This window comes from Panicum hallii, chromosome 6 (genome assembly GCF_002211085.1).
Source record: "Panicum hallii strain FIL2 chromosome 6, PHallii_v3.1, whole genome shotgun sequence".
NCBI classification, from domain to species: domain Eukaryota; kingdom Viridiplantae; phylum Streptophyta; class Magnoliopsida; order Poales; family Poaceae; genus Panicum; species Panicum hallii.
Window position 1 is genome coordinate 39,250,952 of NC_038047.1, and position 138,382 is coordinate 39,389,333.

At 48.6% G+C, this 138,382-nt stretch overlaps 13 protein-coding genes, 2 long non-coding RNA genes and 1 other non-coding gene across 18 annotated transcripts; 13 read left to right on the forward strand and 3 right to left on the reverse strand.

The window, feature by feature from the left end:
- The first annotated feature begins 3,598 nt into the window (after positions 1 to 3,598).
- LOC112896421 (probable E3 ubiquitin-protein ligase ARI9) lies at positions 3,599 to 5,120 on the forward strand. Its single transcript, XM_025964380.1, has 2 exons — positions 3,599 to 4,413; positions 4,747 to 5,120. Exons 1-2 carry the CDS (start codon positions 3,803 to 3,805, stop codon positions 4,826 to 4,828), a joined length of 693 nt encoding a protein of 230 aa, XP_025820165.1. The 5' UTR covers positions 3,599 to 3,802; the 3' UTR covers positions 4,829 to 5,120.
- Positions 5,121 to 12,958: 7,838 nt separating this feature from the next.
- On the forward strand, positions 12,959 to 16,022 carry LOC112896422 (probable E3 ubiquitin-protein ligase ARI9). Its single transcript, XM_025964382.1, has 3 exons — positions 12,959 to 13,773; positions 13,895 to 13,972; positions 15,726 to 16,022. Exons 1-2 carry the CDS (start codon positions 13,163 to 13,165, stop codon positions 13,965 to 13,967), a joined length of 684 nt encoding a protein of 227 aa, XP_025820167.1. The 5' UTR covers positions 12,959 to 13,162; the 3' UTR covers positions 13,968 to 13,972; positions 15,726 to 16,022.
- A 1,807-nt stretch (positions 16,023 to 17,829) lies between these two features.
- LOC112896420 (subtilisin-like protease SBT1.5) lies at positions 17,830 to 20,788 on the forward strand. The gene has a single exon (XM_025964379.1). It carries the CDS (start codon positions 18,072 to 18,074, stop codon positions 20,502 to 20,504), a length of 2,433 nt encoding a protein of 810 aa, XP_025820164.1. The 5' UTR covers positions 17,830 to 18,071; the 3' UTR covers positions 20,505 to 20,788.
- A 4,917-nt stretch (positions 20,789 to 25,705) lies between these two features.
- Positions 25,706 to 27,704, forward strand: LOC112898303. Its single transcript, XM_025966653.1, has 2 exons — positions 25,706 to 25,961; positions 26,662 to 27,704. The coding sequence occupies exons 1-2, from the start codon at positions 25,706 to 25,708 to the stop codon at positions 27,702 to 27,704; spliced, it is 1,299 nt and encodes a 432-aa protein (XP_025822438.1).
- A 6,315-nt stretch (positions 27,705 to 34,019) lies between these two features.
- LOC112897761 (auxin-responsive protein SAUR76-like) lies at positions 34,020 to 34,864 on the forward strand. The gene has a single exon (XM_025966153.1). The coding sequence runs from the start codon at positions 34,148 to 34,150 to the stop codon at positions 34,535 to 34,537; it is 390 nt and encodes a 129-aa protein (XP_025821938.1). The 5' UTR covers positions 34,020 to 34,147; the 3' UTR covers positions 34,538 to 34,864.
- A 3,804-nt stretch (positions 34,865 to 38,668) lies between these two features.
- LOC112896466 (auxin-responsive protein SAUR76-like) lies at positions 38,669 to 44,252 on the forward strand. The gene is made up of 2 exons (XM_025964439.1): positions 38,669 to 39,299; positions 43,578 to 44,252. The coding sequence occupies exon 1, from the start codon at positions 38,918 to 38,920 to the stop codon at positions 39,296 to 39,298; it is 381 nt and encodes a 126-aa protein (XP_025820224.1). The 5' UTR covers positions 38,669 to 38,917; the 3' UTR covers position 39,299; positions 43,578 to 44,252.
- On the forward strand, positions 42,839 to 43,613 carry LOC112897190 (auxin-responsive protein SAUR76-like). Its single transcript, XM_025965435.1, has one exon. The coding sequence runs from the start codon at positions 43,196 to 43,198 to the stop codon at positions 43,574 to 43,576; it is 381 nt and encodes a 126-aa protein (XP_025821220.1). The 5' UTR covers positions 42,839 to 43,195; the 3' UTR covers positions 43,577 to 43,613.
- A 7,120-nt stretch (positions 44,253 to 51,372) lies between the features above and the next one.
- Positions 51,373 to 52,339, forward strand: LOC112897546 (auxin-responsive protein SAUR76-like). The gene has a single exon (XM_025965865.1). The coding sequence runs from the start codon at positions 51,571 to 51,573 to the stop codon at positions 51,946 to 51,948; it is 378 nt and encodes a 125-aa protein (XP_025821650.1). The 5' UTR covers positions 51,373 to 51,570; the 3' UTR covers positions 51,949 to 52,339.
- A 4,892-nt stretch (positions 52,340 to 57,231) lies between these two features.
- Positions 57,232 to 59,643, reverse strand: LOC112897153 (chaperone protein DnaJ-like). The gene is made up of 6 exons (XM_025965370.1): positions 58,780 to 59,643; positions 58,565 to 58,661; positions 58,312 to 58,379; positions 58,140 to 58,196; positions 57,964 to 58,053; positions 57,232 to 57,613 (listed from the first exon to the last, which is right to left on the reverse strand). Exons 1-6 carry the CDS (start codon positions 58,891 to 58,893, stop codon positions 57,566 to 57,568), a joined length of 474 nt encoding a protein of 157 aa, XP_025821155.1. The 5' UTR covers positions 58,894 to 59,643; the 3' UTR covers positions 57,232 to 57,565.
- Positions 59,644 to 63,299: 3,656 nt separating this feature from the next.
- LOC112896397 (F-box protein At5g07610-like) lies at positions 63,300 to 64,560 on the forward strand. The gene is made up of 2 exons (XM_025964352.1): positions 63,300 to 63,421; positions 63,533 to 64,560. The coding sequence occupies exons 1-2, from the start codon at positions 63,330 to 63,332 to the stop codon at positions 64,338 to 64,340; spliced, it is 900 nt and encodes a 299-aa protein (XP_025820137.1). The 5' UTR covers positions 63,300 to 63,329; the 3' UTR covers positions 64,341 to 64,560.
- Positions 64,561 to 66,636: 2,076 nt separating this feature from the next.
- Positions 66,637 to 69,316, forward strand: LOC112897948. The gene is made up of 2 exons (XR_003229791.1): positions 66,637 to 68,798; positions 68,936 to 69,316. It is a non-coding gene; the product is annotated as an uncharacterized LOC112897948 (long non-coding RNA).
- A 78-nt stretch (positions 69,317 to 69,394) lies between these two features.
- LOC112897947 lies at positions 69,395 to 71,737 on the reverse strand. 2 transcript variants are annotated; one of them, XR_003229790.1, is made up of 4 exons: positions 70,523 to 71,737; positions 70,314 to 70,354; positions 69,552 to 70,173; positions 69,395 to 69,466 (listed from the first exon to the last, which is right to left on the reverse strand). It is a non-coding gene; the product is annotated as an uncharacterized LOC112897947 (long non-coding RNA). The 2 variants fall into 2 exon arrangements; XR_003229789.1 differs by lacking the exon at positions 69,395 to 69,466 and having other exon boundaries at positions 69,490 to 70,173; positions 70,523 to 71,733.
- Positions 71,738 to 79,026: 7,289 nt separating this feature from the next.
- Positions 79,027 to 80,615, forward strand: LOC112897764 (dormancy-associated protein homolog 3-like). Of its 2 annotated transcripts, none has more exons than XR_003229738.1 (3): positions 79,027 to 79,485; positions 79,562 to 79,710; positions 79,970 to 80,081. XR_003229738.1 is itself a non-coding variant. In XM_025966156.1 (3 exons), the coding sequence occupies exons 1-3, from the start codon at positions 79,212 to 79,214 to the stop codon at positions 80,238 to 80,240; spliced, it is 402 nt and encodes a 133-aa protein (XP_025821941.1). In that variant the 5' UTR covers positions 79,033 to 79,211; the 3' UTR covers positions 80,241 to 80,615. The 2 variants fall into 2 exon arrangements, 1 of the variants encoding a protein (XP_025821941.1); XM_025966156.1 differs by lacking the exon at positions 79,562 to 79,710 and adding an exon at positions 80,219 to 80,615 and having other exon boundaries at positions 79,033 to 79,485; positions 79,970 to 80,075.
- A 2,151-nt stretch (positions 80,616 to 82,766) lies between these two features.
- On the forward strand, positions 82,767 to 82,839 carry TRNAA-CGC. Its single transcript has one exon. It is a non-coding gene; the product is annotated as a tRNA-Ala (tRNA).
- Positions 82,840 to 96,908: 14,069 nt separating this feature from the next.
- On the forward strand, positions 96,909 to 104,614 carry LOC112896721 (respiratory burst oxidase homolog protein E-like). The gene is made up of 14 exons (XM_025964833.1): positions 96,909 to 97,841; positions 97,927 to 98,086; positions 98,230 to 98,278; positions 98,519 to 98,632; positions 98,727 to 99,212; positions 100,533 to 100,955; positions 102,169 to 102,264; positions 102,769 to 102,884; positions 102,982 to 103,152; positions 103,249 to 103,408; positions 103,496 to 103,684; positions 103,773 to 103,901; positions 104,005 to 104,083; positions 104,183 to 104,614. Exons 1-14 carry the CDS (start codon positions 97,133 to 97,135, stop codon positions 104,290 to 104,292), a joined length of 2,991 nt encoding a protein of 996 aa, XP_025820618.1. The 5' UTR covers positions 96,909 to 97,132; the 3' UTR covers positions 104,293 to 104,614.
- A 137-nt stretch (positions 104,615 to 104,751) lies between these two features.
- On the reverse strand, positions 104,752 to 110,672 carry LOC112896722 (cyclin-dependent kinase C-3). The gene is made up of 11 exons (XM_025964834.1): positions 110,437 to 110,672; positions 107,229 to 107,310; positions 107,044 to 107,134; positions 106,937 to 106,963; positions 106,700 to 106,800; positions 106,529 to 106,601; positions 106,338 to 106,452; positions 106,080 to 106,197; positions 105,397 to 105,542; positions 105,246 to 105,303; positions 104,752 to 105,041 (listed from the first exon to the last, which is right to left on the reverse strand). The coding sequence occupies exons 1-11, from the start codon at positions 110,550 to 110,552 to the stop codon at positions 104,994 to 104,996; spliced, it is 975 nt and encodes a 324-aa protein (XP_025820619.1). The 5' UTR covers positions 110,553 to 110,672; the 3' UTR covers positions 104,752 to 104,993.
- Between the last annotated feature and the right edge of the window lie 27,710 nt (positions 110,673 to 138,382).

Genomic DNA, 138,382 nt, shown 5'->3' on the forward strand with positions numbered 1-138,382 from the left:
TGCGTCGTCTTCATCTTCCTCCAGCTCGACCCCGAGGAGGAGTGCAAGATCCTCGCCATCAGTCAGAGAATCATCATCCTCTGACTGGTAATGGAAGTTCCACTCTTCTGCATCCCAATGCAGGGGGGCACGGACCTCGTAGGCGGCGATCGGATCGTATTCCGGAGTTAGCTCTCGAGAGGACTCGGATTCATAAGAAATGGTGGAGGAGGCAGAGGAAGAAGAAGCCATGGCGGAAGAAGATGAGGAGTGTAATTGGTATGGCCGTAAAAAAAAGATGACTGGGGAAGTTGCCGTGGGTAAGTTTATAAAGGTAAATCAAGGGGAAAAGTGAATCGGCATCGTGTCAGTTCCTGAGGAGATTGGTACAAGGCAGTCATATCGGTTGGAAGTCGAAAAGGCATATACGGATTGGAAGCCGAAGGGTCAAGGTGGTTTTAAAATAAATGATTTCGGAATTACCATCGCCGAAACCAGGGGGGCATGTGTTATCGCCATATTCTGGACGGGCCAGAAGTGGGCCAAGGAGCAAGATGGGCCTAGGAGAAGGTTTCGGCACGATTACAGATCGGTTCCCGTACAAGTGTTTGGGGCCAGTAAGGCCGTGTAAACTCAGGTTTAGGCAGTTAGGATTCGTGCTGTGTTTGGTTAGGGTTAGTTGAAGAGGGCAAGTCTACGGACTATAAATATGTACCACGAATAAACAAGAAGGAGAGATTCATTCATCAACAACTCACGGCGCATCGCCTCCCCTGTTCCAGGGTTTTCCATCGCGTAAGTGCCATGTGGCCCCCTGATCACGCTTCGCGTGATCGGGGGGCGCATTGCTCTTGCTTGTTTACTTCATGTGTTGCTCGTTCTGAAGCCTTGTAGATGGCGAGTAGCATTAGTTATCATAGCACGCATAGAGTAATGTTATTTTATTTGTATCATGATCATGTTCTGTTCATTGTTTTTGCGCGCTCCGCGATCACTGTGCCCGACTATGGATGCAATGGTCGCACCTTGCTTTGTTTATGTTGATAGATCCGATCTGTTATGGCTAGTTTCTATTTATTAGGGATTTAGCTCAATATGTGCATGATTAGGCCTTGCAAACGGGTTGAAAGTTCCGGCAGTATGTTAGTATCGGATATTAGCCTAGGTAGAGGATTCCTTAGGAATCGGCTCTTTAGCTGTTTTTAGGGTCTCTGTTTAGGTTGTTTGTTCTGATGCTTTGCGTATTCGTTAGGCTCAATCACGAGTAGGATGTTCCGATCGTGTAGTGAGGGCTTAGTCATCGTGGATTGGATTAAATCGATATCTATGAAACAAGTTTCATCTCATTATTGTTTACATACGTTATTTGACCCGAAGGTCCGATCCGGTATTGATGCAATCGGCTCTTTACAGCCGATACCGGGGAGGAGTGATGAGCCGATCACGGCTCGGACTAACCTTTACAAGTATCTGTGCTTATAGGAATTTCACGAATCACACCTTCCTGATCAGGTGCAGGATCAGGTGGCACGCCTAGCGACTCCAAGTCAGGGTGTGCGCCAGATCGCTGGGCCGTTGACCGAGGGACCGGGGCCCGCCAGCCGTCCCGCAAGCCTCCCGGCTCCTCGTGTTGCCTGTCGTTGCTCGCCGGTGGGTTTCGATCGACAACAAAATTCCAATCCAGTGTTGGAAGTTCCGGCCCATCGAAACTTCTTCCACAATGTCGGAACTTCCGATAGATTTAATTGTTGCGAAAAAATTTCTGAAATTTTCAGATACACCTATTCACCCCTCTCTAAGCATCACTAAGATCCTTTCAGTGGGACCACTCGGGCTTCCAGCTGCTTGAGTCGGAGGAGATCAAGGTCCTAGGCGCCCACGCGCGCCGCTTTTGTCAGACGCGCTGCTCCGTTAGGGGTGGCTCTACTTCCTCGTCGCGCTCCTGCGCCGCACACCTGCCAACGCACGGACCATGTGCCGTGCCTGGTAAAGCAACCTCCGCGTTGGGGCCTGCAAGCGGCTCGAGTCGCTCATGATCACGCGTCGCTCCACCTCCGACCTCTCCTCGCTCCAAGCCCACACGTCGCACCCACCTCCACGCTCCCTACCGCGGGTGGCACCACGCTCGTGCAGCTCCCCCGGGCAAGTGGAGAAGCTCATGGATGAGAGCAAGCACTGGGCTCCGACTTCATGCTATCGTCGCCGCCACCGGCCAAGACGCCGCAACAGTGGCCCACGGTGCCACACAACAATGGCATTGAGCGCCTTGGCGCCTCTGAGGGAGGGAGGAGAGAGATGGGGAGGGAGGGGGAGGTAGAGGGGATAAATTCCTGACAGGTGGGGTCCACTGCCACACGTTCAATGAGGTGGGCTCGGACATGTGGCTCTATTGTCACATCAGTAAAACTACTTGCAAAACATCTTTGACCTGGTCAAGGGGAATAAATTTGACCGGTATTGAAAGTTTAGATATGCAAGATTTCTAGTTTTCAAGTTTGGAGGTGTTTTTCAAATTTAGTGACAAGTTTCGGGGGTAAAATAGACTTTTCTCTTTTGAGAAAGAAAAAAAAAGACAAGTGCATCTGAACAATGCTAATGATCAGCTACAGAGCATAAAAACCATATCATGGTTCAATTTGGATCCATGGTTAAACTTTAGCCCTCTTATTTGAATGCCAATTAGGACTAAAACATAGACTGATCATTAATCTTGCACATATGAGGGCTAATTGATGGCTAGAGTTTATTAGCCCTAATTAGTCCCTAATCAGCTCATATTTAGTCGGTTAACATAACTAGCACTAAACTTTAGCCGCTATGTTTTAACCCATCCAAACGGGGTCTAAGAAGATTTATATCTAATCCAAACAGGCTGTTACAAAAATATAACTACCCAGATGCTGATAATCCCATAATCTGGCACCACCTAGCTAACTACATATATAATCCATCACCTATAATCAAGGGATCCAAACAGACCTGAGATTTGTTGTTACCCAGAGTTTCTTTTAATCTATATTCATAATATAGATTTCTATGATCTCTATCCTACCCAAACAATGTCAGATTGGATTCTCGCGATGGCCGTGGTTGTGTCGCGAGGAAGGGTTGAAGAGTGAGCGTAGCAAGAGCAGGTTTTCTTCCGAATTGTCTCCAGTTAGTTTTTTTTTCTGGTTTTAAGTTTTGTGGGCATGGGAAGGCTAGTTTAGCTGTGGGACCGGGAGAGAACGTGGAAGTGGAACGCGGGCGTAGTGGGGGCGAACGCACCGCGCGTGCACCCCATTTTTCGCCTTCGCGGAGTCTCCCCCGCGGTGACCGCGCCCATCGCAAGTTTCCGCTTCCGCCTCGTCTCGTCTCCATCGCGCTACCCCCTGCCCTCCTCGCGGTTCCGTTCGTGAAGACGACGAGGCGACTGAGGAAGGGCTGGCTCGTGGCGTCAACTGGGATCATGGCGGAAGGGAGCGAGGAGGCCGAGGCGGCATGTCGCAGAAACGCCGGCGCCAAACGACGCGCAGGGAGAGGTGGACCGACGGTTACGCATCCAGAGACAGATTAGCACGGGGATTATTAAATGGAACGGATTTTCACATGGATTTTTTTCCGAAGACCAGCAGGCCGGCCCCGCCTTTTGCACTCCTCGACCCTTCCCATGGAAGCCGTCAACCGGGGAAAGACCGGACTGCCCCCCTAGAAATCCCAACAGAACCCTGAACCCATACTGCTTGGCCGCATCTGATCCGAGTCGCGGAGATTATTCTCCTCCTCGTCCGTTTCCCTGCGGAAAAGAAGCCGGCGCGGCGTCCCTCCGCCGCCCACGGCCGAAATGGCGGGAGCCGAGGGGGCGCAGCCCCAGCAGCACCACCCCTGCAGCATCTGCATGGAGCCCATGGCGCCCGCCGCGGCGCACCGCGGGGGCGCCGCCTGCGCGCACGCGTTCTGCCGCGCGTGCCTGTCCGGCCACGTCCGCGCCAAGCTCGAGTCGGGCGGCGGCGGCGGCGGCGCCGTGGTGCGGTGCCCCGACGCGTCCTGCGCGGCCGCGCTCGACCCGGAGCTCTGCCGCGGGGCGCTCCCGCCCGAGGTCTTCGAGCGGTGGTGCCGCGCGCTCTGCGAGTCGCTCTTCCTCGGCGCGCGCCGCACCTACTGCCCGTTCCCGGACTGCTCCGAGATGATGGTGGCGGACGACGACGGCGGCGGTGCCGAGGAGTGCGTGACCCAGTCCGAGTGCCAGGGGTGCCGCCGGCTCTTCTGCGCGCGGTGCGGGGTGCCGTGGCACGCCGGCGTGTCCTGCGAGGAGTTCGCGCGGCTCGGCGAGGGGGAGCGCGCGCGGGAGGACCTGCTGCTCGTGGAGGCCGCCCGCGAGGGCAACTGGAAGCGCTGCCCGCGATGCAGGTTCTACGTCGAGAAGTCCAGTGGCTGCCTGCACATTACCTGCAGGTAAAAAAAATGCCTCTTTTTTCGCAGTGCTGAAAACTAACCAAACTGATTTTCGTCCTTGTAACTTCGATCTACTTTGGTATTTCGTATCACATTCAAGTTGCTTGATTCAATTGTACGTAGTAGCATTACTGTTTCCATTTGTTGCATCCATTGTTTCTGCTGGAGTGAACTGCCGTACTAGAAATATTGAGGCATTCTTGGGGTGTTGCATTTTTTCAGTCAATTATATTAGCTGGAATTGAGCTCTGCTTGCATTCTATGTAGCCCTTAGCAAACCTTTAATGTCTTTATTTGCAATGAGAAAAATATTGATGGGTATGAGATTTGCAGATGTGGCTTCGAGTTTTGCTATGGATGTGGCGGCCAGTGGGGGATAACTCATTCTAGTTGCAGCACAGCCTTTGAGATGTGATGGAAGCGATCTGGGATAAAAGCTGGTATTCTGAACGAGAAATAGTTTCAGTATTTATCATCTTTTGGGTTTGACTGGTAAAATCTGAAGCTAAATGTCTTCAAACCGGGAGAATTGGTTATGTTTTACTGGATTTTCCGCATACTAGAATGTGTTTTGCTATGGATGCGGCGGAAACTGGGTCACATACAAGTGTAATGGTGTGAATTCAGTTTTCAGATTTTTTGTATGATCTGTCTGTTCGATGTACAAACTGGGAGAATTGGCTATGTGTTTCCTAGATGAGTGGCAGATTCAAGATTTGATTATCCCCAGAATGCTGTTCAAAATTTAACATCCAATTATCCAACACCCTCTATGATGTCGCTTCTTTCAAAAGGGCTTCCGATAGCAGATTATGTGTCGGAACAAAGGCGATTGGCCAATTCAATTTGAGATCTCCGTAACTATTTCCAATAATGGCTGGATTCAGTCCCATATCAAAGAACTTTTACCCGCGTGCTAATGATCCCAACTTCCTTTTTAGAAGAGAAAAGTCTATTTTAGCATATGAACTTGTCATTGAATCTGTTGAAAAACACCCCTCTACTCAAAACCGAAAACCTTGCATAACCTAAACTTTTAATACCGATCAAAATATCCTCCTTGATCATATCAAAACTGTTTCGCAGGTGGTTTTGCTAACGTGGCAATAGGGACCATATTGTCAAGAATTTCTCCTCTCCCCCTCTACCTCTCCAATGGCAAAATTTCCTTGCCGTCGCAGGCCCCCACCGCACACACCTCCCCCTCGCAAGTTGCAGGCAGCAACACAGCGGCGCCACTGTACCCCATGCCGGAAACGGGGAACAGCCGCAAGAGCGCCAACTTGATTCAACTGAATGACACCTCCTTCCGCGTGAAGCTCCCCACTGCAGTGGCCGACGTGCTGCGGGTGAAAGTGTATTTGGCCCCTAAGTGGATTTTAATGTTGATGACATACATAATTAAGGAGCTAATAAGATTATTAAGTGTTGGATAGGTTAACTCAATGAAATGAAATATATGCGTGAAAAGATGTTAAATTTTACTCGATAGACGGTGATGGAGCTTAAAAGAATATCTTTATTAAAGGAAACACCGTACTACTCAGAGGGATGTGAAGAGATGACTTGAAGATATCAAAGTGCTTAATTGAGATGGTAACTACTCATTAGAGATACAAATCACACACTTGTGCACTCTCACTGTTTCCGTGAGTGTCGAAAGTTGGTTAATAGTTCCGACAGGGGTCCTCAGTCGGCTGGTTTTAATAGTATCGGAAGTTCCGACAATCTAATGGCTAGATTTTTAGATTTTGGGGCTCGGGTATATATACCACCTTAGCCCCTCATTCATTGCTGCTGACCTCCACGCAAAGAACACTCACTCCACTTCGCCAATCCCTTCAAGAGCTAATTCTTGAGTTGATTTGAGCTAGAGATTTGGTGAGAGCAAGATTGAGATGTGAGGCTTGAGCACTTGAGTGAGAAGGCAGCCAAGTTCATCTCAAGAGCACTTGAAGTATGTTCATCCATCGATTCGTGTTTGTTACAGCTTCTAAACGGTTAGGCGTCGTCCGGTTGAGCGTCCTCTTGTTTGTGCGCTCCGAGAAGTTTGTATTGCCCATCCTTTTTGGATTTTATAGTAAATAACTCAATCCTCCGTTGTAGTTGATTGAGTGGGGTAAAGGGTTTGGAAGATCCGGCTCTTTGTCAGGTCCTCAACGGAGATGTAGCTTTCTTAGTATGAGTGAACTTCGGGAAACAAATCTCTTGTTCATTGTGCTTATTACTTTTATATAGTTCTCGTAAATCTAGAATTTGTTTTGTCCCGATCTATATTCTCTAGTTGTTGTGCTTGCAAAGAATACGTGCAGAGGTCTCCTAGATTCAGTGGTGAACTCTAGATTCAGCCAGGTTCTGCAATTTCAAGTTTAATTTTGAATTTCGCATAGAACTTCATTTCATCGGAATTTCCAATCCAGTGTTGGAAGTTCCGGTCCATCGGAACTTCCTATACTGTGTTGGAAGTTCTGATAGATTTAATTGTTGCGAAAAAATTTCTAAAATTTTCAGATACACTTATTCACCCCTCTCTAGGCATCACTAAAATCCTTTTCAGTGGGACCGAAGCTGCTTGAGTCAGAGGAGATCGAGCTCCTAGGCGCCCACGCGCACCGCTTTTGCCAGACGCGCTGCTCCGTTACGGGTGGCTCTACTTCCTCGTCGCGCTCATGCTCCGCACACCTGCCAACGCGCGGACCATGTGCCGCGCCTGGTAAAGCAACCTCCACGTTAGGGCCTGCAAGCGGCTCGAGTCGCTCATGATCACGCGTCGCTCCACCTCTGACCTCTTCTCGCTTCAGGCCCACACGTCGCGCCTACCTCCCCGCTCCCTACCGCGGGTGGCACCACGCTCGTGCAGCTCCCCCGGGCAAGTGGAGAAGCTCATGGATGAGAGCAAGCAGTGGGCCCCGACTTCATGCTATCGTCGCCCCCGCCGGCCAAGACGCCGCAACAGTTGCCCACGGTGCCACACAACAATGGCATCGAGCGCCTCGGCGCCTCCGAGGGAGGGAGGAGAGAGAGAGGGAGAGGGGGAGGTAGATGTGGCAGAACCAACATGAATTACACCGGCTCAAATACGCAAGTCCTCTTTCAAGGGCTCCAACGTACTTCAAACAGTGTAATTCCTTGGCCTGTCGGGTAATGTCCCGATGAACCACCGAATGCAGGATCAAACAAGGTACCTCGCGAGTCCACAGACACGATCACCGTCATATTTTACATCACAGGCATAAATATTACATGAGTTGTCAAAAGTAATATCAGTTTCAAACTGATAGGATTTATTACAAACCAGTTCAAGTCCTCAAGTTTACGGCAACGGAATTTAAACCACAACCATTGTACACGTCCTTGGTACGGATATCATGCTAAGCCTGGCATGATATCACTCGGTAGGATCAGTGATGGCCGGGGACGGGTCCCACTCCACGAACCAACCATTGGGCAGAGTGTAAGGCCATGGCATAGGCAGAGCAGAGTCCTCAGCGGGATTACCTGAATAAAAGGTCACAATGCAAGATTGAATATTCTAATACTCAACAAGCCTTGCCCGTTTCATGGTATACTTAGCCATATAACTAGACTTATGAAGGCTTTCATGGTTATGGGTAAGGTTTTCAGCTGAAAAGCAACAAGAATAGATCCTGAATTTTAAATTTTAGCTTTCAAGTTCTATATGATTATCCATTCTAGATAAATGCCTATAACTATTCAAACATGGTAGAATCTTTAGCCAAGCATCATCTTTGATAACCATAAAGTTGCTCTTGTTACTCTATGTGGCAAAGGGATCAAACAGTCTCAATCTCCGCGAGAAACGAACGATTCTTGAATCGAATTTCAGCCTTGCAAGGGTAAACCTAACTCACACGCTTGGAACATCCAGAGATTATTCCGAAGCAACCGTTTGTTTTTCATTACGACTCGTGGATCAGATCCACCACAAGCGACTGCAGGACCATACGCACAACCAATGTGCAGGACGTATGTCTGTCTGTAGCGCGACTATATGACCATACTCCTGGTTGCCCTGCAACACGTATTCCCACACGTCGAAGCGAGTAACAGGAAAAACCAAATACAAGTGGTGGGAGGTATGTCCACTCCTCGGGCCGATTGGTTACTAGGCTTACCGCTTACCATATTTCGCAGCATGTGGCTAGTACTTTCAAACGCTTAGCCACCGCTACCACACATTGCGACCTTAACCAAATTCACCAACACAGACGGGGTATCATCTCAACCTTGATACTTCATATAAATCTTGTCCGTCATCCTTATAGTGATTACACGAATACAAACATTACAATTCCTATAAGCTCGCGAGTGACAGGCAATCACTCGGCTTCTACCGGTCCTATTAGCGTAGCAGCTATTCGAACCCAAGTTCTAGTATTCAATACATTGGTTCCTAGGAAAATGCAACTAGAGTTTCCCATACAACTCCTAAGAACTTAATACATGGGTAGGTATAAATAAATATAGATTGCAGTGTAAATAAAGTAGTGGGTTATGTCCGGGGCTTGCCTTCTTGAGTGGGGTTGGGGGCAGGAGTGTCAAAGTTTTCCGAACTTTGGTTCGGAGCTTCAGTTAAATTTCCGACGACGTTCCCGGGGTCTTCAGAAATTTCCACTTCTGATTCCGGGATCAGCTCGTAGTCTCCGTCGGCGAGAGTAGTTGAGTCTACATGATATGCAAAGATGTAGTTTAACGGATGCATATACTTTTATTTTATTTCACAATAAAGTTGCAATCCAATGAAAACACAGTTCATTCATCACACGTATCATTTACTCTTTTACTGGGCAGTCATTTATCAGGTATAAACTAACCTAGTTAGCTTCATTAGACAACATGTTTTATTTTTACAAAATAAACTACCATAGTACTAGGGTTGAAATTGTAGATTAAGCTATATCTGAGCCATTGTAAATTTATCAAGATTTTATTTTTATAGAAATTAGGCCACAAGAATAAATAACAATAGCACTAACATATTAAGTATTATTTATAATTGTATATACACACAAGATTTTGCTCTAGATTTTTATGCACAGGTTACACTACTCAAGTTCAACATCCCAACATATTTTCAAAGTTTTTAAACATCTAGAACTGCAGATATTAAATATACAAGGTTAAATAGGCATTATCCATGATTAAACTCATTCATTATAAAAATATCATACAAACAGTAGGTCAATTATTTTTCCTAAGTACTACATGTCAAACCACAACTAACTCATTTGGTTTTACATTTTTACCATTTTGCTACTATTTACTAAGCATTTTCATAGTCTACAACTACTTAAACTTAACATTTAAATTAGAGTAAAAACTACTTAGAAATTGAGAGTCAATCTGTAAGGAAAGTTGTAGATCTTAGAATAAGAAATCCAACAAATTTTAGTTAGTATTTTTCTAATTTTTCCTTGAATTGCTATAGAATTTCAAAATTTGCAGCAAAAATAACAAAGGGGTCCCTATAAGCACTATTCATCTGAGTCATAAGCTTCGCAGACAGCCCCATGGGCTTTTGTATCTTTCAACCCGAGGCCCTTGGCCATGGTCAGAGAGGGAGGCGCGAGTTTGACCGGCCAAATCCGGCGACGGTGATCGCCGGCGGTGAGGGTGGAGGGGCGTAGGAGCATCACCAAGTCTTTGCGCACCTGTAGACGCTTAGGATTGGGGTGGGGCGGCCTATAGCCGCGGTGCGATGAGAGCAGGCGGCCGGGGCGGCGGAGGAGAACGGCGGAGGCGGCGCTCCGGGGGTCGTGAGCGGCGAGGAAGGGGTCGGGAAGCTTCCGGGCGGTGTGGGGAAGCTCGAGGTAGGGTCAATTGGGGTCGAGGAGGGTTGGGAAGGGGTGCTCCACGGCGAGCAGGGGGCGGCGGCGGGCGGCGGTCGTCGGCAGTGGTGCTCCGGACGGAATCCGATGGTGTTTAAGGGCTGGTGAGCACGAGCAAGTGCTGGGGAAGCTTTCTAGGGGGTTGATGGGGGCAATGGGTGGTCGATGGCGGCTGCCCACGGCGGCCAGTAGTTCACCGAAATGGAGGAAGGGAGGGCGGCGGTGATGTTCGGGCTCAGGGTGCGCACGGCAAAGGAAAGGAGGTGGAAATGGGTCAAGTATCGTCTGCTGGTACTGCTGGGCAGAAGAGGGAGGGAAAAGGGGCATACGCGGGCGCGGAACACGGGGGCGACGATGTGGTGGCTGGCGGAGGCTCGGGTGGTCATGGCGCGCGCGAAACACGACAGCAGGGGAGGGCTAGGGCGGTGGCCGACGTCGAAGTGACGCGTGGGGAGGGTGGCAGCAGGAGGTGGAGCGGCAGCGGGCAGCGGGGAGGTGCTCTGCACCGACGACAGTGAGGAGCAGGGGAGCAGAGGGGTGTCACGGGAAGAAAGAGGGGGGGGGGGTCTCCAGGGACTTAATTGCAAAACCAGAAAATCTAGGGACCTCTCTGTAAAGTAAGATTTTCCATTGATCTAAAACTCTAATTAGGAAATGCCCAAAATAGAAGTTGGAGAGTTTTTCAAACTCTACAACATTGCTTTAGGGTTCAAGTTCAGAAACCCAAAGTACACAGCTTTAATTTTAAGTTTTGAACAAAAGTTGTATTTAAGTAACTTTTGTCCTTACTGAGGTAGATTTCATGCAGTTTTGGATATAATTGCAAGTTTTCATGCAATGTCATGATGACTTGCATTCTTACATTTTGATTCTAAGTAAACTTTGAAAGTTACTTTTATACTTTAATTATTTTGCATAAAAGGACCCATACTTTTGCATTAATCACATCTAGGTCCCTATTTTCACATAAACATCCAAATTTCATAGAATTTAACATATCTATTACAATTTCTTTCCTATTATGATACAAATTTGACACATAGAGTGTCATATTCTTCCTATGTTTTTTATTCTACCTCCCATTCTTACCAAATTAACACTAAAGGGCCCATATTTTCCAATATTACATAAATACCCTTTTTTCCCTTTGCACTTAAATTTGAACACACATACATAAGATCAAACATGCACACTTTTTATTAAAATCTAGGGTTTATAATTCTAAATACCTGCTCATGGATGAGAGCAAGCACTGGGCTCCGACTTCATGCTATCGTCGCCGCCACCGGCCAAGACGCCGCAACAGTGGCCCACGGTGCCACACAACAATGGCATTGAGCGCCTTGGCGCCTCTGAGGGAGGGAGGAGAGAGATGGGGAGGGAGGGGGAGGTAGAGGGGATAAATTCCTGACAGGTGGGGTCCACTGCCACACGTTCAATGAGGTGGGCTCGGACATGTGGCTCTATTGTCACATCAGTAAAACTACTTGCAAAACATCTTTGACCTGGTCAAGGGGAATAAATTTGACCGGTATTGAAAGTTTAGATATGCAAGATTTCTAGTTTTCAAGTTTGGAGGTGTTTTTCAAATTTAGTGACAAGTTTCGGGGGTAAAATAGACTTTTCTCTTTTGAGAAAGAAAAAAAAAGACAAGTGCATCTGAACAATGCTAATGATCAGCTACAGAGCATAAAAACCATATCATGGTTCAATTTGGATCCATGGTTAAACTTTAGCCCTCTTATTTGAATGCCAATTAGGACTAAAACATAGACTGATCATTAATCTTGCACATATGAGGGCTAATTGATGGCTAGAGTTTATTAGCCCTAATTAGTCCCTAATCAGCTCATATTTAGTCGGTTAACATAACTAGCACTAAACTTTAGCCGCTATGTTTTAACCCATCCAAACGGGGTCTAAGAAGATTTATATCTAATCCAAACAGGCTGTTACAAAAATATAACTACCCAGATGCTGATAATCCCATAATCTGGCACCACCTAGCTAACTACATATATAATCCATCACCTATAATCAAGGGATCCAAACAGACCTGAGATTTGTTGTTACCCAGAGTTTCTTTTAATCTATATTCATAATATAGATTTCTATGATCTCTATCCTACCCAAACAATGTCAGATTGGATTCTCGCGATGGCCGTGGTTGTGTCGCGAGGAAGGGTTGAAGAGTGAGCGTAGCAAGAGCAGGTTTTCTTCCGAATTGTCTCCAGTTAGTTTTTTTTTCTGGTTTTAAGTTTTGTGGGCATGGGAAGGCTAGTTTAGCTGTGGGACCGGGAGAGAACGTGGAAGTGGAACGCGGGCGTAGTGGGGGCGAACGCACCGCGCGTGCACCCCATTTTTCGCCTTCGCGGAGTCTCCCCCGCGGTGACCGCGCCCATCGCAAGTTTCCGCTTCCGCCTCGTCTCGTCTCCATCGCGCTACCCCCTGCCCTCCTCGCGGTTCCGTTCGTGAAGACGACGAGGCGACTGAGGAAGGGCTGGCTCGTGGCGTCAACTGGGATCATGGCGGAAGGGAGCGAGGAGGCCGAGGCGGCATGTCGCAGAAACGCCGGCGCCAAACGACGCGCAGGGAGAGGTGGACCGACGGTTACGCATCCAGAGACAGATTAGCACGGGGATTATTAAATGGAACGGATTTTCACATGGATTTTTTTCCGAAGACCAGCAGGCCGGCCCCGCCTTTTGCACTCCTCGACCCTTCCCATGGAAGCCGTCAACCGGGGAAAGACCGGACTGCCCCCCTAGAAATCCCAACAGAACCCTGAACCCATACTGCTTGGCCGCATCTGATCCGAGTCGCGGAGATTATTCTCCTCCTCGTCCGTTTCCCTGCGGAAAAGAAGCCGGCGCGGCGTCCCTCCGCCGCCCACGGCCGAAATGGCGGGAGCCGAGGGGGCGCAGCCCCAGCAGCACCACCCCTGCAGCATCTGCATGGAGCCCATGGCGCCCGCCGCGGCGCACCGCGGGGGCGCCGCCTGCGCGCACGCGTTCTGCCGCGCGTGCCTGTCCGGCCACGTCCGCGCCAAGCTCGAGTCGGGCGGCGGCGGCGGCGGCGCCGTGGTGCGGTGCCCCGACGCGTCCTGCGCGGCCGCGCTCGACCCGGAGCTCTGCCGCGGGGCGCTCCCGCCCGAGGTCTTCGAGCGGTGGTGCCGCGCGCTCTGCGAGTCGCTCTTCCTCGGCGCGCGCCGCACCTACTGCCCGTTCCCGGACTGCTCCGAGATGATGGTGGCGGACGACGACGGCGGCGGTGCCGAGGAGTGCGTGACCCAGTCCGAGTGCCAGGGGTGCCGCCGGCTCTTCTGCGCGCGGTGCGGGGTGCCGTGGCACGCCGGCGTGTCCTGCGAGGAGTTCGCGCGGCTCGGCGAGGGGGAGCGCGCGCGGGAGGACCTGCTGCTCGTGGAGGCCGCCCGCGAGGGCAACTGGAAGCGCTGCCCGCGATGCAGGTTCTACGTCGAGAAGTCCAGTGGCTGCCTGCACATTACCTGCAGGTAAAAAAAATGCCTCTTTTTTCGCAGTGCTGAAAACTAACCAAACTGATTTTCGTCCTTGTAACTTCGATCTACTTTGGTATTTCGTATCACATTCAAGTTGCTTGATTCAATTGTACAGATGTGGGTTTGAGTTCTGCTATGGATGCTGTAAGCCATGGGCTCTGATACATGACGGCTGTCCTGGGGCCTGAAACAGGTGTGGATCATGCTAATCAGTGTACTTTATGTGGTTTACCATTAAAACCATGTATCGTGTCCTTTGTTGACCTTTCAAGAGGATGCTGAGGTCCATCTGGCTTTTGCTTGACCTTAATTGACTACTAGTAATGTGCAGTGATTGTTTGGTATGCTCTGATTTGAGCTAAGTTTGTAGGACTTACAATTCTGCGACGAGTTACGTGTCAAATTGTCTGAACAAAACTATTGTGTGCTAGTCCAATTAGCTGTTCTTGTTTAGTACTTCAACGACAAATTATTGATACGCGGAAATGCTTCTTTTTTGGTGCTTTGTGCCTGTGCTGTGTGATGGGAACTTTTCCATTTCAGAGATTGTATTTTGGTTTCTGTTTTTCGAACTGGAAACAGAGAGCTAGAGTTGCAGTAAGTGCTATGTCACTGCTGTATAGCTCTTACTGTGGGCTGAGGGTGTTTAACTTTATGACATATGTCTAGTTGTTGCCTTGTTAGTGTAGGCCTGTTTTCAGTATTTGGTTTTATTCTGGACTGAGCAGTAGTGTTCAGTTAGTCAGTGGTTTTGTGTGAGCATTGCCTTTGTTGGGAAAGGTAACTTGTGCTGTGGACAAACAACTTTATGCATAGACTTTGTCATCTTTGAGTCAGTCAGCTTAAACTGAATTACTGAAGCTATTCAAATTTGTGTAAATTAGTCTTGCATGGAACTACTGATGAGCTACAAAAGTTTCTTGTTATATTCTTCTCTTTTGGCACCTTATTGACAGTCTTATCCTCGTTTCTATTATCCTTACTGAATTTAAGACTTAGTGCTTGACAGATAAATTTAACAGCAATTTGTGTAAAATTATTAGTTTTGTTTAGTTGGTGATTTTCAGAACAGCTGATGGTAATTGCTCTATCATGGGAGTCCTTATTTTCATAAATTCACTCTTTATTCCTTTATTCTTTTAAGCTGAGAACTTGTGAAATATGCTCCTGTGCATATTATATTTTCATGCTGCTATGTATACCTTTCAGGTGTTAGTCTTGTGCACTGTCACATTGCAACGTTTGGAAATGGAAAAAAATACAAATAACATTTCTACCTAATTTCATTTGTCTTCTAGCACTTCCATCTCTATTACAAAAGTAGCTGTTGTATTGTCCCATTTCTGTGTTCTGTATATTGTGATCCACCACATGGCACCATGCCATTAGCCCATTACACCCCTAATAAGTTAGTTATCACTTGAGGAAAATAGTGTAAGGAGAAGAGATAATATCTTGCTTGGACAGTAGGACCATATAAGATCTTCATGAATCTTGATGTTGGTCCCATATGCGCTGAGGTTTGCTTTTGTTATGTTTGAGACCAAGACTGGCTTTTAAGGTGGGTCCCACTAAAAAAAAATCTCCCCATGGCCACATGCGGCCCCGGCATAGCGACAGCAGGCCTTCCTATGGTAGCACGGGCAAACATCCCTGCCATGGCTTCATTTGTTTATTCCTTGACGGCGGGTCTCAAACTTGAGACTAGTCGTTAGTGTATTTCATTTAAAGCCGGTGCTTGTTATGCATATGGTCGACTTTGATATTGCCAACTTATCCTTAAGACCCCTGTTTTTCACACACTACTGGTGCCGTATATTTTTGGTGCAATGCTGCTTTTATATTTAAGCATAAGGAGTAAGCTTACAATACAGAGAATTAACAAATGAAATACTAGTATTTTGTTGTACATTATAGTTGATAGGAGACGTTTGATTCAACTGCAGGTCTGGCTTCAATTCTGCTGTGGCTCCGCCAAGCAATGGGAGCTGAATACATGGCGGTTTCAGCATGAAGTAGGTACCGATGTTACTATCAGTAGGGTTTCTCTGGACTCTCATGTGAACCATGAATAGTCTGGCATCCTCTAGAGAATTTTGGAAGGTTCTCCTGTTTGTGGTTGGTCTTAACGAACCTTCATTACAACTATATGGGTGCCAGACGTCTTTCTTTAGTTTAAGCTAAGCTTGACAGTGCTTGAAATTTGCAATGCATTATAAATATGGGGAATTGTGTTGACAAAACTATTCCATTGGAGGGAGTGTCTTATGTTTGATAATGACATATAGGTTTGTTATCTTTTTTAGATTTCTCAGCCGTGTCAACTGTTCAACTGAACAGAATGACAATTGCTTCAGTATGGCTAGAAGAAAGCGCGGAAAGCACTGCAAATCAGTCTGATACCCTGATTTGTGACAACACGTGACGACATTTTTATGGTCGGAACTGTTGAGTTTGCATTTTCAACTGGGAAACCGACCAGTTGGTATGAGGCCATGACATTCTCCACGAAGTTGGTCCTTTTTGGCCCCTTGAGTTATTTGGCTGACCTTCCAGCATTTTGGTGTTGCCATTGTGCATCCTTTCCTTTGCTGCTTTGCGTGCACGCCCTTTCAGTCTTCAGCTTATAGCGAAAAACTTGACAGGAGTTACAATTACCATGTAGAGAAAATAGAATAGGCTGGTTGGCCGGTTCATACGGTATAAAGATTGAGCTATAGTTTCAGCATTGGCATATATGAGGATCTGCAGATCTCAGTACCAGCGCTTGCAGTTGCAGCATAACATGATATCAGGCATGGAGCATGAAAGAGGAGCTTTGCAGTTGCAGCCTGCAAGGGCATCTGTAGCACCTACCCCATACATTCCATGTACGGAGTGCGGATTTTTGCTGAATGTCCACATTAACAGTTGTCTTAATTCCATGAGAACATTCATCAGATGCAGTTCCACAAAGCACAGCTGGAGCATCGTTCTTTTATGGTTGCCATCTATCTGCCCATCATGGTCAAGGTTGCATGGACCAGGGTCACCTGGGCACCTGGCTGGTCCGCGCCACGCAGCTGGCGAACACCATCCGCATCCAGGTTCATGAAACGGGCAGGCGCTTTAACCGGCAGACGGCTGCCTCGGGAAAACGCCACGGAACTCTCGGTTCCTCAACACTCCGGCACTTCACCTTTCGAGAAGATCACCAAACGTTCTGACGCCGAGGTCCAGGCACCGGCGCGCCAGTCGCTAGCTAGCACTCCGGCACCGGCGCCGCGAGGCCTTGTCCGGAGCGTGGTCGCCGCATCCCGCATGCCGCGGCGGGTGCGTGAGCTATGGTGCTGAAAGGTCAAACAGACAGGTGCCTTCCGCGCCAGTCAAGCACTACTAATCTGGGAGATTGCCACTCGCCAGTCATGACTTACGAGCGATGTCTTCTGCAGTGGAGCTCCAGTGGGTGCGAGCAGCGGGGCTGCGGGGCGTGCCCTGCCCCTGGTGTTTCCAGTTTCGTTCGGTCCTGTACTCCTGCGCGGATCTCACTTTCAGTCCAACTTCTTGCATCGCATGCCCAGTGCGCCTTCGCGCCGGGAATGGCAATTGTGGGGTGCCTGGCGAATCGAGACCTGTCGCATGGCCCTCCGTCCGTTCCCCGCCGCTTCGACAGTGGCCACAGCAAACCGGTGGCATGGACTGATGGAACTGTGACGAAACAGTGCGCAAGTAGACTCCAGCTGCGCCCCAGCAGATGCAGATTGGAACGGGCTGCGAATAGTGGTAGCAGTTCTTGCCCATGCTCGTGCCCTGAACGGTGAATTGCGCGGAGTTTTTTTTACACGCTCCAAATCTTTACCTTGCTGCTATTTCAAGCCGTCCTCCTCCTTCCCACCCGTGACCAGCAACAGCAAGTAGCGGCAGCCGCACACGCACAGGCAAAGGCGTACGCACCGGGCACCAGGCTCCAGGCGCGCGCCGGAGTCCAAACACGCGGTGGCCCACGCCCGCGTCGGCCCATCTGGCCAGCCATCCTCCTCCTCCTCCTCCTCCTCCACTCGGCCACTCCGCTCCACTCGCTCCGCGTCTCCCACACAGTCCGGTCCAGTCCGGCCGCATCCACGGCCGCGCCGCGTCACCGCTCCTTCCCCGTCCCCGTACCACCACGGCACCACCGCATCTGGCCTGGCCGCCTCCCACATTCCCTCTTCTTTACTCGAGGTGGCAAGCGAGGCGCCTCGCTTTCCGCTTTCCGCCCCATCGCTGCCGCTCCCGCCGCCGCCATCCGATCCCCCCCGATCCGGCATTGCGCGATGGCGCTGCTGATGCGGCCGCGCTGCTTCTGCTACTCCGTCCTGCTGCCGCCGCTGCTGGTGCTTGCGACTCTTGCGGCTGCGTCGGGCGCCGCCGCGGACGCCGGCGGCAGGGAAGTGGAGCGGACCTACATCGTGCGGGTGGACGCGGACGCGAAGCCGTCGGTGTACCCGACCCACGCGCACTGGTACGAGGCGGCGGTGCTGGCGGCGGCCGGGGACGATGCGGGGGGCTGGCCGGAGGGGGGCCCGCTGATCCACACCTACTCGGCCGCCTTCCACGGCTTCTCCGCGCGGATGTCCCCCGCGGCCGCCGCCGCGCTGGCCTCCGCCCCGGGGGTGGCGGCCGTGGTGCCCGAGCGCGTGCGGCGCCTCGCCACCACGCGCTCCCCGAGGTTCCTCGGCCTGCTCTCCTCCCCGCCCTCCGCGCTGCTGGCGGACTCCGACTTCGGGGCCGACCTCGTCATCGCCATCGTCGACACCGGCATCTCCCCCGCGCACCGCAGCTTCCACGACCGCGGGCTCGGCCCTGTTCCGGCCCGGTGGCGCGGGGTGTGCGCGTCGGGTCCCGGGTTCCCGCCGACCTCCTGCAACCGCAAGCTCGTCGGCGCGCGGTTCTTCTCAAAGGGGTACGAGGCCACCTCGGGGCGTATGAACGAGACCGCCGAGGTCAGGTCACCGCTCGACACCGACGGCCACGGGACGCACACCGCGTCCATCGCCGCGGGGAGGTACGTGTTCCCGGCGTCCACGCTCGGGTACGCGCGCGGGGTGGCGGCTGGGATGGCGCCCAAGGCGCGCCTGGCCGCGTACAAGGTGTGCTGGGTCGGCGGGTGCTTCGACTCCGACATCCTCGCGGCCTTCGACGCGGCTGTTGCAGACGGCGTCGATGTGGTCTCGCTCAGCGTCGGCGGCGTGGTCGTGCCGTACTACCTCGACGCCATTGCCATTGGGGCGTTCGGCGCGACCGAGGCGGGGATCGTCGTGTCGGCTTCGGCCGGCAACGGCGGTCCCGGCGGGCTCACCGTGACCAATGTGGCGCCCTGGATGGCCACCGTCGGGGCCGGGTCCATGGACCGCGCGTTCCCGGCCAACGTGCGGCTCGGCGACGGCCAGGTGCTCGACGGCGTGAGCGTGTACGGGGGCCCCGCGCTCGAGACAGGCAATATGTACGAGCTGGTGTACGCGGGGGCCAGCGGCGGCGGCGGCGCGTCCTCGTCCGCGGCCGACGGCTACTCGGCGTCGATGTGCCTGGACGGGTCGCTGAACCCGGCCGCGGTGCGCGGCAAGATCGTGGTGTGCGACCGCGGCGTGAACTCGCGCGCCGCCAAGGGCGACGTGGTCCGCCGCGCGGGCGCCATCGGGATGGTGCTGGCCAACGGGGCGTTCGACGGCGAGGGCCTCGTCGCCGACTGCCACGTCCTGCCGGCGACCGCCGTCGGCGCTGCCGCGGGCGAGAAGCTCCGCAAGTACATCGCGTCGTCCACGAAGCAGAGGCCAGCCACGGGCACCATCGTGTTCGAAGGCACCCACCTCGGCGTGCACCCGGCGCCGGTGGTGGCCGCGTTCTCGGCGCGCGGCCCGAACCCGCAGTCCCCGGAGATTCTCAAGCCGGACCTGATAGCCCCCGGCCTCAACATCCTGGCCGCGTGGCCCAGCGGCGTGGGCCCGGCCGGCATTCCCTCGGACACCCGGCGCACCGAGTTCAACATCCTCTCGGGCACCTCCATGGCCTGCCCGCACGTGTCCGGCCTCGCCGCGCTGCTCAAGGCCGCGCATCCGACCTGGAGCCCGGCGGCTATCAAGTCGGCGCTGATGACCACGGCCTACGTGAGGGACAACCGCAACGGGACGATGGTGGACGAGTCGACGGGCGCGGTGGCCGGCGCGTTCGACTTCGGCGCCGGGCACGTGGACCCGATGCGCGCCATGGACCCGGGGCTCGTCTACGACATCGCCCCGCGGGACTACATCAGCTTCCTGTGCAACCTCAACTACACGGAGCAGAACATCCGCGCCATCACGCGGCGCCAGGCGGACTGCCGCGGCGCGCGGCGCGCCGGGCACGCGGGGAACCTCAATTACCCGTCCCTCTCCGCCACGTTCGCCGCCGCCGGCGCCGGGACGGCGGCGGCGACGATGAGGACCCACTTCATCCGGACGGCGACCAACGTCGGCGGCGGGCGGGCGGTGTACCGCGCGTCGGTGAGCGCCCCCGAGGGGTGCAACGTGACGGTGCAGCCCCGGCAGCTGGCGTTCCGGCGCGACGGGCAGCGGCTGAGCTTCACGGTGCGGGTGGAGGCCGCGGTGGCGCCCGGGGAGAGGATGGAGCCCGGGAGCTCGGAGGTGCGGAGCGGCGCGCTGACGTGGAGCGACGGCAGGCACGTCGTCCGCAGCCCGATCGTGGTGACGGTGCAGGCGCCGTTGCAGTGAGAGGCCGTGGCCGTGGACCTTGCGTCCGTGTCCGTAAGGTATTAGTGCTGTTTGATTTAAGGTTGGTATTAGCTGTAGTATACGCCATGGAAGAGCTGTATAATTAGTAGTATTAGCTACGTAAGCTATACGGGAAGACTGGAACTCTGGCTCGGAGTTCTCTACTTCTCTGGCCTCCTCCCTTTCTGATCCTCGTGCTTTCATTTCCCACCCTTTTCTGAAGCATGGCAGTGTGCGGTTTTTGCAGCGGTTCAACGGGGTTATGGGAGGGTGTTTCTCAAGCAGCTTTTGCGATGCGTGACTGAATGGTCCTCACCCGAGCTCACATGGACAGGACGTGTCAAGTGCGATGCCAATGCTTTGCGGATGAGATACGGAGCGGGGGCAGGGTGTCCTTGCAATGGGATCTCATCACGCTTTCAATTCGCTTCGCTCGCTCGTTGGCCTTCAGATTTCGCAAGGAGATGGAGGGAATGGCTGGCCGCTTTGTCAACCGTCAAAAGGCAAACCGCCGTAGGCAAAGCAATGGCCGTGACACGGCGGTGCTGTAGAGGCCGGCGATGAGTACCGGGGCCTCGCGTGATTAAGGAAGAACATGCCGCCATTAACAGCAGCTTTCAGAAGAGACGCCCGTTCCTGTCGCATGGCAGGAGCACTGGAGCAGGTCACAGGTACGCTTGTGGACGGGAACGTTTAAGGTAGAGCTGTTGATGCCACCTTTTCGTGCTCAAGTCGGGTGAGCGTGCTACTGCGGTAGTCTCTGTGAGCTTGTAGTGTGGTCACGGCGAACTGGGATGATCATCTCTGACGTGCTACGGTGCTAGTAAAGAGTGAGTGTTTGTTGACATGATTTGACCTCCGTCGACGGCCGGGCCTCCTCTGCTTTGTGCTGCTGCCGGGTGACCGGACGAAGCATCAAACATGTCCTGACGCCCCAACACATGCTGCGCTGCCGGCGTGGCTGCGGTTCAGAGCGCCGGCACATGGCTTGCTACTGCTTATAATTAAGTAGTATGGCCTTCCCGTGCTAATGACACTCGCTGCTGTTGCTGCTGCTTGTTGATGGACTGGTCTCCGTGTTGCTGACCTGTTTTGACCTCCATCCACGACCAAGCATACCCTTGCTTCATTGCTTGCCCGGAAACACATGCCCCGACACCGACACGGCGACACGGGCTGCGTGGCTGGAGCCGTGACCGATGCCGAGGCCATCCATCGATCTCTTCTGTTCTCGCTCGCTCGCTTCCCGGCGTCGCCTCGAGGCGCGCTCGCCGTGCCTCTGCGGGGCCGCGGCCCTGCCCCCGGCGGTGCGAGCCCGCAGCCCGCGCCGCGGCATGCGTGCGTGCGTGCCGGCCTGCCGGGCACGGGCACGGGCGGCGGCACCGCGCGTCGCGGATTCAGCTTGCTTTGGTTCTTCTGTTAGGTTCCCGCGCGCGGCAGCCCTGTGGGGGAGGGGAGATTCCTTGTCGTGCCGCGTCCGGCGGCGACTCCGAGACGGACCTCACCAGCCTGCTGGTGCTGGTGCCTGCCTCACCTTAGACTGTCTCCAACGGTGCGCTCTAAACCGTTCTCTACACTATAACGGTGCGTTCTAAACCGTTCTCTACCCTATATATAGAGAAGATTCCATTCTCTATTGCTCCAGCAGCGTTCTCTAAATGGTCCTCTAAAATAGAGAACGCTACAGGTTTCCTCTATATATAGAGATTCTCTCTCCTCTTCTCTATTTTTTCTTTACATTTTAAACACTGAATTAAATAAAAATAAAATATGTCCATAGCATTTGAGGTATGATAAATACATACGTACAAAAATTTGGAATAAAATACGTTTCTAATATAGGGTTTAATGTATAGAAAACGAGATTTAGAGAACGTTGTTGGAGAGAAATAAGATATAGAGGAGAGAATTTTATAGAGAATTCTGTAAATGAAAGATATAGAGAAGGATACAGAGAACGACGGTTGGAGATAGCCTTAAAAAGTCACTGACGACGCTCTGCTGGCTGTTGCAGCAGCCGGAATATCTAGCAGAGTAGCGGGCTCTCCCGTATGGTCAGGGCCTGTTTAGATCAGGCTATAAAGGCAAAAAAAATTTGCAAAAACGGCGTTTTTGTCTTTACCTATCTAAATGGATCGGCGTATTTTTTTTTTGGCATTTGGGCCCTATAAACGCAAAATTCTTTTGCGACGGAATCTTGCCAATTTGAAGTACTAAATGAAGTCTATTTACAAAACTTTTTGCACAGATAGGTTGTAAATCGCGAGACGAATCTAATGATGCTAATTAATCCATGATTAAGCAATAATTAGCGGATGGTTACTGTAGCATCACTGTTGCAAACATGGATTAAGTAGGCTCATTAGATTCGTCTCGCAATTTACAGCCCATCCATGCAAAAAGTTTTGTAAATAGACTTCATTTAGTATTTCAAATTGGCAAGATTCCTTCGAAAATTTTACGTTTACGGTTTTTTTGCGTTTACAGGGTGAGAGCCGTAAACGCAAAAATCTGTAAACTTTTACACCCCTTATTTTGCGTTTACACCTTTTTACGTTTACAGGTCATCTAAACAGACCCTTAGTCCTCTTCTCCCTTGACGCCTAGTGCAGGCCGGGGGACTCGCTGCAGGTGCACACTCCAGATGAGGCGACCACACGCGTGGAATAGATTCTTGAGGATCCAAGTGTTGGAGGCAGAACTGGAGGCTTCTGATCAAAATGGAAATGCAGAAACAGTTTTCGTCCGTGTTGGAAACGAAATGTCCGTGTGGTCAAGACGGATTTCCCCCCTTTTGCGAGATCAGTCAAGACGGAATTGGCTCTGCTTAAGTACTCCAAGAGACGAGAACCCCTAGTACAAAAATAAAATAAGCAAACGCTTCAGAACCGTGAGAAGCTATTTAAAAACATACTTTGGAGTCTCCGGAAACAAGGCACATTCAGAGTACTCTACGTGATTATCTTTCCGGCAAAGTTTTAGGTGCAAACTCGTTGTAGTTTACTAGAAAATGACAAGTTATGGGTGCATGTTCACTAAATGATGAAATTTGTCATCTAAGTATATGTTCACCTGAACTTTTATCATTTTTGTACGAATCAAACTTGAAAGACCTTGAACCTCAACTTTTGTGACTAAATATATCATGGCATGAACTGCGGACGTGAGTTTCATTTTTCCTTTTACAACTTCAAAGTACACCTATGGGCGGTCCCAGAGCCCGGCGACCCTGAGCACGTGCCCAGGCTCCTCCCTGATCAGTAAAAGTGCTTTTGTGCGTGCACACAGTAAAATTCGACCGGTAAAAAAGAATTGACCAATGGCAAAGGCACACCATATATACATGATGCATGGCAATGTCTGCCCTGCCGCTGTGACTTGAAACATGTGCATGTGAGCAATAAGCTGCATCTTTACTTGCAGGACAGAACCTTACAACTGACAAAAAAAAACTAAAAAATGATCAGCCTTACCAGACGTGTAGTAAATTGTAGGCACCGCCGCAGGTCTGTAAACTGCAGCATCTAGTCTCCGACAAATTGATCACTGGTTTTATCGAATCTCATTAGGGACATACCTAGGATAGCTGGATGTTTTATAACATTGAGCAGGAACCATTTTTTGACAGTTTTAGAACATTAAAGCATACAATGTTGTCTCGTATCCTTTATAATATCTCACTTGAAACTATACTGCAGCAATTGTGAAGGCTCAATTTATTTCAGTCTCATAGTGAGGCAATTATTGTAACATTTCCTTTTTCTTAATCTATAGCATATTCATATGTACTAAACAAGGCTTTAGTTTCAAAACTACAGAGGCGCTATCAACCTTGAATATATTAGTAGTCGATAAATTGTGTCAACTTGTTATCAATTGCTAAGTTGGCCCAGGCTCTAGAAAATTTCTGGATCCGCCATTGAGTACACTTTTGTATGAATTCTTTTCTTTACCGGTCATTTGTTCATTGTTGCCTCTATTAGTGGCACTAGTAGCGTACTAGATGAATCAAGTTGCTTTCCATAATCCTTCTTCAAAGTATGGTCAAAATAAAAAAATGGTCTAGCTATACCTAAGGTCCAAATCAACTCCATTTCAAAAAAGTAAGATACGTGGTCTTTATGATTCATGCAAATCCTTGCAACACAATAAAAAAACCGTAATAAGGGACAATAATACCATAAATATCATATGTCACCTAACTTCCACTATTCCGTCAAAATACATGCTAATCATGATGGTCATGATGTTTCTAATCACCAAAATTCAATTAGAGTCCATAATATTTCAATCTCTCCCTTTTGGTGGTTTATGACAGCATAGCTTCCGGTAGAATAAGATTTGAGGCACACATCTTGTTAGACATGCATATATAAGCAATACGAAGCAATAACCCGACAAACATATATCAAACAAGTGATCACAAGTTCATATAATAAAGGACACAGATTAAGCATACAAGCACAAACACAATATCATGTAATGGAGATATAAAGACAAGCATCCATGATATATAACCATATGACATGACCACATAATAACTAGACAATACTCATGACAGCTCCAATGGAGGTTTAGGAAAAAACCAATAAACCACTAACACTAAGACAATTCTCATTTTTTATGAACTTAGTGTCCAGTATTTGTAAAGTTGTGATGCGTGAAGTTTTGTGTGAACCTTTTAGTCTGTAAAGTATCACGCTTTTTAAATGTTTAATTTGTCGGGACTTGCTTGCTTTTTCTTTAAACACCATGAAATCTAAGCTGCCACTTCAGTATATCAGTACAGAACTAACCCTCACGCACACCGCCTTCTTCTTAAGGTAGAAAGAGAATGGAGATATAATTAAAAAATTGAAGCTAATTAAAGTAGGAAAAGATGGTATCCTAAAAAAAAGTATGGAAGCAATATACTCTTCAACATATCATCATAGTGCATGCATGTCATACTTTTTGTATTAAAAAATACCGTGCAAGAAATACATTCCTTCACATGATTTGTGCCCCAAATCACATGTTTGTTAGCCCTTATAGCATATTCTATTGTATCTTGCCAAATCAATCTTGTAGGATTTATAAATACCATACCGCTACTCCTTCCTCCACACCAAACACATTCTTCGAAGAATTCCAGGTTGTCAAACCAAGTTCTAACAATGTGTAACGGATTGGTCATTTCCGACTTAAATATCCAAGCACCGATGGCCAGAATCACAAATAAGACAGTTGTAGAGATGGGCCAAGAGAGGATTCAAGAAAAGAAGATTGAGAACTATGATAAATATCGAGCAAAGAGGGTGTGGAAGATAGATGAAGATGAGGAAGACTATGAAGCTGAGTTTCAAGCATTTTTAAAGGAAGACGATGAGAAGGATAAGGGCCGCTATAAGTTTAGGGCACTCATGGATGTCTTAGGGCCAGCAAAAGAGAAAGTTGGATCCGATTTTCTAAAGAAAGGTAAGAATTTAATAACAAAGCTATGTATCTTTATGTGCATCACTAGCATATGCATTCAAATGCGTGAACTAGTATAATTTTTTCTATCACAATTTATTTCCAATTAAATAAGTGAATTATTTATTTTGATGAGAAAATTTCAAGGACTATTTTATTGTTGCTGATGATGACCGCAATAGAAAGGTGATCAATTCGATGAATTGGTGGTCATATATTTCTGATCATTTATTTCCTAATATCTTTGCTTGTTTTATAACAATTTAGGGGGCAGAGGTTAGTGGCTGATTAAAGGTATATATCTTTAGTTATTTTAAGTTATAGTATGGCACATGGGTTTTACATATTAATAATATCAATAATTCGATCGATAGCTAGATACAGATTTAAAATTTTCTTATTAGAATATCTCAATTTGATGGTTTATTTATTTTTCACATGATGTTTCATATAAGAGAGACTCATTATAATTTTTAGTTGCTTCCTGATAGTGTGAATATCTCTTAAGGTGAATTTCATGGTATTCTAGTTTACATTTCTTCTTGCAAAGAATTAACGGGAGCTGGCATATCTAGCTAGAGCCATTATTAGCACTCATAAATAATTTCTATTCCTCTCTATTTAATTACTATATGTAATTCTGAAAACTCTATCTCTAGAAAGATGAAGTTAACTAATGCGGTACTGACACTTTTACTTGCAAATGCCATTATCATCCAAAAACCAGCCCCTACTACTAATGAAGATCCTATTATGAAGCCAAAGCAGAAGCGCAAGAACCCGTATAGGGGCATCCGGCGACGCCCTTGGGGCAAATGGGCTGCTGAAATCCGTGATCCTAAAAAAGGTGTTCGTGTTTGGTTAGGGACATATAAAACGCCAGAAGATGCTGCTAGGGCATATGATGCTGAGGCTCGCAAGATCAGAGGCAATAAGGCAAAGGTGAACTTTCATGATGAGGCACCACCAAACATAATGACTAATATACCAGAGCCAATTGTTACTGTAATGCCACCAATGCTTGTTTCAGCAGAGAAGTTTAATACCAACGCACCGGTACGCCATGCAAACAACTCAAACGAGGATTTATTTTCGGTGGTGAACTTTAGTGGCAATAATGCTCGCTCAGTTCCTAATGAGGGCTTTGGGTTACTCTCTATGAATGTGCCTAATGTGCCCAGTGCACCTTATGAGATTTCAAGGATGGAAGTGTGTCCAAATCAAAATATATTTTCAGCCTGTTCTTCAAGCAACGGATTAGTTAACTTTAGTGCAAACAATGCTAGCTCAATTGGTACTGAGGGTTCTGGGTTGCTCTCTATGAAAATGCCCCATGCCCCTTCTGTGATTCCAACGATGGGTCATTGTCCAAGTCAAAATAAATTTTCAGTTGGTTCTTCAAGCAATGGATCGGGCAATGATGCTATCAAGAATCTAAATGCATGCTCCTCCTTACCACATCTTGGTATGCCAATGTTCAGTCAATGTACTTTTGCTGGTCCACCAATGATGATAGAAAGAAATGTCGGCACGCTTGTTCCTACTTTGAGCAATGCTGCACCCATTGTTCCGTTTGGTGTGGCTAGTGTTGATGCTGGGATAAAAGTAATTGATCAGCAGCCTATCCTCCAGGTGGTGGAAAATGAATCTATTCCTTCCAATTTACAAGGTGATGTTAGTGAGGATGTGGCTGCAGAGATCACAATGTGGGATTTCTATGACCAGCTGTTAGCCAAGGCAAACTGAAGGGTCACAGACCATATGGCTTGTGCCTTATGGATGCCAACAAGTGGTAAGGCCACCCACTGATCCCTAGCATTATTACCAATTATATTGATTCTTTATCCTTCATTTTTCTCTCTTACTTTGGCTCTTTTTATTTAAAGTAAATGTTTGTATCCTTTTTCTAAAAATTTTTCTAGGCTTGATGCATGGATAATGAGGATGGAGCAGTCACAAAGTCTTATTTGTGGTATAATCTATTCCCAAATAACCATAGTTATTATTTTCCTACCTTTTATTGTGTACCAATTATGGTTTTCTTGCCTATGTTTTCAAATTCGAGTAGTGGTTGTGGAACTTACTTGGTTTTATGCGTATTGTAATGGTATGGCTTTCATATTTTACCTAAGACATAAATGATAGTAAGTTTTGAACTGCTGGTGTCAGTTTGGGATTGGGTTGAGACCCAAAACTTGTGGTTTTTTATTATGCCTGCTTGTTTATCAGTCCATATTTTCCGTAACATATCTTTGTTACTTGTGCATCTGTTATATTTCAAATTGTTTCCTTTTTAATTTATACCATGGAAAAACAAATCTTTGTCACAATTTTTGTCCAAGGTTAATTGATCTTTAGAAGTTGGTTTCCTTCTTTCCTACATGAGCAAAGGACTGGAGTGATAAGTCAAATAGCCCCCTTCCCCTTGAATAGTGTTGACGATATTATACAATGGAAATGTGTTGTGGGTGGAAAATTCTTGATCAAATTTATTTATGATCACCTGAGCTAGGATACAAAGTCTAATTGATGTTGATAAGGGTTTGTTCGGTTCGAAGGAGATTGGAGGAGGTTGGGAGGATTCAATAGTCAAATTCTCCTCAATCTCCTTGGGGAAGGATTAACCGAACATGACGTAGTAAGGGAGCATGGTGGCAATTTCTCTATAAAATTTGATTGTGAACACGGCCTTTGTAACTTGTAACCGAACATGACATGGTAAGGGAGCATGGCTTCACCCTCCTGCAGCCCAAGATGAAGTTGGGAAGCTAAAGTCCTTACGAGTTGCAACGGCTCGGCCGTGTGTGGTTGAGGGAAAACGGGGACGTGAGCTTTGGGCTTAGTGCTGTGGGCTCTGTGCGATAGATAGCCCAGCCCACCGATCTGGAAACTCATCGTGGGCTGCAAGCCCGCTCGGCCGCACACCGAATCGAGAGCAGCCGCCGGAGCTAGCGCCAACCGTCACGGCCACGCACGCAAAAGCCGCAGCGGCCGCTGGTCCTGTGTGCGCGGCGCCGGTTTGTACGGCTCACGGCCACCGGGCCACGCGACGTGCACGGCACACACCACACAATCTTCACCTGTCAGTTCTCAAAATGTGTGGAATCTTACACGCCACGATCTGAAACGATAGGCGAAGACTAGCGAACAGTACAGGAACAGATTGTATCAGGACGTATCAGGCAGGACATAGCTGCCGGTGAACAGTCGCGCACGCTGTTTTGCTCCAAGCGGAGGGCGGCGAGAACGCACGCATGTGCACGCTCGGTGCGTGCGCACCGAAGCAAACGCTTGTACCGGACATCACAGTACTACCAGGGCACTGCGCACGCCTAGAGTATAGTAAGTGGCCGGGCATGCCACGGCAGCTCCCGCTGCGCACGAGGCTAGCCCCTGCACACTCTAGGCGGTGCCGGGTGCTTCCTTCCCCGCTGCCCGCCACCAGGGGCCAACGCCGGCCGCCGTGATCTTTCTGTTTGGTTGTTTGGCCTCGGCGAGAAAAGGGCGAGGCGCTCAGCGCTCTCGCTCGCTCGCGTGCACGCCCGGCCCGGCCGGCAATTTGCGGCGTCGGTCGGCGGGTTCTGGGTTGGCTGTGTGCGTGACGAGTCGCGGGCACCACGGGCCACGGCGTTCGGCCGGCGTGGGTGCGTATACGAGCCTCGGCGAGCGTACGTATGCGAGCCAGCTGCCCAGCTACTGTGTGTACAGCGCACGACTGCATGGCATGGGCCAGGGCACCGTTGACCCCAGGAGCTGTCCTGGCCCCGGCGCCCCATAGCCTAGGGATCAAGTTGGCAGCCGGCCGCGGACTTGGGAATCAGGCTCTGGCCGGGCTGGGCGCGCCAGAATTTAAAACGCGGTGCGGGACCGATCGATCGGGAACAAGCGACGACACGCTGTCGGATTAGCCTGGGCCATCGGCCGGCGCCACTTGCGCTCCGCCTGCGCGTCGCCGATCGGCGGCGGCGGCGGCCTGCGAGACAGCGAGAGCATGGGCTGGGCGCTTCCTCCGGTAACGGACGCGCGGCGTATCGGCGTCACGGCGCGCACAGAGCGGAGCTAGATTATTTGGCGAGAGCTCTAATTGGCAACATGGAGCACGGCACGCGGGGCGTGTAGCTAAGTCGCCGCCGCCGCCTCCCCAGCTGAAACGCCAGGTGTGCCCTGACGAGCATTTTCTAAGCACCGATGGGGCTCAGGACGAGAACTTTTAACTAAAACGACACAAATAATCAAATATGCCCTACGATTTTTGTATATTCAGTTCAGTATCATTACTTTGTTGTTTTCTTTTCTGAAAGAAAATTGAGGTGTGGTTGAGGCGTTAGTTCGGTGCCCCGATCGACCCTCCCCATGATTGCAACGTTGATGCGTGCCTTTCGGAAGAAACTGTGGAGAGACCAAATCCCTACTGCTAGCGAACAAACGCAAAGGGAGTACTTAACATTTGACGAAGCCTAACGCAATTGTCTTTAACAACTCTTCCGGTCTTGGATTAGTGTGTGCGGCTAGGCCTCAAACCCTCAAGCGGCCATGGAATTTGACCTCAAGCCAGCATAAAAGTTCGGGATGGAGGTTAGAGAAGAACCTAAAATTAAAGGGCACTGTTGGATGCCTATGCAAATCATATACTACAGGAAAGGAGAATGACCCAAAAACCAGTAAGGCAGATGATGGAGTGGTGCCCTTTCGGCTTTGTTGCTTCCTTTGGCCAATCTTGAGGTTGGCTCCCTTGATTCTTGCAAGAAAAATCAGAGGAGGAGGAGACACCAAATGATTAGCAGTAGTTGCTGCTCCGAATAAAGTAGCTAAACCGATGCGTGCCTTCGAGCAATATGGTGCCACGCACTGTGTGGCATGCAATACACACCTATGACCATGAGTGTCTGGCACTTCCAAGAGTGCAAGAAAAGGGGCGGTTGGTCTTGGTCCTCTGGGGAAGAATGTGAAACCTATTTGGACTTTGGAGTTCAGAGCTTATTTAAGTTTGAGTTGGGAGGTTAGAGAGCCAACTACCACACTGATGTGTGCTTGCTCTGGTCTAAGGACAGATGCATGGATGCAAAAGCGAAGCACCAAACATCAACACCTAGGACTAATTCAACTTGTGTTCAAATGTACTAATATTTGTATTTAGTGGTAGCACAACTGGAACCCGAAAATCAACCAGGAGATTGTCACAACCTCCGGCGCGTAATAAGCTCCTTAATTGATGCGATCTCGGACGCGGACTGACTAGCTAACGACGTCGGACAGGTGCCCTGTTCATGCTTGTTAATTTCAGAGAGGGGCTTAGTCTTATTATCTTAAAAAAAAACACAGATTGCACATCAACACTGTGGAGATATCTTGGCACTACAGAAAAATATTCGGTGACAAGTATCGGCGGCATATGCAGGTGCACGATTAGGGCTGGAACAGAGCGACTTTGTAAGTTCCTGAAAAACATTTTCTGCATTCAGTCACTGTTTCACGTGGAGTATCATGGAAATGTCACGTCAGAGCATGCTGGCTGATCGTTCCAATCAAAGCCCAGTACAGCCGGTCGCGTACCCAACCGGTCTACGTTCTACATACACATGTGCAGCCTATACTTCTTTTTTTCAAGATAATGTCCTTGTTTAATTCCTTGTTGATGGATATCTTTTGCACTCATCTCAAGCTTTTCTTGACGCACAGAAATAATTTTATGGAGTGTTTGTCACATAATTGATTCTTTTATCTCCTTCCTCTTAACAAGTTATAAAACGCATTGTATTTTGTAAATTGTAATATACAACAATAAGAATAAAAGAAGAAAAAAACCATAGAAAGCCGCATAATCCCAAGCACATACTGAAAACAGAGAATCCAATTGCTTACCTAGAGAACAAAACAGAGTCCAACCCGGTTTATCACAAGAAATTCTTTCCCGCGTAAAAAAAATCATGAGAGCTACTACTTATCCATACTTAAACTATTAAACTGCAGCATCCGCCGCTCACGATCACCCATTGCCCCAAGGGAATCTACACTAGCTACAGAACAAGGCAGAGCGCAACCCGGAGCAGATCCTTCAGCTCCGGCGGATCAAGCAGAGAATCTTTGCCGGAAACCTGTAAACCTAACCCCATTTGATTACTCCAAACCACTGCGGTTGAGCATAGCATCAGGGTATCCCGCCGAAAATCTGAACTGACAAGAGCAGAGCAGGGGAATGGGCGAGCCGGCGACGGAGATGCTCCCCCGACTCCACTGCACATGTCTGTCACTGTCCATCAGTAACCTGATTTTGTTCGTTTGACCAATTGGAGATGAACATGATTTCTCTCGCATTATCTTTGTATTTTCAGTGACCTGCTGGATAGCAACTAGGTGCTGTGTTCTTATGTGGTTGGTACAAGCTGCTGTTATTGGAGCGTCCCAACAAGCTAGCGACTTAGCTAGCTGAGGTGGAATTGTGAGAAGAAAAACAACTATTTTACCTCTCTCCTCTACCATGTATTGATGCTACCGGTCCTATCTTCTCTCTCACTGCCAGCACTCTTTTTCTCAGTCTCTGTGAAATAGCTTGGCGAGTTGTTCGTCGCTAGCACATGCTCTCTCTCGGTCTCTCCTCCTTTTCACCTCTCCACGTAGGGCAGTACTGGCGAACTGGCGACGTCGCCGATTGTTGAGGCGCCCTTATACAATAGAGGACCGAAGATGCTGTAAAGCCTGTAAGTAATGTGCAAATCACGTTCGTGTGATTTGACATGGTGTAGACAATTGTTTGCGTCACACCTTATAAAAAAGAATTGTTTGCCTCACTGACAGCCGCCAAGACTTCAACTGGTGGATGGTGCTGTGCTGCGTGCAGACGGAGTGCCAAGGTTTCCCAGCATCCTACTCTTGGAGATGTGACCACTCTTGCGGCTGCTGGCCTCTTACATATTCCAAGGGAAATGGCTTGGCCATGTTGGTGCAGATCCTCTTATCTATTCCTACACCTCCAAGATACTTGAATGTCATCAACTCATCAGGGTTGAATTGGAACTTACAGGTTGTACCCAACAGTCATGCCCTGTTAATCTGTTTGCTCTGCGTATATGCCAGTCCTACAGAAGTTACATGGCTTCCAAGGATCCTGGTAAACACCACGTCAACGCCAGCACCCAGAATTTGTCTTCTAGTTTTGCAGGTCCAGTCAATTCTCGGCCAGTTGGGGGTGGCACTGGCACCGAGTGGTCCAGCTGACCCACGGCGTTTTCTAGTCTAGCACCAGTACCACTCTCGGATACAGCTCGCACACAAGCTTAGCTGCACGCCCCAGTCGGTCGCATACTCACGTGTGCCATGCTCCCCGTCGCAGCCCTTGGACCGCGAGGCGCCTACGAGAAAATTGTTCTACGGATCTGCAGAGTAGTAGCAGCTGGCTAGTTCATGCATTTGGCAATTGGCAACGCCGCGGACCACTGCTCCCAGCAGGGTGAAGGTATTTGGTGGCGGGGCTGGAGAGACCAGGACCCGCGATTCAGCACACGGTTTTGAGCTCGATCTCTAGCTACTAGCTGTAGCCAGGCAGCTTCACCCGTTGCTACCAGGTTAAGCGACAAAATTTACAAGAGTGAGGAGGAGGTCTGAGCGCAGTAATTTTTTTTTCATGGTAACGTATAATGTTCACACCCTGACACCCAGGCGACACGGTAAAAAAAAAAAGAACACCTGCCAATGCTGCGGAAGTCCTGTGTCACAAATTTTGGCTGGTTGCCCGGCGGAAGAGGAACCGGGCCACATTTCTCATTTTCTCTGCTGCTCCCCGGCGCCTGAGCCCACGGGATGCCGGAAGGGGCGGGGCAGGAGGGGAGGAGCCGCGAGGGGGTGGTACAGGCCACTAGGCCAGGCCAGGCCGGCTGCTCCGGACAAAGCGCGCCGGGCACGGCCAGTTGCCCGCTGCTGCTCTGGTGCCGGCTAAGCGGCAGCGGTTGGCGTCCACCTCCCGCCGACATGCCGTCCCCACGTCCCCACTCTTCTCTTCGTCGGCTTCCCTCCCGATTATATAACCGCCCCGCGGCCGTCGCCTCCCCTGCATTCCCTTCTCTTCTCCCAATCATCAACACTCTCTCTAAAACTTCCGCCTCTGTCTCTCTCTCTCTCTCGTTCTTGAATTGCGCGTGCGCCTGGTGTGCTTTGGCCGCCGTCGCGTGCCGTCGTCGGAGGAGGCGAAGGCAATGGCGAAGGGCGGGCTGGGGAAGCTGCGGTGCATGATCAGGAGGTGGCACTCGTCCAGCCGCATCGCCCGGGCGCCGTCGCCCGGCGAGGACGGCCACAACGGCGGCGACGCCCGGGGCGCGTCGTTCCACGGCGCCGCGGACGAGGTGCCCAAGGGCCTGCACCCGGTCTACGTCGGCAAGTCGCGCCGCCGGTACCTCATCGCCGAGGAGCTCGTGGGCCACCCGCTGTTCCAGACCCTCGTCCACCGCACCGGCGGCGCCGCCGAGGCCGGCTGCACCGTGGTCGGCTGCGAGGTCGTCCTCTTCGAGCACCTCCTCTGGATGCTGGAGAACGCGGACCCGCAGCCGGAGTCCCTCGACGAGCTCGTCGAGTACTACGCGTGCTGATCGCCGCGAGCCACCGCGCCCGGCCCAGCAGCCGGAGTCGGGAGCCTCTCGAATCTCCAAGCCGCGGCGGTGAATCGCTCTGCAATTCCTGTGTCTTGAGCCGTAGGATTTAGAGTAGGGGAACCATTGTTAATCTTAATCACCGTGCTGTGCAGCTCACGGACGCTGCTCTTCCGGCTCCGTTGATTCGATTCGATTGCCTCTAGTTTGCTACAATTTTTTTAATGCTCTCCTCCTAATAAGATCTCTGGAGCCTGGACAGATGCCTCCATGTATATTGCGATGCAAAAGAAAAAGAAAAGAAAAAAAGTTGCTCATTTCGACTCCTGGATATGGTGTGCAGTGTTCTTTGTTTCTGCTGGAGCTCTTGTTTGTCACTGGTGCAAATGCAAGAATTTTTCAATCTAAAGCATGTATTCTCGATTACGACTAATGTGCATCGGAATGACATGGAAGCAAATCAGTCGTCGTCCACTATAAAGCAAAGAGTTGTATGTGCACGACTTCATAGGAAGAAGTGTGTTTTCGGTACGTATCAGCTCGATATAAATGCTCTTAAAAGTAAACAAATCTTTCTTATCGAATACAATAAGAAAGTGTACGAGAGAGCTGGATACAAAGTAAAATTTATGCATCTAGAAAAACTAAAATAAATTGTAATTTATGCATCTAGAAAAACTAAAATAAATTGTAATTTTGGATGGAGGGAGTAGTATCGTAATTTAGGACGGAGGAAGTAGCAAGCCATCCACTTCATGATGTGGCAGTGTGCTCGGATGATGCGGTGACCTACAGGTTTGCACGTACCATCAGAGGATAATCTGGGAACAACTATCTCAATTTGGACTAACATGGCATCATGAGAAGTAGCAACCAACACAGTATAATACGAGATGAATTGTTGATTTCACATTTTTCTCCTTATTATCAAAATGTTTATTTGACACATTGCAGATCTTGAACTCAAAGAGTATTAGACGTGAGTGTAAAGAACCAATGTTAAGTCGGACATTTGGAACTCTCAATGGACATATTCAGGACAACAAAACTAATCCGGATAGTATATTTTCCGACTTTTTCTACAGTTTTTGGCAAATTCTCAACAACATATATCTCCCGTAAATTAGTGTAGTTGATCAACAGGTGCTCCCTACAAAATAGTTCGGCGCTTATAAAAACACTACAAAAAAAATTAAATAATCCTACAGTTTTTGTCGTGGACTGACTATAGCCACCTGCTACCCAAACACGATGAGCTTGAAATGAGCCTTCTCATCAGCAATAAATTCGGAATAGCGTGTGTGACGGACTCAACTCAACCTGGGGCCCTAGCAGAAGGAAGCCTCTTTTTGAGAGAGGTTGTTTGGTTCCGGAGTGCTAAATTTTAATCCGTGAGAGTTGAATGTGGCTAAACTTTAGTCCGTGAGAAAGCTTCTTGCGCTATTACAAAATCAGACACATGTTGCTGTCAGGCCAGGGTTTCGCTCGACGCTTTGGACCCAATCCTGCTTACCCTCTTCGCTGTCTGTCTCCATCTAATCCGTGCTTAGCCAGTTCTTAACGACATGCAACACGACATGGGGCCGTGCGCTCTGCTAACCTTGATTTGTCGCCGATTCCTTCTACGCCTGCTCAAAAGGAAAAAAACGCGCTGCCCTCTAACGTACAGCCCTGAGCATTTTCTAGTCACCGATGGGCTCAAGATGAGATTTAAAAAGGATACAAATATGTGCTGCACTTTTATTTTATTGAGTACGGTATCGTCTTTTTTTTAAAAAAATAAAACTGAGTTTAGTTGAGGCATTAGTTTTGGTGTCCGAACGACGACCCTCCCATGATTGCAACGTTGATACGTGTCTTTCATGGGAATTGGAGGCCAAATCCCTACTGCTAGTTGGCAGACATGACCTAATGTTTCAAACTTGACAAAGTTAATTACCTTTAACCACCTTCCAAGTCATAACCTTTGATTAGTGTGTGGACCTCAAGCGTACAGTTTAAAATTTTGGTTTGGAGGTCGTTAGAGAGAAGACTCTAAAAAGGGCACTGTTGGATGCATGCCTCTGTGAATCATTGGGCAGAGAGAATTGGAAGATGGACACAGTACAGTAAGGCAAATGGAGTGGTGCCATTTTGCCTTTGTTGCTTCCTTTGGCCAATCTTGCGGTTGGCTCCCTTGATTCTTGCAAGGAAAAATCAAAGGAGACTTCAAATGATTAGCAGTAGTTGCTCTGATTAAAGTAGGCTGATGCGTGCCTTCGAGTAAGGTACTGTGTCTATTTTTTTTTTGGAGAGGAATTTTATAGCACGACTGTCCATACACCTCTGAATTGTATCGGTGTCCCGCACTTGTCTTTGCAAAAATAATAAAATAGCAATAAAAGGAAGTTGGCCCTGAAAAGGTATATGAAATCCATTTGGACTTTAAGAGCTTACTTAAATTTGGGTTCAGAGGTTAGAGAGCCAACCACTACCATACACGCAAGTCTAAGGACAAAATCGTGTGTTAAGATTTACTAATATTGGTATGCATTGCTAGTACGATTAAAGTCCCAAAATCATTCAGGAGACCGACATACACGACCTGCAACACGCAATCTAAGCACCTTAATTGTTGGCGCAATAATCTAGCTCGGAAGCAGACCGGCTAACGACGTTGGACTGGCAGACAGATACGTTCATCGTGGTATTCAGTTTATGATGATCGTTATAATGTTCAGAGAGGGACTGCTGGTGTTTCAGCTCTGGAAGAACATATTTACAGGCTGGAAGAACAGTGTGGCTTCCATTTGCAGGTTCCTCTAGAAAAACATTTTCTGAATTCAGGCACTGTTTCACGTGGAGGATCATGGAAACGTCGCGTCAGAGCAATGCTGCATGATCGTTCAGATCAATGTTCAGAGCAGTGCACTGCCCCAAATGGTGTGGATGCATTCAACATGTGCAGCCTGATGAGATGAGAGCACCGTGAAATTCTGTAAGAATTGCGGCCTTGCCGCCGTATGGGCCGTCCTACCAAATTTATACTCGATCCTGCACCAAATCATAAGAGAGAATCGGCCGATGGAGATCACTCATTGCAGCAGGGGCGTGCAGATATCTCCGAACGATTCGCGTGATCATCCTGCGCTGATCTACTCTAGCTACAGAACAAGGCAGAGCGCATCCGGATCAAATCCTGTAGCCGCGGCGGATCAAACAGGCTTACATGACAAGTTGACAACAGAAACCTGTGGACCTAATCCATTTCATTACTGGAAACCAATACGATTATTATCCCCCGGAGATGTGGACGCTCACCCACCCCCAAGCACATGTCTGTCAGAATCAGCGGTCTAGTTTGCTTTGTTTGTTTGATCAATCCGAAATGAGTGGAGTTTGTCCTGCATTATCTTTAATTTGGATCGTTAGAGACCTAGATAGCTAGGTGCTCTGTTCTTGTGTGGTCGGTACATGCTGATATCTTAGAACAGAATTGACAAAAACAGAGTCACAGAGACCTGGATGTTTCTGAAATCAATATCTTGAATGGGTCTTCCGAATTTTCTAAAATTTTCGCTTGGCTTGCAAATAATTCCAGGATACTGCTAAACCTCATCAGCGCCCAATCTGCCTTCCATTTGGCAGCATAACTCAATTCCTTTTAATTTTTTTCCTGCAGCACTTATTTTGCCCAGTGTATGATATTGTTTTATACTTTTATAGGATACTCCTAGTAGGGACGGCACTGAGAGTGCTCCAGCTGATCCATGGCGTTTTGCAGTGTACCAGAACTGTTTGTGGATCCAGAATTCCAGCTTGCTGCTTGCACACAACCTAGCTGCACGCCCACACTCGCAGTGGCAGCTTGCGCATTCGCTGTGCTACGAGCCTGCGAGGAAGCCGCTCGCTCTACAGATCTGCACAGTGGCAGCTGGCCAGCTGTGCTCTGCGCCTCTGCCTCTGCGTGTTCTTCCTCTCCTCTCCTCTCCTGCAGGTACATGCGTCACGCGGTTACGGCGCAGCACGGTACAGCCGCAGCAGAGTAGGCCGAAGATGTTTCGTCGCATGCCGCAGTAATTTTTTTGGACGCAGTTTAAATTAAACCCCTGCTAGCTGGAGCGCCAGAAGAGAGCCAGCCACAGTCCTGCGCTGTGCTCCGGGCATGGCGGACGAAGCAGCAGGGGAGAACACGCAGGTCCGCAGCCGGAGGGCACGGCGCAGCTAGCCCAGCTGGCAAGCGGCTGTCTCCGGCTCTCGATCGATCTCCCGCCGACATGCGGGCCCCAAGTCCCCCCGTCTTCGGCTCCTCCCTATTATTTAATCAACCCCGTCGTCTCCGCTGCCTTTACAATCCTCGCCGAACTCCTCAACTCTCTCTCTCTCTCTCTCCCCTTGCGAATGGCGAAGGGCGGGCTGGGGAAGCTCCGGTGCATGATGAGGAGGTGGCACTCGTCCAGCCACATCTCCCGCGCCCCGTCGGCCACCGACGGCGCCGGCGGCGACGTGCGCGGCGCGTCGTTCCACGGCGCAGACGAGGTGGCCAAGGGCCTGCACCCGGTCTACGTCGGCAGGTCGCGCCGCCGGTACCTCATCGCCGAGGACCTCGTGGGCCACCCGCTGTTCCAGACCCTCGTCCACCGCACCGGCGGCGGCGCTGAGTCCGGCTGCACCGTGGTCGGCTGCGAGGTGGTCCTGTTCGAGCACCTGCTGTGGATGCTGGAGAACGCCGACCCGCAGCCGGAGTCCCTCGACGAGCTCGTCGAGTACTACGCCTGCTGAGGCAGAGTCCCCCGCGCGCCCGACCGTGACGGCGGCGCAGCCTGGCCCGCCGGAGTTGGAAGCTTGCTGAGCTGCGGTGAACCAATGCATTTGGGTCAGTCCGTGTGTATTTCTGACGACACAGTCCGTGCGTAGTGAGTAGGGTAGAGTTGTGATAAACGCCAAACGGCGGGGGACTGATTCGCTTCGCAAATGTATGGTGTGTCCCGGCGTCGACTAATGGAAAACCTACTGGTTGCAAATTGAATTCACCAGCTGTGGTGTTTGAGCTCCTATTCGAACACACATAGATTCATGTTTTTTATTGGTAAAAAAATTAAAGTTTGGCTATCAATTCAAGCTTAGATTCACCGTGATTTTGTCATATTTCATCATTTAGACCGGATCAATGTCCAAAGAGAGAGGGAGGGTGAACCAGAACCTCCGGCTCCCTTCAAAATGGTAGAGCAAGAAAGACTACTCGGATACACCTTCGTTCTAAATTACAGATCGTTTTAACTTTATCAGATACATATTTTTTTTATTGTATATATAGTGTATCTATCTGCATACAAATTCGTCTAGGACAGCTGCTAAAAACATGCCAGCGTGCCCGACCTCGCACGGCTTTGCTTCTGCGGAAAGCAAAAACGCATTGGCTTGATGTTCACCACGATGTGCAGGATGAATGCCTAAATTGCTTTTTAATTGAAAACGTGCTGAACTGTAGCTGAGGCCTTAGCGGTTCGGTGTCCGACCCTCCCAATGATTGCTAAGTTGATGGGTGAACCTCACCTTTCATTGAAAATTTATATTTCCATAAGAATTATATATGTTAGAGATTCACCTGATAGACCATGTTGGTGTCCTAAAGACCTAAATGACATTTATTTTTGAACTAGGAGGAGTATGTTTAACCACCCTTGTAGTCTTAAATTACACTGGTCGCTAGCCTCAAGCAAGCATAAAAATTGGGGCGGGGGTTAGAGAGGATTAGAGGAATGAAGAATCCAAAAAGGGCACTGTTGGATGACCCGGTAACACATTGCACCTTTTCGTTGCTTCCTTTGGCCAATCTTGTGGCTGGCTCCCTTGATTCTTGCAAGGATAATTACAGGAGGACACATCAAATGATTAGCAGTAGTTGCTCTGATTAAAGTAGCTTGACGATGAGTGTGTGACTAGCTGCTCTATTTTATTTGCATTCTTAATAGAAAATGTTTTATTTGCGCATTGACAACCCCTAGCCTCCCCGGACTGTATCGGTGGCTCGCATTTGCCTCTGCGAGAAAATGATAACAACAAAATAAAATGCAGTTGGTCCTTGAAAGAATGTGAAATATATGCGAACTTTTGAAATTGTTTATTAGAGGTTAGAGAACCAGCTACGCTGCCATGCATGCAGAGACCCAAGGCCAGGCGGATGCAAAAGCGAAGCACCCATCGATCAACACTTCGTGCGTACACGTACTAATATGAATATTTAGTACTAGTACGATTAAAGGTCCAAAAGCAATTAGGAGATTGACATGACGTGCAGCACGCAGTCTAGGCACCTTAATTGGTGGCTTGGTGCAATCTTGGGCGCAGACCGGCTGACGACGACAGAGGCATTGTTGCTTATGCTCGTTCTTAATTTTCAGAGAGGGACTGTTTCAGCTCAGCACAGCTCTAGCGATGTCAGAACACTACCCAAAAAAGTTTCGGCGAGATGTGTATGGACACAATGTGATCGACTTTAATTTATTTGTAATCCCCTGAAAAATATTTTCTGAATTAAGTCACTATTTCACGTGGAGTATCATGGAAATGTCACATCAGAGCATGCTGGCTGATTGTTCCTATCAAAGTCCAGCCCAGTCGGTCGCCCAAGTGGCTATACATGTGAAGCCTCAGAGCACCGTAAAATTGCAGAAATTTTGTGAGAAGATACTATTTGTGTAGCAGGCATTGCAGTAATGTGCCCTACCAGAATTGCTTAACTCTGTTCCAAATAGTTAACAAACTTAAAAGTCGAGAAACGAATTACTTAGTACTTGCTCCGTCCAAAAAAATATAAGACCTGGTCTAACATGGTACGACGACCTTCAAGAACTGGTCATTAACCCTTAATTCCCCGTGTGTATGCTTGTAGCAACAAAGCCATAATCACAAGAAAGAATTAGTAAATATCAACTCGATAATATTTTTTTTGGAAAAAAAGAGTTACACGGGTAATTACGTAAAACTGATTGTTGGTCAAAGGTTACAATACAATTTGAATGTTAAAATATACGTGTGACACTTACTGGAATTGCTTACGTAACTGAAAACAGAGATGGTCAGACGGCCGATGAAAACTCAAATCATTGGACAGAGCAGAATCCGCCGACCGAGATCACTCATTGCCACAAGGGCAGAAAATCTCCGATCGATTCCCACGATCGCCCGACACCGATCCACGCTAGCTACAGAACGAGGCAGAGCGCACCCGGAGCAGATCCTCTAGCTCCGGCGGATCGAGCAGGGTATCTTTGCCGAGACCTGTAAACGTAACCCATCTGGTTACTCCAAACCAATGCGGTTGAGCATCAGGGATTCAGGGTATCTTGCCGTAATCTGAATTAACAAGCCCATGGCGAATGAGTCCGCCGGCGACGAGGACGCTCGCCCAACCCCCAAGCACATGTGTGTCACCATCAGTAATATGCTTTGTTTGCAGATGAACTTCCTACCAAGTACTTTCTTTTGATTCTAGTAGTCCAGGTTTTCTAATCCATCTATTGCGTGATCTTCACTAATCAACCGTTCGCGAAATTCAAACATTATCAGTTCATCAGGGATAAATTGTTGGATCCAACTTGTACCCACACCGACATCTCCAATTTACGTTTAGTTCCGAGTTTGATACATCATGCATGCGCGTGGTGACGTGTTTGCGCATTGTATCATCCTTAATTGAAACAAGGGCTCATCTTCTTTCTTTCTCTTTTTTCAGAAAGCGAGGTCACTTACCTGATGGATGTTCTTGAAATTCAGATCTTGCTTGAACGGGTCGTCAGATTTTGTTTCACTCCCTTCCATTCGGCTTCCAAACTTCAATCCCCTTTCTTTTTCAGCAGCATTTATGTTTGCCTGTCGTATGATACTGACTGGTCCGGTCAGTTATTCTACCCAGCGGGGAGGACGCTACGGAGTGCTCCAGCTGATCCATGGCGTTTTCTAGTACCGGCACCACTCTCGGATACAGCTTGCCCACAAGCTACACACCTAGCACTAGCAGCAAGCCAGCAATGCCGCGTGCTTCAGACGGTCGCGTTTGTTGTGTGCCTGTGCTCCTACAGCTCGACGACGAGCCGGCCTACGACACCACGAGTCAGTCGCCGTCGTCGCGTTCTGCGGATTGCAGAGAAGCAGTGGCGTTCTCTTTCTCGTGCAGGTTCGTGTTGACATGTTCATGCACATCAGCGTATGGTAGGCACGGTGAAGGTAGCACACAAGTTTACCTATCTGATTGCTCTTTAACATTTGCAACCAAATTCCATGCGTTGCACGTTGGGCGCGGTGGCCCAAGCAATAATCCAGCCTACGTACGATTCCTCTGCTCCCCACCGGACGGAGCAGGGGAGAAGACGAAAGCATGCACGCGGCCTCAAGGGCTCAAGGCACGCTACAGCCAGCTGCTCAAGAATGCCCCCAGCCTGCTGCTGCCAAGTTTTACCTCTCGCCGGCCTGCCCCGTCCGGTTGTCCGGGTCGGTGTTATATAAGCAGCCCCGTCGCCGGCCCTGCCTTCGCCACAGCCCACCACCACCTTCTTCCTCATCCTCAGTTCCCTCTCTTTCTGCCTTTGTCTGTCTAGAACCTCCAGCTCTGTCTCGCTACTGCTTGTTGAATTGAAACGTCTCGTCGGAGGAGGAGGAGCGGCAGGAGAGGAGCGGATGGCGAAGGGCGGACCGGGGAAGCTGCGGTGCATGATCCGGAGGTGGCACTCGTCCAGCCGCGTCGCCCGCGCGCCGTCGCCCGCCGAGGACGGCGCCGGCGACGCGCGCGGTGCGTCGTTCCACGGCGCGGACGAGGTGCCCAAGGGCATGCACCCGGTGTACGTCGGCAAGTCGCGGCGCCGGTACCTCGTCGACGAGGACCTCGTGGGCCACCCGCTGTTCCAGACCCTCGTCCACCGCACCGGCAGCGGCGCTGAGGCCGGCTGCACCGTGGTCGGCTGCGAGGTGGTCCTTTTCGAGCACCTGCTGTGGATGCTGGAGAACGCCGACCCGCAGCCGGAGTCCCTCGACGAGCTCGTCGAGTACTACGCCTGCTGAGAGCGCGCCACGCCACGCCACGCCACCGGCGGCCCGCCGGAGTCGGGAGCTCGTCTAGGCCCCACGTAGGAATCGGTACGTGTAGACGATGCCTGATAAACGCCAGACACCAGGGATGAAGCGAAACCACGTCGTCGGAGTGATTCGCTCGCTTGGTTTCTGCTAATCCTCGGCGTCGGCGGTGTAATTGGAGAGCGATTACAAATTGATTGACACCACCCGTGCTGGTGGTTGTTGCAGGCCCAAAAACAGAAAAGAAACTCAGTAGCAAACGTGTTCATGTGATTGCAAATTGTGATATGGTGGGCTCCTACAGTTTCTCCGAACAAAAGAGAGAGAGAGAAAAACAGTGACGTTACAAATCGATCAGATGGCTAGTTCCATCTGAATATCTGATGGGCATTTGACTTGGCTGTTCCATGGCTCGGCGCCCTGCCCCTCCCTACTCGGCCTTGTTCGTTGTTCCTCAGCAGTGCTGCCGCCACCGTGTCCTCTGTTCTCCAGCGCAGCCTGCTGCGACGTTAACCATTCCCGAATCGACGCCCACATCCTACTCCAGGCCATCGATCATTCTCCACCGCGTTCCCCCGAGCGGTGCTGTCACCGTCGCCTCGCCTCGCCTGGCCGGTCCACCATCAGGCCAGCGTGCCGCCCGGCGCTATACACACGGCTTCCCTAAGAGTGGCACCTCCCACCAGAGAAAAACCCAAACACCGGATCTCCAAACTCTAAATCCTAACCTCTCGCCAAAGTCCTCACCGGAGTTGGGGAAGATGACGCGCCACGTCAGGCGGCAACCACACCACAGCATACTTGGCTCCAAAATCGAGTGTTGGTGGTGGTGGCTACTGGATTGTTTGGTTGGTGTCCAGTGTCCACAACTTGCCACCCTACAACTCTCAGCACATTAAGGTTCCTCAAGCGTGTGCTTGTTGGTTCACGGCATAATAATCACCAAACTTTCCTATCCTTATGCCCCCACATGTTACAGTCATTTCTTTAGCAAACTTTGATACGTGGGCCGTGCCGTCCGACTTACTCGCCACACCTTTTTTTTTTGACGGACTCGCGTGGCGCCATATTTTCTATGACGGCCACACTCTATTAAAATTAGGGTCAGTGACGACGATGCGTGGCTTAACAACCAAACAGACAGCATTCACGCCGTAGCACAAACTCGACGTCGTCCGGAGGAGATGGTGTCATGCATGAACCGAGCTGGGGCCCCTATGTTCATGACACATGGGCGACGTGCGCCGCCGCATAGACGACGCCCTGCTGCCAGTCTGCCATGTGCCGACTTGAAAAGGATAGAGCAGTTAATCAAGGCACTGAATGAAATAGCATAGCACCACCAGCACTAGGATCAGCTGGCTGGCAGCAGGATGACCGGAAAACAGTCCGGCGTGCGGCGCGGCCGCACACTGTTTCGTCTCCAAACAGAGGGCTGCAGCCGCAGGACTCGAAGGAAGTGGAACGCATGCAGGCGCTAGCTGATCGAGCACCATGCACGCTCTAGCTGTCTAGCGCGTGCACGATATGCGCCGGCGGCAGCCGGCCGGTGGCGGTGGAGACCGGCCGGAGAGTGGCCGAGACGAGCCACCAGCGCACGAACATATTCCGCATGGACGTTTAATTTGCCAGTTCGGGGAAGCGCACGCGCGCGTGCATGGTAATTTCATTCTCGATCTTATATAATTGCCAGACACACACGCACGACACGAGCATGCCCCGCAATGAAGATAGATGCAGAGCCCGGAAGAGATGATGAGGATGAAGGAAACTGATCGATCTCTGCTGCTAGCTGAACCCCAGGGCTTCTCCCCTCGCCGTGTGGGTGGGTGTTCGGAAGTTGCTGTGCTGCCTGAGATAGTTACTTAGGGCAAGCGTTCGATGTTTTCCTTTTCAAGACAGAAAAGTCTTCCTTTAGCCTGTGGTCTCACGAACTTGTGTGTGGGTGTTTTGGCTTCTGGTCTGCAGCGACCTTGGTCTGTCAGGGTCTTCTCCTTCTAATCTTCTGCTGTTCTTTTACTTCTTTCTGGTTCCCCAGTCAAACGTTGGTATCTTTCAATGGAAATGGGGTGCTGCTCGCGTCAAAAACACACACACACACGTGTTTCTGTCAGGCCAGGGTTTCGCAAAACATTTTGGAGTTTGAACTGATCAATCGCCCACGCTGCTTTATTTAATTGCCTGCCTCATCATCGTCTTCTCTGCTGCTGTCTCCATCTCTGCCCGCAGCCGTGGTCGGTTAGCTGCCAATGCAACTAATCAGAGCGCTTAGCCCAGTCTCAGTGCATAATTTAATGGCACAGTTATTAAAACTGAGAACTAGGTAACTGTGCTAGATAAATTTTATAGTCATAAAACTTACTCCTCTCTCCTCGTCATGTCGGCAAAATTGATGATATAGTATAGAATTTAATGCTATAAAATATCTCATGAAACTTTCATTAAGACAGTCTAAGGGCTTCTAGACCACCGCGCTTGGATTGTTTTTAGACCGGCAGGGAGAGGAGGATTGATTGACCACACGGAACACGACATGGGGGCGTGTACTCACCTAGCTTGATTCTTCGTCGCCGATCGATTCCTTCCTGCTGCTGAAGAAAACGGGCTGCCCCGGCTGGGTGATTTTTCATGTCACTGATGGGCCCAGGATGAGATCTAAAACGACACGGGTATGCTCTGACGACAGTGTTAATTAGTACCAACAACATGCTATGCGTCATTATCGTCCTCTTTTAAAAATATATTAGGTTTTGTTGGTGTACATTAGCAGTTCGGTGCTCGATCGACGACACCTCTCCCCATGATTGCACAGTGCTGATGTGTGTGTCTCATGCGAATTGGGCACCAATGCGAATCCCTTCTCCTGGCCTAGTTGACAAAAATGAGCGGATACTTCGTTCAGGTTTGACGAGTAAGTTTACTATCTTTAACCAGTCATCAGGTCTAAGGTTTTTGTTTTCTGCTAACTTCTTCTGAGCTTGGATTAGTGCGTACTAGACCTCAAGCTAGCTACAATTGGGTTGGGGGTTAGAGAAGATTAGAAGAATCAGCATTCTAAAAGGCAACTGCTGGATGCCTATAGCTCTTTAAACCATTGGGCACCAGAGCATGCTGAATGTAAGGTGGCCGGCCCACGGAAGCATTTTGTTGCTTCCTGCGGCCACTCTCGTGGCTGGCTCCCTTGATTCTTGCAAGGAAAAAGGAGGAGGAGACAGGAGACACCAAATGATTAGCAGCAGCTGTTGCCCTGATTAAAGTAGGCTCATCCGACGCGTGCACTCGAGTAAGGCACTCGTTGGCTTCCTCTCCATACCCTTTTGTTCGCCGAAATTATATGTTTAATTTGCGCTTTGGCGGTACACCTCTGACTGAATTTGTACCGGTGTCTCGCACTTGTCCTTCCTTGCATTCTTGCAAGAGAGAAATACAATAAAAATAAAATAGGCATCTGGGCTATTTGGACTTTATTTAGAGGTTGTTTAAATTTGAGTTGAGAGGTTGGAGAGCCAACTACTACCTTGCATGCAAGCAGGCGTAAGGACAGATGGATGCAAAAGCGACGTATGGGTGGCGACTGGCGATCAGCACCTACTACTTTATTTTTTTCCAAACCATCCATTTCTTTTTGAAACGAAGCACCTACTTGATTTTTTTAAAACGATTTCTTTTTAAAACGAAGCACCTACTTGATTTTGGGTTCAAACGTACTAGTATTAGTTTTTGGTAGCAGTACAACTAATAATGGCCCAAAATTATCCCGGCCATTGACACGACGTGCATGCTGCACGCAATCTAATGAGCACCTTAATTCGTGCGTCCAATCTCGGAATTAGAGGTTGGTTGCATGCACCGAATTTTCGGTATCCCTTTTTTCAGGTGGATTTCGGGTAGTAGTTCTCGTCATGCTACAGTTCTTGATAATGTCAGAGCGCGACTTCTTCAGAAAATAGCAGCCCTGTAGCGATCAGGTCAGTACAGGGAAAATTCAGTGATGCGGGCACCGGCCGGCGTGCTGCGCACAGTGCACGATAAGGGCTGGAGCAGTGCCAGTTGGGTAGTCCTGATCGGCAACTTGTTCCCTGAATTCTGTCGCCGTTTCAACGTGCTTGGCCGTATCATGGAAACGTCACGTCGGAGCACGCTACCGATGCGCGACCGTTCCAACCGGTGTCAGACCAGCCGGGCGCCCAACATGTGCAAACTCTTCAGATCGCCGTAAAACTGCAGAAATTTTGTAAGAATGTTGCCGAAACATTCTCACAAAATTACAAACTCTTCGGATCAAACAGGAGTCTTTGCCGAAACATGGTAACCTAACCCATTTCATTGCTCCAAACCTCTGCGAGTAGGCATCAGGGTCATCGCCCAACTCCCTTGCACATGTCTGTCACTGTCACCGATCGTATTCAGTAATCTGTCTTTCTAAAAAAACTATTCAGTAATGTTGGTTGTTTGATCAACAACAGTGAGTTTATCCTGCATTGTCTTTGAATATTGGTGTGCTCTGGTCGGTACATTCTGCTGCAGTGATACAATACATTTTTTTTTCTGAGGAGAACAATACGATTGACTGAAGGTGCTGTAAATAAATCATCACTACCGGAAAAAAGATCTTTACCGAGTGTTTTTTTCGGGCACTCGGCAAAGAGTCCCTTTGCCGAGTGTTTTTTTAGAACACTAGGTAAAGATAATTTTCAAATCATATTTTAAAGTAGTAAATTAATTCAAAAAAAAATATTTTCAACTACAAAGTTGTATAACTCATCAAGATGCACAATTTTTATTTTGGTCATTTTTTCATTTGATAAAATAAATATAAATTTGTTCACAAAACATATATATCTCTCTCGTAGTTTATGAAACTATAAGAGAGATATATAAGATTTGTGAACAATATTAGAATTATCATGTCAGATGAAGAAATGACAAAACAAAAAAATAAACTTTGCAGATCTTGAGAAGTTATAAGATTTTACAGTTGGCAACATTTTAATTTGAAGTCATCTTGTAAATAAAAACTACATCTGAATTTAAAAAATTTAAAATTCGAATTTTGCAAATGACCTCGAATGGAAAAAACCACAAAAATTAAAGTTGTAGATCTCAAAAAGTTATGAAAGTTTATAGTTGACAACTTTTTGATTTGAAATCATTGTGTCATACTAAAATACGTTTGAAGTTTTCAAATTTGAAATTTAAATTTTGTAAACGATCTCGGATGACGAAACTACCAAAATAAAAGTTGTAGATCTCGAAAATTTATGCCACTTTATAGTTAACAACCTTTTCATTTGAATTTATTTACTATCTCAAACAAATAATTTACACTCGGTTAATTATAATATGTGGAGAATAAAAACGTAATGTTGACACACATGATCCAACGTTGCAGTGGTGGAAGGAATTGTTTGTATGCAGGAGGTCGTGAGTTCGAAACCTATCATCGATAAAATGTGCAACCCGTTAGATGGGTCAATAGCTAGCTGTGCATGCCTCCCCAATAAATTTTTTTTCCTGTTTCTTTTTTTGGATTTTTTCCAATTTACATTTTGTTGAGTGCTTCTCTTTGCCGAGTGCCCGACAAAAAGCACTCGGCAAAGACCTCTTTGCCCACAGATTTTTTGCCGAACGTTCTTTGCCGAGTGCAACACTCGGCAAAGCCTTTGCCGAGTGCCTGGACACTCGGCAAAGAAGGTAAATCCGGTAGTGCATAAGCCATGTTCCCATTATTTGATAGCATGTACGTGTACCATCAGGACTTGCATTTGCAAAAATTATGCCAACCACTCTTGCTGCTAGCTGGACCTCTCTTAGGCCCTAGGCCCTTGACCATTAAAAAGTTATATCTCATCGATGTTTTAATGTACAAAAATTATATATTTTTGAAATTGCAAACGGTCGTATCTCATCGATAGTTTGTTCCCTAGCTAGATACATACATGTGTTGAGATTGTGGCCTGATGTTGTGACCTGGAAATTTTCTAATTTGCAAGGGATATAATTGCATATAGCAATTGGGAGCTGCAGTTGGAAAAAGAAAAGAATTTGAAAATAGAAACTGACAAAGACATGTGATGAAGAAGAGATGGCGTGATCACTTTAATCTTTTGTTTTGGTTTGCTAGTTTTTGTTAACTACTTCGTCATCAACCTGTACTCCTACGCGGATTAAAAATTTCAGAGATGTAATTGTCATGGGCCCTTATCTAAACAAAATTTCCAATCCGATATATTCAAGTTTTCACATAATACTCATATAGATATTCTCTTATCTTTATCATATTGCAATATACTTAAGTTACCAATCAATCTATGTACAAGCGAAAATAGTATGAGTAACTTAACACTCATACTGAGTTGAGGGCTCGAATCTGGACGAGTAGGTTATACTACGAGGAACCTAATTAACTAAGCTACGCCACAATTCGTTTGTGCACATTCTTACCTTAATTTTTTTCTTAAACTTCTTAGTTTAAAATATCCATTAACTCCACTAGAAAAATTGGAGGCTCCCGATTGCTTTGGATACGCCACTATCTTACTTTCCTAGAAATAGTTTTATGTATAAATAATATAAACTAAAAAATTCGCAAACAATTATATGATTGTATCTCATCTACCGTTTGCTCCCTATCTACAAGCATGTGTTGAGATTGCGGTCTGACGCTGTGATCCGGAAATCTTCCAAATTGCAAGAGATCCTACTTGTTTAGAGCACAACTGGAAGCTCAGTTTGAGAAACAGAAAATACCCAAGATATGCGACGGAGAAGAGATAGAGAGGATAACCGCTTTAATCTTTTGTTCTTGTTTGCTAGCTCCTGTTCATGATTCCACACAGGACGCATCCTGCATCCGTAACGTCGTGGTGACGCCACGATCCGTCACTCAGGCTCGGGGGTAACTTGTACTGCCAGCATCCAACAACTTTAGCATACAGAACACAGCATCGCTGCCCAAAACTTGCGTTCCATTTGGCAGGCAAGCACATTTCCCGCCATATTTTCTCGCTGGCACTGGTTTTGCCTGCTGTTGCTGACCTCGACTGGTGCAGTCGGTTTTTCGATCGGTAGCGACTGGTACAGTCCATGGCGTTGTGCACTAGTACCAGCACCACATTTGGGTAACAGCTTGCGCCCAGCGTAGCTGCATGCCCCTGTCGGTCACACCTCTTACGCCACGAGTTGGAGCGCAGCTACAATGCTACAAGGACGTCGCCCTCCATGTTTGCAGAGCGGCAGCTGTGTTCTCCTCTCCGGCAGGTTCAGCTTTCCGGCCGGCACAGCAAGCTACTCTCTGCTACTAGGATATGCTAAATTCCCCTGTCACGGTCCTGGACACAATTCAGCACATGGTTTTAAGCTCACTCTCGGGCTGACCGCACCCAGTTCCACGATTGCATTGTTGCCACCTGCCAGTTCCACCGTGCAAGGAGTTTAAACTTTTTAAACCTTCGCCAAATTGTTTGTCCTCGCAAATGGAAGCCAGTACTACGGTTTCCCTGCTCCGATCCCCGGCGGCGCAGCCTGCCGCCGCCGGATGGCGAACGGAGCTTTTCGTGCTCGCGGCCACTGCCCAGCTGCTACGGACGAAACGCTCCGGTCAGTCCACGCCCAGTTGCCGCGGCGCTGTTGCCCGCTAGCGGCGCCTGGCCGCCCGCTGGCCCGGCCCTCGCCTAACGCCTGAGAACATCCCGCCGACAGGCGGTCCCCACCTTCCCCCGTTCAACTCCCTCCGATTATATAAGCATCCCCCCGGGCCGTCGCCTCCCCTGCGTTCCCAAATCCCAATCATCACCAGTTCACCACCGTCTTCCTCAATCCTCTCGCTCGTTAAAACCTCTCTTCTCTCTCTCTCTCTCTCTCTCTCTCTCTCCCCACTTCATTGTTGAATTGCGCGTGCGCGTGTCGCTGGCCGCCGCGCCCCGTGCGTGCGTCCGAGGAGGAGGAGGCCGAGGGGAGTCGACCGGCCGCCCGATCGACCGATGGCGAAGGGCGGGCTGAGCAAGCTGCGGTGCATGATCAGGAGGTGGCACTCGTCAAGCCGCATCGCCCGCGCGCCGTCGTCCGCCGACGCCGGCGAGCGCGGGCCGGGCGCGTCGTTCCACGGCGCCGACGAGGTGCCCAAGGGCCTGCACCCGGTCTACGTCGGCAAGTCGCGCCGCCGGTACCTCATCGCCGAGGAGCTCGTAGGCCACCCGCTGTTCCAGAGCCTCGTCCACCGCACCGGCGGCGCCGCTGAGGCCGGCTGCACCGTCGTCGGCTGCGAGGTGGTCCTCTTCGAGCACCTCCTCTGGATGCTGGAGAACGCGGACCCGCAGCCGGAATCCCTCGACGAGCTCGTCGAGTACTACGCGTGCTGACCGCCGAGAGCGAGCCGCCAGCCCGCCCCTCGCCGTGCCGGCGGCCCGCCGCCGGAACCGGAAGCTTCTAGGGGCAGCACATGGCTGCGGCGGATCGTCCCCGTGTGGTTTGAGCAGTAGCGGATAGAGTGTCGTGGCAAGCTCCGAACGCCGGCGGGCGGCAAAGCGTAAGCCCAAGAACCCTGCTCCTCCGGCGCCGTCGATCCGATTCCATTCTTCTCTGATCGCTTCGTGTAATTGACTTTCCTTTCATTTTGCTTCTCGATTCTTTCCCCTTCCTTCTGTCAATAAGGTCTCCGGAGTGTAGCTGGCAGAGTGCGTCGGTGTACATTGCAAATTGCGACAGAAATCGCCCATTTCGATTCTTGGAATTATTTTTTTTTGAAGTAAATTCTTGGAATTATTAATCTTGTTCATGACTCGGTAGGATTCTTTATTCGGTGATGCCTCGGATGTGAATTCACAGGGCCATGGCGATTCGATACCCAGCAATTCTTCGTTTCTGAAAGAAAGCTACAAAAAATTGTGGAGGGCCTTATAGGAGTAGGAAGCATGGCCCCTTTTCGAAACTCCAGTGCTCCCCATGGGAATCGTGGTCTTGCCATGGAGATGGCGACATGGGGAGGGGAAGAGAGGGGTCGCTAGCATATCCGCGGGCGAACAGCTGTGCGCCAAACCCGAAACGAACACCATCTGCCATGACAGGGACAAGCGTTTCCGACTTTCAGTTGGTGGCAAATACGAGGGGTCGAGGGCGCACGTCTGGTGCGCGGGCTCTCCGCGTCCCCTCCCTGCTGGATGGCATGGGCCATCGGCGGCCAGCACATCCCTTAACCAGCCTATCTCTAGCGTAAATCTGTAGCTGCAGCCTGTTTCTCACCATGGCAGATTAAGCAGGAACCCTGCCAAAAAGGCAGTATTCAGAGCCAGAAAATGAACTGATCACCCATTGACGGGCAAGATGGTCAACTCGGGGGATGCCAAGCCAAGGCGGTGGCCCTTGCTTGGGCCAGCAGGTGTGGAACAGAACCGAACAGAACAGAACAGGCGTCGCCAATCAAGGCACGAACAGTGCTGTCTGCGAGCTCGCGGTCGCGGCTGCCACTTGCGGCGAGCGTGTGTGCGTGCAAGCTCACTCGGATGCCTGCATGCCACCTTCTTTATTCGTCGCCATTAGTCTATGGTCTATTCGGCTGATGACCCATCCTCTCTTCGTCCATTGCAATGATGATTTGGGGTCCTAATCAAGATAAGATAAGGAGTAGCCCTTGACCCTCTTTTCCAGATCACCAACCTGCAGCGCTTGTTTAATCCACCGCCTTTTTTCTCTCCCCCGGACAAGAAGGGTCAAGTTTTCGCGAGCGGCAACAAAGTTAAAAGCATGCCTCGACTGAAACGTGTTAAGTTCTGAACTCTGAGCGTTGTTGGCCGGCGCTGCCGTGCTGGTACTGAGGTTGGCAGCAGAGGGAGGAGATGGACGGGGGGGATCTTTGACGATTTGGCTTCAGCTCCGGTCGTGCCGGCTGGGGCGTCGACGCTAGCTGCTCGATGAGGTTAGTTGGCTGTTGCCTGCTGGTAGCGTCGGCTGTCTGCCGCCTAATCCAACCTACCAGGTCTGGGTCTTCGGTGTTGCAAGAGCCATGCGAATGCTAGCTGAACGTATACAGACAAACCAATCCCTGCCGTGTTTTTACTGTAATACAGTCTTGCACAATCATGCTAGTGAAAGTGCCAAGACTTCGATCTGCGGTTTTCAGATGAAATGCCAATCCAAGCTTGCCATTGCTTCAGCAGACTCACATCACGTCTGGTTACTGATGAGCTTGTCAAGTCGCATTTAAAAACCTGTACAACCGAACAGCAGCATCGCTCCTCAATCAAGTGAGGAAACTGTGGCGCTCTAATCTGGAGGCCGGGTTACGCTAATCCGTGGCCTCCTAGCCAAATAATAGGACCGCCACCTGTCATCATCAGCAAGGAAGCAACGAACGCGCTCGGTCAATCGATCCTTTCTTCTTTTGAGTACGCACGCACACTTCCCCTTTTGGCGCTCTTCCTGCGGAAGTGGAACGACGGGAACCTTTAAATTCGAGATTGCCAGCACATACTAGACCGGATTAGTCCTTACAAGATTACAAACGCCATCAGACGGATTTAGGAACCAAACATACCTACCGACATCTGTGCCCAGGGCACCTCTCGCCAGCATTCGAGTAAGTATACTAGTGAACTAATAATCAGCTCCCGTGATCATGCAGACATGCAAAAGCTTTCGGTGGGCCGCCGTTCATTCGGCACTGTATCGGTCGGCCCAACCAGCTAATCAAGGGTGTTAGCTAGGATCGGAGTACTGACTGCCTGAACCTTTTTTCTTTTTTTTTTTTTTGAAAACTAGGGTAGGGGTACTGCCATGTCATTTAAGCAAGAAGAGAATGTGATGGTCTTACATAGTTGTGATTACATAAGAGGTGCATAAACTCAATACTCGAATAAGAACAAACATGGAAAACTAAGATACAACAGGGGCTCCACAGGCCCTGAAGCGCAGCTGCATTTCCTCCTTGATAAGTTGTAGAATGATACTCGGCTCGGCCGCTTTGCCTTCGAAAACTCTCCTATTTCTCTCCTTCCACAAGTTTCATGCCGTATACATGAGAAAGGCTGCGGCCTGTCTTCTTTCGTTGTATAAGGGCGTCGCACCACCATTCATGCCGTATGCATGAGAGAGACTGCCTGAACCTGCTGCGTCGGTTTCATTGTTCCTGAACGCGGGAGTTTTTACAGAGAACATTGCCACGAGTTTTACAGCGAACACTGAACAACGTTCAGCTAGGTGTAGGGCGTTGACCTACAGGCGTCAATCGTCATCGAGGGTTTCCGCTGACCTGCTGCCCGGTCGCACCGTTGGTTTCAGAAACCATGGTGCGGATCCAATGGGCCTGACTGAAACCTTATCTGCAGCTGCAGCTGTTCAGTAAACAAGTTCATCTGCAGCGCTCGAATCAGTGGGCGCTGTCGCATCGATCGGCTGGCTCGGCTGCTTCCTCCCGGCTGCCGTGAGGTGAGAACGAGAACACGACGACGGCGACACCACAGGATGGGGTCGCCCGCCCTGCCGAACGGTGCTGGGCTCGCTGGGCACCCTAGCCTGATGGCTGATGCTTTTCCTGCGGCTTGCGTACGGCAGAATTCGCGCCACAGCTGGCGTAATGATCTCGCGGTCTCGCCTGCCTCAACTTGCATTGGAAGAAGAAGAAGAACGAAGCGGTGGGACCGTGGACTGATAAAACTCCATGACCCTTTTTCTCAGGCTGCGACGTGCAAAAGCTCTGCCCTGCTTGTTTCACCCCCCGCGCCTGCTTCGGGCTTTCCACCACCAGGCGGTGTCGACGAGCCCACACAAGCCAGGGCCGAACCAGAGTCGCGGCCTGTGCCGCCGCACCCTCCAAACAGGCTCAGCCCGTGGACCCATCGTACCCGGTCATTTCGTCGCGGTCCCCACCTTCTTGTTTGGTGTGGCCCTTTCGCATAATGTCTGAATATTTTCTGGTTTACTGTAATAAGAACAAGATTTACTCCCGCTCCACTTCCTTCTAACTAAATTGTCTTCCATAAGAATCACTTTAATTTCCTTTAATTTTAATGTACCACATATAATTTTTTTTTATTTTAAGAGGGATCTTCATATGCGTAATTCACATTTGCAACGTTCCTTTAATGAAATTTCATCTGGCTCGGTCGATCCATACCTCGTATTTTCCTTCGGGTTTGAACTATTCAAAGTTCACTGCGCGCTTTGAAAAGATTTCACTAGCTTCGATCCTTTTTCATGCCTATGCTTCAGCAAAACCCACGTGGATGCCGCAGTAATTTCGATCCTTTTTGGTATGATTCCTTGTCCATGTCACACGGTGTTTCTCATACATAAACTTTATTAGCGTCTCATCTTTGCATGAATCGTAACCAACTTCATCTTTCAAAAGAAAAAAAACCAACTTGCACCTGCATCGCAGTTTGATGTATATGCCAGAGATATTTGTATATAAAAAAATAGCCAATAGATGAATTTTGCTTCTCTTACAACAATTATCCCCCACATACATCGTGGATGTAGTCATGTAAACGCATGTCAAGATAATCTGTTGTCGAACGCACTACCATTTCATCTCTCCTTCCAGGCAGGCATGTAGAGCTCAGTACTCAGTCAGCACGCTTCTCATCTGTACGGCCAGGCATCCACAAGAGCTGACCGATAGCTGAGTTTAGCACCACATCCAGTCCACTTGGACTTGGTCGGCCGGACCTTTCCCGAAGTGGCTCCCCCCTCCAAGTGGCGCCCCCAACTTGCCAAGGAGGAATCGTTCCCCGTTCTTCTTCCTCGCCTTTCCTCTCTCCCGTCACCTGCGCACCTGACCAAGATCGATTCACCTAGGGGACAGCTCGAAGAAATAATAATCCCAAGTTGCGGGTCGCCTTTTCGGTTTGGTTCCCCCGTCGCCGTCGCCGCCGCCGGTCACCGCCCCGGCTAGGATAGGACGGTCGGCCGCAAGTCGTTGGAACGCGAGATGCCGGCGGACGCGCGCGAGCGCTGTGGAATTGTTTGTGCAATGGTTCTTGGCTTCCTGCCCTGCCGCGGGCCCAGAGGCTTCTGCCCGGGACTGCGAACTGGTCCCGCCAAGTTGCCGCCGGGAGCCCCGTTGGAAAGGGCGCGGTCCGCGTCAGGAGTCCAGCCACCGCGCGCGCACAGGGCGTTGATTAGGGGTTGGGTTGGGCCATGAGGACTGAGATGCAGGGAACCGCAGCGGGCCGCGGCAACTTGCGCCACTCGCGCGCGCGCGAGCGACTTTTCGCAGCAGATGCTTACTGGCAATCGTGCTATGCTCCAGTGCGTATGGTAGCTTTGGGAAAGGCATTCCAGGAGCCAGCAGCCTCTGCACTCGGCAGGGCCAGCGGCCACCTGACTACCTGAGGAGAGAGCCGACTTCCGCACGTGCGCGGGCAGCCATGGGCCATGGCGCCGCCACGCCGGTACAGGCGTCGGACGCGACGGGCGCGCGCGGGGGTCAGGAACGAGCCGGGGGGCCTGGCGGGACCTTGCAGAGCAGCCGAAAGCTGTTGGAGGCCAATTGCAAATCGGCGGCACATCCGTAGGCGGTTAGACAATTGTAGTTACGTTGACGGAGGAGCAATGCGTTTAGCATCCGTTACTTCAAGGGAACAAGAATCTCTGGTAGGAACTCTGGCAGGGATTCTGTTAAACGGAAAAACCTTGCACTTTTCAGATAGCAAGCAAGCACATTGGAAAACCCCCAACGTCGTCTTGTTAATTCGAGAAGGCATCGTGCGTGCATACAGAGACGGGTGTGGGTGTGCGTGGCCATCTATCTTATTCTGACCAATCTGTAGCAACAAGTTCAGAAAACGCAAAGCATCGGAATGTGCAGGAGGGCGCCGGGGTTATTGGGTCACACAGACAGGACTGGCAGCCTCCTCCGACGACGATCCTCGCAGGTCGTTATCCTGCCTCAGTGCGTAGTAGTTCGTCAAAGCAGCTGATCCCAAGTCGCAGCGTGCGTCTTCTTTAATGTAATCACGCGCGAGCCGTTCCTCGCCGGCCCTACTTCCGTGCGGCCCTCCTCTTGGCCGCCGACTTCCCGGCGTCGTCCTGCGGCCAAACATACATACATGCACGGTTAAACTCATCTGCCCGTCGCGGCTTTCCGACGACCCATCATAATAGAATCCACGAAACGACAGCGCCGCCGCCCCGACAGGGGGCCATCTGCTGGAGAGCGACGGCGGAGGTCGACGGACGGACGGACGGACGGACGGAGACGGGCGGTCACGTCGCCTGCCCTGGCGCGGCAGAAAGTCCATGGGCCTCGGGATGAAGCAGAGGGAGGGACGCTGCCACACTGGGACGCGGACACAGCGGGCTGGCACTGGCCGGCCTCGTCGGCTCCGGGGGGAAGAGGGAGGAAGGAAATGGTGGTGAGGGGAGCGGGCGGCACGCACCGGCGGGCAGAAGGACGACGGCGACGGCCGCAGGAAGAGCTCCTCGAACTGCCGCTGCAGGTCCTCCAGGCTCTCCCCCTTGCCCTGCTCCTGCGCGTGGATCAAATGTGCGCGCGCGTCAGCAGCTGGTGGTGGATTTTAACGTGAGAAGATGGCGGCGGCCGGCGAGTTCTTACGGCGGGGCCGGCCTGGCTCGTGGCGTCGAGAATATCCCCGAGGATCTCCCAGGCGCCCTGCGAGAGGAACGGGAAAGGTCAGCCGGCGCCGGCGCGGGCACGGAAAAATATCTCTTTGCATTGGCTGGCTGGCAGCCGGAACTGGCAGGTGCGGAGAGTGTGAGGTGCGTACGTCATCGTCGCCGTCGCTGTCGTAGGCCCCGACGTCATACAGGATCCGCTTGTTGGGGTCCGACAGAACTGCTCGGTTTCAGTTAAAAAAAAAAGAGCACGTCACCTTTTCGGTCTCTACTAGTAGTATCTCCGCGCGTTAAATTTTTTTTCCACATGATAAGATGTTAACCCCCGAGAAGAAATTAAAATATCCCAATGTGCAAGCGCAAGCATCAGCGAACGCCTCAGCTCGACGAGTCAAGGTCGTTTACCGGCGTAGGCTCCCTGGATCTTCTGGAACCTCGCCTTGGCCGCGTCCACGCCGCCGGCGGAGCTCCCCGCGCCGGCGCACTTGTCGGGGTGCCATTTCTGCCCAAGAACCGCGGCACGGGTGTGAGCAAGCGAGGGGCCGGGCCGAGCCGAGCCGGCCGGCGAAACAGAGCAGCCGAGCAGGGGAAGCAGAGCAACGGGCAGCTGGGGCACGGACCATGGCGAGCTTGCGGTAGGCGCTGCGCAGCTCGGCGTCGGAGCAGTCGCTGGCCACGCCCAGCACCGCGTACAGGCTCAGCCTCCCGCCGTTCTTGCCGCCGCCGCCGGCCATCGCGTCCGGACGAGGTCGAGGCCGAGATTCACCAGCCCACTAGCTCGTATGCGCGTGTTCGACTATGCCGCGAGCTCGAGCTGTTGCCGGTGTCTGCCCGTGTGCGTCTGCGGAGTGCTCTGCCGCGGCGCATGCGCGCTACTTATAGCCGCGCCGCGGCGCCGGGGAGTGCACCCCGGGACCGTGCGCTGCACCTGCATCAGGAATCGGGGAGCCCCCAGCGCCAGCAAGCGCGCGCAAGGAGGCCAACTTGCCGCTGGCACTTGCGATATTTTTTACGCCGCGCCGCCGCGCGAGCCCCGCGACGGCGTCGGCCAGCACCGGCAGCGCGTGGCGTGGCCGTCGCGTCCACGTCCGCCTAAAAGCCCCGGCCTTCAGCTACCTGCTGCTGGCTCACTCGCTTGAGCCGCACTGGTGACTGGCTGGATGGAGTGACCGACCCTGCCGTGGTACGTTTGGCCTGCCCCGGCTCTGGTAGACGGTAGTAGGGGCCAACGGTAGGTGCGGTGTGGGGGTGAACGGTGCAGCGCACAGTCCTCGTCCCCGGGAGGTGCGTGCCGGCAAGTTCGATGGATCTCCAGCTCTTCGAGGCCGATCAGGGGCTCAGGGCGTTGCTGCCCGTGCGCCGTGGCAGCGCGCAGCCCATCATGCGCCACCTATCCTCGGGCCTAGCCGGAGCCCCCCATGTTTGGAGCCATGCGTGCGTGCGGGCTCTCACCGACTCCTTTTGGGTGCTCTGCTTTAGGTTGGTGCTGCAGGATTTACCAACCGTGTCGGTGGCACGTCGACGTGTGGGTTAGGATGGGAGATCATGGTCGTGCTGGTTTCGTCAGTGGTAAACTGGCAATAGGGCAGGTAGCAAATTGATCGTTCGTTCCTACTTTTGACATGTTTGCATTGATAATAAAAGGCAATGGCTATAGGGCACTGGGATGGGATGTTTCTAGGATGCATCAGTGCAATGGGAGCCGGAAAAAAAAATCAGCGTTAGAGACGGTTAGAATGACCGATGCCAATAAGATTTCAGAAGCTGTCCATCAGAAAAACTACTACTCCCTTCGTTCCAAATTATAATTCGTTTTGATGAATCAAGATATATAAATTTTGCTATGTCTATAGACGCAATGTATAATGTATATTTAGATGTACAGTAAGATCTATATATCTAGATTTAACAAAACGACCTTCAATTTAGAACAGAGGGAGCGCTTGCTAGGTGATTCTTTGTGATCTTTTATCCAGTTGCAGCTTGCAACCAGGAGAAAATAATTCACCGGCGGTCAAAACATAGGGTGCACCTAGGGCAGCATATATGGCCTAAGATCATATATTCCTTGGTCACATCAGCCTGCCATGTCCTCCAATAATGCTGAGCGCAAGTTGCCGACCCCGATCGAACCACCCAAATTAGTAATTGATCGAGTGCTAACTTTCGCGTGCATGACGAATTTTGCATCCAGTTCGTCCATCCTACCGACTTGCCATTGTTTACTTCGTGGGGATTCTTAGATTGTGGTTCAAGACATGTGCAATTTGCTTGGGGTGAACTTGGTCTGTCCAAACCGGTATGGGCTTTGAGACTTGCACGGGCTTCATGGACATCATTTAGGCTTCTAGTGGGCTGGACTCTCATGGAGCTCACGTGCGGTCCGGAGGGAATGGCTGGGTTGTTTGATGGCTTCATGGGCTGGGCCTGTTTGAGGGGTCGCCGGCACCGTTGGAGCGAGATTTTTTTAAAAAAAAAGATAAAAAAATAAAATTAGGAAAAGGGGTGCCGGTTCGGAACATTTTGAAAAATGGGTACCTCCCGTCGAGGTGTGGGGCCGGGGACCTCCCGCCCATCCAGCGGGCGGAAGATTCCCCGAGGGCCTATTCGCAAATAAAAAATTCACGAAGAGGTCCCTGCGGGGGCATCCCGCCCATTGGGTGGGCGGGATGTGGTCCTGAGGGGCATCCCGCCCTTTGGTCGGGCGGAAGGTCCCCCCGGCTATATAAGCCCCAACCTGCTCCAAAAAATTCATTTTATCCAGCAAAAATCAGAAAAAAAAAGAAAGAGAGGAGAGGAAAAGAGAAGAGAAAACAGCGAAGCCCTGTTCACGCGTCGATTTGGAGGTATATTCTTATGCTAGCCGTATAATTACATAAAAATAACTATAATCTAGGAAATATTTTTTAGAGTAGTTATGTTTTGAATAGTTTTTAGTATTTTAGAATCGCTGAAACTTAGGGTCGTTGTTGTGTATTAATATGTAGTATAACTAGTTTATTAATGATTGCCAGATATGTCTTCCGAGAAGGGTATTTTCAGTATATATTACGGAGAAGGAAATATGATTTATGGGCCAAATGGGGTAGATTTAAGTGAATTCAACTGTGTAGTCAGAGGAATTACCAGATCGCACGAGAGGATATTTGAATCTCTATGCAACTGGTTAATGAGGGGATTAAGGATTAATCAGGAGACACACACCGTGAGTGTTCAGTGCGTCATAAATCGTACCACTCACGCTTTGATCTGGGAGCTGATGCCACTTGCAAGCAACGAGGACTGGTTAACTTATCTGCAAAATACAAGTCATTGGCAATGGCCACTGGTACTCCTTATCAGTGTGCACCAGAACCCTTTGATAAACATTGAAGCTGCGCCGGGGGATGAAAATATTGATGAAGAAGTTGAGGAGGCAAACATTGAGGCAGGTGGCACCGCAGCACCTCAATGCGTGGTTGATGAGGGGGAGAACATACCCTTTATTGTTGAACAGCTGCAAGATGAAGAACGTGAATTGGATGAAGCAATGAATGCCGATTCGTCTGATGATGACGATAATGTGGCTGAAGAATGGGTAAGCAGCGACTTCAGTCATCTTGTCGTAGATGACGGATCTAGCGGGCTTTCGGATTGTAGGGAGAATGAAATTGTTCAGGGTGTGAGGTACCACTCAATTGAAGAGGTGAAGAAAGCTGTTAAGTGTTGGTCTCTCTCTTATGATAACAGAATATATGACTAAGAAGGCAGAAAGCGCCCGGCTACACCACGTACGGCAATGTGGTACACAGGAGCTTAAGTTTGAGGTATCTCCTAAATACAGAGCGCGACGTGGCATGAGACGTCAAACTCCTATAAAGGAGTGCATTCTCAAGTTTGATGAAACTTGTTGTTGCTCATGCATGAGGCCCAAGTTGCTGCACTTACCTTGTTCTCATGTAATGGCTGCTTGTGCGGATATTCGACATCCTGTCGATATATATGTTTTCCATTACTTCAGAAAGGAGACAATTGCTAGTACCTTGCAGTATGAGATCTATGGGTTCCATTTGTTTGGATCGTTCACTGAGACAGCGAATCCTGTTATATATATTCCAGACCCAATATCATCACGGGTTAAGAGAGAGCGCCGTCAGACATGGCGTATTCGTAATGATATTGATGAGTCAGAGCTCCGTCCGAGGACACACGTATAAACGTTGTCCAAATAATGATGCTGGTCCCAGTTCTGCTGAAGCTGGTCCTATAGGTGATGCTACAGATGGAAGACCTCCGGTTGCATCAAGGAGTGGGAGACGTCGCCGATCGAGTGCCAGTACGTCATCAGGCATCATTTAGTTATAATTTTATTTGAACGTTGTTTGCTCATATGTAATATTTGCCGTGTTGAGATTGTATCAGACCTGGATGCGTATTTGTAATATTTGCCGCATTGACTAAAGACAGAATATTTGGATTCATGTATTTGTAATATTTGTAATGTTTGTTATCATATTATTTTATTTTTAATGGCTTCATGTATTGTACTATCGTAATATTTGGATTCTACGTTGCAAAACGGTATCGTTTAACCATCTTCGTACGAGTTTTACATACCGTAATCTTCTTTCTAAAATTGAATTAAAATTTTGTATGCATACATAAGAGTATGGCGTATAAATCTTGTATTTGAAAAAAGTCTGAATTTCAAATAGTTTGTGAAACATAAATTCTAAGAAAATATAATAAAAATCATAATAAATCTTGTATTTGAAAAAAGTCTGAATTTTAAATAGTTTGTGAAACATAAATTCTAAAAAAATATAACAAAAATCATAACCAGGGGACCTCCCGCCCACTGGCCGGGCGGGAAGCCTGCTTCAGGGACCTCTTCGCGAATAAGAAACTTTTCTTATTCGTGAAGAGGCCCCTGGAAACTTTTTTGGAACCTCCCGCCCGATGGGTGGGCGGGAGGTCCCCGGCCCCATGTTTCCCGCCCGTTCAAAGGGCGGGAGGTGCCCATTTTCCTAATTTCTCCCATCCGGCTCCTTTTTTCAAATTTTAATTTTTTATCCCCTTTTTTGAAAAAACTTGTTGGAGCGACTCCAGGTTCGGCCCAAAGGACTTGGCTGATATCAGAAAGGCCCAAACTGCTTTCATTCGTCTTCCGGCTTTCCGTCTTCCGCTCTCCATGTCTCGCCGCCGCGCACCTCAAAACCTTTCCCCACCGGCCACCGTCGGCTCCCAATCTGCGCGAACTCGCCGTTCCACAAGTCTCCTCCGGTAAGCACGCTGCGATCTGGCTACTTGGCGGGTCCTCTCTCCATTCATGCTCCCCTCACTAACGGATCTGGAACCCGGCCCCCTCCCCTCACCTTCCGTGCGCTTTCGCAGATTGGCTGCTTCTCGTCTCCACGGCTATGGCGGGGGGGGGGGGGGGGGCAGGAAGAAGAGGGCAACGAAGGGTTCCAAGAAGAAGGGCATGGCACGGGACGTGGTGGCCGAGCTCACCGACGACGTCCTCGTCGACATCATCTCGCGCGTGCCCGTAAAATCGCTCTGCCTCTGCAAAATGGTCTGCAGGCGCTGGCGCAACCTCATCTCCCACCCGGAGCACCGCAAGAGGCTGCCCCAGACCCTTGACGGCTTCTTCTACGAGAGCTACGACGGAAACCGCTTCCCGAAATCGGCTCGCCATTTCACCAACGTCTCAGGAGCAGGCGCGCCTCTGATCGACCCCTCCCTGTCGTTCCTGCCCAAATGTGAGAGCACTGACATCGTGGACAGCTGCAATGGACTCTTGCTTTGCCGCTGCTGGAAACCCACTGATCCGGTGAAAATGGACTACGTCGTCTGCAATCCCGCCACTGAGAAATGGGTGGTTATTCCCGACTCCGGCTGGTCCAGCAAGGACACACCCGAAGGTGAGAAATTGGTGCATGTTCCCGGCTACGGCTGGTCCGGCACGGGCGCATTTTACAAGGGGAGGATCGCTCGATTGGGGTTCGACCCAGCCGTCTCCTCCCACTTCCACGTGTTTGAGTTCATACCAGATGATGTTTGGTATATGGACGATGAAGAGATGAAGGAGAACGATTTTGATGGAAGGATGCAGCCGTCTCCTCCAAAACTGGAGTTTGGAGTTTCAACGAGGACTATTTTGAATGGGGTGGTCAGTTTGCGATGCCCAGGGATTCAATAAGTGTATTTTTCAATGGGGTTCTGCATCTGACTACTTTTTATGGCGTGGTAGTAGCCATTGACGTGGAGGGAAATATTTTGAGAGGCATCCCTATTCCTATGCCAGACTATGATGAATATAATCCTGGTGGTGTTTACGTATCTTAGGGACACTTGTATTTTTCATCTATGTATGTATCTGATAAATCTGAAGACTATGAACTATCAGTCTGGGTTCTTAATGACTACAATAGTGAAAATTGCTCTTTGGAGCACAGTGTCAACCCTCTGCATCTGTTTGGAGCAGGTAACTATTCAAAGTTTGGAGATGATTTCATTGTTATATCAATCCATCCAGAACACGATATGATTTTCATGGTTTGTGGGACAGAGAAAACACTAATGTCTTATGAAATGGGTCACATGAGGCGCCGTTTTATAAGTAGACTTGGATGCCATTGCTCGACACGTTATATTCCATATGTTCCCTTGCTATCAGGGTTTCATTGGCAGATGAGAACTAAAGGTCTTACTTGCCCAGTATAGCTCCACGGTTGTTGGACATCAGATGATATTGGAGTTAGTATATGAGCAGCAGTGGTTTGGGTAGAACCTTATGAAGTCGTGAAAGTTTTCTGTTGGTGCTTTTGTGCACTCATGTAGTCATGTACTTGACTTTGTGGGGCCAGCTAGTGCAGTTCACTGAGCAAGTACATGTTTTGTGTATGCATGTTTATATATTATGGCTGTTAGCAGCATATGCAATTGTATTTTTCTCTAGTACTTCCCATGGATACTATGATTGTTCTGCTGAACCATAATTAGTGCCTTTAGTATCCAGATTCCATTCTTATTTTGCTTTGATGTTAGGTAATTCATCTGTGTTGCAACTTGTGGACACAATTTTTGTGTATTGACCTTATTTTCAAAATTCTGAGGGGCATATGATCTCTGTTTGTTTTGTCATGCTAGTGCATCACATATTTTGCACGATTTGGCATGGAAACTTCTGTTTATTTGTTCTGTCAATAATGAAATGATCTATTAGAAGGTACTTTTATACTTGAATGCTGTCAAGGATATATGATTTTATTCCAATACATATGTTCACATTTATAGTGAATTATGGCTTCCACCTGATACGCGATACTGTTGATAGCAGATGCTTTCCAAATTATTATAAATACAGAACAATAGTTATGGGCCAGTGGCAGCTGTATGACATGTTAATACTATTTCAAATATTAAAAACACCTAGTATGGTCTATGATGTTTTATTCTTACCTCCTCCCTTGTCCTGCCTAGGAATTCTTTCGGTGTTTACTTTTGTATGCTTATTTGACACTTGTATGGCACTGATTATTACCAACTTGAAGGTGCTTGAATTAAGATATGTGGGTAGCGGTAAGGAGGTGGACAGTAAAACATTTCTGTACAAGAGCAAATACCGTTTCCTCATTATGGGAACTGTAGTCTGTTGTCTCCTTGAGCTCGGCAGCTTATCAGAAATCTGCTGTATTCCAGATGTCTTCAGTGCTGCCGGTTAATTCCTCCCTTTGTTTACCTTACACCTTACAGTGCCATGTAAACGAGTCCATGTTTGTGTGGTTACACTGCGAGGCATTCTTGATTGGTTACAGAGATGGACGATTTGCATCTTCAGAGAGACGGCAAATCTCAGTCAGATTATAAGACAAATGAAACTTGGGGGAATATCAAACGTTTGGTTTCTCAAGAGCAAGACAAGGTAACTGCAATCCTGATCACTATCATCTCTGCGAAGATTGTCTCGGTATGAGGGTCTGTTTGGATCCGCCGGATTAAAGTTCAGTTCCGTCAAATTGGATGTTTGGACACCAATTAGAAATATTAAATAAAAGCTAATTACAAAACCAACTGCATAAATGGAGGCTAATTCACGAGATGAATCTATTAAGACTAATTAATTCCATTACTAGCGCATAGCACATGTTTACTGTAGCACACTATGGTCAAATCATAGACTAATTAGGCTTAATGGATTCGTCTCGTGAATTAGCCTCTATTTGTGCAATTGATTTTATAATTAACCTATATTTAATACTTTTAACTAGTGTCCAAATACCCGATGCGATGGGGACTAAAGTTTAAAGTTTATCCTTCTTCGTCGAAACAGACCCCGAAGTCTGAACTGATTTTTCGTGTCTCTTTCCACCTGGGAATCTTGACAACAGTAGCACGTTGTTTGTTCGTTCAAGAATTGACACTGTTACGATGCGTAGCGAAGCTCAACCATGTCAAGATTATAGCTCATTGAAGCACTGATCATGCTATATTCAATTCTTTGGTCGCTGAATATTGATTGGATTGGGCGATTGGCCTCTGATTGTCTGTCCAGCAGTCCAGCGATCAAACTTCAGAATTACAATCAACCCAACCCCAACAAAAAATCTGTTCAGTTAACGCACCCAAGTTCACCAGAGCTGAAGAGCACGGGTTCCATGGTTAAAGCATGCGGCCAGAGATCCAGGATCCAGGAGATAGAAAGCGGGGACGGCCAGATTGCGGCGGTTCTCCGGCGCGCCGCGGCATGATCTGCCGGCACCGCCGCCGGAGCAGCTACTAGGACCGTTATCAGGGGTGCTCGGGGGACTGGTGCCGTGGCTGGACGGAGGATCGCGTGGGATGCCTGGCGGCCCTGCTGGTTGCGGTCGCCGCCGCCGGAATGACCTCAATGACTGCCGGCGGCCGCGAGGCGGCCATACATTTTGCAAAAATCTCTGATTTGGATCGCAATTATAATATTTACAGTTAAGCCCCGGTTATTTACATATAGACCCCTTATTCGGATCGCGATTATTAACCGCAATCCGATTAATTTCATATATGTCCTGGTAATTTACATATACCACCCTATGTTTGGATCGCGATTCCGACTATTTGCACGTAGCTCCCCGGTTCGAAGAAGCTTTCGTCCCGGTTGTCCTCCACCGGCGTCCTCTCCGCCCTCTGCCCGATCTGTTTGCCATCGTCTCGCCGCGCGGGTGAGCTCGCCCTTTCTGGCATGGCGGTTCGGTCGACTCGTTGACACCTCGCCTCCCATCTCCGGTTCGGAGTATCCTGCCTGGCTTGGTGCAACTACCTTTTTGTATTCAGTGAAATACTTGAACCTCATAAGTCGCAAAACCATGTGTGCATCTTCCTCTAATTGTGCAGTTCCCCAACTTGAAGTCCGTGGGGAAGACCTGGGCTACTTGAATCTGTCATAGTTGTGATAAGGTTTATATCAGGTCGCTTGCCTTGCTCCTAGTTTATGAAGAACTAGTTTGTAGTCTGAAGAACTGCATGCAGCTGTTGTTTCCTGATCTGCATGCATGCAAACAATCAGCCAGGTAGCCCATGTTTCGTTACAGTAAGACATTGTTTTTCTGTACAAAGTAGATAAACACCGTCTCCTCATTATGGGAGCAACTGATGACCAGCAGGCACACCGCACACGCATGCCGTCCTCTGCTCGTTATGCCCCCTGATGGAAAAAGAGGTGATGGAACAGAGGAGTCAACTCTGGCAGGCTCCTCGTCTTCCTCTGCTCGTATGTTCGAATGCTACTACGAGCTTATTTTGCAGTAGGAACGAGACACGCATCATCCTAGTTCGTTAGCCACAAGCCCGCAACTGCGATAGTCCTTCCCGATGAGCACCCACGAGAGGGCCCTCGTCGATCGACCATGAGTAACGACATCGCCCAAGCAGTCACCGCGTACTGGCCTCCGGTGAGGCCTCCCTGTGCGCTCACGACGCCGGCGTCACGGACAGCCCGACCCCCGGGCCCCGGGCCGACAGCGCCGGCCATCAGGTGCAAGCTGCGCGCTTGGTGCAGGCAACACGCGGCGTGCCGGAATACGGATAAGCGGCGAGACTGCCAGCGCCGGGAAGCTAGGGACGGCCTAGGTGCTCTGCCGCCCCGGTGTGCCGCGGCGTGAAGCAGCGCGGGCGCGGAGTTGGACCTCAAGGGTGGACGAGCCGTCCACCCCCTGGGTGCCTACGAGCCGTGCGATTGGGATTCGGCGGCCTAGATTAGGGGCACCGCGGGGGGCGTCTTCGTCGTCAGGCCGAGCACGCGTGCTCGCTTTGCCAGCGACGGTGGCCAGGCCAGCCGTGGCGCGAGCACGACCAGACGACATGTTTGCGGAAGCGCCTCGCCGCTGCAACGACCGAACACGGTGCGGTGCGGCACCAGCCAAGAGCGTGTCCGGAACGTGCCGCGGCGGCGGGGATCTTGCGAGCCAGCGGAGGAGACGAGCGCGGGTCATCACTGAACCATCGGAGAGCGCCCGCTGCGGCTGCAGCGATGCCGCCCACGCTCTGCATGGGCACCGTCCCGAGCGGCTCTCGTGGCGGGTGTTCAGACTCGTCCAGGGCTCCAGGCATCAGAGCTGCCAGCGATGAGCTCCGGAATTATTCGCATGAGCAACTCCGACCATGTCAACTCCTGCCTCCGGTGAGATTTACTATTGACGCTGCCTCATCTTTCAGACAAGTTGAGCATGCGAGCTCGGCAGCGTATCAGAAATCTTCTGCATCCCCCCTCCTGGCACAGTTATGCACTTATGCTTAGTTCACATCCCCTGAGTGCAGCAGGTTCGTATCCTTCGAGGACGGACAGACGATGGGGGCATCTTCGGCGTCGTATCCTTCCTGAAGGCATCGTTTTGTATGACCTCCACTCTTCCTCCGTTGGCTCTAATTGTTAGGCAATTTGTGGGTGTGCAGGTTTCCATCATGCTTTTTCTATATCCCTGCAGGTTTTCAGTGGTCTTAGGTTGTTTTGGTGCCTGGTGGTGTTGTATTTTTTTTTCTGTTGCTCTTATGTTTTTGTCGCTGGCTGTCTTTAGTGTGGTCACTCGGTCACTCTGTGACTCTTTGTATCCTTGCACTTCGAGGGCTTTCTTGAAGCTGCATCGTAGTAATTCTCTTCTTCTTAATAAAATACGTGCTCAGACATGCTCTCGAAAAAAAGTGCTGCAGGTTCCTCCCTTTCTTTAGCTTATTACAGTGAAAGAGAAATGGACGATTTGTATCTTCAGAGAGACAGTATGAATGCGTAAAAATCAGTCAGATTTGAAGAAACGGAACCTGAGGGAACATCAGTCCATTGGTTTCGCAATACTGCAATAGCAAGACAAGGATAATTGGAATCATGATAGCTGTCATCTATGCAACGATTATCTTTGGTTAAAACTGAAGTCTCAACTGATTTTTCGTCCATCTTTCCTCCTGATATCTTTTACAGCAGCAGACAAGCTTTCTGTTCAGACTGCTTCCGTAGAGTCTGCCGGCACCAATTCATCTCTTGGTCAGGCAGGTTGCGGTGGAAGCCCCTCTCAGGAAAACACAAGTCAAATGGTGCCTTCACATGTTTTTCAGAATGGAGCTTCACTGTTTTTCAGGAAAACACATGTTTTTCACATCAAGGGTACAGTTTGCTCTAGAATCTTTATAGTTTGTTCATTCTGATGCAAGTCCTAATCTACGCATTAAGGAGTCAATGCATGTAGTCTTGCACTAATCATAGAATTTGTCATGCTGTGGATCTGTCTTGCCCATACTGAAGAGTAAACTCTACATTTGAGAGTAGAACTCGGATGCCATTCTCTGATGCAATTTTTTTTTACTAAAACTGGATGGAAAATCAAATTTAGCATATGTAATAGTCTTCCATAACATAATATGTTCCTTTGATATCTTGTGCAACCTTGTAGAGCGTGCTCGGAAGACTGCCCGTGGTTCGGCAGATGATATCGGCTGGCTCCAGCGGGATCAAAACTTACCTGCAACAGAGCATGGGACAGCCAGGTTCTTGGAGAATCTGGACTCTGCGAGGTCAGCAGAAGCACCAAACTGGACGTCAATGCTGATGATTTGTAAAAGTGATTTTAGTAAAAAGATGTTACATAAACTATACATGTCATGTGGACCATCTCACTCTTCAGGAAAAAAAAAGAGCATAAGCTACCTGATTCAGTTGTTTACTTTACTTCCGTACAGTACGCTAGCCTGTTTTTTTTGATAAAGGATAAACCAACAGTACAATTTGCTTCTTGACATTTTTTTAATTAAGCAATACATGAAAAAACCACCTGTGCAGTGTTCGGTAAGTAAAAATGCATGAGAGATAAAGGAATACATAGAAGAAATATACTGGATCAAGGAAACGAGTGTTACCTCTTGCCATAGTAGGGCGATATGGATTCCGATTCGGTTGCTGCCCCTCTTTCCTCTACTGGCCACAAATGAATGACAAAATCGCACAGGTTTTGTGTCAGCTCAACTCCATATAGAGGAGAAGCCCAGCTGCTTCAGATATCATGCGAGAGGGGCAGCTTGGTGACACAGGCAGGGTCGTCGTGACTGATGATGAAAGACCCGTCTCCGTGAGATGGGCGGATGGGCAGGCGGGCAGGGTTCAGAACTTCAGATCATCAGAGGCTTCCTTTCCTTCTTCAGAGTTCAGAGCGAGCTCGGAGTGGGGACTGATTCAGAGGATTCCAAATTGCCAGCCGTGGCCAATCAATCGCTTGGAAGGCCTAAAGGAAAAAGGGGGAAACCGCCGCTTCCATCCTGTACTCTCGTGCCCACGGAGAGATTCCTTCCGATCCTGTTCCTCCCTTCTGCTGTCCAGGTCGCCGAGCTCCCTGTCCGATCCGAGTATCCGACCCCTGCGCCACGTGACGAGGCCGGAGGCCGACCGTGCTCCGTGCGGGACCGCCCACTTGCGCAGGGCAAATGGGCAATACAGCACAACCAGACAGAGCGCCTGACAGGCACGTCGCCGAGGTGGCACCGGCCGGCCGGCGCGCGTTAAAGGCAGCCGCGCGTCGCCGTCGGGCGAGCGGGCAGCGGAGGGGAAGAGGGAACGCGAGGCGCTCGCCGGCCGGTCCGTCGTCGGCCCGACAGCGACGCCGGCGACCGCTCGGCTCGGCTCCGCCACCGGAGCACCAGGAGTGGCCGGAGTTGGTTCCGTGCTTGCCCTGCTTGGACAGCAGCGCGGCGGCGGCACGCGAATTCGATCGAATCTGCCGCGCTGCTCTACTTGTGGCTCGTGTGCTCAGTGGTAGCAAGCGACCTGAATACCTGATGACCAACGCGCGGCGAGCCTCCGACGACGTGAAGTCTGCAGACAGCTTGCCATCGTCGACCTCGTATCGCGACCACACATCGGTTGATTGGCCACTTGGCCCCGTATACCTACTACCACATATCATTTGCATTGCTTGAGAAGAACAGCGAGCCTTGGGGGCACTGCCAAGGAGGCCAGGACGTTGACCTCGCCCTGCCACGACTGATTGGGCACCGATGTCCGTGGCGAACCCGGAACCACACCTGCTATCTGGGTTCGCCGTCATGAACACTGCTACTGGCAGGATGAACATGCTAGGAATTCGAATAACGGGCACTTCGTAACTTGAATTGAGCCTCTCCTGGGTTATTTTATGCAGGATTGGTTTGGATCTATTAAGCAATCCTGTAAATAAAGATGGAAAGTGTTACTGTTCCCTCCGTTCCAAAATTATCAGTCATTTTGATTTTTCTAAATTGATAGATTTTGCTATGTATCTAGACATAATATATAACATATAATATATACGTAGATGAATAAAAAAATTATAAATCTAGAAAAGCGAAAAAACTAATAATTTGAGATGGAGAGAGTAGCGAGTAACAATCCAGATCACCCGCTAACTTATCCTTCGAAATGCAGAAATGGAAACTGATCCCACCGCAGCGTAGTAACGCAAAATTGTTGCCCACTTGCCTACCACCATGAAACCATGTACGGTAGCTTGGATCCTCTAACTAATGATAGCCAGCTAAAATTAGAGATCCAAATAATTCAGCTAATGAAATAGACAATTATACCTCAACTAATTTGCTATAATATTTCATTAGCTGATTGAACCCGGTTAATCCTAGCTAATGATGTCTAAAGTTCTTTTTACCTCCGATCCACTCCCCTCTCTCCCCTGAATTCGGCGCCAAAAAATATAGAGGTAGCATGGTCCATTCATTTTAAAAATTAGCAATTGACTGATGGATCAAACACTCCTAGCTAGCTAGCTAATATAAACTATTATCAATCAGTTAGGGTGTGTTCGTTTCACCCCTCTAAAACTCGAAACATCTAAACTTTAAAGGTCCGGCACCGAACAGCCCTCTAATTCGGCCTCTAATAAGACTGCTATTCTTTAAAGTGAGGGAACACTCTAAAATTTTTAGAATTTTTAGAGGGCTCTAGTCGGAAACGAACGCACCCTATGCCCATTGTTACTTGGGAAGGATCCAACACCTATGTCTCTATCCGTGTCCCCGAACACGTGGAGACTATCGGTCCTCCCAGCAGGAGCTGGGCCCTCCCTTTTTCCGTCCACACAACCACGACATGAGAAAACCATTAGCTGGGTGTGTCATTATATTCTTTCGCCTTCTCTGCTTGAAGCTACTCGACTGGCCAATGCGGACGACGTGAGGAGCCCGATTCGAAGGGGGAAAGCTCAAGCTCGGTGGCACGAAGCTTGATTTTACGTTGCGGCGAGCTTCGAGTGCTCGGCAGCAAGAAGTTCGATTTGGGCAAAGCAAGAATTTCGATGTTGGCAGTCTGGCAAGGACCTCGTTTCATGTTGGATTTCGATTTGGGAGGCCGGAGCCTCGACTCCTGCTGGAGGATATTGATCTGGGCTGATTTTGGCGTTTCCTCGTTGGCTCCGTCAGGTCGAGGTCATCAAGGTGGCATGTCGAGCTAGGAGCCTTCATGGACCTCTTCCTTACAGGTTACAGCGGAGTGCATCCGCAAGGGAAGAAAACCCTATCAAATCTGTTCTGGTTCGTGGTCCTGTGCTCCCTTTTTTCTCGAGGATTAGTTGACCTCGTTGTAATGTGTGGGGAGATTTGGCTGGGATGCCACTGCTGTTTGTGTGGGAGATGCTAATCTGATACTTATCCTTGTGGCGTGCGGCGCTGCTAAAACTGCTTGTTGCAAAATTCCGCTACCGAGACAGACCAATAAACGAAAGGCGTCGATCGTTGTCACCCCAGATGGCACGCCCACGCTCGATCTTCTCTCCAGAACCGTCTGATTCCTTCCTAGTACCATCACTCCGCGCAGAATCGACCATCATCTGGTCCGAACAATCGCAACAAACCACACGAGCAAAACAAAAGCTAATAGAATAGTAAAACTGGATTATTCTGTTCTCACTGACGGTTCATGCGAGCAGCGAGCTGCAAGTACACGTCTTGATACATCAGCCACTTACAGAAAGGGGATCGCATCGCCGTCGGATCGCCCCCTCCAGCGTCAGGTCGCCGTCGACGAACCTGAACCAGACCGTACCGCTTCCCTTTTTCGTCCCGCCCAAAAAAAATCTCCAAATCATGGACGTCGCCAGTGGCCGCGCAGCCTGCCCTACCCAGCGCCCGCTTCTTCGCCCAACCACTGACTTGGCACCTTGCGGCCCCTCGCGCCACCTTATCGGCGGCGAAAGGCCGCCGCCGCGGCGATGAGCAGTGGCGCCTCCAGGTCGAGCTGCTGCTGCTGCTGGCCGATCACTCGATCTGGAGGTCCGTCGTCGGGATGTTGACTCGGCGCTGCCCGGGACGCTGACACTGGATGCTGTGCCTGTGGCGTGGCGACTGGTGGCTCAGCTCGCCGTTGCGGCCTCGCTTTGGTACGCCACTATGCCGGGCGAGCTCAGCGGCCAGACCCAATAATTGAAGGTTAGGGGAGGGTAGGCCCCGCCGGCGATCGCGACCGCCATTTATTTTGTTGGCTTTGATTATTCGTTCATTATTTCACTAGACTGTATCCTAACAGTTGGGGTAGTCTAATTAAGCTAGCTGCTGTCAGATAAAATAAGCATTCGTGTCGTCGTCGTGCCATTTTCTTTGTGTCCGTAAGTAATTGCCGGCGGCGGTGGGCCGTGCTTGTTGCAGTGACGCTGCAGCGTCGTGCGTCGTGTCTGATATTACTGATTAGAAATATTAAATATAGATTTAATTATAAAACTAATTGTATAGATGCAGACTAATTTGCGAGACGAATCTATTAAATCGTCCATTATTAAAATTATATTATCAAATTATGGACTAATTATACTATAAATTAGATTCGATCTGTGTAATTAGTTTTATAATTACCTTATTTAGTTTTTTAATTAGCATCCGAAGATTTAATGTGACAGGAACTAAACTTTAATCTCCAGAACCAACAGTTCTGAACAATTGTTACATCCTGTTATTAAATTACGACCACAAGGCAAAATATCCCGTGCAATCAGCGGCCACGGCGGAGCCCGGAGGGGAGTGGAAGTGATGATGCGTGGCGTTGACTGGCTCACAATGCGCCAGCACGGCAGGCTTCATCTATCAAAATCCCTGGCAATGACAGGCTGCTGATTTAAAGCTGAGGCTGCTTTGCAGTTGAAGGTAAGGTAAGTTGCGAGCAGGGGCGGGCAGTACGACAGGCCACAACCTCTACTCGCTAGCTAGTCGCTACGGTCACACAATGACCTGTGTGTATCTATCCATCGACGAGGGCGGACGCAGCTGATCCGTACATCTTCCACGGGTGCTTTATCAGCTCTGATTAACTGATGATGCATCAGGTCAACGAGAGGAGAGATCATTATTTCTGACCGACTCCCTTTTGTTGAGCGAAATCACAGCAAGATCGCAAAATAAACCTAACTGTGGATCGCCGCGTGCATGTGAATTACTATGAGGTGGAGTTCGGCGCGAACAGTGTGGCAAGATCCGTGCATGGTGTTTTTGAAGCGACAAGAGTGAGGTGTGGAGTCCATCGGCGGACGTGGCAAGTTCCTCGAGCGTTGTGTTTTTACGGTGGCAGCTGCGAGACAACTTTGGAAGATCCGAATTCGATGGGATACTTTTATTGGTTCGTTGTATCGTTACTAAAAAAAGTTTTTAAACACATGTAAAAATATATTTTTAGAGGTGGGTGCAGTATCCATCCCTACTTTTCGCAGGTAGAAATGCTATTTTTAGACGGGTGACGTGACCCGTCCCCACCACAAGGAAGAAATGTGCACACTTGCATCACTCGGGATTCGAACCGCATATCTCAAGTCTCGTGCATACCTTACTCTCTACCATGCTACTTATAACTTGGTATCCTATTCTTTTATATTAACTCTAAAATCGATCAGTAGGAGCGAGTGACGCCATCACCCACCCCTAGAAATCGTTTATAGGGGCAGGTGATGGCATCACCCGCACCTAAAAATATTTTCTACTTTATTTTAGAAATTCATTTAAATCTTTACATATAGCAAACAAATCAAAAAAGTAAAACTTCTACACTGGTTATTGTGAACTGTAAATAAAAAATATACCATGTATATTTTAATGTATGTAAAGGTTAAGATTGTGGAAAAATCAAAGTATGATTTGAGTTGTATGAGATAATGTATACTCATAGCTATTAGATAACTTATAATATTTTTTTGGACTATTAAATGATATTAAATGAAAAGGTTATCAATTACAAAATTGTAGGTCTCGTCAGTCTCTACAATTTTGATATAAAGTTTGATTTCATCCGAGATCATATGAAAAAATTATAAAATTTTTTATATGATACTATTTTTAGGGGCGGGTGACGGCGTCACCCGCTCCTAGAAATGGTGTCTCCAGTGACGGGTTATGGTGTCATCAGCCCCCTAAAAGTGTATTTCTAGGGGTGGATGATGGCGTCACCCGCCCCTAAAGATGGTGATCATTTCTAAGAACGGATGACACCATCATCCGTCCCTAAAAATATATTTCCAGAAACAGATGAATTGCTACAATAACCCCGCTCTCTTTTAGAAACGTGTTATCTTTTAGACCGCACCTGAAAAAATAAAACGTCCTACAAATCATTTTTGTTATTTTTGTAGTAGTGTATGGTAATGATAGCTGTATTTTGGTGGCGGCTTTCACATGGCGGTGGCCTTCTTAGCATGATGCGATCTATTTCTCTCTCAGAATCTGACAATGCAATGAAGACCCATATCTGGAGCTTTTGACGACTACGTGCGCACATCCTGATGCGGTGGTTTTGGAGGTTCTTCGACTGGGTCTTTCAGCGAGCTGGTTGTGGTGCGTCTGTTCGGCGGTTGGCGGCAGTGTGGAGTTGTGCCTGATTGCTGTCGTGGCCTGTGGTGCTTTAGAGTTGCTGTGATTTGGTTTTGTTGTTTGTTGTTTATCATTGTGGCACGGTTTTACTATCCAATCCGGATCTTTTTATATATATACACAGCAGCTCCCCTACTCATTTCAAAAGAAAAAACTATATATGAGGGCCAATCCGCATGCTTAGCTTCGAGCATCCTAGGCCACGTACGGTTCGTCAGGGAAAACAAAAGCTTCTCGTCGTTTAAACTGTACTTCTGCAGACAATTAAAACGCTTTTGTCTTCTCTTCCGAAAAAAAAATCAGACGAAATGGTTTGCGGCTACCTCGCCTGATTACACAACGGAGGGCAAGCACGAGTCGATCACCACTTCTCTGCATGGCTGTGTTAAACAGAGGAAAACTTTTTTTTTTAAAGGCAGAGGGAAACCATTGTGGTAACATCAAGTTCAAGACAGTTCGGAAAACATTTTTCTTTTTTTATTTATGTAATCAGATTTAGTATTGCTCCTAATTTTTCGCAGGAGGTTTTTCACGTACCGGGTCTCACTGCATGGCGAGAGCCAAGGAGCCTCTGCGTGACTGCGTCCGTGCCGCGATTCGAAAAAAAAAAGAACGAAAGCAAAGCCGTGATCGTGCAGGTCTGCTAGTAAACTGATGTCGTGACGGGAAGCCGGGCCCCACTGCGTGGCGTGTTTACAGTCATCCTGACTCCTGAGAGCTACGGATCTTATCCGTTACGTGGACGCTGCCGCGTGGTGGGGCCCATGATATGCACGGACCGGTCAGAGCTCCCTCTGGCTCTCCCGCTCCGGTCCGAGCTCACGGGGCGGGAGCCCGTCAGCTCGGCCTCGGCTCATGGCTCGGCTCTATCAGCCAAAACCACCAACCCAAGGCAAGCCCGATCGTGAAAGCACCGTCTCAACGCTTGATATGCGATTAGTCCCCCCATGGGTGCTTATAAGGACTCCCAGTCGTGTCTGTTCGTTAAGTAATCATCCTGTATGAAGCGGCCGGTCAAGCAATCTAACATTGTTACCAACTTCTCTTTTTAATACAAATACATGTAACTCGTGCTGTCATGCATAAAACATGATCCGAGGTGGAATCTAATATGTAATTATGATTACGTTCCTGCACAAACAACTTTTTAAATCCAAGAAAAACAAGAGATCGTGCCATCTATGCCACAAAGTCAGCCTTACAACAACTTTTTATAAGTGTTCCATGGCTGATTATATATGTTCAAACAAAGTATCACCAAGGAAGCTTTGTGCGGAGCAAGCATGGATCATCGAGTCAACATTGGGTGATGATGGAAAGGATAAATTGTAGCACCAAGCGATCCACATGCAAGATCTCGCACCTGATATATTATCAATCTAGATGGATGGTGTGAGACGGTGAACAGCGGAATTCGCAAAGGTTTGATATCAATGTGTTGAGGACTAGGATAGTGTGACAAAGAATTTAAGAGAAGAATGGTAAAACAAGTTGAATTAGCGGCCAAGACATATATATTGGCAGCTAAAGTAGTCCACTGGACTGCAAGAAGAAAATCACTTTGCTGGACTAGGATTTGTTGGTCAAATCAATCGTCTAGATCAAGCCGGCGAGCTTTATAATTATAGGCTTCATTCGATTACAACTAAGTGGTGTGCCGAATACAAAAATCGACTTAAAATAAAGAAAATAAAGGTTGATTAGCAATAAAACATATGACGTTTGGCCAGAAACTGATGTTAGATGTGGTTATTGAACTATTGCTAGTTGAAGCGTACAATAACTTATTTCAAAGAATATACACTTTGGTGATGACGAGTGAAAGAATAGCTCAAGTTCTTTGGTAGTATTGACGGTAACAAAACCACAATATGGAATTAGCATTGCAATCTAAAATGTCCCGTAATGCAACCAAGTACCACATGTAACAGTATAATGGTATATATTTATCTATTGCAGTTGCACGGAATAAGTCTACATCTACATCGAGTTCATCAATGATCAAATGAAAACATTTCGTTCCTAGTCAGGGACCAATCAATGTAGAATTCCATTCGTTTCACAGAAAAAACATAAGGAAACCATGCTTATCATAATGATGTACATGGCATGAACATGCGTCAGCTACTCAGCTACCATCATTTTGTGCACGTCATGAAACCTGCTCAAGTGCTTGTGCAGCGAGAATTCAGCGGCGTTTGTGCGAAATTTTTTTAAAAAAATTGAACACCTTATAAAAGGTCTAGAGTATGCTAACTGCTAACTACAAGTACGTGGGACTGTTTTTTATTTTTTTTTGGCAATTTAAGGTAGCGAAGCAGCATATATACTTTAAAAAGACATGGCGAATTAGTGAAGCCGGCTCCGCTAAGCCGCGCCTAACCGAGCCAAGCCGAGCTAGACCGAGAAGCGGTGAAAAGATTATGAGCTCAGTACCAGGTATTTATCACTTATCCAAATTTACACCAACACCCCTGATATCTCGCCTGAATCCTCTCTCCCCCACCTCCCCATCTTCTCCTCTATAAAATCCTCCCCAATCCACCCTCCCCGAGAGGCCAGAGCGATCGTCATCCGCCCCAAGGCCCAGGCTCAACTGCTCGCGGCGAGGCAACACCCGTCCCCTCCCCCCTCCTCCTGCGCCACTATCTCCTCGCTGACGCGCGCATACGTCCAAGGCACGCTCGCGGGGGCCAACCAATCGCGCGCGGCTCTGGTGGGAATGGGCCTCCTCGACCAGCTGTGGGACGAGACAGTGGCCGGCCCGCGCCCGGACTCCGGCCTCGGCAGGCTCCGCAAGTACGCCTCCTTCTCCCCCTCATCGTCGTCCTCGCTGGCCCCCGCGGCGGCCGACGCGCCGGCGCCCGCGGTGACGCGCAGCCTCACCACCGGCCGGCCGCCGTCGCTGTCCGTCGACCAGTCGCCGCGCGGCGAGTCGTACAGCTCCTCCGTGCCGTCCTCCCCGGCCAGCGCGCCAGACTCGCCGTTCGCCACAGGTTCGTCTCAGCCTCACGCGCCACCGTCTCTTGGCCTTTCGCCCTTTCTTGGGTGTAAAAATCGTTTCTTTTTTAGGATCGGTCCCTGCAGTACTGTGCATGCCACAATTGGGGATTGGATCTCCGATGAAATGGGAGGGGGAAAACGGATGATTTTTTTTCTTTCTGCCGTTTCATTCATGCCTTGCACCTTCTTGAGGTGATGCAGCCACAGATCTGCCACTGGTATAGTTGGTAAAACACAGCAAGAATCTGGTCATGCATAACACTGAAATTTCTGTGTTTTTTGTTTTCAATCTATGAGTAGCAAACTATTTGTGGAATACTGGAAATTCAGTGGGGACGAATACTGTGATTATCTGGTGTGGGGTTCAAAGATGCAAGCTTTGAACTGCACGGTTCATTCAGAAAGCAATGAGAACTAGTGCATGCATCTGATTGATACCACGCCTGACCATCTGACTTGCTGATGTGTTCGGTGCAGCTACCACGCCCAAGGCTGATGGCTGGAGGAGGCTTGGCCGGAAACCCAAGGCCTCCGACGGGCCGGAGCCGGCCGTTGGGCCGAGGAGCCCCACCGTGTACGACTGGTGCGTTCTCCGCCTTCACTCTCGCTTCAAGTTTCTTGTACCGCCATGAATCCATGATGCGTCATCAGAGTTCATCAAATCACAATTCACACATGGCCGGTTCTGAATTCTGACGGACCTTCTGGACCTGACGCCTGTTGCAGGGTGGTGATCAGCTTGGAATAAGCGATCGAGCGGAGGACATACAGAGAGGAAGCTTAGCTAGCGTGTGTGTTTGCCTGCAAGTTTGAGGCTGCGTCGTGTTTCCATATATGCTTCGTGTTCTTCCAAGTCTGGGGTGGCATGTGTAGTAGTAGTATATCTAGAGTCCTGGTAGGATGATGACGATGATCAGTTCGTGGGGGTTAGAAGTAGGCGGCGATCCGATCCAGACTGGTTCTGCCTTCGGCAAGATGTGTGTTGTTCAGTTCTTGGATCTGGGGAAGGACTGAACTCAGAAATGAGGCTGTCGTGTAAAGCCCGCCTGCTTTGTTTTGTTACCCTCCCCTGTAATTATCTGGTACTGTGTTCAATGCAAAGAATTGCTCTGCTTTCTTCTTCTTTTCTTGAGAAATGACTCTGCTTTCTTATGCTCGTCTGAAGATCCAGCTTCCAACGGCTGTTTCCTGCATTGATCACCTCGAGTTTACTGAATACTGCACACCAGTTATTGTTAATGATACACAGTCATGTCTTCGTCAAAAGGTTGCCTGATGAGCCAGATTCTTCAGTGGCAATCTGGGAACCCCACCCACGAGTCCTTGGTGAGTCTGGAGCCTAATATCTCCGAGGCTGCTGACGCAGCTCGGCTATGTCTCTTCGTTCTCCGTCATCCAAAACTTGCAAATAAAAAAAAAACTACCAAGATCCAAGTGGTTAGGATACCTCTACGTGGACTCCGGCTGCCTATTCAAGCGTAGCACTCATTTGTCCAGGTCCCTCTCTCGTCATTCGCTTATCCAAACAATGACCAAAGCAACCAACCCATTCCGCGATCCTACTCGTGGCGTCAGATCGGCACGGGTGACACCTGAACTTAAAAGTGGCAGCAACGGATCAGATCGGCGATTGCTGATGAGTCCCAGCACCAGCAACCCAGTCCAGGTCAAAGCGCTGGGACCATTGCCAGAGCTCGAAGGCGTTAGCTAGCGAGGTGGTGGCCTGATCCGGCGACCCCTCCTCGCCCTCCTCCCCACCTTTCTTTCTTCAACCCTGGGGTTTTTCATCCGGGGGGGCACAGGAACCCGCCGGTTGGTCGCTCGGTCCTCTGCGTGGGGTTGGGATGTGGATTGGCGCCGGAACATTCCATGTGAGGGCTTGGCAGCTCCTCCGTCCTGCCCGGCGGCCGTGGTCCTGGTCTGGCTGCAGGAAAGGGTTGGTGCCCGCCCGACCGATCGATCCTTGCGAGATATTACTAGCTACCTGGCAGGTGGCGCAACCTGAATCTGGCTCGTCCCGTCCCCGCCCGTGGAATCCTTGTCCCGGGGTCAAGAACATCTCCGTCGTCATGACTCGGCGTACTCGCCTGTACGCACGCGTACCGGTTTTTGGACGGGATCGATGGCGGTTCTTCCTTGCTTGGGTCTTGAGGCTGTTGGTACACGGTGGTTCCGTGCGTCAGTACATGGTGTGGACATTGCCCGAATTTTAGTAGGCTTGGTCTATTAAAAAATTTAGAAATTTTAATAAATCTTAAAATCCCGTACGTGCAAGAGTAAGCGCTAAAAATTTAGTCCCACATTGATAGTGGAGAAGTGGGATGACCAATAAAAATATGAAGGCTGTCTTCACTCCTTCGATCTATGTGACGGAGGAGGGAAGATAAAATACCGTACGAGAACGCCACACCTCGCCTTGCCGGGCCCGGCTCGGCTCGGGCGGGGCGGGGTGAAGGACGCGGGCTCGCGGCACCATGCGTGAATGGTCCATCAAAATCAGGCCCTTCGCCTTGCGGGGGCACGGCTTCCTTTTGCAGTTTTAATTTTTGGTGACTTGGTCTCTAAATCTGCGAGATATGAAGGTCTAAATCCTAAATCTAATCGGTTTAGATCCCAATCACAACGCGAGGTTGATTTGACTTTCCTATATTTATGACTCATCGCTCTATCAAAACTTAGGTTTTCATCTCGTCTCGTTGCTGCGCCGCTACCGTAGTCTTCTCCATCCCGAGCGCGGCGTGCATCGGCGAACGGGAGAGTAGGTCTCTGGAGCTCTTCACCTTTGGGATCCTGCACCGAGAGAGGGCGAATAAGGTTTTTAGGAAGCGCTTTTGCGCGACTGCTCAAGATCTTCACCACGGTGTATTTTCCTTCCAACTCCGTGCCTAACGGGCCAAGCGCCTTCATCGTCTCCAGCAGCGGCGGTTCGCAATCCTCCAGCCAAGGCTCATATGCGACCTGATCTGTTATTTAAGTATATTTTCTAAATTTCTGACTATACTATTTATACTGACTAGTATGTTAGAATTATGCATGCTAGCTTCTATGTTCATTATAATTTATTTTATCTGCGTGTATTCTCAACAGACGACGAGCTTGCTCTTTTGCGATCAGTTGGTTGGTCCCTCTATCAGCTGGCAGGTTATGGGCAACGCAACGCAGGGTACATCGGAGTCGCAGGACGGTTTCGTTCGTCATGCAACTGCCGGCGTCATGTAGAGCCTCCCGCGGAGTAAAAGGATAAAATGATAAACATTGTGCACGGATCATCACCGGGGACGTAGCTCATATGGTAGAGCGCTCGCTTCGCATGCGAGAGGCACGGGGTTCGATTCCCCGCGTCTCCAATTCCGTTTTGCCATTTTTTTTTGAGAAACCGGCATTGCAGTTCACAGAAGATAAGGTTTACATTGCAATTTCTGCAAAGGCACCCTCGGAAAACAAGAAAATTACAATGCAGTCCACGTAAGGGTCTCCCGGTTGTTTTCATCGCCGGCGCCCAGAGTAGCCTCACGACGAGGCTCGGCCGCACCAAAGGTTGGAAGAGAAACACGTCAAGGATGCAGCTTGAAGCCGAAGCCCTTCCTGATGAAGAAACAAAGTTTTTGATTGCCACACCGAGTAGCACGTCGAAAACATTGACATGCCGTTGAACGCCCTAGCGGTAGGAGATGACCTCTGGCCATCTCAGCGCCGAGGAACTTGGGTTCTGTCGCCACAAGCACCGCCGGCCATCCCAAAATATGGAACAACCCAGCAACCGAAAGGGGAAGACCGTCCAAGCAGATGCAATGAAACCATTCCCCCGATTCCTCAAGAAAATGGTAAGCAAGCCTTTCTAGATTCTCGTCGGAGATGGCATCGACATCGGTGCCGTTCCGAAGAAGACGAGGGAGGGACAAAAGAACTCATCAGCTCCGGCGAGGATGCAACACACCAACGCTACCCCGCTGCCAGAATAAACACCGGCGAGGTGGAGAAGGGACCAGCTCCTCGAAATCGTCGTCATCGTCGGTCCCCACTGTTAGACTACTATAATTAGGCATGTAATTGTGGTTGTAATTATGGCTTAGTGGTAGGCTTGAGTGGCTGTAATTATGCCTTAGTGGTAGGCTTGCATTCCACCCATGGCTGCTACATATGTACTCCTGTAAACGTACTTGGAAGACAATTAATCTTCCCACACTTTCATGGTATCACCGCGGTTACGATCCGCTACTCTTCCGCAACCTTAGTCCGCGCGCCGCCGGTCCTCCTCGCCGCTCCTGCCGCCGATCCACTCGCCCGGAGCGCTGCTGAGCCGATCGCCGCGCCATTGATCGCCCCTTGCCTGCAAGTACACCACCACTAGGAACGTAATTGCATGCACGCGCGGCCGCTGATCCTCCAGTCTCGATCGCCCGCCCCGCGTCGCTGATCGTGCTCCCGTCGGCCTCGTCCACCGGTCCGGTCCCCTTGTGCCCGCCATGGCGGGTGACGATGATGCCGCCGCCGCCGAGGAGCGTCGCCTCGCTGCGGAGGCCGCCCGTGCCGAGCAGGAAGCCCGTCTCCACAACGACGCCCTCGACCAATTTGAAGCCGCCCACGAGGCCATCTGGGCTCAGGCCACCGCCGTCGTCAACGTGAAGGCCCTCATCCCCGTCATCCTCGACAAAGCCACGAACACCTACACCAAGTGGAGTGGGATGTTCCTCACCGTCCTCGGCAAGTACGCGCTGACCCATCACGTCCTCCAGGATGAGGCGCTTCCCGAGCGCCCTGCCTGGCTCCAGGCGGACTGCGTCGTGCTGACATGGATCTACGGCACCGTCTCCGGCGACTTGCAGCAGTCGCTCATGATCCGGCAGCGCCCCGCGCGGGAGGCGTGGTGCTATCTCGAGGATGAGTTTCTTGGGCAGAAGGAGTCTCGTGCCCTCCTCCTCGAGACGCAATTCCGCAACCTCCGTCAAGACTCCCTGTCGATCACCGACTTCTGTCGTCGCCTTGAGACAATGGCGGCGTCTCTCGCCGAGTTTGGCGATCCTATAGGCGATCGTCAAATGGTCCTCACCCTGCTCCGTGGCCTGAGCGGAAAATTCCAACACATGGTGTCGATCCTCAGGATGCACCGCCCCTTCCCGACGTTTGCTGAGGCACGTACCCATCTCCTGCTGGAGGAGCTGGAGATCGACGCCCGGCCTCCTTCTCCACCTGCGGCCCTCGTCGCGACGCCGCAGCAGTCGGCCGCGTCCGGCCCGCCCGCACCCTCCAACGCGCCGCGCCAGGGGAACCAGATGGCTCCACAGCGTCCCCTTGGGGCGCCCAGCGGCAATGGCGGGCAACACTCCAACGGTCGTCGCCGTGGTCGTGGCGGCCGCGGCAGGCAGCAGCTTCCTGGCGGTGTTGCGCCGTCTGGTGCCCAGGGTCACGCACCACCAGGGGCGCACCCTTCCTTCAGTCAGCCCTGGACTGGCTCCCTGCAGATGTGGCCATATGGCCGCCCACCACCACCGCAGCAGGCCTTCACCGCCTTTCCGCAGTATGGCGGCCCGTTTGGCGGCGTTCCCGGCGGATACGGCTATACTGCACCATCCACGTACGGCTACGGGGGAGCTGCGCCCTCGACACCAACATTCCAGGGGCACCAGGGGCACCCAGCGCACTATCAAGTGCCCGCGCCGGCGCCCTGGAACCCCACTCATGGCGGTGCATGGAACCAGGACTCGTTGGTGCAGTCCTTCAACACGATGTCGCTCACCCCATCCGAATGGTACGCTGACTCGGGTGCTGGCTCTCACATGACTGCGGATGCTGGTACACTCTCCTCTTTTTCATCCCCTTCATCACTCACACCTTCATCTATCGTTGTTGGGAATGGTGCACTCCTTCCTGTCACTGCCACTGGATCACACACTTTTTCCTTTCCACATCGTAATCTTGTTCTTAATGATGTTTTAGTTTCCCCACATATAATTAAGAACCTCATTTCCATTCGCCGTTTCACCACCGATAACAACTGTTCCATTGAATTTGATCCGTTTGGCCTTTCTGTGAAGGATCTACACACCAGGAACGTGATCGCCAGGTGCAATAGCTCTGGCGACCTCTATCCGTTCTTCCCACCCACCACCAGCACCACCGCCTTCATCGCAGCACCTACCTCGCTTTGGCATCGGCGCCTCGGCCATCTTGGGCGTGAAGCAATGTCCAAACTCATTAGCTCCCGTGTTATCTCCTGCAATAAAGATGATGTCCACCACATATGTCATGCGTGCCAGCTCGGTCGGCACACACGGCTTCCGTTTGGGACCTCTAGCTCTCGAGCTTTTACTAATTTTGATTTGATACACTGTGATCTCTGGACATCTCCTATTGTTAGTGTGTCTGGGTACAAATATTATCTTGTTATTTTGGATGATTGTTCCCATTACATTTGGACTTTTCCCCTCCGTCACAAAACCGAGACGTTTTCCACTCTTTCGATTTTTTCGCATATATTCACACTCAGTTCGGCACCACCATCAAGAGCATCCAGTGCGACAATGGCCGCGAATTTGACAACTCTGCGGCCCGCACGTTCTTTCTCTCCCACGGTGTTGCACTTCGCATGTCGTGTCCATACACTTCCCAGCAAAATGGAAGGGCCGAACGCTCTCTCCGCACACTTAACAATATTCTGCGTTCCCTTCTTTTTCAGGCGAGCCTTCCTCCGGTTTACTGGGTCGAGGCACTTCACACCGCCACCTACCTAGTTAACCGGCTCCCCACCAAAACTCTCGCCTTCTCGACTCCCTACACTCACCTCTATTCCACCCAACCCTCCTACGACCATCTCAAAGTTTTTGGGTGTGCTTGTTATCCTAACATGTCCGCCACAGCACCTCACAAACTTGCACCCCGCTCCTCTCTATGCGTGTTCCTCGGTTACTCCTCTGAACACAAAGGCTACGGTGTCTGGAGCTTCAGTCGAACCGCATTCTTATTTCTCGCCATGTCATTTTTGACGAATCCTCCTTCCCCTTCGCCAATATGTCTACCACGCCCATGGCATCCTCTGCCTTGGACTTCCTTCTTGATGAGGATGATCTTACCGCTCCGGTTCCTGGAGCTCCTTTTGTGCATGCAGGTACACCAGCCAGCCCGGCGTCACACCGTGAGCTGTCCCCTGTGCCGGTGCCCTCCTCCCCCTGGACGGGCACTGGACCGGCGACGCCTGGCGCATCGCCTGGCCCCAGCGGCGCTGCTGCCCCTGTGTCACCCGCACAGGCTGCTGCCAGTAGCACCCCGCCTGCCTCGCCACCTGGGAGCCCCGGTGCTGCTGCCCCCGTGCATCCCGCGCGGGCCGCTGCCAGCAGCACCACCACCACCGGCCGCACAGTGGCCACTCGGCCAGTCTCCATCGCCCCCGTCGACAACGAGCATCCCATGCGCACGCGCGGCAAAGCCGGCATCGCCCAGCCTGTGGATCGCCTGAATCTCCACGCTGTGGCCATGTCACCGCTGCCTCGCTCCGTCCGTGATGCCCTGTCTGATCCACATTGGCACGCTGCTATGCAAGCTGAGTTCGATGCATTGATCGCCAATGACACCTGGAGTCTTGTGCCACGACCTCTTGGTGTCAATATGGTTACAGGCAAGTGGATTTTTCGTCACAAACTGCATGCGGATGGTTCTCTTGATCGCTACAAGGCTCGCTGGGTTCTCAGGGGTTTCACACAGCGGCCTGGTATTGATTATGATGAGACTTTCAGTCCGGTGGTCAAGCCCGCGACAGTCCGAGTGGTTCTCTCTCTGGCTCTTTCTCAGGACTGGCCTATTCATCAACTGGATGTGAAGAATGCGTTCTTGCATGGTACTCTCACAGAGACAGTCTACTGCGCTCAGCCCACAGGTTTTGTGGATTCCTCTCGTCCTGATTTTGTTTGCCGTCTCAACAAATCACTATATGGCCTGAAGCAGGCGCCGCGTGCTTGGCATCAACGGTTTGCTTCTCATCTTATTTCGCTTGGATTTGCTGAAGCAAAGTCAGACACCTCACTCTTCATATATCGTCGAGGAGCCGATACTGCCCTGTTGCTGCTCTATGTGGATGATATTGTTCTCACTGCTTCCTCTGCTGGTCTTCTACAGCATGTTATTGGGGTCCTTCAGCGTGAGTTTGCTATGACAGATATGGGTCAACTTCACCATTTTCTGGGTATTTCAGTGGCACGCTCTGCCAGTGGGTTATTTCTATCTCAGCGCCAATACACACAAGATATTTTGGAGCGAGCCGGGATGAGTGAGTGCAAGCCATGCAGCACCCCTGTTGATCTACACTCCAAATTATCTGCAGCGGGATCTCCTGTCGCTGATGCCACACAGTACCGCAGCCTAGCCGGCGCCTTACAGTACCTGACTTTCACCCGTCCAGACATTGCTTTTGCTGTTCAGCAAGTGTGCCTCTATATGCATGACCCCAGGGAGCCTCACCTCACGGCTCTCAAGCGGATTCTGCGATATCTGCAAGGTACTCTTTCACTTGGCTTGACTATGCGCCGCTCGTCACCTACAGACCTCGTCGTGTACACGGATGCAGACTGGGCTGGCTGTCCGGATACCCGTCGTTCCACCTCCGGCTATGCAGTGTTCCTAGGTGACAACCTGGTGTCCTGGTCCTCCAAGCGCCAGCACACAGTCTCGCGGTCCAGCGCCGAGGCTGAATACCGAGCCGTGGCAAATGGTGTTGCTGAAGCTACCTGGCTGCGACAGCTGTTGATTGAGCTTCACCGTCCTCCTCCACGAGCCACCGTAGTCTATTGTGATAACGTCAGTGCCGTATATCTCTCCAGCAACCCAGTGCAACATCAGCGAACAAAACATGTTGAGATTGATCTCCACTTTGTTCGAGAGAAAGTTGCCCTCGGTCATGCTCGAGTTCTTCATGTACCTACGACATCACAGTATGCGGACGTCTTCACCAAGGGTCTTCCTACCTCGCTCTTCCAGGAATTTCGATCCAGTCTGACCGTTAGCGATGCTCCCGATTAGACTGCGGGGGAGTGTTAGACTACTATAATTAGGCATGTAATTGTGGTTGTAATTATGGCTTAGTGGTAGGCTTGAGTGGCTGTAATTATGCCTTAGTGGTAGGCTTGCATTCCACCCATGGCTGCTACATATGTACTCCTGTAAACGTACTTGGAAGACAATTAATCTTCCCACACTTTCACCCACCACGCATAGGCCCAGTGCCTGGTCGTGCAGCGTTCCCCACCACGCACAGGCCCAGTGCCTGGTCGTGCAGCAGCGACGAAGACGGGGCAGAGGCCTGCGCCGCCACCAAGGACGCCGCGCAACAGCGTACGAAAAAGGCCACCAAAGCCACGGCCGAGGCGGAGCCGAGACGAGCCAACGACGGCGATGAAGAAAGCTGGTAGATCTAACCCTAACTTATTCAAACTAGGACCAATAAGAAAGGGAATATACAAATCCTACGTCGATTCATCCAGCCCCCCTCCTCCGACGACGCTGGCGAAGAGACGAGAAAAAAGGCCCCGTTTCTACAGAGCAACTGATCAGCCATTTTGTTTGGCGGTTCCTGCTGTATATAGAGGGGTTCGGCCCACTCTGGCCGGGTACGGCCTTCCTGCACAGCCCAACAAGGTCCGTCAGATGAAACATTCTCGGGTATGGCCTTCCTGTGGAGCCCAACAAGAGCTCAACAGGTGATCGCCGGTTACCCAACCCGGCGCGTCTTTTTGGTTCACCCACCGGAGGAGACAGACTGGACTGATTCGATCGGCGGCAGTTCGCCACCGTCCCACGCGCCGCGCTGCACTTCAATTTCGGCCCTGAAAACGCGGAGCCCACGATCCCGCCTGCCCGGCCCATCGCGATTCTCACGGGCAGCAGCTCGAAAGGTCGCCCGGCTCCGCAGCCGCCGCACGCGCCGGTCGCTCGCTCGGCGTCTGCGCTGTCGGCCGCGGGTGCCGGCCCAGCGCCGATCCAACTTGCCGTGTGGTTTTATATTTTTTTCCCGTCCATTTTCCAATCTACTAGTGTATCCTCCTAGCTGCACTCCTGCTACGACACTGCTAATGCTAGTGCTACCATGGTTTTCTCCTTGGCTTCGGGTTACAATTTTTCCACGTGATGCGGTGAGAGTTTACCGCACTCGAGTTTGATCTTAGTTAGATCATCTCCAGCAGCCTCTGCGTTACTATTTGAGACAAAAATAGGCGGGCCACAACCAAAGCACCGGTCCCCATCGCCAGATTGTTCGGTCCAAACAAAACTTCCTTTGACATGGAGCAAACTTTTTTCGCTCCGGGCGGAACCGGGCAATCCCGTTCGTTAGGCGTTCTGAGATCCAGTCGTTGTGCCGGGATCGCGCCTGGATCAACCACCGCGACGTGCGCGTTCCACTCCCTCAGGTCTCCACTCCACTCCCCGGGCTCCGGCGACTGGGCGAGTCGCGCGCGGCGGTCACGGTGGCCGCGCGCGCCGGGCCACGCACGCGCACTGCGGTCGCGGTGACCGTGGTTGGTCGCCGTCGCTGTCGACTACGGACGCGGAGAGAACACCGGGTCATCCGGTTGTCTCTTCCGCGCGCGCGGCTAGCGCGCTTTCCCCTTGGCGCTCAACTGCTGACGGGCGAGTCCTCACCAACCGGCCGGCCCATGCCTCTCTAGGTCGCCACCTTCCCGGTTGTCGTTGTTCCCATGGCTTCTTCTTCTCACCGCGTAAAATTTGGTCTCCTTGATTCTGAGTTTGGAACTTCGACTGGACTTTGATCCTACCATACTGGCTGGATCCTCACGAATTCGCGACTGCTGATGAGTTGGTATTGCTAAATCTCCAGAAATTGAGACCAGACGCTTGAGGAATTACTGGTTAGTTTTCACTGATATGATACGAATGTTTGCATCTTGTTCCATCAAGATCCTGGGTTGAGCGAGTACAAAAAGTTCATCAGCAGACAGGCAAACAGACGCCCACTGGGACAGAAGCAGCGGCAGCAATCACGGGCGCCCTGAACACATCTGCTTGTTCCGCTCTGAACCTGGCCCCAGTGTTTGGCATGGACATGTTGCATCCTGTGCGACCAGCGGAACTTGCGAAGCAAAGCCTGTCAGCATTGCGGTCCACGGCCTCTAGGGTTCCTACCCAGTAGCCACAACTTTTGTCTGCCTACTTCGTCGTCGCATCAAACAAACAGGCCTGCCGCCACGATCGCGACGAGCCCGATTGCTCCTTGCATGTCCTATGTTCATAGCGCTGGCGACTGAAGTCGCTTGTCAGAGTCAAATTTTCATGTCGGTCAGATTGTTCGTTTTGGACTAAGGTAAAGAACAGAAACTGCTCTTTCAGACGCGAAGTAGAATAGCCGTGCCGGACCACAGCAAGTTGTGATGGACTGGTACTGATCTTGTACTCTTGTACCATCGCTATGCACCAAGCATTGGTTGGTAAATGTCCAGTTCATCACTCCATATCCTAGTATAACATCAGCCTCTCAGTTCTCAAGCTGCTGCTTCTGCTTGGCATCTCTGACGGGCCACGTTTACTTCTTTCTACACGTTGAGTATGACCATGTGACGAGTGACCTCAAGGTTGCAACTAATAACTCTCTCCTTTATTTGTAGCCAACTTAAAATGATTTGTACCCTTAGTCACCCTATAATCCTTTTACACTTTTTTATCGCTATCGAGTCTGGTTCAAGTAAACTACAAAATTTCCAAACCTGACTCAAAGATCAGGGTTTGATTATCGTGCCGGCATCGTTTAATTATATTTATACCTAACAAGAAAAAGTAAGATTTGTTTCGCTTTTAGTTACTGGCATAACGATGAATTATATTACCCTGCAACAACTGCACTTGTCGTTTCATTCTGTTGGATGACATGCTACTGCTTGGTGCTGGTTGTGGTTGGTTTCTGACCGCATCATCTGATCCTCTCTTCTTCTAGAGGCATATCAAGAACAAACGACCTACTAACAAGACGTACAAACCAAGATTTGTCTTTCTCTAAATCCCCTGCTAACCACTCTCATCACAGGCTCTCCAAAAAGTTTTTGCCAGTAAAGAACAAAAAGATGAAATCCTTTCAAAGAAAAAGGAGGTAAAGATCTTGAACTACTTTTTACCTTTCAGAGAGCTGAGGTCGGTTTCCACTGACATCACCATTTCAACGCCTAATAACTTCCTACAACCACCGGCGATCCCGACTCGTTCCTCGATCATCTTGGAATCAACATGGTGGCTCTGCATGATCTGAATTTTCGGCGAGGGCTAGAAGGATGCTACCAGCAGTTAAGTGATCGCTGAAACTAAAGTCTAGTGCTAGATTCAGCTAATGTTCTGGGCTATTCTTCCTAGCGTGCTGGAAGTCCTTGTTCTTTTCTGCAGAATTTCAAGATCCGTTTGACGCGGTTCCATGCACGAGTGGTCTCCATCAGATCAATCAGCGCCGAGATTAACGTCGTGCTGACTAAAATTCTTCTGCTCTGGTTTGTTCTGATAGAGCCTATGATGTTTCAGAGTGCATATACGCCAGAGAATAAGAACAAATATTCAGAGTAGGAACTTATAAAACCATGCAATAGGTTACAGAATAAGAACAAAAATAAGGCAATAGGCCGGTCATAGTTGTCACACGTTGCCTAGTTAAATGCTGATCAGTCAGACAGTCACCACAGGAATATATCGTAAAAAAAAACTAAGGGGAAAGAAAATTGCTCTGTCGTGCTGGCTTGTACCGAGACAAACGCAAACTGGCCCAAACGATAGGAATCTCCTGTTGCAATGCAGAACAGATGACCCTATGAACGAATCGGCACTAGCAATGGTCTTCCATTAACCGGCTTAATCAAGCATTATCTTGACCAAAGCACATTAGAAAACATAATTATGGATAGGGTTAGGGGCCGCCCCCTAATCTATGGCACTCACTACTGTTGGCTTATGACTAGCACTACCCTGCAAAAAGCCCAACTACTCATTTGCTTGCAAGCCTGAACTTGGCGCTTCTGAATATTGCATGTTGTTTATTTAATTTCTGCGGTTGTGGATACGTGTGGTCAGAGCATAGGCACGCAATGCAGGCGTGCCAAACAGACGGGCACATATAATAGTTCTTATTTTCTCAATGTTGATTTGATCATCCAGTTAACGATTAGGACATGCCTCATGTTTTTATCAAGTGGCTGTGCAAGCATCCTTTTAAGTGCAGCTACATTTTAACTTGTAATGCGGTCCAAAAATTTTGAAATCTCCAATTCTCAACACCTTAAAGCTGAACCGAGAATTTTAACTAGATTCCACCAAATTTACTCTTGTTTTCCCCCAATGTCTCATCTCAATTAGCGAAAATTTTCAGCTTGTTAGAAGCTTTAAGCTCAGTTTAGAAAAACAACTTGACTTAGAAAATCCTTTCCCCGTTGGCATTCCTAATTCCTCCATGGATGGCACCAATGTACAACACATACCTTCTTTTTTGTGAAATGCCCATTCCCAATATTAATTGTAGTATATTGACAAATAAATTACTCTCCCTGTTCCTAATATTGGTCGCCGTTGACTTTTTGATCTTAAGTTTGACCATTCCCATTATACTTAAATATCATTATGTCAATATAATTTTGTGTGTCTTGTTTTGTTACCAAGGGTATTTTAAACATGACTTACACTTGGGTATTTGCACTAAGCTTTTGAATAGACAAATTGCCAAACAATGTGATCAAAAGTTAAGGGTGACGAATATTTGGAAACTGGAAGAAGTACATGTATTCATGAAATTAAAGGTGCATCAGTATGCCCAGTGCTAATCTTATTCACGTCACAAGTATTATCCTTGACCAGACGAAACCCAAAATATGGCGCCGAAACAGTTCGCTACGATGACGCCCACCTGATCATCAGCGGTGTAGAAACGAAGACGAACTTTCTCATGTGCTGTCTACACGTACGACAGCACAGTTCATGATGCATGTCCCGATCCGAAGTGTCCATGACGTTTTGCCTCCTCAGAGCACCATCTCGTTGCATCACCGTTGCTATCAATCTGTGCATCTGTCGATCGGCATTTGGCAGCCTATCTTGTGTGTGTGTGTGATAGTATATTGCACGGAGGTTACATGATTACATCATACGTGACCACTACTCTTTTGGACTGGCACGTTGCCGTCCTAACCTGGATCGAGCGAGAAGACAGACACAACTACTCTCTGGTACGTGTTTGAGCACGCATTTGAAGTGTCAATCATACATGGATTCCGGTGACAGATAATTAAGCGTGGCCCTAGACATCGATGCAATCCTGACAACACAAATTTCATTCCTAGTTTTTATTTCTTTTCTTTTTTTTATTTCGATCATTACTAGTAAAAACATAATAAATTTAAACTTATTAGGAAATTATGTTTTTAGACAAGTGCCCTTGTATATTTTTCCAAATATTCTAACGCGCGCGATACATAGAATGTAATAGCATCAAAGCTTAGATTAATCGGCTGCTCCCTCCATCCTAAAATATAAAGCATTTTAGTTTGTACTAAGTTAAAGTAGTCTAAGTTTGACCAAATTTATAGAGAAGAATATTAACATCTAACGCATCAAATAAGTAAATTATAAAAATATATTTTATAATGGACTAAATATTCTCATTTGACATTCAAAATATTATTATTACTCTTTTCTATAAATTTGGTCAAACTTACAACAGTTTGACCTATGACAAATCAAAATGCCATTATATTTCAGGACATGCTTATTTGATTCGAGGCAGTGTATAATCTAAAAATTGATATACCAGAAGTACCCCTCACATAAAGTCATACCTATGTATGAGACGCATATGGTGATTGGTAACAGTAGTAGGCTAACTAATATGCTATATAATAGGCATGTTCTCAAAACAAGTACTACATTATCCTTGGAATTAAACAGAGGGATTTGTGTTCGAGGAAAAAGAAAAACCATGCTTGCTTGATCATGCAAGCTTTGCCTTACATGAACCTACAGAAAAAGGATATATAGTTATGAATCTTTTTCCAGGAGATAACAGTATAAGTCTTAAGCCTATCATTGTGAAGTGAAAGCCAAATTAAATCTCGAGGTGGCATCATATTCTTTTTTAATTTAAAAATTGGCGCTCGAGTCTATCCATGGATCCTAAAAATCCCACTTACGATGCCTCTAGTGTGTGAAAATTTTTGTTCATCGTCTTGTACTCTTGTGCCAAGAATTTGTAGCACGTACGGTAGCAGGCTTGTCCACGGAGCTTGCGTACTCTGGATATACGCGCATGCATATACGGATATACACGCACAGATTCCTAGTACTTATCATCGCCCAATCGATGGATGGAGTCATCGTTTCGAAGCACAAATACGCCTGATACGATTTCAGAGAATTTGTTTGCTTGTTTTTTCAGAAAGGAATAATTGTCCTAATTCTCGCGAACTGAACAGAAGGAATCGCCACATTAATTCTTGGCCGATTAATTGATTTCAGCTGTCGATTTAATGGTCGATCGCGTGCTCATGAGCGGACTCGATTTCATTGGTTAGCCCCCGAAAGGATCGATAAGCATGTGGCAACAACTAAAGAAGGCCCTCTGTTGTATTGCCATGTGAATGATGATTGTCATGCTGCCCCATGGAGAAAAGCAGGAAAGATAGATTAGGGCTTTAAACCCAGGTTCACATGCAAAGTATGTACACGCCATTGCTTCAAGAAAGCATGCAAATTAAATGTTTTGTTCTTTTTGGAGGGAAATGCAAGTCCTGTAAGCTAGAGCTCTCTAAGCAGCACAGGATGATTCTAGGAAGCTCTGCCAAACGGCAGTTTGCTCGAAACCGAATCACTTCGATGTGATGCTGAGAAGTGATTCTATGAAATGAACTACGGTCGCTGAAAAAAGCTAGTTTCTCCTGATTCTTCATTTAACGTCCAAAACCACTTCCTCCATATAGTTTATCTTAGAGAACCACCGTAATGACTCCTTCAAAAAGTCACTTCCAAAGGATCTCTTCCGAACAAGCCCAGGTGTCACTGTTAAGTCATGCACATTTTCTCTCCAGAGGACTCATGCGTATAATCCTGCCCTGCTATAGGGATAGGGGATCTGTGTGACCCAACTAATCGATTGCTCATGAGGTTGGCAACGCCGTGCAACCTCTCTGAACACGCGGCAAACAGACTCTAATGGCCAATTTACCCTTGAAGACAGGAAGCACCATGGTTCTCTTCAGATGCTGAAAGGAAGATGTCGATCGTCTGCAAATGCAAGCACCTGTCGAGATCGAGGCAGATTTGCTATCGGCCATGGCAGCCGTGCTCCTCACGCTGCCTCTGCGGCTATGCTACCTCGTCACTCCATCAGCGTCGGTCCGTTACGCCGTGGCTTTCATAACAGAGACGCTGGCCGCTGTCAGCTCCAACGGCGAGGCCATCATGCTTGGTTATAGGTGAAAAAAAAGGCTAACCAATTTTCACCCCCTACAATCACACGCTGAAGGGTCTTAATCACTGTGCTGTGCCTCCCTGTTCCGACATATGGGCGCCATGGAAGTCGATGCCGATCGAGCTGGGGCTGGGAGCAGCGCGCATTTTAGCCGCTTCTGCAGGCAAGGCTACAGGCGTAGCAGTTCAGTGCAGAACTGCAGCAGATGCAGCCAAGCAGCTCAGTGTAGCTAGCTGCTGGATTCAGCATTCCAGCCCAAGCAAGCAGAGGACACTGGTAGTGGTAGCTCAGCTTATCATCCTGCAGACAGGCAGATAGCACTTGCGAAGAATTCAGCGGGTGCAGTCATGCAGGGGCTCACCGTTCTTCCCGTGCACTACACGTTTTCAGACCTGAGTCTTGTATGTTGCAGTTGCTTTTTTTTTTCTGAAAGATTTGTTGCAGTTGCTTTTGCAACCTCAAAACTGTAGCACAATCTGCAGACTGACATGGGCTAATTTGTCTGCACGATTTTCAAATTCCTGGGGCTGACCCAAGATCAGAGTGCGCAATTTGGTCTGATCCTCCAACTTGCTCGGGTCGATTTCAGTGCTTGCTGCGTCACCGGCTGCCGCAGTTGATCACTGCACATTCAGTTGCCAACAAAACAAGAACAGAAACATACCAAGGAAGTAGGTAGCCATGTCAGTTAGCTACTCACAATGCAATCTCATCGCGAAATTTTCACGAGAACATTGTATAAGTTGTATCTTGTTCTTGAAACGAAATTGTATAAGTTTTATCAGATAGACAGTCGAACACTCAAATTTTGGAGTAAAGATAGTCGAATTTTCGGGAACAAATTCCAGCGTTGCCAGCATGGTTTTGCAAGATACGAAGCCCTCCATGGCCTCTGTACGAGCTACGTAGATGAAGGCCCGTGTCACACGACACCCACCGTTTGCCTACTTTTATCCGGTCCGCTTGGCAGCGTCCGCGACTCGGCGCACCGAATCCCAACCACCGGTCGCGGCGCCGAACGCCCGGCATTATACATCGCCCGGCCTGCCCGGCTCTCATCGCCTCCCAGCTCAGCGCTGCTCGCGACAAGCAGGTGATCACCTGAGCTGAGCAGGGGCGAGGCCAGCCGAGCAGAGCGGCGTTCCGGGCCGCGGGGACATGCTGCGGGGGCAGCAGGGGCGTCGGGAAGAAGCCTAGCTAGCTAGGGGGCCATGTGGGCGCCGTCGCGGGGGTCGTCGTCGGGGAGCGGGCGGCGGACCTGGCGCCGGCGCATCGCGGACTACCTCGCCGACGACCAGACCGACGCGTCAGACAATGAGTCGTTCATCACGGCGCACAGCGACGAGTTCGGCGCGTCCACGTCCGCCGCGGGAGGCGGAGCCGGTGCGGAGGGAATGCTGCCGGCGTTCCTCGCGGATCAGAGCGACCTCGTGGAGGTCATGCTGGAGCTGGACGAGGAGTCCATGGTGGTGCGCAGCGTCACGCCCACCACCGCCGCGCTCTACGGGCCCACGTCGCTGGCCGGCGGCGGCACTCGCACGCCGGACGGCGCGCGGAGCCTGAGCCGGTGCTCGTCGACGTCATCGCGGATACGGAGGAAGTTCGCGTGGCTGCGGTCGCCGTCGCCGTCGCCGTCGCAGCGGCACCCGCCGCCGCCGGCCCCCGCCGCGGCGTCCGACCAGCAGGCGGTGCGGGAGGCGGCGCTGGCGGCGCGCGAGAGGCGGCGCGTCCAGGCGCGGCTGAACCGGTCGCGGTCCGGGGCCCGGCGCGCGCTCAAGGGCCTCCGGTTCATCAGCCGCACCACGGGGTCCTCCTCCGCCGACGCCGGCGGCGGCGACCTCTGGCGCCGCGTGGAGGAGCGCTTCAACGCGCTCGCGCGCGACGGCCTCCTCGCCCGCGACGATTTCGGCGACTGCATCGGTACGTGCGAAGAATCCTCCGCCGCCCGTGGCCAGGATTGTTGTCGGCGCGATCACCGTGACGGCATTGGCGCGGCTGGCTGCAGGGATGGTGGACTCCAAGGACTTCGCGGTGGGCATCTTCGACGCGCTGGCGCGGCGGCGGCGGCAGAACCTGGAGCGGATCAGCAAGGAGGAGCTCTACGACTTCTGGCTCCAAATCTCCGACCACAGCTTCGACGCGCGCCTCCAAATCTTCTTCGACATGTACGCTCTACCCCACCACTCAACTATCCTGTTGCTCTGTTCATGAATCCTAGAGCTCCTTCACCCCCGATCGTTCAACACAAGTTCTTGCTGCTTGCTCATGGCGTTCTTGGCATGAAAATCAAATTCTTTTTCGAATTCAGGGTGGACACCAACGTGGACGGCAGGATCACGAGGGAGGAAGTGCAAGAGGTAATCGAGTTGAGCTCACTGGATTAATCAGTCGACAGAGTTTCGTTATCAGTAGTTTTTTTTTGAGGAAATCGTTATCAGTAGTTGAAAGTAACATGCCAGTATCACTGGCACTGCTGTAAGCCTGTAACTATCACCTTGGGAGAGTTTACGCATGGAATTTCACTGTGCCGGTAATTAAATTTGATTTCGAGCGTGTGGTTAACTACAAAAAAGTTTTTTTTTTTACTTTCCCCTTAGCTGATCGTCCTGAGCGCGTCGGCGAACAAGCTGTCGAAGCTCAAGGAGCAGGCGGCGGAGTACGCCGCCCTCATCATGGAGGAGCTCGATCCGGAGAACCTCGGCTACATAGAGGTACACTGTATATGCACGTGCAAATACACCCACCCGTTGCTGCTGTACGCGCCCACGTGTCGGTAGACTTCTCGCTGACCCGCCACGTACGCAGCTGTGGCAGCTGGAGGCGCTGCTCCTGCAGCGCGACACGTACATGACCTACAGCCGGGCGATGAGCAGCGGCAGCGCGGCGCAGTGGAGCCAGGGCCTCAGCGCCGGCGGCGCGGGCGGGCAGCAGCCGCCGCCGGGGCAGCAGCAGCAGCAGGTTTGCGCGCGGATGCGGCGGCGGTGGAGCCCGCGGCGCGCGGCGGCGAGGGCGCGCGTGGCGATGGCGGAGTGCTGGCGCCGCGCGTGGGTGCTGGCGCTGTGGGCGGCCGCGATGGCGGCGCTGTTCGCGTGGCGGTTTGTGCAGTACCGGCGGTCGGCGGCGTTCCGGGTGATGGGGTACTGCCTCCCGACGGCCAAGGGCGCCGCCGAGACGCTCAAGCTCAACATGGCGCTCGTGCTCCTCCCGGTCTGCCGCAACACGCTGACGTGGCTGCGCTCCACCTGGGCGCGCTACTTCGTCCCCTTCGACGACGGCATCGCCTTCCACAAGGTAATATATATGCGCTCTCTGCGCGCTGCCGCTGACACGCGGGCGCCTTAGCAGCGAGTATATTTTTTGTTTTGCGTCGGGGGCTGGGGGCGGCCGTCGCCGGCCGGTCGCCGTCGGTGGCGAGGCGCCGGCGGCCGTCGCCGGCGCCTTGCGTCGCGCGGCCAATCATTGGGCCGCTGCCGCGTGGGGCCTGGCGGGCTTGGATCTCGTGCGGCTTTGCCGCGTGACTTTTTCGGCTCTCGGGCGCGGGCGGGCCGTGGCGTAGTACCTAGCGTACTTTGGGCTCGCGGTGGGCCCTCGCAAAATTTCAGATCCGACGAAAGTCGCCGAACCGACAGGGTTCTCCGCTGCCAGGTGGGCCCCGTCCACCCCTCCTGGAGAAACGCGTTGAAAATGTGCGCGCAATAGGCGTTGATCCACGTCGCGTTGCGTTTGGTCGTGCAAACAGTGAGCTTGCTATGATTTGGTCGGGCTAAATACAATGCCAAGCTTAAATGTTGGTTTCAGTGTTCAACATGTGCACTATTCAGTATTCACCTTTACTTCAGCCATTTCACCGGCAAAAGTTCAACCTAAAAAACCGTTAATTCGATAAAAAAAACTAGTTTACGTACGTCTACACCATCTTAATTTTTTTGTTGCTATTTTCTGATTTTTTGAAAAGCTATTGATATACAGTATCTGTTTTAAAAAATACTTTCAGCATGTTAAAACTATATTTCCTACATGCAATTAGGCTAGTCTCAATGCATGAAACTTTGCACAGTTACCAAGAGCAAAAACTTAATAACTGAGCCGGGGAAGTGCCATGGGGATGAACTTCTCTCACATCCCAAGAAACTCTGCCTTCTCTTTTCCTCGTAATACGAGCACATCAGCAAAATTTAGTGCCCATGAAACTTTTATGAAACTCCATTGAGTCTGGTCTTAGTGGTTAGACAACTAACACAGTTGCTAATAAATATTTCAATTGAGGAATGCGATTAGCATGACAAGACGGCAAGTGTGGAGAAGCAGATTTCCTGGGCCCGGCCCTCTGATTTGATGCCGCGTTTGCCACTTGTTATTAACGCCTCGATTCCTTTCTTAATGCGGAGCCCTAGAGATGCATTACATCTCGTCTTAGCGTGCGGTCATCATCAACCATCACGACCCACGCGAACATCCACTAATTATAATCATTTTGTCATTACTAATTACTCATGAATCATGATAGATCTTCTTTTTGTTTGAAATAAAAAAAATAAAATTGAAAGAGTTTAAAATGAAAAAGGTTGAGGTGGTTTTTTACTTTTACCATGTACTGGGAGTTTGATGCAGATCATCGCGACGGCGATCGCGCTGGGCATCTGCCTGCACGCCGGGAACCACCTGGCGTGCGACTTCCCGCGGCTGATCGCGTCGGGGCCCGACGAGTACCGCCTCGTGGCGCGCTTCTTCGGCCGGGACCGGCCCACCTACCGGGGCCTCCTCGCCGGCGCCGAGGGGGTCACGGGGATCGTCATGGTCACGCTCATGGCCGTCTCCTTCACCCTGGCCACACGCCCCTTCCGGAAGCGGGAGGAGATGGCGGCCAACAAGGGCGGCGGAAGGCGGCGGCTGCGGCTCCCGTTCCCGCTGGGCATGCACCTCGCCGGGTTCAACGCCTTCTGGTACTCGCACCACCTGCTCATCGTCGTCTACCTCCTGCTGCTCGTCCACGGCTGGTTCATGTTCCTCGTCGACAGGTGGTACCAGAGGACGGTGAGCTTCTTCGCTTCCCTTCCAACATCTAGCCCTGCTGGTTGGTGGCCTGTTCAGGTCGGATCGGACCTGGACCGTATCTGCTTAGCATTAAGCCAGCGTGCTTGTCAGCTGGCCAATCAATCACTTTTGCATCAACCTTGTTGGGTTAACGGATAGAGGCAGCTTAATTGGTGTGGGGCATAGCCATTGCCATGGCCTCTGCACCCGTACCATCAGGGATCATGAATGAACTGCTGATCCGTTGGGCCAGCTAATTAGCCAGTAAGAGCGTTTTGATGTGTCGTTTCGGATACGCGTACACGTCTGTCTCCGGAAGTGGACGGGATCCACCATCACTTGCATAAAATCTATATGAAACAATATAATATTATTTTTTAAAAAGAATAGTCATGTTGTGAAATATTTTTTTCATGTTAAAGTTTATATCTAAGTAAAACTTTAGATATTGTGACTAAAGCTAAAAATTGGCTCTTTTTTTCAGCACCACATTTGTCAAAGGCTCAAAGCCCATAGCATTTTGTTTTGTCTAGAATCTAGACCGCACATGGCCATGCAAACAGGAGTTTTGACTTGACCATCAGCCACAAATAGTGAATGTGATCATTGTTCAACGACATGTAGACTTGCATGGTTGACACCCATGGCATGGGCAATGTGGTCTCCTCCACATTTACAAGAGTACACTCGCTTTAGACTTGTGATGAATCTGGCTTTGATTGTTCTGTTTCTGATCCCTTGCACAGTCAGCAACGATTGCGAATTGCCTGATTTTTTTAAAAAAATAAAACTTTTTGCATCGCCACATGTTGGCTGGACAATGCTACAATGATTGTAGTGACCAGACCAAGCTAGGAGTGTTCGATGTAAAGTTGTCAAGGATGTGGTATCTAGGAATCGATTCGCACAAAAAAAAAGGGAAGATGCTGGGAATCTGACAGCTGCCGAACTGTTGAGTGGTTGAATGTTCTTGATTCAGTTCAAATTAACCTGTACTATTTTACTTGGATCTTGGAACAATGTTGTATGCTAAAATGTTAGCACTGTAACTGAGCATTGCTTTCTGCACTCTCTTTTCACCCATGTTTTTGCATGAAATTTAGTGGCACAGTCTTCAGTTTATCTGAACCTCTTTATTCTCTCTTAATGTAACGGAGCAGTTCTCCTACAAGAAACTTGATGCTAACAGTGTGATCCCTTTGGTCATCTCCAGACATGGATGTACATTTCTGTACCGCTGGTGCTTTACGTCGGGGAGCGGACGCTACGTGCCTTCAGATCCAAGGCGTACGCTGTTAAGATCCTCAAGGTAACTGAATCATCCAAGAGCTCATCTAGCATCTCATTATCTGGATGTCAAGCATCAGTCGGAACACTCACTGACAAAAAAACGATCACCCTATCATCGTCAGTTGGTCGAAAAGACAAGCAGAGTGTAATATGCACCCAGGGGCATGTGCAGATTTGGTTTAGTCGTCAGTTGTCTCTTGCAAATTGTTGCAACCACCATTGCCCTTTGGAGAATGGAAGGTTTCAGAGTCATATGGAAGGTTCTGGCATGTGGACAGTAAGATGGGGGATATGGTGCTAGGTCATGGTGGCACTAGGATATGTAATGAGGTCATGTAGGCTTAACTGAACATTTGTCTCATTTAGAACAACTGCCCATCACTAGCTAGTCACTTCATGTCAAAAGTCTTATCATTTTAGGATGAAACAAGATGAGAAATATTGAACAAATACTGAAATACCTGGTAGATGGAATTAGATAACGAGGTTTATGCATGTTCTTACAGATCTCTTATTCACTCAGGTGTGCCTTCTACCAGGGAACGTCTTGACCATAACAATGTCGAAACCCTACGGATTTCGCTACAGAAGCGGGCAGTACATATTTCTCCAGTGTCCAACAATATCTCCATTTGAATGGTATGCTTGACTCTTCATTCATCAACCACCCTTGCCGCCAATATTCGCCGTTTGGTAATTAGTACAGTTATCCCTGACACTTTTGCACACTTGCAAGGCATCCTTTCTCCATCACTTCAGCTCCTGGGGATGACTACATCAGTGTCCACATCCAGACCAGGGGAGACTGGACTCAAGAGCTCAAGCGCATCTTTGTCGAGAACTATTTCACACCGAGCGTGCCGAGGCGAGCCGCGTTCGGGGAGCTAGGCGTGGCAGAGCAGAAGAGGTTCCGTGCACTCTCCAACCGATCCTGTTCCTCTTTTTGTCTGTTTAATCCCAGCCTGATGTAATGAAACTGAGCAACGCCTTGCCTCTGATGCAGTCCGCCAAGGTTGCTGGTCGATGGCCCCTATGGCGCCCCTGCGCAGGATTTCAGGAACTATGATGTGCTACTCCTCGTCGGCCTCGGGATCGGCGCCACGCCTTTTATCAGCATCCTGAGAGATCTGCTGAACAATATCAAGCTTGCTGATGAGCTGATGGTACAGTTTCGCCTGTAGAATCCAGTTTCAGCTTTATGTGACTAAATCTTGCTTGCCTGACTTGTCGCTCTTGTCTGAACCTTTCAGGACCTGGCAATGGAGACCAGCAGGTCCGAGGACAGTGCCAACAGCTTCGGCGTGTCCACGGCGACCAGCAGCAACAAGAGGCGGGCGTACCGGACAAGCTGCGCGCACTTCTACTGGGTCACAAGGGAGCCGGGATCATTCGAGTGGTTCAAGGGGGTGATGAACGAGGTCGCTGAGATGGACAAGAAGGTGAAGTCTCTGTCCTTTCCGTGTGCCTTGTCCCTGCAAATGTTGATGTATTTATGAGTTACGATGGGGTTCCTGATGGCTCAAGCAGGGTGTCATTGAGCTGCACAACTACCTGACAAGCGTGTATGAGGAGCGTGATGCAAGGACGACACTACTGTCAATGGTACAAGCCCTGAACCATGCCAAGCATGGTGTAGACATTGTATCAGGCACAAGGGTAAACACATTTTATTTGAGCAAACAGAGAATCATGATCAATCTGGGAGGAATTTGATGAACATGATTGCAAATTGAACATGTGATTTGTACTCACGTTTCAGGTCAGGACACATTTTGCAAGACCAAACTGGAAAGAAGTCTTCACAAGAATAGCTTCCAAGCACCCGAATTCCACAGTTGGTAATATTTTTAACTTTCTCCCCCTCAAATAACCACTAGCAATTTAGCATGCCTCAAGAGATTGTAGTTCTTGATCATAAGATTTTATTATGGATGCAGGGGTGTTTTACTGTGGGAGACCTACACTTGCCAAAGAATTGAAGAAACTGTCACTTGACATGAGCCACAGAACAGGAACACGCTTTGATTTTCATAAGGAGTACTTCTGATAGAGAATGCACTCCTGAATTTCATAGTAGTAGTAGATACCGATAAAACAGCCACGAATTTTGCATAGATGCAAACTGACCCTCTTCACCATATGTAAATGTAGATAGTATAAGGCAGAGGGTAGTTAGAAGCATTTTTCTTAACAAAATGAGAGGGTAAAAAACTAAATATATGCCGTGGTGTTCTCAGACAGAGACAGGCATTGGTTACTACAGGTATACATGTATAGCTCATAGCTACTCATTGTATGCTAAGCATACAAGAGACTGAGGCCACCAATCTGAATGTATATCATTCAATTAGTTGTTCATGGTTACTTTATTACTCACTGGCATTGTGCAGAAATCAAATCGGTTCTTCACTTATGCCTCAGATGATGAACCAACTAGCATGCCGGCACAGGTTTGTATTAGTTGAGGCAGATGCACTCCATATAGCATTCAATAAACACTATGTCATATGAAATTATACCAAGAAGCATTACTTGCAATGAATTGATGATCAATTACAGTTTGACACGAGTAACAATGTATCTATATATATATGTTTAGAGCTAAAACAGACAAAGTTAAAACTGCTCGCTAGCCCTAACCCAAGGTCAGCAGGAGAAACAAGACTTCAGTCTTCATGTAGTACTTACACCAATGAGATCACCAGACAAGGTCTGATAAGGTCAAAAAAACTCGATCTACACATAAGTTTAGTTGATGAAGTATGCCGCATCAAGAGCATCTTGTGCAGAAATTCTCTGCAAACAAAGAAAGGCAACAATTATTGGACGGTTTGTAAACAAACTTCAAAGAAGGTGTCATGCGTATAGCAGGTCCAATCACACTCCTAAAGACGGTCAGAAAAAAAGCTGATACGAAGTTCCATCAGTTAGCGTGTTTCATATGAACCTCAGATAACAAATTAAATCTTGATAACATAGATCGTGCGAAATAGAACATACCTGTGTAGGATTAAGGATCAACATGCGTTCAATTAAATCGACAGCATGATAGTCGAAGCTGTAGAGAATTTTTGGCCACATTAAATTCAAACCTTAAAAGAAACTAATAACTACTCAATACATAGGTGTAAACAAATAGTAAGTGGATTACTTCTGTAACATATCTCTCAGGCGTCGCTTGGTAGGCGTCACAGGATGGATAGCCATAGTCTTGTACAATGGTAGCTTGGATACACCTGGCCAGTTTTCCTCATTTGGAGATCCACAGAGTTCAAATATTTTGGACAGCTGGTCTTGCTGAAACAATACAAGCATCTGTCAAGGTTTTATGCACAAGTACTCAAGCTATACTTGAGGAAATATTATAGAACAGCATACCAGTTCGCATAGTTTCTACAAATTGGCAGTCAAAAATATAATATATAAGATCATAATAAGTTATTAACGTCCAATTTGTTTAAAAGTGGCCCAAAGAAAAGTACTGAACTTTGATAGTCCAAAGAAACATATCTAATCTTTCAAAGATTCGTATAGCTAGCTGCATATTCTACAAAACTAATAACTCCCCACGGATTTTTAAGTGGATACCAGTGGTAATGGAAAAGGGATGACAGAACAAAATAGGACAGATAGGGATCATCACACTAATTCAGTAATAACAACAGACACACAGGAGCTAAAAAGTTCAATTTGTGCATGAAGCCAAACCCCATCACATATTCACATATAAAGTTCAAAATTCAAAATCTAGTAAATAATAATTCACAGATTATATCGTAAATAGCACCAGGAGCAAGAGCAGAAGAAAAGAGAGAAAAACGATTGACATCATACCTCCGTTCTGCCAGGAAACAATGGTTTTTTAAGCAAAAATTCAGCAAAAATGCAACCAACAGACCAAATATCCACAGCTTCAGCATAATTTGTGGCACCAAGAAGCAACTCCGGGGGTCTATAATAATGGAAAAAGTTGTGTTGGCATAAGTGCGAAAAAAGTGGCCAAAATATGCTGGGCAAGAGAAATATTTTTAGAGTTATGGGTAAGAGAAATATGTCATGAGGCTATTTTCCCTGATTCCTCATTCCACTTACCGGTACCATAAAGTGATGACATGATTTGTCAAAGTTCCTTCTCTAGTAAATGGCCTTGCAAGGCCAAAATCAGCGAGCTTCAAAAGCTTACCACCACTTATTAGAAGATTAGCCCCTAGAAACAAATAAGGAATTCTGAAATAAGAATACCAGAGAGGTAAAGCTTGAATTTAAATCCAAATAGAATAAACCTTTGATATCACGATGAAGTACATTATTGACATGGCAGTAGTGCAATCCTTTTAGCAGCTGGCCCATATAAACCTAAACAAATGGAATTTTGTCAATGATACATTTTAAGAAGAGCAGCAATGACACATCTCACTGTTAATTCTATTTTTTGAGTAAGTATATTAGAGTACCTTGACTTGGGATGGGGTACTATGGTGCAATACTTTCTTCAAATCATGGTCCATGTATTCAAAAACCATATAGATATCTCCCCTATACATCTGATTATTATCTGTATATGTTTAACACAGTTCACAGGATAAAATATATGCAGTTTAAATCAATTAAAAGGGCAAATAAATCAATCATCGTGAACCACATAAATGAAGAATATAAGCAACCAAACAAAAGAGAACTTAGTGATGTACCTGATCCTCCTGTTCCATGTGCAGAACCTGAGAAAATTTTAAAATGGTTAAGCAAAGCCATAATACTCTATTGCATATCTAGAAATGACTAGATGAATATTTGTTACCAGGAGATACTACAATCTCTTTCAATCTGATGATGTTCTCATGATCCAGCTTTTTTAATAGTTTAATCTCACGCAAGATTTGGCGTGGAAACTACAGAGGCACTGAACAGTTTAGATTGGTCTACAATATGCTTGTTAATCATAAAAAGGAATATTATTAGCTTTGTTGAGATCATAAAGCTTACCCCTTCTTTGCCATCATCCAGTTTTATTTTCTTAAGTGCTGCTCTTTCCCCAGTAATAATATCCACAGCCTCAAATACCTCGCTGAGATTTGTAGGAAAAAGACATGGCAGTGACAGATTAGGCAGTTACACAGATCATACATACGTATATAGTAGCAAAAGCTTTGCCAGCTTCAAGTTTGACGGTGATGAAATACAATCTACGGAAAGGATGGTGGACAACTCCTTTTATTTTATTTTTCTCATCAGCAAATGATACTAGGCATAAGAAAGAATACCAAAACTAGAAAGTTAGCATTTTATTTCAGAGAGCTTAAGACACAATGGGAGATCATTATAGCCCACCTGATTCAGTGAGAACAGGGTTCTAGAAAGGGCTATAGATTATTGTTAGTGCAAAATACTACCTTATGGCTCCTTTTATTTTCCATGAACGCTACAAATTTCTCAGAAAGTCTAGTTTTTGCCTACCTTATGGCTCCTTTTATCACACCAATGCATACTCATGTTTGCAATTGAAGTGCTTGCATCGAATACCCGTTATAGATATAGAAAGAAAAAAAAGGTAGGCACACTTTAATTGTTTTCCAATGAATATAATTAGACCCTCTAATAGGGAGGAGTTACAGTGGTCAACATAGTAGAGGGTAAGAGACAAGTTATTAGATTCGAGTACTCGAACAAAGCGAACGGGCCTCTAGCTGAATTGGTTAGGTGGCTCTAGTAGCACTCCTCATATTCTAGGTTTGACTCCCCGTGGGAGCAAATTTTAGGCTAGGGTTAAAAAAATCCCCTCATCTGTCCCACACCAAAGCATAGGTCTAAGGCCCAGCCCTGGTCGTTGGTCGTCTCACACGGGCTACGGTGCCGCTGTGTAAGGGTGGGGCAGGGGTTCGGGGGTTTTCTCGACCTGCATGAGAAGGTCTTCTTCTTAGTAAAATACCCCCCCCCCCCCCGGGGGTGGGGGGGTCGGGGTCTTACCCCCTGCAGGTCGAGTTTTAAATACTCGAACAGAAAACTCAACCAACCTAGAAGGAACTAGGTGGCATGGTAAATAGGAAGAAATAGGCAGCCAAATTCGAAACGAAGAGTACTTGAACTTCAGTGCCAGGGTGCAGACCCACACCTCCCATCAATTGAGCTAGGCTCAGTTCCTAAAACATCCAAACACTGAGAGCATGCTTGATTCTTTTGCTAGGCCAGGCTACCTGAGCAAGAATTTCCCAGCCTAGCTGGCCAAGGCTAGGTAAGGAAATGTAGGCGAGTTTGGTTCTCCTGATTACTACTCCAGATTCTTTCTTCCTCTTCTTTCCTTCAACCTCCTTGTGTCAAAAATCACTGCCACGCTGCCATATCGGCTATAATTGGCAATATAAACAACAATTACAAGGAGATGGGCTCATTACTTATCCCTAATAACCATCTCTGTGCACATGAACAAGTGGAAAGAATAAATAAGGAAAAGAAAAGGAGAAAGGAAACCCATTGTCCAAAGTCCATGAGCAATTGATCCATAACTCCAATTCTTCCAAGCAATCAGTCCAGTTAGCTTCTTTGAAGTCAACTAATTTGCTTTGTTTTTTGAGACCACAATCGCTCCTTAGCCATGTGCCAGAACTGCCAGCACCCTAACCCCATCCCTTCCACCTCCTCCCTGGCACTGTGATTAAAGGTCCCGTGGAGAAAGTTCCACTGGGTACCCATTTTGGTTCATATTTGTGCTATAGGACTTCGGTTCAGTTCATGTTTTGAGGCCATATGCTGCTACTGAGGTAACACTGCTGAAGGAGGTGGCCCATTGCGTAGCCTTGCTCGTCCAGGAGAGCCTATTTGGCTCGTATGCACAGGCAAGGATATCATTTCCCAAGCGGGCAAGTTTGCAAAGCGAAGCAAGTTTTAGAGGGCTACTGAACTGCGAAATTTGCCGATCGAGGCGGGATGCTCGTTAGGAACCAAGCATAACCTTGAGTTGCCGGTTAATTGCAAAAGAATTCTTGCAATAAATTAGGATTCAGTATGAATGCTTAAATTTCTTTTCTGTTAAGTAAACTACGGAATTTTCAGAGAGAAGAGGAAGGCTAAAAGCCTAAAGGTTAAGGTAGGAACAATTACATTACTTACAAGAGTGAAAAACTCCTTCCAAGGACAAAGGGAGAAAACTCAAGTATTGAACTATTATTTCCAGTGAAACAGCCAAAGAACCAAGTGGAGGGATACAGGCTAAACCATAACAGTGCCTGTTTCTTAGCCTGAACTATTGCCCAAACGAGTAAAACATCATCTACACAATAAAAGAAATATTGGTTCTTTCTTATCTAAAGAAGGAGTTGCACAGTTGTAGGATGTCATCATGTAATCCCCGATGCCTCCAACTCTCCATCTTAAGTTGTCAAAGCATTGGCCGAAGAGGGTAATTTGACAACATATCTACATTATTTACCGAATGAAATGCTTGTGCTGGTCCTAAAGCGCTCCAAAATATTGATACAAGAATTCAGGAAACCTACTTTATACGGAAGGAGGCCTAGCTAAGAAAATCACAATGGAGAAAACAGCACCGTCAGAATGTCAGGTAAGATGCAAGACGATGTAACTGTGTGATGTTGTAAGCATAAATAAAAGTAAAATGTCTAGTGAAATGCATATAATCAGGTTAGTACCAAACAGTAGGAGATTATCTTTCCTTTTATTAGATTAAAAAAAATGGCATTACCTAACTGCAGTGTACACAGATTACAAATTTCCAAGTTTTCTGTACATCAGAACTTAAATCTATAGTATCCTCCTAACAATTAAGGAGCCTGCAAAGGCATGCTGGCAGGAACACCTAGTGCCCAACAAGGAACCCTAAGAAATAACTAAAGAAATGACTAAATGATTACAACTTTAATGAGCCCCATTAACTGACGGCATCTAGGACGAAGCAACAAAAGCACCGCTGCTCCGAGCACTAGGGACGCCCTACACAAAGCCTCCGCCGACAATTGGCTCCAAGCGCGCCGTGAATCGTGCGACCACGGACCAGATGGATCATCACCACTCCGCCGCCGCCGCCGCCGCCCGTACGATCCCACGGCTACGCTACACACCGTCCACGGCTCAATTGCGGCGCGCGGCTAACAATTCAGGCGGAGCTGGACGGAATGCGGGAGGAATTCTAGCCGGTCAGCCGCGTGCCGGAAAGGGATTTCGGTTCAGCTTCGCTTACCCGTAGGTGCCCTCGCCGATCTTGCGGATGCGCCTGTAGCAGTCGACGGTGCGCGCGCCGGCGGGGGCGTACTCGTCCAGGTTGAGCGCACCCAGCGGCGCCTCCTCGCCGGCCATCGCCGGCGGAGGCCTCTGCGGTGCCGCGGGACTTGCAACCGCTCCGCAGGAGCCTCCGGCGCTTGGGCAGCAGGGGGAAGCGACGGCACGACGCGGAGGCAGCGGAAGCCCCAGGAGAGTGTCCGACGCAAGTCAAAGGCCAGCCGGTCTGTTCCTTCAGGGGCCTGGGCTTGGGCCGCCGCGCCGTCATGACGGCCAGCCCGTTTAGCTCCAATTTGCCAAAAATGCGCAAAGGTTCAAATTTGCCGAAATTTCCCTCTAGGTTCCAAATGAACTTGTCCCATTTGTATTAGAAAATACAATACACTTGAGCAACATATGATTTGGTACAATTTTTTCTCATATATGAAATCCACTAATTTGACAGTGATATTTTATTCAATACACATCTCTATTTTAACATTAACGAACTTGTTGCATTGTTGGAACCCTGCATACTCCATTTGGCAATGGAAATAAGCCCAATGATGTACTCTCTTCATTTTCTTTCTGGCATCCTCATTTGTTTATCAATGATCATTCATCCCCTCAAGAAAGATATCATGGTCTCACATGAGACTAGGTGCTTTGTAAAATCACCTAGGTTGTTGAAGAGCAATTCCAACCCAAGCCACATATTTGCCACCCTATTCTCACAAATAGGGACTCTCATACCTATGTTCATCAGTCTGCTCCAACCGATCTCTCAGATTTACCTCCCTATATTCCATTCACATATCTATTTCATCAATATCATGTAACTAACACATAACCATTTCAATAATTTGACAGACCAAAAGTGTTAAGCTGGAACGTTAGAGGGGTTAATTTAGACACAAAATGGGATTCTATCAGAAAGAAAATTAATGATAGTGGTTGTGATATCATTTGCCTTCAGGAAACAAAAAAAAACTTTTGTTGACTTACAGTTCCTAAAGAAAATCTGCCCAGGCGTTTTTGATAGCTTTGCTTTTGTACCTTCTAGAGGAGCCTTAGGGGGAATGATAGTAGCTTGGAAAAGTGTTTTCTTTGAATGGTCAATGGTTTTCTAAAATGACTTTGCTATGTCCATGGAATTCAAATCTCTTCATACCGGTAACTTTTGGATTCTAACAAACATCTATGCTCCATGCACACCAGAAGGTAAAAAGGAATTTTGTGATTGTTTTTAAAATATTCAAATGCCGGATGAACTGGACTAGTTAGTGGTTGGCGATTTTAATCTTATGCGAGCACCTGAAGATAGAAATAGATCAGGAGGAGACCTTTCGGAAATGCTTCTTTTTAATGAAGCAATTAGTAGCTTGGGCATTACTCTGCAGGGCAAGCTTTTTACCTTGTCCAATAAACAACAACCTCCTCTTCTAGAAAGGATTGACTGGTTTTTCACATCCATTTCCTGGACTATCAATTATCCCAGCACCAAAGCAACAACTCTAGTGGCTGAAGTATCTAATCACACACCTTGTGTCATTGAGGTGTCAACTCAAATCCCCAAAGGGAACGTTTTTCATTTTGAGAACTATTGGATGGAACATGATCTTTTTCTCCAGATTGTCCAACATGGTTGGTCCCTTCCTACCTTTCAAACAGACCTAGCAAAGGTTTTGCCAGCCAAATTTAAGAATCTAAGAAGAGTACTCAGAGCTTGGCAAAAGAATATTTCCAACCTGTCAGCTAATATTTCAAATGTGAAACTAGTTCTCTCTCATGGAGGTCCTTGAAGAACATAGAGATTTGTCCATAGAAGAATGGAATTTCAAAGAGATTCCAAGTGAAAAGCTAGTTGAACTTTTGCATCGGCAAAAGATCTATTGGAAGCAGAGAGGGACAGTAAAATGGGTTAAATTTGGAGATGCAGGGACAAAGTTTTTCCACTCCACAGAAACCATTAGACATAGAAGGAAAATGATTACCTCTCTCAAAAATAATAACAATGAAGAATTTTTCAACCATAAAACTAAAGCTGAGCTGTTATGGACAGCATATAAAGAGAGATTAGGCTCTTCTAATCCGATCACCTTACCAAACAATCTTGAGGAACTCATTATCATTGTTGAGGATTTGGAGTTGCTAGAGACCCCTTGAAAGGATCTCAAGATGCCTAGAGGGGGGTGAATAGGCAAATCTGAAACTTAAAGCACTTTAAACAATATCAGTAACACAGATCTCGGAATACTCCGGATATATGTCCGGATACTCCGGGTTTTGTGTCTGGAGTTTCCGGAAATATGGTCCAGAGAGTCCGGGTATGAAACAATGTTTGCACTAACAAGATATTGATGCTGCAATTTAGATTGAGTAAATATAGGCAAGCTAGTGGTACCTTAAGAGAGTTTCTAAACAGTTGTCTTGGTCTAGAGACTAATATAAATGTAGATCGACCTCAAACCCTAAAAGACTAGTATCACAAGCAAATATATAATAAAGCTAGTAAGAAGCACAAGAAGGAGACAGAATTTATTTTCCGAAGTTCACTCCCAAAGGAGATACGTCTCCGTTGAGGAAGGATTCAAGAGAGGGCGCTTAAGAACCCCTATACTTCTCTTCTAAGGGTGAGACCAACGCTCAAACCCGAGGATACTTACTATGAGTTCCTCCGCGAGGAATGAAGATTACAAACTTCTTGTGGTGCTCACAACTTGCTTGAGCACTCACAAGCGACGCCTAGCCGTCTCGGAGCATGAAGCTCCAAGAGTAATGAACTTGAATCCACCGGCTAAGGGTTTTGTGCTCAAGAGATAGAATGGAAGCTTGCTAGCACGAATCTTTGCTCTTGCAACTAACTCACTTGATTCCCCTAAGAAAATCACTCAAGAATGGAAGAGGGGAAGTGAGAGAGATCTCCTTTTGCTTGCTGGCTTGTTCTGTTTCGAAATAAGAAAGAGAGGGATAAATGAAGGGTTATGGGGGTATTTATACCCCCTCTCACAGAAACTAGCCGTTGGGAGAAGGATACCCGGATACTCCGGGTATATGTTCGGATACTCCGAACATAGGGGTCCGGACATTCCGGTCCCAGAGAAACTTCAGATAAGTAACAGTTACCTGGAGACTCCGGGCTACTGTCCGGATACTCCGGACATTGTACCGGACATTCCGGATAAACAAGGATTTTCTCAAGAAGACTATTTTTAGTGGTATGTTTGATTCTCTTGGTTTTTGTAGGTTCTCTTGAGCACAACTACCACATCAATACCTGTGGATCGAAGTCACTCTCGATAGTACGGCGTTCCTATACTCAATTTCAAAATAAAATCTAATTCTTCAAGTAAATTTGAAACACCGCTTTTCATTTCCCTTTTTGAGGGGTCATATTTTTGTAATACGCATTGCTTCATCATTCTTAGCCCCTGCACACATGCTCGATAACATGATTAGATATACATGTGCTTTGTCATCTTCCACCAAAACCCACTAAGGGGCCCAGATATCTTTCAATCTCTCCCTTTTTGGTGATTGATGACAACCCACATCTATTTCATTTAAAAAAATCATAATGAAGTAAGCTAAAGCATATAAAGAGCTCCCCTTAATGTTTGCCATGAATTTAAATTTCAAATTGACTTCTCAAAAGTCAAAATTGGCACATTATGAAGAGAACACGAAAAACTCTTTATACAATTTACAGTGGGGTGAGCAAGTGTGTGCTAAAACAATGTGTGATGCAAATGACAGGTTATGCACTCAGGAAAAATTGTGTTGGCTGTGAGAACCTCGGAGACTCCGGGTATATGTCCGGAGTATCCGGCTATGTGCCCGGAGAGTCCGGACCTTCTGCACAGAACATAGAAAATAGCAAGTCATCACAATTTAAAAATATCACACTATCATTCAACTCTTAGAACAATTTCAAATATGACAATCAAATAGTTTTGAATATAGAGTAGCACACACTACAGGTTTTCAAATACGATACAAGTACAATATGATAATACAAGCCCAAAGGTACATAAATGATCATCTTCACTCCCCCTTTATCATCAAGTGCCAAAAAGGGAATGAAAAGAGCAAAATGGTCTACTCCTCATCATCATCTTGCGCGCCGTCATCTGATGTGTCTTCATCCTCATCCGAGTTGGGGATCTCACGGTAGTTGTGAGGTTCTTCTTCCTCGGTCTCTTCATCTTCATCAAAAATCTCTTGGCCACGAGGAGGAGAGCGACAAGAACGAGTAGGGGCACGAGCGCGTCGACGTGGGCGAGGAAGAGGGGCATGAGCAGCAGCAACTACAGCCTCATCCGCGGCATCCCACTCGGCGAAAGGGTCATCAAACTCAGGCAACTCATGGTAGGGATCCGTCGGAAGTCCTAAGTGACCCTTGATCTCAATAATGTCACGGCGGTTTTCATTTATCTCATGAGTAGCGGTCTTGCACATGCTAAAAATGCTCTTGAGTGCCCGTTTGATGAACAAATCATGATGACGGTGGCGAGAGGAAGAAGATACACCGGAATGAGATGGAGCGGGATCAAATCTCAGATTCCTTGTAGTACCGGCATGAAGAGGAGGTGCGCGCGGTGCATCACCGGACCGAGGATGAAGGTGAAGTGCTGCATCTTGCAGTTCTTAGGAAAAGTGACCTTGGTAACCCTCTCGATCATGTACATAAGATAAGGAGCAGATGGTAGAAATTTCTGGGGGTCATTCATTGTCCTCCTCAACTCATTCCAAATGAAATCCATAATGGAGAAGGGTCTCCCGCCGGACATGACACTGGCAAGAAGGTTGCAAGCAAAGTATCTTAGTACCGTAGCATCTCCATCCTTGGCATCAATGGTGGCACGAAAGAACTGATTCATTGTATAGTAGAAAGGTTGAAGGGTGCTTGCATTACCGGCTTCCGCTAGGATTGGATTGTAGAAGAGAGCCGGTAGCTGATTTGACTTCAATTGATTTTCCACATGAATTGGATCTCTCTTCTCATCCTCTGAGCCAAGTCTAAGGAGCCTAGAGAAGGTCATGTAATCTACCCCATACTTCACCCCCTCGGTTGTCCAAAAGAAAGCAATCTGCCTTGCATCATAAAATAGAGAGGAGTGAAATTGAGCAAGTATCTCCTCATTCCAATCGTACCTAAACCCCATGATGTCATAGAGTCCGAATTTCTTACACTTTTCAATGGCTTGATTGAAGAATGGATCGTTGAGCTTCTCAAAATATGCCCAATCGATATACTTGCAAGGGACAATTGGGGCCTTTCCCTTGCGCATGACGATAGATGAGTAGAAATCTTGATGCAACTGACACCAAAATCTCCTTTTCAAGTTTTCTGCCTTCTCATACTTGTACACGTCCTCCTTGCGTGCATTGGTGAGTGCCACGGTTTGCTTGAAGTAGTTTCTTCCCATAACAACTGCAAACTCGGGCAGAATTTGAGGATGAGTAAGCTTCGGACACCTAGGATATTGACGTTGGTCTTCTTGATATTCGATTTGAAGACGTGGAGGTGTGCGAGGGCAGATTTCCCAAACAATTCCCCTTCTTGATGGATTTGCACGGGAAGGAGGAGGCACTGTCATGCTTGGTATCATGTAAGGAGCCTGACAAGCTGCACGAGATGGAGCTTGGCTGCTGCCGGCAGGTTCCTTACCGGGGCGACGGGTAGGGCGAAGCTCTCTTGGAGGAGGACTCAGAGGGGAGTCCTCTTCCACTTGATGTTGAGGATAATGGCGACGTTTTTGCCATCTCTACCCAGTAGGAGCATTTGCACGGTCTCTTCCAATAGCCTAAATATAGGATTGAGTGATTAGGATTAATCCAGAAACAATAGAGGAGAAACGTGCTGGCTAGAATTCTGAAAATCCGGAGAGTCTGGGTACATGTCCGGATACTCCAGCCACACCATCTGGAGTATCCGGACAGAGTATCCGGAGTCTCCGGGCATCGAGTTTTAAAACCTATGTTCAAGAAATCGAAAGATTCGACCATGGGATTTGAGTGAAATTTGGGGTACGAGCTGCTAGACATGAGTGAAGATAATGCCCTAAAGGATATCCAATTTCATCAACTACATTGAGAGATCGGGCGATTTGACGTTTGAATACCTTAATGGAGTTGAAAACGCGGGAAACTTCAAATCCAATGCCTTCTCCGGAGATTCCGGACGGGAGAGTGCTCTTCCTTCAAAGATTTGCAAGTTTTATGTGCTTGGATGGTGGAAATCGCCCCTTGGGCGTGAGGGAGGAAGAGGAGAGGAAGAGGGGGGCGGTGGTGATGAAAATGAAGAGTGAAACGTTTTAACCGACCCCCTCCTCGGTATATATGTGGGATGGTTTTACCATCCGGAGTATCCGGATGTCCGGAGTATCCGTGCAGAAGACCGGAGTATCCGGCTCATCTCGAGCAGAATTTTTAGAGAAAGATAGGATTGAATTGTGATAGATATATCTGTGGTGTGAGAGGCTCACTTAGCTTGAGACTAGCCGACAATCAACAATGGGAACAATAGTCTCAAGTAAAAAAAGAAAAGATTCAAATTTTCTTTGAAAATTACTTTATAGCAAGCAAACATGTGCATGATCTCAAACTAAGTTACGAGAATCCAAAATGTTTAGCTCACTCCTCAAGGTACAAAATCTTTGCTCATCAAGTGGTTTAGTGAAGATATCGGCTAGTTATTTATCTCAAAACGATATCTCCTTTGGTCTCATGGTCTCTCAAGAAACGGTGTCTTATATCAATGTGTTTGGTTCTTGAGTGGTTTACTGGGTTGTTAGCTAGCTTGATTGCACTCTCGTTGTCACACAAGAGTGGAATCTTACTAAAATTGCAACCAAAGTCGCTCAAAGTAAATCTCATCCAAAGTAGTTGTGCACAACAAACACCTGCAGCAACATACTCGGCTTCGGCAGTGGATAAAGCAACGGAATTTTGTTTCTTAGAACTCTAAGACACAAGGGACCGACCAAGGAATTGACAAGTCCCCGACGGACTCTTTCTATCTACTTTGCAACCGGCATAATCCGAATCGGAGTAGCCAAGTAGATTGAAAGTGGAGCCCTTGGGATACCACAAGCCAAGGTATGGAGTGTAAACCAAATATCTTAGAATTCTCTTAACAGCCATAAGATGACATTCGTTAGGATTAGTTTGAAATCTTGCACACATGCACACACTAAGCATGATATCTGGCCTAAATGCAGAAAGGTAAAGAAGGGATCCAATCATGGAGCGATATACCTTTTGATCTACGGCCTTGCCATCTTTATTTAGATCGAGATGTCCATTAGTTGGCATGGGTGTTTTGATAGGCTTGGCATTCTCCATGTCAAATTTTTTCAACATATCTTTAGTATACTTGGTTTAACAAATAAAAGTGTCTTCTTTGAGTTGTTTGATTTGAAATCCAAGAAAGAAAGTTAACTCGCCCATCATGGACATCTCAAATCTCTTTGTCATGATCCTACTAAAGTCCTCGCACCAAGATTGATTAGTACAACCAAATATAATGTCATCGACATATATTTGGCATACAAAAATTTCTTTATCAACTTTATGAGTGAAAAGAGTAGGATAGGCTTTGCCTATCTCAGAGCCTTTCCTTAAGAGAAAATCTTTAAGCCATTATACCATACTTTAGGAGCTTGCTTAAGCCCATAAAGCGCCTTATAGAGCTTGTAGACGTGATTAGGAAACTTGAAATCTTCAAAACCCGGTGGTTGCTCAACATATACTAATTCGAAAATTGGTCCATTAAGAAAAGCGCTCTTCACATCTATTTGATATAGCTTAAAATCATGGTGAGTTGCAAAGGCAAGTAAGATACGAATTGACTCAAGTCTAGCTACGGGGGCATAAGTCTCAACAAAATCCAAATCTTCAATTTGTGTGAAGCCTTGAGCAACCAACCTTGCTTTGTTCCTTATCAGCACGCCATGTTCATCTTGTTTGTTTCGAAAAACCTATTTTGTTCCAATAACATTTTGCTTGGGTCTTTCTATTAAGGACCAGACTTCATTTCGTGTGAAGTTGTTCAATTCTTCTTGCATAGCCATCACTCAATTCAGATCATCCAGAGCTTCTTCTACCTTAAGTGGTTCCACAGAAGAAACAAATGAGTAATGTTCACAAAAAGTTTCCAAAACGAGAACGAGTAGTTACCCCTTTGCTTATGCTTCCAAGGATGTTATCTACGGGATGATCCTTTTGGATAATTTGATGGATTCTTAGATGAGAAACTTGAGCTTCATGTTGTATTGGCTCAACTTCTTTTTCAGCCTGAGATTGATCTTGATGTAGAGTTGAGGGTTCAACTTCTGTAATCCGGATAGTCCGGCCATCAGTCTGGATATTCTGGATAGTGGATCCGGAGTCTCCGGACGTATGACCGGAGTTTCCGGGTTGCGCTGCGGAGGTGGATGTAGATGACCCTCTCAACATCAACATACCATCATCATCGTCGTCATCTTGATCTCCTCATTCTTGAGGCTTTATTTCACCAGTGGCTAGCTTCTTAATCGTCTTGCTCGGTGATTCCTCCATTCCTGCAACACCATCAACTTGCTCCCTTTGAGAGCCATTAGATTCATCAATTGTCACGTCACATGCAACTTCAACACAACCGGAGGTTTTGTTGAAGACACGATAGCCATGAGTATTTGAGGCATAACCAAGAAGAGAACATTCATCAACTTTAGGTGCAAATTTAGAGTTCTTGGGCTTCTTGCTAAGAATGAATCACTTATTTCCAAAAACTCTAAAGTAAGACACGTTAGGCTTTTTACCAAGTAGAAGCTCGTAGGCTGTCTTGTTCAAGATCTTGTGTAGGTAAAGGTGATTAATGGCATAGCATGCTGTGTTGATTGCTTCCGCCCAAAATTGATCCGAGACCTTGTATTCATCGAGCATTGTCCTTACGGCTTCAATGAGAGTTATGTTTTTCCTTTCAATAATTCCATTTTGTTGTGGAGTATATGGAACGGAGAACTCATGACCAATTCCCTCTTCATCTAGAAATTTTTTAATGTTGGTGTTCTTGAATTCGGTGCCATTGTCACTTCTCACTTTCTTGATCTTGGTGTCGAATTTATTTTGAGCTCTTTTTACAAATTTCCTGAGTGTATCTTGCACTACACTTTTGTCATGCAAAAAGAATACCCAAGTGAAACGAGAATAATCATCAACAATAATAAGGTCATATTTATTACCACCAATACTCATATAAGCCACCGGGCCGAATAAGTCCATGTGTAGTAGTTCCAATGGCTTGACGGTGGTGACAATGCTCTTTGACGGATGAGGAACACCAACTTATTTTCCGACTTGGCAAGCACTACAAATACGATCTTTCTCAAAAGTGACATTGGTTAGTCCTAGAATGTGACCCTCTTTTAGGAGTTTGTTGAGGTTTCTCATCCCAACATGGGTTAGTCGGCGATGCCATAACCAACCCAAGCTAGACTTTGCCACCAAGCATGTATCAAGTTGAGCCTTTTCTAGTGAAAAATCCACTAGATAAAGCTTTCTCTTGAGTACACTCTTGAAGGCAATGGAGCCATCGCTTCTCCTAATGACGGTCACATCTTCGTTAGTAAATAAACAATTGAAGCCCGACGCACAAAGTTGTGATATAGACAGCAAATTATACCCAAATAATTCAACTAAGAGAACCCTTGCAAGAGAGAATTTTGAGTTTAGATCAATGTTACCGGTGCCAAGCACTTTTTCCTTTTAATTTCCGGCAAAGGTAATGTAATGATCACCATCGGATTCTTTCAAAGTTTCAAACATACTTTCTTCTTTCTTCTCCGGTCATATGATTTGTACATCCGCTATCAATCACTCATGTTGATCCACCAGAGAAGTATTTCTACAAAACAAGATTATTCCTTCCTTTTAGGTACCCACACATGGCTTTTCACCTTAGTGTTCCATTAGCGGTGACCCACAAATATAGCAACCACTTTACCATGATGGTTCCTAGTTAAAACATAATCCGCATAAGAGAATATTTGAGAGAATAATTTTTGTGTCCTAGGTGCTTGGAACTTGTCTAGCTTTAATGAGGATGCGACAATTTTAGCGCCTTCATCACATGTTGTGCCTCTCTTGATAAACTTGATATGACTCGTCCCTTGTTTTTCACCAATTCCCTTATGGATGAGAGTAGTCATGTTCACTAGACCTACTTTTGCCCCTAAAGCGGCCTTCTTGTTATTCTTGACATATGAGATGGTTTGAGATGCTTCTTGACATATGAGATGGTTTTTCAATCCAAATCTCTTGGTATGCTTCTCAAACTCACCTACTCTTGGTGAGGGATTTGTCTTAAGCACTTGCTTGTGAGATGGTGCTTCCTCTTGCACTAATTGAGTGAGTCTAGTAATCTCTTTCTTCATGGCTTGCATTTCGACATGGTTAGTAGCACAAGTTTGAATATCAATATTAAAGCATCGTGCACAACCATTACTAGTTGAAGGACTAGATGATTTTGATAACTTACAAGCGTTAGAGGAGCTTTCCAAAAGAGTATTTACTTTAACCTCAAGTGCCGTGTGAATGGCTTGCAAGCTTGTTAAGCTTTCTTGAAGTTTCTCGTTGTCTCTCTTCAAGTTAGCATGAGTGTCTTCAACTAAGGAGAGTTATTTAATTAAGTCATTCACTTGTAAATGACTCTTCTACCTCAAGAAGTATGCTATCCTTGGCTTTTAGGAACTCCTCAAGTCTCTTGTTTTCCTTTCTTTCATTGGTAAGGTGCTTTTCAAGAGCTTCGGATTTTTCTCTCTCAAGCCTAAACAATTCTTCTTGTGATTAAAGAGTCTCATCTAGGTCATCTAGTTTCATTATTCTAGTTGCCGCACTCTTGCCATATTATATAATGAGACTAGCAATTTCATCTTTCTCATCTATTTCATCATCCGATGAGTTTTGGGATGTTACCTTTGAGTTCTTTGCCATCAAGCACATGATTGGATCTTGATCCTCATCATCGGTGAGATTTTCAAATAAACTTGGTTGATGGGAGGAGGAGGTCTTGAACGCCATAGTTGCAACATCTTCATTATCAGAGTTGCTCTCTTCATTTAAATCCCATTCTTAACCAAGATGAGCTTCACCGGCACGTGTTTTGTATCTTGGCTTGTCCCTCTTGGATGAGCTATCCTTGGTGTCCTTACTCTTTTTCTTTTCTTCCGGACAATCTGCAATGAAATGCCCAATTTTCTTGCAACCAAAGTAAGGCTTGCTTGATCTTCTTCTCGATTCATACTTGTTCTTGCCAAGGTTTCGGAAGTTGCTTCTCCTTAGTACCCTTCTAAAGTTCCTGATGAAGAAAGCCATTTGTTCATCATCAAGCTCATTACCTTCATTATCACTAGAGTCATCATCCCTTGAGTATTGAGTAGCCCTTTCCTTACCCTTCAACTTAGCTTGAAGAGCCAACCCATTATTCTTTGCAGCTTGCTCTTGTAGGTCGGCCAAATCTTAATTTATCTTGACCCTTTTTAATTGATCATGGTGAGCTTCAATTCTTCCAAGAACATTCCCGGCGGTGAAGTATTTAAAACCCCTTTCAGCTCTTATCAAGCTAGGTAGTGTAACATCCCTAGCCATGTAGACGATCAAGAGTTTGTCCACTATCTCACGATCACCCCATTTGTCTCCACCAAGTGACTTGATTTGATTGGTGATCTTCTTCATTTGATTGTACATTTTCTTGATGGTTTCATCTTTCTTCATGGAGAAGAGACTTAATTCATCTTCTAATGTTTTGATTCTAGACTCACGAACTTTTCTTGATCCTTGATGATTCACTTGAAGTGTATCCCAAGCATCCTTGGCGGTGAGAGCATCTTCAATCTTATCAAACTCTTCGGCACTTACGGAAGAATGGAGGATGTTCAAGGCTTGGTAGTTGCGTTGCAAAATATAGGCTTGAAGCGGTGTAGAAGTTTCATCATCATCCGGAATATCACAACCAACTTCCACAATCTTCCAAAGATCCTTATGAATGGCACTCAAGTATCCAAACATTTTTGTTTTCCATTGATTGTAGCCTGTGCCATCAAAGTGAGGTGGCTTTCCCATATGAATTGAGGCATTGTGTTCATTTGGGATTTGAAAGGTGTAGTCATGACCCACTCGGTGATAGTTGACTCTTTTCTTCACTTTTGACGAGCTTGAGGATTTTCTCTTGTAATCGGTGTCAGAGTCATCACTTAACTCGATTATAATCTTGGTGCTGAATTTTTCTTTCTTTCTTTGCAGTGTTTTCTTCTTCTTCCATGCCTTCCATTCTTGAAATGATATCTCATCATCGATTGTTTCCAACTCTTCTTCTTCTTCTTCGTGTTGACTATTCTTTTTCTTGTCCTTAGTTTTTTAAACAACTTCTCCTTGTCAACTTCAACGGTTGGATCGACGGGAGCCTTGGATGAAGTATCACTTGACATCTTGATTCTCCAAGCGGTTAAGCTTCAAAGATGGAGAACCTTACTCTGATACCAATTGAAAGGATCTCAAGATGTCTAGAGGGGGGTGAATAGGCAAATCTGAAACTTAAAGCACTTTAAACAATATCAGTAACATAGATGTCCGGATACTCCGGGTTTTGTGTCCGGAGTTTCCGGAAATATGGTTCAGAGAGTTCGGGTATGAAACAATGTTTGCACTAACAAGATATTGATGCTGCAATTTAGAATGAGTAAATTTAGGCAAGCTAGTGGTACCTTAAGAGAGTTTCTAAACAGTTGTCTTGGTCTAGAGACTAATATAAATGTAGATCGACCTCAAACCCTAGAAGACTAGTCTCACAAGCAAATATATAATAAAGCTAGTAAGAAGCACAAGAAGGAGACAGAATTTATTTCACGAAGTTCACTCCCAAAGGAGCTACGTCTCCATTGAGGAAGGATTCAAGAGACGGTGCTCAAGAACCCTATACTCCTCTTCCAAGGGTGAGACCAACGCTCAAACCCGAGGATACTTACTACGAGTTCCTCCGCGAGGAATGAAGATTACAAACTTCTTGTGGTGCTCACAACTTGCTTGAGCACTCACAAGCGACGCCTAGCCGTCTAGGAGCTTGAAGCTCCAAGAGTAATGAACTTGTATCCATCAGCTAAGGGTTTTGTGCTCAAGAGATGGAATGGAAACTTGCTAGCACGAATCTTTGCTCTTGCAACTAACTCACTTGATTCCCCTAAGAAAATCACTCCAAGAATGGAAGAGGGGAAGTGAGAGAGCTCTCCTTTTGCTTACTGGCTTGTTCTGTTTCGAAATAAGAAAGAGAAGGATAAATGAAGGGGTATGGGGGGTATTTATACCCCTCTCACAGAAACTAGCCGTTGGGAGAAGGATACCCGGATACTCCGGGTATATGTCCGGATACTCCGGACATAGGGGTCCGGACATTCCGGTCCCAGAGAAACTTCAGATAAGTAACAGTTACCCGGAGACTCCGGGCTACTGTCCGGATACTCCGGATCATAACATCCGGATATTCCGGACGTTGTACCGGACATTCCGGATAAACAAGGATTTTCTTAAGAAGACTATTTTTAGTGGTAGGTTTGATTCTCTTAACTTTTGTAGGTTCTCTTGAGTACAACTACCATATCAATACCTGTGGATCAAAGTCACTCTTGACAGTACGGCGTTCCTATACTCAATTTCGAAATAAAATCTAATTCTTCAAGTAAATTTGAAACACCGCTTTTCTTTTCCCTTTTTGAGGGGTCATATTTTTGTAATACGCATTGCTTCATCATTCTTAGCCCCTGCACACATGCTCGATAACATAATTAGATATACATGTGCTTTGTCATCTTCCACCAAAACCCACTAAGCGGCCTACATATCTTTCACCCCTTTTACGCATGAAGAGATTGACGATGTGGTAAAAAGTTTAGCTACAGACAAGTCTCCAGGACCTGATGGTTTCAACAATGACTTCATAAAGAAGTGTTGGTCCATCATAGCACCAGACTTTTATGCCCTCTGTGAAGGTTTTCAAAAAGGAGAAGTCTGCTTAAAATGTATCAATGGCTCCTATGTTACACTCCTGCCTAAAGTGGACACCCCAAGCAAGGTTGATGACTATAGTCCCATCTCCCTTCTAAATTGCTCCATGAAGCTAATCACTAAGTTGCTAGCCAACAGACTGCAGAAACTAATCACCAAGTTAGTTCACAAAAATAGTATGGTTTCATCAAATCCAGGACTATTCAACACTTTTTGGCTTGGTCTCTTGACTACTTACATCTCTGACACCAATCAAAAAAGGAAATCATCATTCTAAAGCTAGATTTTGAAAAGGCTTTTGATAGAATGGAACATGCATCCATGCTTCAGCCAATGAGAGCTAAATGTTTTGGTAACACTTGGCTTATTTGGATGAATTCCATTCTTCAATCTGGTACATCCTCAGTTCTACTTATTGGAGTGTCTGGCAAATCTTTTCATTGTAAAAGAGGAGTAAGACAAGGAGATCCACTCTCTCCCTTGTTGTTTGTACTAGCAGCAGATTTTTTACAAACTCTAGTCAACAAGGCCACAACTCAAGGACTTTTAAGGTTACCAATACCTTGCAGTTTTGACAATTTCTTCTCAATAGTTCAATATGCAAATGATACCTTAATCATCATGGAAGGCTGCAGTGAGCAACTAAGAGTCTTGAAGGATATCCTAAATGTTTTCACTTTGGCAACTGGTCTGGCAGTTAATTGTAGCAAATCACAAATGGTGCTTGTCAATGTACCTCAGGATAAACTAAATCTGCTGGCAACAAGTTTTGACTGTACAATAGGTAGTCTGCCCTTTACATATTTGGGGTTACCTTTAGGATCAACAAAGCCTAGGGTGGAAGATTTTCTACCCCTAGTTTCTAAGTGTGAAAGGCATCTGCCGGGTTTTATCCGGCTGCCCACCGAGGGGTATACCCAAGGTGGTAGGTTTTGGGTTGGGATGCGCCAAGATCAGGAACTCGAAGGTGAAGACAACACAAGGTTTAGACAGGTTCGGGCTGCAAAATGCGTAATGCCCTACGTCCTGTATGATGGTTTGTATTGTCTTGATGTTGATCGGGTGATCTTATGTTTTGAGGGGGTCCCTGCCCGCCCTTATATATCCGGGGGGACAGGGTTACATGAATCCTAGTCCAATACTAGCTTAGGAATCGTACTCAAGTACAACTCGAGTAGTTTCCTTCTATATCGACTAGTCCTACTCCGCATGCGGGTAGAATACAACATAAATAAGGTACAGGACACGTCCTATCCCCTTAGCCCAATACGGACTCCTTGATGTACGCAGCCCCGTGGCCCCGGGTCCGACAAGCCCCCGAACTCTTCGTAGCTGAGTACTGCAGGCTCTTCGAGTACTTCTGAAGTAATCTTCGACTTCTTTCGAAGCTCCATCTTGAAATCTCTCTTCGAGTACTCTTCTCCCTGCATCGAAGCTATGAGGTGCTCATGCCCCGAATTCTTTCTTTTGTATGGGGTGCGATGAATAATCGCACTCCATATGGAGTAGCCCCCGAGCCTTAGGTTGAATCAAAGAATCAAGCTGAGGGTCAAACTAGTCTTGAGTCTTTTCTTCTTATCCTTCGAGTACTTTCGAAAAATAAGTAATCGATGCCACGTGTTCCACAGCCCCCGAGCCTTGAATCCAAAGCATTTGGAAAAAAGGATCCCAAAGGTCGTGGCAAAAATGCTCCCTTTTGATAAAATATAGTTTAAGAGGAGGCAATTGGCATAAATTGAACTCGAAACTCAAAAAACCTCTTTTTTCGGGACAATTAACCCTGAAAAAATGGTTAGTCAAGTAACGGCCCAAAAAATCCACCAAAAAACCGCCTATGTCCAATTAATCCCATTGCGCGACGCTTCACCTTTCGCACAGTAAACCACTGCCTGAGCGCTGGTTATTTAACCCCGCAGTCAGTTAGAATTTTTCCTGTGCCTTCAGATCTGACACCGCCACCAGAGAAAAAACAAAACCTCAATTAGAGCTTGACCTGCTTGAGCCTTTCCGCCGCCCTGCGTAGTCGAAAATCTTCGAGCCCGCCACCGTAGCCCCCAAGCGTTGTGCGAACAACTCGCGGCTGAAAGGAGTTGAAATGGCGCCGAAGAAGACCGACCAGAAAGACTTGAAAGAAGCGCAAGCAGCAACCGGCGAATGGTCAATTAGTAAGTGTTCTCGCCATAATCTAGCAAATTTAGTGTTGGGAGGTCTGCTTCAAGAGAGGGATCTCATCAATTGGCGCCTTCCCTTTCGTGATCCATTCCCCATGGAAAGCGTCGACGAGATCGTTTCTTTCTGCTCTTTTTCTGAACGGGGATTCGCCCTCCCCACTTGTTCATTCTTCCGTGGCCTTCTCTACTTCTATGGGATTGAGCTGCAACACCTCAACCCCAACTCGATCTGCCATATCTCCATTTTCATTCACTTTTGTGAAGCCTTCCTCGGAATTGAGCCCCATTGGGCTCATTTCCGCTATCTTTTCCGCGTGAAGCCCCAGCCCACCTCAAAAAATCCTTTTGCAATAGGGGGTGCTGGTATCCAGCTTAGGCAACACGCTAGTGACAAATACATAGCTTACAAATTTCCTTCCAATATCCCCGGGTGGAAACAGCAATGGTTCTACATTGCAAACCACGCCCCCCAACTCCCTGTGCGGTCCGGCAGGCCCCCTGTTCAGCGCGGCGAATGGACATTGGAGCCCAATGAAGCCGAGATGGACCAAGTAAAAGAGCTACTCGAGTTGATTGCCGCACACAAAGAGATGGGAGTAACCGGGGCATCTGTGATGTTATCATTCTTCAAACGCCGAATTCAACCCATCCAGCAGCGCCATACCTTAGGATTCGAGTTCATGGGTACTGAAGACCCATCCCGTATGTGCGCAGAAGAGCTTGGAGATGATGCTGCGCTTGTTCGCGTCAAGCGAATTCTGCTGGATGTGGACGCCGTCCCTTATGTTCCAGCGGGATTTACAGCCCAGAATCGACCACCATCGGTAAGTGTTCGACTTCTCGACTTCTCCCTCGATCTGAAGAGTTAATACTAACTAATTGTCTTAACACAGGATTCAACAGCATTGTATCGAAGTTACCCGCCGCAACCCGATCTACCCCGGCCTTACCACATGCTGCCCAGCGCTGCAGCTAAAGCACAGAAGGAAAATATTGCTGGCAGCGAGTCGGCCGCGGGCAGCCAGGCAACTGGGGAGGGGGTGCAAGCAAACAACTCCTCCGGATCATCCGTGGAGTTATCTGACGACGCACCTCTAGTTCCCCGGCGGCGCCGGGAGATGCGGAAACGCAAAGCCAGCACTGCTGACCTTGCCGGGTAAGTATCTGTCAAACTATAAAGTGTCGAGTTGTTTCGCTGAATATTGATAACAACTCTGTTTTGCAGTCCGTCGTCTTCTTTGCCCAGCCCCCAGCGCCAGAGGGTAGCCGAAACGCCCCCCACCGGAAATGAGGCACCAGAGGCCAGACCCACAGAAGCCGATAGGGTGGACCCGGCACCGTCTCGTGCCGATGATGTACCGATTGCCGTGGCGGGCCCTGCCTCAAGCCAACTCGCGCCCTCGACTGAAGCAGCCCTGCCACCATCAGTGGGGGCCGCGGCCATCACCACACCGGCGCTGCCAGCCTCATCGACTTGCACGCCTGCACCTCCGGCCACGAGTACAGTGGTGAAGAAACCCTTGAAGCTGATGTGGAAAAAACCAACAATGATCCGATCTCGAGCGTAAGTGACGCTCTGGACCCTGCCCTTAGCTATGTGACGAAATCACAGTAAAAGTGTTGTGCTGTTGTCTTAAGCAGGTCAACCGCTGCGGTGATGCCAGAACTCGAGTTGGCTCCACCAGCCTCCGAGCCTTCGCCCGGGCAAGCCAACGCGCAGGAGCCAGAAGGGAGGGCAGATGTGGTCGTGCTTGACTCGCCACCGCCCGAGCTCTAGCACGCGGAACTCGAAACCCCTGGCAATGAGCAAGTCGAGGCCGCCACTGCCGTACCCGTCGACGTTGCAGGTAAATGATCCCACTGCCTTCTGCCGCAATCATTGCTATGTTAAAAACCTGTCCTTCGCAGAGAGCCCACAGCCGCCAGCTTTGGAGGGTGCGGGTGCTTCCAGCGAAGCAACCGTGCTGCCAACCCCTGGAGGAGAGAACGCTGATACACTCCAAGAGATGCACCTCCCAGGGGACGATCTGAGCCGCCTGCGCCAAATGATCAAGGCGATCGACACGTTTGCTCTTGTAAGACTTGTCTAAATCGCTGGTAACTGTATGCTCAAGTCGTCTGTTTCTGAAGCCCGGGAGCACGCAGGATATGAACCAAAAAACTGCAGTGAAGCTGGAAGAATCCACCAAGCGTATCGACGAGTTGATGCAGGAGCGAGCCGGCTTCGAGCAAACCATCACCGAGCTCCAAAGCCGACTCAAGGAGCAATGAAAAACTCATCAAGGTACGTGGAATTCGATTCTCGAATTCGTACCCGTAGTCGATAGCTTCATGGTCTGAAACCTGCTTATCATCGCGGAACTTAAAAAACTCTTAGATTATAAAGAGGGATTGCTTACTGATTTGAAGAACATGCTGTATTGCCGCGCAGATGAAGTCGAGAGTCTGCGGAAAATGATGGCCGACACGGAGAAGCAGTTCGTCGACTGTCTCCAGCAGATCAAGACTTTGGGCGAAGAAAAAGAGCAGCGCCAGAAGGAACTTAATGACTTGAAGACGGCGGCTCAAGAACTCGTAGAGATGGTGGATCCTCAGGAAGACGGCGCTGAAGATGGGCCACCACTACTTGATCGACTTCGCGGGGCGCCACAAAAAATCCTCAATTTTGTCATTGAGGCGGCCACATCATACATGGGTCATGCCCTGGGCCTTGTGAAGTCCTTCTGGCCAAAGGCTCGGCTAGAAGTACTCGCGGAGGGTGCAGCTGCTGAGTGCACTGACGAAAACTTCCGCGAGTATTTGCTAGAGGTCCGGCCGGTGGCTGAAAAAATTGTGGGAGACATGGTCCAAGGTTGAACCGTTAGTGTACATGACTTTGTAATATAAGGAACTACCTTTGTTCTCTTGTAGCCTTGTATGAAGTTTAGGAGCTCCGTCTGCTCTGTAGTGGGAACATGCTACCTCTGAGTGCAACGACTTAGAGAGTAGTCGATTTAGCCCTTCACGTGAGCTCATCGGGTGAGCTAGATAAGATCCAGCCGAAGGGATCCACTCATGCCCGGAACGCGCGGTCTGTGGCGCGACGACTAGGATGCCCATGGCAAACAGTCGAAAACTACCCTGAGGTGTAACAACCGCAGGAGTAGCCAATCATACGGACATGTCAAACAAGTTAGATAGAGCCCGAGCCAGACGGGTCTAACCAGTTTGGAAAAAAAACACGATTATCATCGCGACGACCCATGTGCCACTTAGCAAGTAGTCGATTTGTAGTAAGTTAGGGCATGGCCAAAGCTGCCGCATTGTATTCAAGAATTTTACATTTCGAGTCATGTGGCACAAAGCCGCCATGTTGACCCAGAAAAGAAAAAACATGCCCTTGACGCATACAGGAATTGAAAACGAGTCTGCTTAGGGGTAGAACCGTCGCAGGTGATGGATGTTCCAGGAATTGGGTACATCTTGACCATCGGGGTGTTGAAGTCGATAAGATCCTGGTCTTGTAACCTTCTTGACGATGAACGGTCCCTCCCAACTTGAGTTAAGATTGTACAAACCTGACTCATCCTGAAGGCGACGAAGGACGAGGTCGCCTATGCTAAACGACCGTTCCTTAATGTTGCGATCATGATATCACCGGATTCCCTGTAGGTAACGGGCTAACTGAACGAGAGCAGAACAGCGAGCCTCTTCGACAAAGTCCAGCTCCAGCTGTCGTGCTTCGTCCGCCTCGCCTTCTTGATACATCTCGACCCTTGGGGATTTCCACATGATGTCTGCTGGGAGAATTGCCTCGGAGCCGTAGACAAGAAAGAACGGGGTATGCCCTGTGGCTTTTGAAGGTTGGGTCCTGAGCCCCTAGACGACATGCGGCAACTCGTGAATCCACTTCCCGCCCTTCTTGCTATTGGCATCGTAGAGTCTCTTCTTGAGCCCGTTGATGATCAAGCCATTAGCACGCTCGACTTGCCCATTTGCCCTTGGGTGTGCCACTGAAACATACTTGACCTCGATGGATGAGTTTTCACAGAATTCCCAGAATTGATTGGCCGTGAAATTTGAACCCAAATCGGTGATAATAGTGTTGGGGAAGCCGAACCGATGCAATATGTCGGAGATGAAGTCGACCACCCTGTCTGGAGTAAGTTTGGCGATCGGTTTGAACTCGATCCACTTGGTGAACTTGTCGATAGCCACCAAAACATGAGTAAAACCTCCTGGCGCCGTTGCGAAGGGCCCAATCATGTCGAGGCTCCAACAAGCGAACGGCCAGGAAGGCGGTATAGTGATGAGGGTGTGGGCCGGGACATGAGTTTGCTTGCCGAAGAACTGGCAATTCTGACATCTTCGCACCAGGTCCTCGGCATCAGACACGACGGTGGCCACCAGAAGCCAGCTCGAAATGCTTTGCCCACTAGCGTGCGTGACGCTGCATGGTTACCGCACACGCCCTTGTGTATCTCTCGCAAAATGTCTAGACCTTCTTCTGTTGTGACGCACTTCATGAGTACTCCAGATCGTGCGCCGCGCTGATAAAGTTTGTCTTCGACTAGAACAAACCCCTTGCTCCGTCGTATGACGCGGGCGGCAGCAGCGCTCTTAGGGTCCATCCCCGCCAGTAATACGAGATCTCGGATGAAGTCGATAAAAAGGTCCTCTCCAGTCCTCGCCAACCAGCATAACCTCCTGTTCCGGCCATACGGAGTCAGTATTGGTGGAGACCTGTGGTGAAGGGCTGATGGATGGTTGCTTCAACTCTTGTACGAACACCCCGACTGGGACTTGTGCTCGAGTTGATCCCAGCTTAGATAAGGCATCCGCGGGAACATTGTGCTCCCGTAGCACATGAAGAACTTCTAGGCCAGAAAATTTGTTTTCTAGCTTGCGTACCTCCTGTACATAGGCTTCCATGGTCTCCTTGTTGCAGTCCCACTCCTTGTTGACCTGCTGAACGACCAGAAGTGAATCGCCGTATACGAGGAGCCGCTTGATCCCTAGTGATATCGCCAAACGAAGCCCGTGAAGCAATGCTTCATACTTGGCTTCATTGTTGGATACCTCCCAGAGAATTTGGAGGACGTACTTGAGTTGTTCGCCTCTTGGGGAAATGAATAAAACTCCAGCGCTGCCGCCATCGAGCTTGTGAGAACCATCGAAGTACATGGTCCAATGCTCTGGCTTGTCAACTGGATTTGGAACTTGATTTTCCCTCCACTCTGCCATGAAATCGACTAGAGCTTGGGACTTGATTGCAGTGAGTGGCTTGAAGTCGATCAACAAAGCCCCCAGTTCCACTGCCCATTTTGAAATACGACCTGTGGCGTCTTGGTTGTGTAGGATATCCGCCAACGGGTAGTCTGTGATCACGGTGATCTGGTACTCTTCAAAGTAGTTTCACTAACAATATGCCATAGAGAAGCTTTTGGACCGCCGGGTACCGCACCTTAGACTCCGAGAGTACTTCACTAACAAAGTACACGGGCCGCTGCACGCCAAAAGCATGGACTTCCTTGGAGCGTTCGACAACAATAGCACTGCTAATGACATGGGTAGTTGCCGCAATGTAAAGTAAAAGGGTCTCACCCGGCAATGGTGCTGTGAGGATCGGGGGCGACTGTAGGTGTTGCTTGAGATCCTGCAGAGCCCGCTCGGCTTCCTCTGTCCAGTTAAACTTGTCCTGGCGCTTCAAGAGTCTGAAAAAGGGTAGTCCTCTTTCCCCGAGCCGGGAGATGAATCTGTTGAGAGCTGCCATGCACCCTGTATGTTTCTGCACATCTTTGATTGTGGCAGGTGCCCCCCATATCAGTGATGGCGGTAATCTTTTCAGGGTTGGCCTCGATGCCCCGGTTACTGACTATGAACCCGAGCAGTTTGCCCGATGGAACACCGAAAACGCATTTGGTCGGATTAAGCTTCCATCGGTACCTCCTTAGGCTGGCGAAAGTTTCCTCTAGATCTGTGATCAGGCCCTCGGGACTCCGGGTTTTCATGACCACGTCATCCACGTAGGCCTCCATGTTCCGGTGTAACTGATCGGCAAAGCACATCTGAATTGCCCGCTGATAGGTGGCGCCAGCGTTCTTCAACCCGAAAGACATCGTCTTGTAGGCATAAGTCCCAAACGGGGTGATGAACGTGGTCTTGATCTGGTCTTCTTCCTTGAGAGCAATCTGGTGGTAGCCTGAATAACAATCAAGTAAACATAACAGTACACAACCTGCGGTCGAGTCGACTACCTGATCGATGCGAGGGAGCCCAAAGTGATCCTTTGGGCAATGCTTGTTGAGACCGGTATAATCGACACACATTCTCCATTCTTTATTCTTTTTTAATACAAGGACGGGGTTAGCTACCCACTCTGGGTGGATTACTTCTTTAATGAATCCAGTCGCGAGGAGTTTGGCTATTTCCCGTTTGATAGCCTCCCGTTTATCAGGGGCAAAACGACGAAGTCGTTGTTTCTTTGGTACAGCTTGTGGGTACACATTGAGACTATGCTCGATCAGCTCCTTGGGCACCCCTGGCATATCCGATGGCTTCCATGCGAATATGTCTCGGTTAGCCCGTAGGAAACTGACGAGCGCGAGTTCCTATTTGTCACCCAAGCCCGCGCCAATGATGGCTGTCTTGGACGAGTCGCCTTCTTGGAGCTGGATCGTCTTGAGAGCCATCTCGCCCGTCGACTTGACGCCCGATTGGCTCGCCTTCTTCGTCGGGATGTCTAGCTCAGCTTGAGAGAGTTGCTGGGCGGCCGCGAGTACTTCAGCAGAATTATCTGGCACGCGGGAAGTCGATGCATACTGGATGGTCTCTTGGTTGCAATCATAGGACTTCTTCAAGTCGCCTCGGAGCGTGAGCACACCGCTGCGTCCTGGCATCTTGAGAAGCAAGTAGACATAATGCGGCACCGCCATGAACTTGGCGAGCGCCGGCCTCTCCAGTATAGCGTGGTAGGAAGATTCGAAGTTGGCCACCTCGAACTTGATGAACTCGGTTCGGTAGTTCTCTCTCGTCCCGAAAGTGACTGGGAGAACGATTGTTCCAAGCGGATGCGCGGCATTGCCAGGGACAATACCGTAAAAAGGAGCTTTGCTCGAAGTGAGCTTGTTGGTAAGGTCCAGACCCATCTTCTTCAGCATACTGGTGAAGATAAGATTAAGTCTGCTCCCACCATCGATAAGAACCCGAGTAAGCTTGACTTCTGCGACCACGGGATCCAGCACCAGTGGGAACTTCCCAGGCTCGAAAAAGCTGGTCCATTGATCATCACGGGAAAACGATATGGGGACCTCCGACCATCGGAGTGGTCGTGGTACCGCCGGTTCAACTGATAGAATCTCCCGTAGCAGCAACTTCTGTTCCCGCTTGGAGCAAAAATCTTCGTCACCGCCAAAGATAACATTGACGGTCTTGGAGGCATCCTAGAACTTGGGCGTCTCAGATTTGTCTTCCTGTTCCTCGTCTTCGGGCTCTTTGCCCGTCGACTTGTTCTTCTTGCCGGTTCCAGGAGAGCCAAAGGTGCGCTTGAGCTGAAAGCAGTCGATCGCTGCGTGTTTGGAGTTCACACACCACGGGCACTTCTTCTACAGGAGTTTCTCAAACTGCTCCTGCGTGGTCGACTTCTTGCCCCGCGACGGACGTTCCACAGCCGCGACGAGATCGTCTGGCTTGCGTTTTCGGGAAGAACCCGAAAAGTCCCGCTGGCCTTTGTCAGCCCGGTTGTCGTTGTTGCGCTTCTGGTTGAGGTCGGTGCGCCTTGGAAACCTCTCGCGCATCTTTTCTTCTTGTTCAGACCAGTCGTGCATCATGTCGCGTAAACCTGCAACTGTCTTCGGCCTGTTACGCCCAAAATTACGATATATACCTGGGTCTGTGAGGCCGTTGTAGAAGCAGTCGATGATGTCCTCCTCCGAGATGTTGGCGATGGTGGCCCGCACATCGAAGAAACGGCGGGTGTAGGACCGCAGGAGTTCATTACGCTCTTGCTTACACTGGGCGAGGTCGTGCCGGGTTCCTGCTCGGGATATCGCCCCCTGGAAGTTGTCGATGAAGACCTTCTTGAGGCCTTCCCAGGAGTCGATGGAGTCATTGGGGAGGCTTTCCAGCCAAGTCAACGGTGCAGGCTCCAAAGCCATCGGAAAGTAGACGACTTTGGTAGTGTTGGAGCCGCCAGCCACCTCAATGGCAGTGGAGTAACAGCGGAGCCATTGCTGGGGGGCCTGCTTACCGTCATACTTGGTAATACCGATTGGCTTAAAACCCTCCGGGTACTTATAGTTGTTGAATCTCGCAGTGAATGCGGGAAAACGATCGCTGCAGTCAGCATCGTCTCACTCGGCTACCTCGCGTTCCCGTCGCCTCGAGTCGAGGACTGACCGGGCGTCGCGTCCCTCATTGATCTTCTGGCGAAGGTATGGTTGTTGACGTGGAGGGTTGGGCTGCCTCGGGTTGTTTGCCGAAGGTGGCTGCCGCCTCCCACCGGTGAACTGGCTCCCACCCACACCGTCATTGTTATTGTTGCGTTGGGGTCGCGGGCGATTACCTGTTGTTAAACTTGGGGCCTGGCTTCGGCTGTCTCCGACGTGTTCTTCCCTGACGAGTGATGCCGGAGCCTGCTGGTCCAGCTAGACCCACGCCCGTTGGGCGTAGAGGAGCGCTTGTTGAACGTTGGGGTCGTTGCTTCGCTCGAGTAGTGTTGTTACCCGAGCAATGTTGGCCATAGGAGTCCTGAAGCCTCGCTCATCTGCCGCGGCGAATTCAGCGTCGAGTTCGCGCTGTGCAGAACGTATACGTTCGTTGGCCCGTCTTCTACGAACCGCACGGGCTCTGTTCCTTGCACGTCGCACGTCGCGCTCGGCGTCGTTTTCGTCCACAGCTTCAGCGGTGTCTTCATCTTCTGATATCCCGTCAAGTGCGCCGATGGGGATGAGAGCATCATCGTCCCCCTCTTCCGCCATCAGAACTTGGCTACTTGCGAGTTCTTCAGAGGGGGCTTCGACTAGTTCAGTTGAGCCCTCGATTGTGGTAGCCAACGCCCTGCCCTCCTAAAAAGGCAAAGGCTCAAGGTGGGCTACCAAGCGGTCTTCATGTCCGAGTAGATCGGACAGATTCATCCCCCTCCAATGAACAATTCGTCCTTCGGAGGTGGTGGTGATCATCAGCCCACAAGTGGCCAGGTGATCCTCAGCCCCCCGACATGCGGTGGCCTCGGAACCTCCAGCCTGGAGCAAAAAGTCCAAGTGCTTTTCCAACTCGGAAAAAGGAACAGTAGTGACAGACTCTGCCTCGGTTTCCTGGCAGAATCAAAGAACGGCAAATCGTCGAGACTATCGACAAAGTCATCGAGCCTTGAGGCGAGTGTTTTTAGCTTGATGGTGTCGTCGACGATGTGCCGACGGAAACGTCCTGCGCCGTTAGCAACGTAGACCCACGAGCTAAAAACAAAGGTCATGCCCTCAGGGAGCACGGGACTGGGGAACTTGAAAATTGCCATCGAGTTCTCCAGCGGATCTCTGATGCGCTCCCCTACCTGGCGCGCCAGCTGTCGGGTTTTATCCGGCTGCCCACCGAGGGGTATACCCAAGGTAGTAGGTTTTAGGTTGGGATGCGCCGAGATCAGGAACTCGAAGGTGCAGACAACACAAGGTTTAGACAGGTTCGGGCCGCAATATGTGTAATGCCCTACGTCCTGTATGATGGTTTGTATTGCCTTGATGTTGATCGGGTGATCTTATATTTTGAGGGGGTCCCTGCCCACCCTTATATATCCGGGGGGACAGGGTTACATGAATCCTAGTCCAATACTAGCTTAGGAATCGTACTCAAGTACAACTCGAGTAGTTTCCTTCTATATCGACTAGTCCTACTCCGCATGCGGGTAGAATACAACATAAATAAGGTACAGGACACGTTCTATCCCCTTAGCCCAATACGGACTCCTTGATGTACGCAGCCCCGTGGCCCCGGGTCTGACAGCATCAGCAGGCTCAAGAAGAAGAGACTTCAGTGGATTACATGCCTAAAGGTTTCATTGAGAGAACAAGTGGGATAGGACTGGTGATCCAAGCATGGGCCCCACAGCCAGTGATACTTGCCCACACATCAGTTCGGTGCTTTATCACACACTACGGTTGGAACTCGGCACTAGAGAGTATTATGAATGTTGTCCCTATGATTGCATGCCCACTTCACAGAACAACATATGAATGCTTCAATGCTAGAGACTCAGTTGGGCGTGGCAATTCAGATTAAGATCGGACCGAATCGGTTTATAAGGAAAGAGGAGATTGCAAGTGGAACTAATCGTGTTATGGAAGGACATGAAGCTGAAAGGATGATGAAGCGAGCAAGTGAGCTTAGAGAGAAATCAGCGTGTGCTTTGAGTAAGGTTGGTTGTTCAACACAAGCCCTATCACAAATCACGGATACGTGGAAATAATTTGCTGGTGGAATAGATGGAGAAAATTTTGGAATCCTTTCACTATTGTTGCACTGGATAGATGACATCCCTCGTCAATTTCAAGTTAGTGCAAATTATTCTATTAACAGATTTAATCACTTGTATAATAGAGAAAACTACATGTACAATCAGTTCATAATTATTTATATAGTCAATTTTGACCTAACTGCTCTCACAAGTTTTTTAAAGGTATTCTCACAAGTCTTAGTCCACTAGCAAGAGCTAAATTTCTCTACTTCTCGCTAGGCCACAGGACTTCCATGGGCAGATGGGCTCACCCCCCACTTATGGCCCAAGTCTCAAGCTAGGGCTTGGGTTCGCTTCCGGCCTGTGTGCACTATATCTTGCAAAAAAAGAATATCTTAATAAACATCTTGAATCCTATGGAATGAAGAAATATAGGAAAAATGTAGGAATAACTACTTGGGCTGAGTATAGGAAAAATATAGGAATCTAATGAGAGAGAGAGAGAGAATGACACAACTGAAACTTTCAATAAGGTTCAACCTCTTGCTAGTAGAATTGGTCCAAAATTCCTACGTAGCAAGCCATTCCACGTAAAGTATGGCTGTCTAAATTTTTGTCATAAATGTATTTGATGATTATATCTTATACAAGTATGAATTTTCTCCTTAACTTGGAATCATGCATCAATCAGTGTGGAAGCACGACCTACCAGAGTAGTGATATTTTTGTTGTTTGAAATGCTAATGAAAATAAAGTGCACTACATTTATGTACTCTTTTAGATAAGTAAAAAAAATTCGGTTTCAAACATCGTCTAATAAGAATGGCTCTTGTGTTTATATTTGTGCCAGGTCATATTATACTTTGAGCCATCCCTAAAGGTTGTGCTGATGATGGCTCGGAAATGGCCCGGCTCAGTTGCCAGCTCTACTCGAACTAACTTAATTGTATTTATTTTACAAAATATAGTGTAGACGCAGTCGCTCACATGCACGCACGCATATTTGCCCTTATGAATACATACACATATCCCTATCCCTATAAGCATCTTCGAGAGAGACTGAGCCGGTACATTCTTAAGATTGATAAAGTCACATTAGACATCTCGTTGTTGATAGACTCGTGGCTTGGAAAGAATAAATAGCTCTAATGTAGTTGGAAAGTAAACATGATTGAGGGGGTGTTTGGATCCTGGGATTTATTTTTAATCCGGGTCATATTAACATTTGGATTCCAATTTAGGGGGCTAAATATGAGCTAACTGTAAAATCAATTGTATAAATGGAGAATAAT

What these genes read in the sequence shown, in the direction of transcription:
- LOC112897764 (XM_025966156.1), top strand. Translation starts at nt 79,212, where the DNA reads ATGGGCCTCCTCGACCAGCTGTGGGACGAGACAGTGGCCGGCCCGCGC. An exon ending in AGACTCGCCGTTCGCCACAG is followed by an intron (nt 79,486 to 79,969) that starts GTTCGTCTCAGC and finishes TGTTCGGTGCAG; the next exon opens with CTACCACGCCCAAGGCTGAT. An exon ending in AGCCCCACCGTGTACGACTG is followed by an intron (nt 80,076 to 80,218) that starts GTGCGTTCTCCG and finishes CGCCTGTTGCAG; the next exon opens with GGTGGTGATCAGCTTGGAAT.
- LOC112897761 (XM_025966153.1), top strand. Translation starts at nt 34,148, where the DNA reads ATGGCGAAGGGCGGGCTGGGGAAGCTGCGGTGCATGATCAGGAGGTGG.
- LOC112897153 (XM_025965370.1), bottom strand. Translation starts at nt 58,893, where the DNA reads ATGGCCGGCGGCGGCGGCAAGAACGGCGGGAGGCTGAGCCTGTACGCG. An exon ending in CGAGCCAGGCCGGCCCCGCC is followed by an intron (nt 58,054 to 58,139) that starts GTAAGAACTCGC and finishes ATCCACGCGCAG; the next exon opens with GAGCAGGGCAAGGGGGAGAG. An exon ending in CGTCGTCCTTCTGCCCGCCG is followed by an intron (nt 57,614 to 57,963) that starts GTGCGTGCCGCC and finishes GTTTGGCCGCAG; the next exon opens with GACGACGCCGGGAAGTCGGC.
- LOC112896421 (XM_025964380.1), top strand. Translation starts at nt 3,803, where the DNA reads ATGGCGGGAGCCGAGGGGGCGCAGCCCCAGCAGCACCACCCCTGCAGC. An exon ending in TGCCTGCACATTACCTGCAG is followed by an intron (nt 4,414 to 4,746) that starts GTAAAAAAAATG and finishes TGAGATTTGCAG; the next exon opens with ATGTGGCTTCGAGTTTTGCT.
- LOC112896721 (XM_025964833.1), top strand. Translation starts at nt 97,133, where the DNA reads ATGTGGGCGCCGTCGCGGGGGTCGTCGTCGGGGAGCGGGCGGCGGACC. An exon ending in GGCGTGGCAGAGCAGAAGAG is followed by an intron (nt 103,153 to 103,248) that starts GTTCCGTGCACT and finishes CCTCTGATGCAG; the next exon opens with TCCGCCAAGGTTGCTGGTCG. An exon ending in TCGCTGAGATGGACAAGAAG is followed by an intron (nt 103,685 to 103,772) that starts GTGAAGTCTCTG and finishes TGGCTCAAGCAG; the next exon opens with GGTGTCATTGAGCTGCACAA.
- LOC112896466 (XM_025964439.1), top strand. Translation starts at nt 38,918, where the DNA reads ATGGCGAAGGGCGGGCTGGGGAAGCTCCGGTGCATGATGAGGAGGTGG.
- LOC112898303 (XM_025966653.1), top strand. Translation starts at nt 25,706, where the DNA reads ATGGCCAGAATCACAAATAAGACAGTTGTAGAGATGGGCCAAGAGAGG. An exon ending in ATCCGATTTTCTAAAGAAAG is followed by an intron (nt 25,962 to 26,661) that starts GTAAGAATTTAA and finishes TTTTACTTGCAA; the next exon opens with ATGCCATTATCATCCAAAAA.
- LOC112896422 (XM_025964382.1), top strand. Translation starts at nt 13,163, where the DNA reads ATGGCGGGAGCCGAGGGGGCGCAGCCCCAGCAGCACCACCCCTGCAGC. An exon ending in TGCCTGCACATTACCTGCAG is followed by an intron (nt 13,774 to 13,894) that starts GTAAAAAAAATG and finishes TCAATTGTACAG; the next exon opens with ATGTGGGTTTGAGTTCTGCT.
- LOC112896397 (XM_025964352.1), top strand. Translation starts at nt 63,330, where the DNA reads ATGTCTCGCCGCCGCGCACCTCAAAACCTTTCCCCACCGGCCACCGTC. An exon ending in CGTTCCACAAGTCTCCTCCG is followed by an intron (nt 63,422 to 63,532) that starts GTAAGCACGCTG and finishes GCGCTTTCGCAG; the next exon opens with ATTGGCTGCTTCTCGTCTCC.
- LOC112896722 (XM_025964834.1), bottom strand. Translation starts at nt 110,552, where the DNA reads ATGGCCGGCGAGGAGGCGCCGCTGGGTGCGCTCAACCTGGACGAGTAC. An exon ending in AGAGATTGTAGTATCTCCTG is followed by an intron (nt 106,964 to 107,043) that starts GTAACAAATATT and finishes AAATTTTCTCAG; the next exon opens with GTTCTGCACATGGAACAGGA. An exon ending in TGATCCTTAATCCTACACAG is followed by an intron (nt 105,042 to 105,245) that starts GTATGTTCTATT and finishes CTTTGTTTGCAG; the next exon opens with AGAATTTCTGCACAAGATGC.
- LOC112897190 (XM_025965435.1), top strand. Translation starts at nt 43,196, where the DNA reads ATGGCGAAGGGCGGACCGGGGAAGCTGCGGTGCATGATCCGGAGGTGG.
- LOC112897546 (XM_025965865.1), top strand. Translation starts at nt 51,571, where the DNA reads ATGGCGAAGGGCGGGCTGAGCAAGCTGCGGTGCATGATCAGGAGGTGG.
- LOC112896420 (XM_025964379.1), top strand. Translation starts at nt 18,072, where the DNA reads ATGGCGCTGCTGATGCGGCCGCGCTGCTTCTGCTACTCCGTCCTGCTG.